The sequence below is a fragment of the Candoia aspera genome, chromosome 12 (genome assembly GCF_035149785.1).
Source record: "Candoia aspera isolate rCanAsp1 chromosome 12, rCanAsp1.hap2, whole genome shotgun sequence".
NCBI lineage: Eukaryota > Metazoa > Chordata > Lepidosauria > Squamata > Boidae > Candoia > Candoia aspera.
Genome location: NC_086164.1, coordinates 18,915,387 through 19,050,628, shown reverse-complemented (window position 1 = coordinate 19,050,628; position 135,242 = coordinate 18,915,387). Strand labels below are relative to the sequence as shown.

Below are 135,242 nucleotides of genomic sequence, written 5' to 3'. Positions count from 1 at the left end.
GCACTTGTTTTTAAAATATTTTAATATCTGTGTTTGCAATAATTAATGTTTCATTCTAATGAGATGTTGAAATAAAGGCAGCGTTTTTATTTGCTCCCGTGAATACATATTTTTAAAAGTCTTTTCTTTTATTCTTGAGAAACCTTTAATTATGACTAAAACATATTCTTCAGATGATATCTTAATACTGGCTTTTCTCTAGAACTGGATGGCTGGTGGTAGAGGGGTTGACAACTGGATGTCTAGTATCATTTCTTTACTATTTATGGACCAAGCCAACCCAAGGGAGCAAATTAAACACAAATATGAAAATAAAAACAGATTATAAATCATTCAGGCAATCAAAAACTTTTTGATGCAGTTGATAAAGAATAAACAGTATTCTGTCTGGCTTCAATTTGGGCAAATGAATTAATCCATTGCTTCTCTTGTTGGGTTACCTAGAAGTGAAAAGTTAACAGTGCAATCCTAAATGTATTCTTTAAACAGGAGACTCACTGATTTTAATGAGAATGATTGATAGTTAAATTAATACCAATTTGCAAGCCGAGTATTATAAAATAGACTGGAGCCTGAAACAATTGTTTCCAGTACAAGCCGTTGACAAAGTTCTAGTGTGCAAACAGTGGATAGCTAATACACCAAGAAGAACTGAGATTAAAACAATCTGACTGTGTTCAACTAAGAAAGAAGAAACAAACAAAAGCAAAAAACAAAAAACAAAAAAACCCAGAACAAGTGGAAACAATTACTGACAACAAATTCCCTTGAATTCATGTTATCAGGATCAAAACATAGAAGGTTTTTTTTTTGCTTTGCCTGAATGTACATTTACAGTTACATTTCTGATTATATCTGTATTTAATACTTTGTAGAAGAGAGAAAGGAACAAAACAAGTATATTTCTCAGAGCCACCTGTATAGTCTAGTCCTCTCCAGCTTGCTGTGTTCTGGTTATATTGGAAATGGTAGTCTTAATGCATCTCCAGAGTACCAAGTTGGGGAAAGCTGATTTAAGGTCAGGAATCTGTTTGACAGAGATTAATATCCAGATAATTCCTAAAGATACAATCAAACCTGGAGTCCCAAACCTGTCATTACTATTCAGACGATTTTTGTTTACCAATACTAAATGGATTACGCAAGTCAGCCACAGACTACCCACGTTACAGGACTGTCCTCTTACTCAGCATAAATCGTTATATTTTCAGATGCATTCGGTAACCTTATGCACATCAAGTCAGGTACATTTATTACAAAAATTAAGAGCAAATGGTAAAAATTATTAGCAGCAGTAAATGAGCAGAAGATAATGTTTGCATGGAGATTTTGCCTAAATTCCAGTGAGTCGAGGTCCAGTGCTGATCTAGGATTCCAACTGCATTGGCCCGTAAACTTGTTTCCTATTTCTCCGTATTTTCTAAAAGGAGTTATCCCGCTATCAACTCCACAGGGTGTTTCTCTGGCAGCTTTTAGAGAGTCTGGTCTACCTACTATTGTGCTCTTCTACTACAACCGTACAGGTAGTCCTCGACTTATGACCATTTCTTTAGCAACTGTTCGAAGTTACGACGGCACTGGAAAAAGTGACTTGTGACCAGTCCTCACACTTAAGACCGTCACAGCATCCCTGTGGTCACATGATCAAAATTTGGGCGCTTGCCAACTGGCATGTATTTACAACAGTTGCAGTGTCCCGGGGTCACATGATTGCTATTTGTGACCTTCCCAGCTGGCTTCTGACACGCAAAATCAATGGGGAAAACCAGATTCATTTAATAACCATGAGATTCGCTTAAAGACCTCTGCAAAAAAGGTCATAAAATTGGTCATGGTCATGTAGATGCCTCACTTAACAACCACATGCTTAGCAACCAAAGTTCCGGTCCCAATTGTGGTCATAAGCTGAGGACTACCTTTAGATGGCTGAGTGGGGCAATGCACTTCCAGCCCAAGGAGGATTGAATGAGACAGGAAATACAGTCCAGTCCTAAGTCATCAAAATGGCCAAATCTTGGCAGATGTTAGACTGACTCTATTTCAAACCCCTCCCAGCCCAGAAGCGGGGAATTTCCCTCTACCCCATAACTCCCATTGGATTTGGTTTTGGAAATTATTTAGGGCCACTTTCAGGCTAACATGGCGCTAGGGGGTGTTTTTCTAGTCTGGCTAGAAATAGTATAACCCGACTCTTTTGCCACATCTCTGCTCTGCACCTGTTTTGGCTCTTCGGTCAGCATGTACCCCTGAATTAATGGCAAAGCGCTGCGGGTTAAACTGCTGAGCTGCTGAGCTTGCCGATCGGAAGGTCGGTGGTTTGAATCCGCGTGATGGGGTGAGCTCCCGTTGCTAGTCCCAGCTCCTGCCAACCTAGCAGTTCGAAAACATGCAAATGTGAGTCGATTATTAGGCACCGCTTCGGCGGGCAGGTAACGGCGTTCCGTGTAGTCATGCCGGCCACATGACCACGGAAGTGTCTTCGGACAAACGCCGGCTCTTCGGCTTTGAAACGGAGATGAGCACCGCCCCCTAGAGTCGGACACGACTGGACTTCATGTCAAGGGAAACCTTTACCTTTACCTTTACTATTTGAGCCAGCCCGCAAAACTGGTAGAACTGCGTTACCATGTCTCCTTCCACTCAGCATATTGTCCAGTCAGGAATGTTTCTCCTGGAGACTTACTGTTGTTAGGTCTGAATCTAGTGCATACAGGAAGTCAAAAAACCAATCAGTGCACACAACTCAACAACCCCCCATCCACAGAAGAGGAAACACACACACACATCAGATGTTAAACAGGCATTCTCCTCCATAGACACTGGCAAGACGCCCATGACTGTTTGGGTATATTTCTGGAATTATACTGAATTCTTCCCCAATCGATTTGTGTTTCTTTGCTATTTCCAGTGCTATTCAGCTACATAGCTAGGGGGATAGAACAAACACAATGGGATCTGAAGGTGCAGGGAAAGGAAGCTGCAGCATCTTCAACTCCATACATTGAGGCTGCGGAAGAAAAATGTACGGGCTTGCTTACATCTGTGATGGAGAAAGAAGAGGGGTCCTGCAAGCTCTTCTTTTGGAATGCAGCCTCCTACTGTGGGTAAATGTGGGGAACCAAACACTGGTTTTCTCCCTCTTTCCATACCTTGTAGAGCAGGATTTCTCAACCAGGGTTCCATGGCACCCTAGGGTATTACAAGAGGTCACTAGGGGGTCCCCGGGAGATCACAATTTATTTAAAACAATATTTCAAATTCAGGCAACTTCACATTAAAGAGGTAAGTTTCATTCTTTATGTTTAGTTTAAGAGCACTGTGAATGCATCTTGACAGGCCTACCCATGAAACGAATATAACAATTTTGTAACTTCTGGCCTATCTTTGAGCCTGAATGTGCAGGGGTTCCCTCAGGCATGAAAAATATTTCAAGGGATCCTCCAGGGTCAAAAGGTTGAGAAAGGCTGTTGTAGAGCAATAAGTAGTAGATTGTTAAAAAGAAACTCCACACACACAGAATCAATAAACATACCTGGATCTTTCTAGCTAAGCTTAGCAAATGTATTTACAAAACTACAAACCAGGAGATTTGTACTTCCAGATTGCAAGATTCTGTTAATGTAGCCCAACGATAAAGTAGAAGTAGCTCGTCTGGTCATGTTTCCTGTCTGGTCTACCTGGGAGGGCTGACACTATCATGCTAGTTGCAAGTCATGTTATAGATCAGTGTTTCTCAGCCTTGACAACTGGAAGATGTGCAGACTTCAACTCCCAGAATTCCCCAGCCAGCCATGCTGGCTGGGGAATTCTGGGAGTTGAAGTCCACACCTTCCAGTCTCCAAGGTTGAGAAACACTGTTATAGATTGATGCTATTCATTGAAAAGGCAGTATGCACAGGGACAAGATGGTCTACAGTAAATGAAAACCAGAGGAGATGGTGCTGTGATGACCAGACAGAAATACAACACTAGGCTTCTATTCATGTCAAATCAGCCAGTCCAGCTTTTGGATTAGCTACCAGTTGCAAGATTAAATGTTGTATGTAGCTATTCTAGTACATGGCTGAAAAATACTGAAAGGAGAGCTTAAGCAGCAGGTTTCTAGGTGAGGCCTTAGACCCCTGGGAAGGTTCAACCAGTGGTGCAACGATAGACACCAACAGGACGAGGGATATCCAGATTCAAGCCGTCCATCAGAACCTGAGTGCCTGGAGGCTAATCATTCAGTCAGCCCAACTTACTGTACAGGGTGGTGGTTGTCGTTGTGGGGAAAATGCAAGATACCAGTCTACCAATTAAGGTACAGCAGGCCAGTGCTATCCATGTATATTTCAAAGTATGTCAATATTCCCCTATGAAATCATACATTCATAATGCAAAACAAACAAAAAACGACTGGAAAAGGCAACTGCAACTCTTCTTTCTAAAGTAGGATCATTCTGCAGTCTACTGCATAAAGACAGCACAACACTAGGCTGTGTGTGCTGTATCACTTTCTAAGGCAGCCTATAAATATTAAGCTGCAGAGGCTATGCTAATCCATCAGAGGGTGCCCCAGCCCTCTGCGTCTGCTCTTCCGAACTAGGAAACTCACTCTGGATTTTCCACCTGGCACAATTAGCAGAGAGGACGTGATCCTTCATAGGTTAGCACTGTGGCATACTAGCACAGACGAACCGATGTGATCCCTGTTCTTAAGATGACTGACAATTATACAAGTAAAGTTGACACTTATTTTTTGTTCTAAAGATGCTGCTGTTTTTTTAGATTTTTATTTTTAAAATCAGAAGGTGTTTAGATCTAGCGATTTAGACTTATTTTTTTCATTGTTGATGTGTATGTCTTCCAGTGTCACCCAGGCATTGCTGGGAGGATAGAAGGCCTGTCCTCAGTATTTTAATATTGTTGCAACAATGGCTGGATGACATTATAAGACGCTCTGGTGCAGAAACAGCCGCAGCAATCCTCAACGGGCAACGGTCCTCATTTAAAAAGCAACAATTCTATCCATCTCTCAGTGAAATTGTTGTAACCTGTATAGATCAGGGATTCAGAGAGTAGTACATGTTATGGTGCCCAGTTCTAACACCAGCCAGGCAGATTGTATTAAGGAAATTGAGGCTCGCTGAAAGGACTGCGTGCTAGAAGAATCCACTACGCAGAAACAACACAGTGTCAGGCAATACTGCAAAGTTAGTGAGGACCGAATATAGAACTACTTCAGTGTAATGCTTTGGGGCATAAGCTCTTACATGGAAATCACTGGTGGTGTTCCCACAACCCACTCTCCCTAGCAGTTGCATTTGTGCATTAAGGTTTTTTTCTGGCTTCACGTAGCGTGTGAATGCCTGCCATTTTGGTGACTTCTGGTTCAGGGCATTGTGAGAATTCAGAAAGAGCTTAATTGAGTAATCAGGGTGAGTACGTTGCATAAACGCAGCTACTAAATAAAAATTTAGTTCATATATAGACAGTTAGTAGTTCAATCCTCCACTTCAGCCTCCCACCGCCCCTTTGTAATCAAGGACAATAGAGGCCTGTTACATGAGCCTAAGGATGATTTGCAATCCGTGTATGTAACATTCACATTCACAGAATGGACAAGACAAGAGTTTCAGCAGGGAGGTCATGCCATTACAAATCCCTGCCCCAGGAACTCCCAGATTTTCTTGCATTGTGCACCTTCTGATATGCAGCAGCAACAGGCTGGCCCAGGGCACACCTGAAGGATGGCTTCAAATAATATTTCATCTGCACTTTGTGCTTTCCAGTCTGAGAGCTGAGCTATTGCGTGTGGCACATAACAGTTTTGGAATACATTCTCTTACTATCAAAGTGGCTATTCGATAGCCTAATTTATACAGAATGTCAGTGGTTTCTAAATCTTTCTTCAACCTCATTTTCCTCTATTAGATCTTTCCCATGACTGATCTGGAGGAGCCCTGCCTTGACTGCGTCTTCTCCTGTGATCCTCTGATCTACAGGAACATCTAATTTTCCTTTTCTTGTGCTTTTGCTCCCTTTGTTGACAAATTGACATTTCCTCGTTCTTCCTTGTTTGATATTTAGAAGCAAGGCAACAAGGTCTGTTGCTGACAAATTTCTTTTATCATTCTTGTTGCACAGGTCTTTCATCCTCTGGCTCTCTTTTGCTACGCTAGCTTGTCCAGAAAGGTAGGGCGTAAGATACGGAGTGTGTGCTAAGAGGGGGGTGTTCTGATTTCCCCCCCCCCTCCCTTGCATACTGCACTATGCACAACCCTTTGGGATACACACGTCCCTGTTCGGATGTTGACATGTTGGCAGGTGGATACAGCACACAAGACATACTTTATATTCAGTCTTCTGTAACGTGCCAGAAACTGCACTCAAAAAGTGAGGGGAAAATGGTGTGTCAAATAAGGTGAAGAGACCCAGAGCAAACAAGAAAATTAATATTTAATAAATTACAAACATTATTAAATAAAATGAATATTTTGTTTCTGGCAATGGCCATAGCCTTATTTTAAAGAGGTCCAGAACCCCCCCCCCTCCCACAAAGGTCTTAGGAGACAGAATACTGCATTTTCATATAAACGATAGCCGTTATTCCCCAATATTTCTCCTAAAATTGAAGGCAAATTGTATAGAGAATCATGTTACTGGAGAAAATCTACAAATGGATCAGTGCAAAATTTTAATACAAAGGACTCCAGGGTCTGTTCCTGACATCTCCAGCAGATGACAGGAAAGACTTTTCTCTGCTGAAGATCTTGATATGCAGTTATCATATAATGTAAAGGGACAAATTGTTTGATCAAACTCTATTCTAATCAAAACCATTTTAGCAAGAGGAATATTTGCACTGTTTGGGCCAATTAATTATTGTAGCTCAAGCAGATCTTTGCAAATGTTGGACAGTAGGAATGATATGAAGGATGACAGAAAGTTTGAGGAAAAGGCCATTTTCAATTCTAGAGAATGGTGTAATAGATAGTACAAAGTTAGACAAGATTACAAGAAACGGTTGGAGACAGGCGGTCCCTCAAATAACCAGGCTCTGTGCCATGAGGAGCTTTATAGGTGACAACCAGCACCTTGAATTGCACCTGGAAGCTGACTGGTAACCAATGTAGCTCACAAAGAAGCAACAACACATGGGCATAATGAGATTCACACATTACTGCCCATGCTGATGCATTTTGGACCATCTGCAGCTTCTGGAGGTCTTCAGCCCCATGTAGAGCACCTTGCAGTAATCCAATCATGAGGTGACGAGGGCATGAGTGACAATCTGAATGGCCTCCTGATTGAGGAAAAGGTGAAACTGGCACACGGGATGAACCTATGCAAAGCCCTCCTGGCCACATCTGCCACTTGTTCTTCAAGCAGCACAGTGCCACCCACTCCTAACCCTCGGAACTGGTCCAGAAGGATACTGCAGTTGATGGTATTAAAAGCTACTGAGACATCAAGGAACGCAGCTCTGCCAAAGGTCATCAACAAGTTCACCCAGTGCTATCTCACAGCTGTACCCTGGCCTGAAAGCCGACTGAAATGGGTCCAGATAATCTGCTTCCTCCAAGACCCTCTGCAACGGCTCTCTAACCACCTCTTCAACAACCTTCCTCACAAAGGGAAGCTTGGAAACTAGATAATGGTTGTCCAGAACAGAAGGCACCAGTGATGGACTCTTGAGGAGGGGGTGCGCTATGGTCTCCTTCAATGTCTGAGAGACCAGCCCCTCCCTCAAAGAGGTTGATACCATTGCATGGACCCACATGCAGGTCACCTCCTGGGCCAGTTTAACAATACAGGAGGGACCTGGATCTTACAAACAGGGGGGCAGACTTATGGTTTGGAAGACTCTGTCCGCTTCATCAGGAGTCACAGAATCACACTCAAGTAACATAACAAGACTGTGCCCCAGGCAACTCATTGGACCTGCCAGACGTCAACTCTGAATGAATCTGACTTTATCTATCTGATAGCATGAATACTCCTCACTAACAGGCCTGTAGATGTTCCTGTGACCATCCTTCCCCAGCAGAGAATAGGTCACCCTAAAGAGGGCCATAGGGTAGTTATCAGCAGGCACAAGAAAAGCGGAGAAGTAATGCCATTTTGCCACCCTTATTACTATGATGTACACCTGAATATGGGTTTTTACCCACCTTCAGTCTGATTCATCCGTTGCTTTCCTCCAACAGCTCTCTAGTTGTCTCTTCTGGTGCTTCATCTGCCAGAGCTCCTTGGAACACTAAGGTTCATCCCAGGATCGGAACAGAGAGAGGTCACATAGGAGCCATGTGGTCCAAGGTCTTGATCACTCACCTGTTCCAGGCTGCAACCAAGACCTCAGCTGGGATGCCCCACCAGACCCTCAGGGAAACCCCAAGCTCCCTCTGGAACCCCATAGGGTCCAACAGTTTCCTGGAGTGGGCTGATTGAGCAGGTCCTATCCCCCTGAGGGAGCGAATGGCACCAGTGATCTGGATGGGAAGAAGGAAGAGATCTGTACATGGCAACGGAGCATTGGTAATATCCTCCAGTGCCAGATATCATAACAACTGCCCCAAGACAAAAACCAAATCTGGTGTGCAACCCCCAGCATGTGTCCAGGTCTCAATTACTTGGGACAGGTCCATGGTTGCCATACAGACCATTAATTCCCTCCCTGTCAGCCCTTCAAGGTAGACCAGACTAGGAAACCAAAGTCACGCAGGTTAATATTATTTTTTAAATAAAGTTATGGTAACAGAATCTTGCAGGTCTGAATTCTCTTCCCCCCTCCCTCTCTTTAAATGCCAGGAATCCAGCTTCTAGACTTACCGGTCAGCCATGCCCAAAGATCACCCTGGTTGGAATACTGGAGGCTGCAGTTCCAGTGCACTTGGAGACCCACAGGTAGAAGAAAGCTGCCACAGGTAACAAAAATAAAAAGCTGGCTTCTCTTTGAACGTATTACTCATCAAAGACTTACTGCACCACTCTGAAAGACTCCATCCATTTCACTAAGTAGTCATTTCTTTCTGAGGGGTAAAACAAGAGCAGAACATTGAATTGATACTGATTTCGCATTCTGAAGATGTATTTCCCAAGACTGAAACTTTCCACATGTTTTTATTACAAGTCCTTCACAACGAATGCATCGTAAATTCATTTTTTCCTCCCCTGGCAGTACTTTTCAAAACCACAAAGCAATTACCTTTTTCTTTGCCCTACGGATTTTATCAAAGTTAAGAGTAAATGCATTTAGCAGAGACCCTTTGAAGGCTTTAATGATAGGCTTTCTACAGAGGTTTAGCAGCAAAGATTATTTCTTCTCTCAGTTGTACACAGGAAATAGTAGGTCTACAGCCACAAAGGAGTAGCTATAAACTGCAGTATACTTGTGCTTAAGAAGCCTCGGATTCGATATTGTATTGCTGTTGTATCTGAGATTTACCCTGTCCCACGGAGAGGAAATCATTTATTTAGTTAATAAACAACCATGAGTAAGTACTTGGTTACAGTTATTTCAAAATAAAAATGAATGTTCAGTAATGTTTTTTAAAATGCAGATGTCAGTATGAGGTAGAAATGCCCAGTGAAAATAAAAAATTGCCATACATTACAGATTTCCTACCTTCCCTTCTGATGGACCGAACTAGAGCTTAAACTTTGAAATTCGGAATGGTGTCCTGAGGATGCTCTCCAAATTGCATCTTGGAATCTCACGTTTAAGAGGCTTAATAATGCTTGCCAAACACCGACTAGAAAGTCACAATGCATATAGAGCTGCTACTTAGCATTTCCACAGCAAGAGACTCCTACTTCATAGCTTGGCATGGACCATGATAATTACTGAAACTTAGACTGAGGTTGCACAACCTGAGGCTCCAGAATGGGACGTGGCCTCCCAACGCTTTGAGTGCAGTTCCCAGAAAAAGTTGCTATTAAATTTTAAAGTGACAGAAGGAAATAATTATTAGATAAACAGGAGCAAGCACGTTATGTTTAATTATTGCATTTTTGCAATAATTGTCTAGTCTATTCACTTCTTGTTGCCTGTTTTTCAAACTCCAGCTGCCAATGTATCACTGAAATGCCAGGTTAGGCCGTCTTCCTGAAAATCATATTGCATACACCTCTCTTACGTTGTTTTCCTCTATTGATACCTATCAAAAAGTGCCCCAAGGACCTGTTATAAGTGACCTGAGATATAGAAGACCATATATGTATCCGTTTCTCATATGCCTGATATCCACGCTATTCATGATGCCAACCATATGAATGCAGTTCTTATGTACACTGTATCTAGTACATATGTAATAGCACATTATTGCTTCAAAACGTAAGCAGTAATCTCAGGGGCCCAAACAGCAGTATGTGAAAATACTGTAGTCGCATTCCCGCACACTTTAAGGAGGTGGTTTTCACTGACACCACAGTACCAAGCCTTGCTACAGTTTCATAGATAACCCTGAATGAGCAGCTTGCTTCAATGAGAGCTAGAAAGGCAACTCCACCTTCAGTTCTTCTATACCAGTGTTTCTCAACCTTGACAACTTTAAGATGGATGGACATCAACTCCCAGAATTCCCCAGCCAAACTCCACCCATCTTAAAGCTGCCCAGGTTGAGAAACACTGTTCTATACACTGCTTCCTTTTCTGAAGGATTGTAGACCCTTGAAGGGCCAAGTCTCAGCTTTGAAGATGAGTCTTCCTCTTTTACTTTGTGTTCTAAAGCTGACCCTGCAGCACTGGGAAGGAATTATTGTTTCTTGGCTATCATGGAGACATTATCCCTAGAAGAGACATTTTCTCATTTGGGAAAATATAAATGCCAAATATAAATGCCAATGGATTTGTCTTTTACAGGCAATGCTTACAAAGTCCATCTGGATTCAGCTCTTTTTAAGTTTCCTCTCTGTTATAACACACACACTTATTTCACATAAGTATTTACCCGGCCCAGTGCTCTGCTATAACAGTTAATGTAGGGCATTTTCAGCTTTGATGATGGAATCATAGCTACCTATCAGAAGTAAGCCCAATTTATTTTCAGGTTGTTATTTGACCAAAAGGTTATTACTTAATTACACTAGTTGGGTTGATGGTAGTCAAATGCTTCTGGGGAGTAGCTTGGGAGGACAAGTTTAGTTTAGCCCTTCCCAAGATAATATTGTAATTGTAGTCATTATCTCTGTGGTAGAAAATAAGATTGTGTGGCCATCAAGAAGTCAGTTGGGCTCTTCCCTTGTTATTTAACTGAATAAACATCATTTTCTTCAATACAAAATTGTCAGCAAGAAGAAAGGACTCCCAACACAATCCTCTGAACCCCATCTCAATAAGCTAGAATAATTTGCACTCCTGTTTATCCAGTCAAAATGGTTGCTTCCTTCCAACTGGCCAGATAAAACCCAACAGGCTACTTGTGTTTGTCCAGAGAACACAATTCTTTGTTTGAATACCTGATACAGTATGCACAAACTGAAAGTGTCTTAAAATAGTTTGCTGACACACCTGAATGACTCAGAACAAGGTGTGGCAAAGAGCAAGAAATTTAAAACCTTTGAGCAGATAGTCTCAAAAATGGATTTGTCTTTTACAGGCAATGCTTACGAAGTCCATCTGGATTTAGCCCTTTTCAAGTTTCCGCTCAGTTGTAACACACTCTCTTATTTCACAAGAACAGTTACCCAGCCCTGTGCTCTGTTAGGACAGTCATCTCTCTTTAGATCTATATTGGCCACAATATAGCAAAGAACTGAAGTAAGGATCCTCCTATGCTATCTCCCAGTTTCCAAGTTACTAGTGGGACTGCCTCATTTCTTAAAGGGCATCTCTTAAGATGATGGATTATCTGTACTGTGCAGATTTCTATGATCAAATACTGAGGCTAATCAAGGCTTAGACCAAAAGCCTATAAACACATAACAATTCTGAGTTGATTTCCATCTTCCCTGCCGACTCTCCCTCCAGTAATGGTGGGCATGTGATATGTGTGCAGATCTGTGTAGGCATGCTCCAGTCTCATTGTGCTCCACTGGTCATGGGCTGCAGTAAAAGGCAGGAGATGACACTGCTATTGCTCCTGCCTCACTGAAGGATCTTGTGCCAGTGTTGTTATCCAGTGCAAAGGTCTGCCAGCTCCGAGAAGCAGAGCCTGTACTCTGGACTCTTATCCTTAGGCTGACCATATTTCCTTGAGACACAAACGGGACATCGGGGTGGCAAAACGGGACGGGGTTAAACTTATGTAATATTCCATCTTCACGAAAAAGACGGTAAAAAAAGTTACCGACAGTAAGCAGGGAAGGTGCAGGAGGGGGAGGTGTGGCAGTGGTTGTGTCCGGAGAGGCTGGTGCAAGGGTGGCATTGGGCGGAGCAGTGGCAGGAGGGCGGAGGGCAGTGGTGAGCTGGGACGGGAGGACAGGAACGGAGGAGTCTAGTGAATGGTTGTCCCTGACAACCTGTTCCTCTCTCGTGCACCCTTTTATTTTATTTTATTTTCTTCCCGCCGTTTTGGCCTGAGAGCCAATCGGCTTCTTTTCTGCCGGGCGTGCTTTTCCGACTGGCTTCCACTGCACTGATTGACAGCAGTGGCTCTCCCTCTTGCTCTCCGCCAATCAGCTCTTCCTGCGGTTCCCACTGAGAACTACTGCCAGGTCAGCCTCCTTTTCAATTTCAATTTCAATTTTTTCCCACTTTTCCCAATAACGGCTCCAACGTTTTTAAAAAACGGGACAAAATTGACATTTATATTAAAATTATGGGACGGTTGGGAAACGTTAAAAAAAAAGGGACTGTCCCGTTCAAAACGGGACGCATGGTCAGCCTACTTATTCTGCCTTGACAATGATGCCAAGTAGGAGTTTTGTGCACAAGAAAAGCTTGGGGAGGAGAGAGTTGGGCCGAAGAACACCTCCTTTGGTGCCAGTGATTGACATCTGGGGGGGATAATAATAATAATTTATTCAATTTATATGCCGCCCGGCCCCCAGCGACTCTGGATGGTTTACAGTTGATAAAAACACTTAAAAACAAAGAACAATACAAACGACGACGACAAAGCAGCACATAAGGACAACGATGGTGCAGAAAACAAACCTGGAGGGGAACAAAAAGGAAGAGGGGGCATCAGTCGTCCTCGCCAAAGGTTCTGCTGCCAGTTCCCCAATTCCAATGCACCGGCAGCCGGGTCTCAGGGGAAGTGCATGGGGAGGTGGCTTCCTCGTGGCCACGGGGTCCTTCTGGGGAGAAGGGAAGCACCGTTCCCCCTCTTTTTCTCCCCTTGCCACTCTCTTACTCAAGGGGTGTGTGAAGAGAAGAGAGTCAGAACAGCGCCTGTGCACTCTTTTCCTTGATCTCAGTCAGAGCGGAAGATCTGCTTCCCCACTTCCATGTGAGGAACTGGTCTTTGGGGGGCTGGGAAAACTGTTACTCCTTTCCTCCTCCTTTTCCCCCCCTCTGTCGAACATGGGTTGGCAAGAAAAGTAGGAGATGGGTTTTTGGCCCAGTGGGTGAGTCCCCACTATCGCTGTCAGAAGGTGAAAGCCCCCCAGATCAATGGCCAAGGACTGGGACAGGTGGGTGGGAATGTGTCTGCAGCAGCCTCAGGGGGCCAAAGGAGCAGGGCAGATGCCCACCCTGCCCAGCGTGGCTTCTGCTGGCAGACGGGAATCAAGGGGAGAGGGCTGCCTTGGCAAAGGGCCAGGATGAGCAGCAGACAATGCCATGCTCAGCAAGAGGCATCTTTGGGCAAGCAGACAATGAGTGAGGTCCCAGGATGAGCCCCGAGAGTGAAGAATCTAGGAAAATACATGTAATCTGTGGATTAAGAAAAGCTCCACACAACTATAGGTTATCCTTATAATCCCTGGGAATGCCACATGGATTCCACACATTTTTCTAGAGTAGAGCCTCAGATGTTCTCCTGACATATCTGGTCCTGCTGTTCGCATTGTTTGTAATCAGGTGCCTCCATCCTTCCTTCTACAGCAGTGTTTCTCAACCTTGGCAACTTTAAGATATGTGGACTTCAACTCCCAGAATTCCCCAGCTAGCAAGCTGGCTGGGGAATTCTGGGAGTTGAAGGCCATACATCTTGAAGTTGCCATGGTCGAGAAACATTGTTCTATGGTATTCCCTCAATTTTGATAGTGTCTGCATTTGTGTAGAATGACCCTTTCCTTTAAAGATAATTATCCAGGGGAAAACATGGATTTCCTTCCAAGGTAAACAAGATATGAAGGGGAGTTGGCTCAGTGGACTGTTTTGAAAGTGTCCTTGTTCTTGCTACCAGCCGGTCCGTTGCACAAATCACTTACCAGGTGGCTACTTCAAAAGGGGGAATAATGTAGATTGAGATCTACATTCATGGTAGAAATTCACTGGCAGGTATGAAGAGAACTAAATTAGGAATTTAGCCCACTGCCATAAGTTAAAGAAAGTACTTAACAACTGATACATGCAGGCACATGTTCAGAAAATCTCTTTTCCAAGCACAACTGCTCTTTATGGGCTATAACGTTTATTTCTTGCATTGCATGATTACAAGACAACTGTTCAGCTCATCTTTTATTGAGGCATAATCCTGTTTATTGAATATTTTTACCACAAGGAAGCTTTGGCCAAGATTTCTTAGCTAGTCCCTCAACCTACGGTATATGACGTAACCACTTATTTTTGAAAATGAAATACCCAGTTGCTGCACATAACAATTAAGTAAACATTTTCCCCCAATCCTTTCACTATTATGTTGTTCTGTCGCAACACAGAATTTTCCCCAAAACATCTTGTCTCTTCACTCAACTAGTGACTGAAAAACAGCCAACTGGAACCAGTCAAATAAAGATTTGGATACCTTTATATTTTGTGTAGGATTTTTTTGGGGGGGAAGTTATTATATATACATATACATAATTATTTATTACAAATATTATATTATTTATTACAAATTATATATTGTGTAAAGTGATTATGGAGTAAAACATATTTTTGTTCTGGCCTTGTGTGCATCCAACCAGATTATTCTTAGCACTGCCAAGCAAAAAAGCATTGTTCAGCTTTAATGGATTTTTCTGGAAATTAAAAAAAAAGTCAATGGAGAACTTAGGGCTTACAAGTTGAAGTCAATGTCAACCCAACTGCTGCTTAATAACAGTTCTGTGGGCCCTGCACAATAAAAGCTTTGTGGGAATATTTCTAGATATTGAGGACATAATACCTCTCACAATGTGCTAAACCATGATTTATTTAACCAGGGTTTATTGAATAATTCACAGTTGGTTGAGTTAATACAACATGCTAAACCAAACCAGCTACATTATGGATCAGCATGATATATCCAAGTCAGTATCATGTTGGGGAAATAATATGAAAATGTGTTTCTTGACTTTAAAATCTTTATTAAATAGAGCTACACTTGGCTTTATTAATGCTTATCATTGTACCTAAAACATATTAAATCATTGTAGTTATTGCTAAAAATCCTCAAAAACACCTGTGTTTAGTAGTTGTATATTTTAAGTTGTTTAAAATGAGTCAAAGATATTACTTTCCTTTCCTTATATCAGCTGTGTCAGGTAAATTGTCTTTAATAAATTGCCTTGCATATGTTCTTCTAGTTCAAAAGCCCTTTGGATTGACCATGTCCAGATGGGGATATTGTATATGTTCTTAACCCTCCCTCCCTCCCTCCCTCCCTCCCTCCCTCCCTCCCTCCCTCCCTTCCCTGTCTAATGAAACCAATGCGAAGTCATGCTTTACTCTGAGTTGTGGTACAACACAGCTTTGGTTTAGAAGAATCTAAGAATACATTTAATATATTACTGGGGTGACTCAAATGGAAGGAACATTTTGGTGGTAAAATTCTGGAGATTCTTTTACTGCTGAAAGATTCCTTTATATTCAATATGGTATAGACATTTGTTTCAACTATAATACAGAAAAATATGACCCTATGGAACAGGAAACCAGTGAAGGCAAACTTGTCTTATAGACTTGTAGGCATTCACATACAACACTTTGATTACTAAATGAGCACTTTTTCTGAATTTCCACAGTATAGTATGTTGAATCATAATCTAACCAAACAGGCCAAAAGGCAACAGATGTGGAAAGACATAGGGAGTTCTAACAGTTGTCAGAAGGACAGTATTTCAGCTAGGAAAAGGGGTCTGTGAGATGCTGAAAAAGTATGGAGGTGTCATGTAACAAGTCTTTTAAAAAAATATTTCAGGTGCAGGTAAGATGAGGGCTGGATTTAAGTTGCAAGGGTGAAGAATATGAGTCCCGTGTATCTGGTGCTCCTATATTTGGGCTGCAAAAATCTAGAAAGCTACAGGAGAAAGGCAAAAAGGGAAACGTTTTCTGTATCTCTGTGGGATTATCTGGATTTCTGCATCTCAGATAGGGTAGCCTTAATATATCCAAAAGGACCAAAAAGCAGTTATATAACTAATTTTGAACCTTTAGTTTTGAATAAATCACAAGCAATGAATTACAGTTGAGGGCATACTGAATTGATGGGAAGGTGAGTTGCCCTAAAGGTAATTTCAGTTTCAGTCGATTTTTTGGTCAGATTTATCTGCTTATAAGAATTGAATATATGGGCACTCAACTGAGGCACATGTATGAAGGGGAACGATGCCTTATTTATGGCATGTGAACTATTTTACATGTTAGTAAATTAACTTAGGTACCTGATTGGTGTATTTGTCTATTAATATTGTTACCTTTAGATTATTTTGCTTCTGGCAAGATATACAAATAAGTTATTTATTGTATTTGAACTCATGGTAATTTTTGGTAAAGTAAACCATGTGTTTTTCTAATTCCTTTGCCATTTCCTCTGTACTATTTTACAATAGATCTAGTAGACATACACTTTAGCTTCTGACTTTTAATAAAATGTCATACCTCCTCCTCCTCCATATTCTCATAGTTCGTGCTACTCTTAATATCCATCCAATGTTCATGCCACTCTGAAGAGGCGAGTGGCAGCCACTGAAAGCATCTGCTTTTTAAGTAAAATGTGTTTCTCAGCTGCATTCCTAGGGAAATTGAGTGCGCTCTACTGCAGACTATGGCTTTTTTTAAAAAAAAAAAATTCTTTTAATAGTTTTATTGTTTTTAAAGTTTTTTGCAGTTATTTTTTGGTTGTATTTTTATTGGTATATTTTTTTTAATTTTTAACTTCGTAAGCTTCCCAGAGTCATGGTAGTGGGATGGGTGGTTCTATAAATTTAATAAATAAATAAGAAAAGGAAGGAGGGAAGGAAGGAAGGAAGAAAAAGAAGGAAGGAGGGAAGGCAGGCAGGCAGGAGAGGGGAAGGAAGGAAAGCACGGGGAAGGAAGGAAGGTAGGAAGGAAGGAGAGGGGAAGGGAACAGAGAAGAAGGAAGGAAGGAAGGGAGGACGGAAGGAGAGGGGAAGGAAGGAAAGAAAGAAAGAGAAGGAAGAAAGGAAGAGACAGAGGCGGGAGGGCGACCGACCCCCCCGCCCGGCCCAGCAGGGCCACCCCAGCCGCGGCGCAGCACCGGCAGCCTCGCCTCCCGCCCTCCCGCTCCCCGCCCCTTTTCTCCGCCCTCCGCGGGTTTCGACGCGCTCGCGCCGGGCTCCCCTTTCCGCTGCCCGGAAACTCGCTGGCGGCGGCGGCGGCGGCGGCCACGTTGCCTGGGCCGGAGCGGAGCGGGCCGGCCGGGCGGGCGGCGGGGCGACGACGAGGAGGGGGCGCGAAGCAGCCCCGCCGCGCGCTCCCCGCCGGGCCGGAGGCGGCGCCCCTCCCCCGCCAGGTGAGGCTCCCCTCAGGTGTGTGGCGGGGGGAGGGGGCTGGCGCGCGTGCGCGGGAGGGCGACCGCCGCCGGCCACGCCCCTCCCCGCCCCTCCCCGGCAGGTGGCGGCGCCCCTTCCCCCCCGCGGCCCCCTTTCCTGCCCCGCGGCCGGGGGGCTTCCGGGAGTTCCTTTCTCTGGTGAAGCGCGAACGGGTCCCTTTCCCCAACTTGGTGGCCCCGCCCGGAAGTCCTGGATTCCATCTCCCATCGTCCCCTGCGGGCCAGTGGGCGCCTCCTGAGGGCGTCGGGTTGGGCTCAGTGTAATGAAGGGAGACTGTTGTCCGGGAGGTGCATAAAGGTAAAGTCTCCTTCGCCTCGAGCTCCATCTGTGGGGCTTCAGGTGCACCCCTGGCTATTTCTTCAGCAAATGGTTTCCCATCGCCTTTTTCCAGGATTCGCCCCTTTTTTACCTCCTAGGCTCACCTAGTGGTCTCTCATCCAAGTACTGATGGGGACTGATCCTGGTGAGTTTCTAAGCCCTGATAAAGCCTCCCCTGGTTAAGCCTGCTGAGACCATAGCTGTATCCTCCACAGGTTAAACCATGATGGGGGGGAGGCAAATTTATCTGTTAGTCTCCCAGTGAGTTTCCGTGGCTGAGAATGGATTAGAATCTGGCTCTTCCTTACCCTGGTCCAGCATCATACCTGCTGCACTGTGGTACTTGGGAAAGGAGGATGCCTCAAGTCCTGGCTTGATGTGAGTGCTTTTGTTTATCTTACAGGGTGTCTTGTTTATCAAGAAACTTAGGTCAGCTGCTGGTAACTTGGGGCCAGTTACTGCAGGCCGTCCTCGTTTAGTGACCACAATTGGGATTGGCATTTTGGTCGTTAAGTGAAGCCATTACGGTTCTTATGATCTGACTTCAGCTTTCCTTTGCTTTACAGACCTGCGAAGGTCGTCAGCGTGAGGATTGGTTGCAAAGTTCCTTTTTCATCACGGTTGTAACTGAATGGCCGCTGTATGAGGCAGTTGCTGAACGAGGGCTCCCTGTCATTCTTAGCCTTGGTACATTACAGGGTTGCTGGGAGGGGAAAATTTTGTGTGTGCTGCCCTGACCTCCTTGCAGGTAAAGCATATAGATACACATATATACGTATTCTGTATGGACTAGATCAGCATGTTGGACAAAAACATAAATGGGAGCTAAATTTAGTACACCTAAATAGCACAGTGTGCTAATAGTGTTTAATTTCTCAAAGCAGTGTTTTGAGCTGTACAGACACTACAGTAGGAGTGTGGATTAGAGACCTGAACTTTTAAAAATGCTTTTTGCCTTTATAATCAATGATTAAGGATTCCTTGGATTTTTCTTTCCCCTACTTCAGTAGCAAGAGCCAGTGTTACTCGGTGCATCCCTGCAGGAAGTTGTAGCAAAAATTAAAGCTGTATGCAGTTCCACTGGCCCTTGGGGACCAAATATTAACTATTTTCCCCCATAATGGGAGAAGCCATATGTTTTTGAGTCGCAACACACCTTTGGTGTGAACAGCCTGGTGTTCCCCAGTTGTGCAGTCTGGCCTGTGGCTACTTCAAGGGTAGTGTCCTTGAATGCATTGCCACCCTTGGGTGCCGTGTGAGTAATTGAAGTTCTAGTAAATGTATGTAGGAGCATAATTCAGGATTGCTTGTAATTTTACTGGCCACATGATCCTGTTATATAGGAATGCTTTTAGCTGGCTCTGGAAATGCGGTACTTATTCCTGAGCCGAACATATTAATAGGCTTTACTTGATAAAATTGTCCGTATTGCCTTCCTCTTTCCTCCCTTTTATGGTCTGTCTGTGACACCTGGTTCCAATGCAAAGACTGCTTTTCGAATAACATTGTGATTCACAGTTGCCCTTTCCTTGGTTTAAATTTGGACTCTGCCCTTTTTGATTAGGTAACCATTTGTTTGTCTTCTGTTTCAAAGGGAATAACTGAATTTGCTTAGCTTTAAGGAGAGCTTTGAGATGAATGGATAATTTGCTGCTTTGTTAGCGTTGCTTTTGAACGTTAAATGTTCAGTCAGCCCTCTGTGTAAAAAACAAAATGTTCTGAAATAGCATCTTTCATTTTACAAACACTCCAGTGAGAAACACGCATAATGACACATGAGTGAAACATGCATGAAAAATGTATAGGTGAGGAAGAAGTATTACTGATATTGTTTTACTTGGGTGAGGCTAATGTAATGCATCCAAATAAACTTTTTATGTATGCAAAGTATACAGCAATTTTAATGAAAAGTTCCATCTGGCCTATTTTTCTGTGAGATGAAATAGGACACATCCTATCTTTGACTATGCAGTGGAAAAAAAAATCTGAATTTGTAGTTTATAATCCAAAGGTTAGAAGCACGGATAAAAAATGTTGCAATTGCAACATCTGGTGACTGGGGAAAAAACCTGTTGTATTCCTGTAACATGTTCTTTTTTAAAATTCAGGTAAAGATGTTTTTGCTTCTTTAAAGAACTCACCTTGTAAAATCCCTGGTGTTACACAGGAAATTGCAAGGTAAAGTTTTGCCTTTGCATTTAGAGGCAGTGTTATAGTTACATTTCTGTCCTGAAAAGAAATTAGGTGGAGTCTTAGATGGTGTGCTGATATATAGAAACATAAATAAAGTGGAGATAGCAGGCAGCACAGAAGACTACATAACTTTTATATAATGATTTGGGAGGTGTATTGTTGGTAACAAAGACAGCTTTATACTAGAATGTTCTGATTAAAATATTAGCATAAGTCAACTGAAGACCATAAGGTCATTTTAAGGGGCACAGCACTGCTGGCTTTTCCAATTTATGCAATTCACATTCCCTAAAACAAATCGGAAGCATTCAAATAATTTTTTCAGAGAAATATGTGGTTAGTATCATTACATGTTAAGAACTGATTGAGCTCCCACATCATGGCTTTTGGCTTGGGTGTAATTGTAAAAAGTTATGTGCTCAAAATGAGAATTGAGGTCTGTGGTTTGGTAACAGTTCAGAAACGTATGTTTTATAGATGGTTTTCATTCGATATCATTAGATTTGCCAGATATACTTTGCTGCTCCTTAATAGCTATCTCAGTACGTCTATTTTGGAATGCGATGCTCTCCTAATAAACGTAAATGTGGCATGGAAAAAGCCAACTGGAGTGAGAAACGTCGAATTTCCTGCAATTCAACTAGCTGGTTGCTTACCTTCAGTAAATTCCCTAAAACATGGGGCTGTCTGCTAATTTTTATAAATTCAGTGATTTCTAATATCTCTTAAAACTTAATGTGGCTGCGGTGAGGTCTGTTAGCTTATAAGATGGAGATGTGTATGTTGGTGGTCAGACCACTCTGAATTAAAGAAACATGTGTCCAGAATAAATTATGCTAAATAAATATGTGTATTTGGCTTATAGTTTTCAGAAATAGATGTGTTTTGAGTAGAATCATTGGAAGGCAGAGGAGTGATAGAAAAGTATATTGTTGGCTGTGGTTAGGCATTGAAGTAGTGCATGGTTACAGGGAGCAGTGATAGGCAAGGGACAACTGGAGTTGTATAAATAAATTGACATTTCAACTACTCAAAATCCCTTTATATCAAAAGAAAAACCTTTGGAATTGGGCCACTCTTAACATATTTTGGGGAGGTAAGAAAATGGTCTAAAAAGAGTGGGATATCTCAGGACGATGACAAAAAAAAAGTAAAATAAATTTTGGGGGATCCTGTCCTCTCACCTTAATTCTATGAATGAAGAATGTGGTTTCACAATAAAGGCCTTGTCTAGAATTACTATTAAAATCAAAACAGAAGCTGTTGTTTCTTGTCATTACTCTGTTGCTGGCATGAATTGTTCCTGATATGGTATGCTAATGAGTGTCTGACTAGATGTTCTGATTAACATTTCCAAATTATATTAGATAAGAGATATTTCTTACCGTGCCATCTTGAAGGAATGATTGGTGCATAACCGTTTGGCTAGACACTCGGATTAACATTTCCAAATTCTGTTGGATAAGGAGTTTTTCCTGCCAAGTAATTTTCAGAGATTATTAACGATGAGGCAGGGCAAAGAGTGTATCTGTGATTAGTATTATATGGACGATTTGCTATTTCCAACAATATCTTGTTGGAAATACAAGTCTGAGGCTGCTGAAGACATTGTGGCATGATTGGGCTAGAATAAAAGACAAAGTAGAAATGTGGCTGTAGGCATTATACTTCGCCAACACTTCTTAAGATAGAATAATTATTTAGGATTACCTCTTGTAAAAGTAACTAAACTGTAATTTTCTGATAAAGATTGAATGATGTGTGTATTGAAATGGACTTGTTAAAAAAATAGTTGGTAGACACTCAGTCTCAGCACTGTGTTTGATATTTGGAAGTGAAACATTTTATTGCCGAATCTTCTCTTTTCAGTGAAGGTGCTAAATCCCATCTTATCTTCTTTTGTTTTGGGATTTTATGTTTTAATTGCAGAAGACATCGTTTGTTCAGACTTAATCCTTAAATTTGCACGCCAAGTTCTTTTCTGTTTTCTGTGAAATGAAAAACATTAAGAGGAAAGTATGATATATTATGTCAAGACTTCAGTGTTTAAGAGTGAAATAATATATATATATATATTTTCATGAAGATAACTTACTTTGAGAGTAGAAAGTATTATCTACAGCCACTGAAATTTAATAAAGTTATTTTCTAGGAATTTCATTTCTAGAATAAACAAAGCTAATAAATCCAATGAGAAGTAAAATATGCAGGTATGTTATTCATATTTAAATACTTATTTATTTGATGCACTTTCTTTCTTTATATCCTGCTTTTTAGTCCGATGACATTTACAAAAAGTTCTTAAAAGCAATATTCGTACTAAATACAAATTTTATTGTAAACCGCCCAGAGTCCCGCCTTGTGGGGGAGATGGGCGGTGATAAATTTGACAGACAGACAAATAAATAAATAATATAGCTAAATGGCATCAAGTAGCATAACATACTAAAACTAGAAATTTGAAAAGCCTATCTTGGGAAAATAAGGATTTTAACCTGGCTTCAAAAAGATACCAGTGCTATCTAAATCTTCTTGGGATTGTATTCCATAGTTGAAGAATCACAGCAGAGTTCTGGTAGTTAATAAATGCCCTTCTCACTTCAGAAGATGAGACTACAGAAAGCTGTAGAAATCCCCTAACGGAGAGAAAGAATTTAAAATTCAAGCAGGTTCAGGTGGGTGGAGATAGCCTTGCGGGTACCGGGTCTATAGGCTGACCAGAGACTTAAAAGGTCTGGTATTTTGAATTGTGGCTAAAAATGAACTTTTTCAACACTGGAAAAATGTGTTTTTGAAATCTTGCTCAAGCAGGAATCTAACTGCTTCTATGCCAACCAAGATGTTTAAGTTGTCTTGTATGGAGTACATTATAAGAGTTTAAGCAATTAGGGAATCACCCTTAGAAGACAGAAGGTGTTTTATGTCATACTTGTGCTTCTGTCAGACGGATATGTCCTTCACAGAACAGGTTCCCTCACTTTAGGCAAGGGCTGTTTCCCCCCAAAACTGTGTGTAATGTGAAACGCCAAACCAGGGGGGGAAAGGGAGTTGGAGGTATGGTGTCAAATTTTGTAACCCAGATGCATTGGCAAACATGCTCATACATTTTTAGAGCCATATTCTTAAGCACTACATTACTCAGACATGTTTTCTTCCGTGTTTTGTGTACCATTTAGAGTGAAAGCATTTTATCCATCTTCTCTACAGCTGGATTTCTAACGTGTGTAGTTATCAGGGTGGCAGAATGCATCATGGAACTACACATTTTATTAGCATTCTGCTTACATAGCATATCCAACTTAGTTTCTAGTATTAGAAGGATCATTTCCCTTTTCATTTTGGTAAGAGTGTTGGACAAGATGCTGATGGCCATTTTGACCTCGTAGGAACAGTGCAGGTAGTCCTTGTTCAGCGACCATTCAGAGTTATGACGGTGCTGAACGAGGGGACCTATGACTGTTCCTCATAGTTGCAGCCGTTGCAGCGTCCTCGCAGTCACAATTTGGGTGCTTGGCAACCGGCTTGCAATTACGATGGTCGCAGCAGCATGTGGTCACGTGATTGCCATTTGCAACCTTCGCTGCCGGCTTCCAACAAGCAAAGTCAATGGGGAAGCCGGCAGGAAGTTGCAAATGGTGATCATGTGACTGTGGGACGCTGAGACCGTGCAGGATTTGCCTAATGATGGCAGCCGGAACTGCGGCGACTGCCGTTGTAAGTCAGCGCGGTCATGCTTAGTGGCAGAGTTGCCAGTCCCAATTACCATTGTTTAGCAAGGACTACTTGTAGTAGCTGTAGCAGGTACAGAAGTAAGTGGGAGACAGGACACACAACTAGAACCAAAGGGGTTTTGGCAGGAGGAAGGCTTGGCACATTTCCAGACCTTGGCACAAATTGACTTGACATTAAGTCCAGTCGTGTCCGACTCTAGTGGGCGGTGCTCATCTCTGTTTCAAAGCCGAAGAGCCGGCGTTTGTCCGTAGACACTTCCTCCGTGGTCATGTGGCCAGCATGACTAAACGGAACGCCGTTACCTGCCCGCCAAAGCGGTACCTATTAATGTACTCACATTTGCATGTTTTTGAACTGCTAGGTTGGCAGGAGCTGGGACCAGCAACGGGAGCTCACCCCGTCAGGCGGATTCGAACCGCCGACCTTCTGATCGGCAAGCTCGGCAGCTCAGCAGTTTAACCCGCAGCGCCACCTCGTCCCCTACAAATTGACTACGCTGGTGCAAATTGCATTACAGCAGTTTTTTATTCTGTTTGAATTCTTGAACGAAAATGATCAATTGCACAATATCATATTTGCATAAAGCAAGGGAAACCCATACCACCTTTTGTTTTGATTGAACATCACAGTATACACTCGCAGTCCCTCATTTATTCCAGTTTCTTGTTCAGCTACTCCAATGAAATGTTACCAAATAAAAAGTCAAACTGGACATTTGCGTACTGGTGACCCTTCATTTCAGGTCTCTAGTCAGCTTATTTCGTGCTTTCATACAGTTCTTAAATTAGGCAAAAAAAGCAAGAACTTTGTAAATAGGAAAAATTTAAACTACAAGAAACGTGCTAGAAATAAACCACCTCCTCAGTGATATTTGTATGCAAGTATGATAATTGCTTTTCTCCCTTCCGGAAGTTCTCTCCTTTATGCATTTGTGCATGGATCCTTTTGCATTTTGGAGCATTCTGGGTGACTTAGAGTGCACTGACAGTTCATACAAAATGTATTTGAGCTTCTTCGATTTCTCCTCTGCTTTCTGTGAAGTCAAGGAAACAGCTTAGAATACAAGCACTACTCTGCTCTGGCTACACCTGAAATTGGTAGCTGTGGGCCGGTTCTGTTTCAGAGGCCTTGTCCAGGATCACTGGTCCTTGCACTGAAAAACTCCCCAGGCTTCTAGAGGCCAAAGGCTGTGAATCTGCAAACTGCACGCCATCTTCCAGACAAAAGGGCTATAACTTCGTTGTAGAGAAATTAAAGGATTCCAGTCTTGATTTTTTCCATCTTGAGGTAACGCTAATAAATGCCGCTCTACAAAACGTCAAAGAGCCATTTCCAATCAGTGTGCGGAGCCCTGAGTTAGGGCCAATGCTCTGTTTCTATATTGCTAACTATCCTTCTTGCCCTACATTTGATTAATTTTCACGTTCCTCCCACATGACACCAGGTAAATTCAAGCTGCTCCGTTTGAGTTCTTCCACTTGACCTTTTTCTAAATTTCTGCTGCAGCTGCTTTCCTGTGTAACCTGACTCACAAAATACCTATCAAGATCCTTAAAGCAGATAAATTTAGGCGGCTGAACAGAAATGTATAGGCTTTAATTATTAGAAAGGGAGTTATTTACAACTTAGTGCATAGGCTTAATTATTCAGTTGGTGGGAAAAATAAATTGTATATAGATGGGAGACTGGAGAAGTTGTTTTCCAGCTATGTAGGCCATGAATGAAAAAGATGAAAGACTATCTTGGCTCTAATCTAATTGCTATCCCTTCTATCTAGGGACTTCCTATGCCTTTATAGTATTTGATGATTCCGACATTTATGTAGCTATAACTGCACTGTATTGTTGCATTTCTAGACAGTGCTTTTTTTTTTGTGATTATTGAAATGATGGTGAAACTCCTTATTGCCTCAGAAAGGCTTCTATAGGCTTGTTAAGATACAAGAGATGCAGTTACATTACCTTATGATGTAACTTATTTTGTTTAGTGCTTTCACACTAAACAACAACAACTTATGTTGTTTTAGTGATTAATGGAGTGCCTCTTGTAACAGTCTTTACAACAAACCCGTGATAGGCTGCTGAGGTTCCTCAGAATATGGGATGGCTGACAGACATGGCCTGGGAGGTAGGTTGACTTGGCAGGTGGCCACTTGGCTGGCATTTTGGTCAGATATGGTAGCACCGGGAGCTCAGGGCTTTGAAGCTCGGTGGCAGCAAAATGATAGTTAATGAATATGGATGCAGAAAGCAGGTACAGATGTACAGGTAGTCCTCGACTTTCGACCACAATTGGGACTGGGACTTTTGTTGCTAAGCGATGCAGTTGTTAAGTGAGTCACACCCAATTTTACAACTTTTTTGCCACGTTCATTGAGTGAATCAATTGGTCATTAGGTGAATCTGGTTTCCCCCTTGACTTTGCTTGTTGGAAGCCCCCTGGGAAGGTTGCAAATGGCAATCATGTGACTCCAGGATGCTGCAACTGTCATAAATACATGCCAGTTTCCGAGGGCTGGAATTTTGATTATATGACTGCGGGGATGCTGTAACGGTCCTAAGTGTGAGGACCGGTTGTAAGTCACTTTTTTCAGCACCGTTTTAACTTCAAACGGTTGTTAAACGAATGGTCGTAAGTCAAGGACTACAGACAAAAGGCAGGTGCCCCTGTTTTAGATTTCCTGGGGTTTCCGATCAGTTAACATGTCCCTTGAGACATAGACATAGGCAACTGCAAAAATAGATCTGTTAGACTGGAATTCATAGAAGTGTTAGCACTTCACTCAGCAGTGCTAAGCATCAGACTTTTCCAGATCAGGTACCATTAGTCACCAGGTAGTAATTGTATGTGTTCATGTGCAATCTATATTGCAAGAAATGTTCATTTGTCATCAAGTAATACTTCCTGTTTATCTGTCATTTCTTTGCCATAATTTCAGTTCCTTCTCACTGTGCAGTCCAGTGCTGCAATATCTTTCTAATGGCAACTTTACAGAGATATTTTCGTGTTACTGCCATTTTAGATGTATTTCTGTTAACCGCAGATATTCAGTGAGGTCAGAATACACTGTTGTGGATTTGCTGCAAACCTTTCAATTTAGTTAAAATTACTTGGGAATCTTAAAAAGATGCAATTTGAGTATCTTTCTATAATTCAACTTGTAATTTGAGCAGGCAGCTAACCTATAAAAGGCATTATTTTTGTATTATGCTGAATTACTGGTGTCCAAATGGTGCTTTATGGAACCCTAGTCAGTGGTAAAGGTTGAGCGGACGGTATGTTGCTTTCTCCCAATTGAGCCTTCAAAGGGCTCGTGGGCCCAGTTTGGACATCAGCAATGGCAATGGACGCATTTCCACCAGTCGCAGTGAGAAATAGACAAACTGTCAATCTTCCATTAGGCCAGTATTTGAATTAAAAGGCTAAGAGCCAGAATTTCAAGGCCACTGCTCTTGATAAGCTAGTTTTATTACAGATACTAGAAAAGCCGTATCTAGCAATTGCCAACTCTTAACCTCAGGTTATATGTATTATTAACAGTTCCAAGGTTCAAAGCTTACATCTGGTCCTTTTTCAGTTGGAGGGAGGGGGCTTGACAGCGTGCATCTTTATTGGAACAGAATGAAACCTCAGGCTCTTTGCTTTTGGCGTTGGCCCGTCTAGCCCTGACCCCAACTTTTATTTATGCCCTGTTCTCCCAAGAACACATTCTGTATCTTAAGGCCTAAAAAGAGAGAGGGAGTAAACCAAAATTCTGACCACTGAGAACGAAAGCAACGTTTGCCATTCTAGGAGCAATTTTCCCCCAAACCCAAACAACAACAACAACAACAACAACAGAGTGAAACTTTGTTTTGCCAAACTTTGCATGCAGTGGACCAAATTTCACCTGCTGTTTACATAATTTTTGCAATGATGTCATCATGCAGATGTTTTAAAATCCCTGCAATGACCTATTCCTGAGCAGATGTTTCTCAGTAACAGATAGCCGCACCCTGGGCAACGTCATCTTGTGCTCGATCAATCTATGGAACCCAGAGCTTTAAGTGAGGCCACTCCCCAGTTACTGATCTCATTGGTTTACTGAGGAACTGTGGGATATGCACTGACTGAAAGATGCATAGCACAGCGGTGGTGAAAAGCAGAAGTGGCTGTGACTGAGTACTGGTATGAGCTCACGTCTGAACCGATGCGCTGGTGATAAGAGTGCGGGAACTTCAGTTCATGTCTGCACTTACTACAGAATCTGCAGATTCTGCCCCAGCAGCTCTTTTCAAAATAACGTGGATCCTGCTGGGGAGAGATGGGTGGGACAGAGCTCCGGCAGGTAGGTCAGATAAATTCACCTGTTTCTTCATAGGCAGAGTCACTTATTTGCTCTGTGCTGGAACCATTAGGGCAGAGCCCATGGCGGAGAACAAGGCAGAGTCTTGTGATGTCATCTGGGATTCTTTCACACATGAGGAACATGAGGAAGTGGATAGGGTTCTTTGTAGTTTGAATCAGTAGGGTTGAGCTGCACATTTTCTGGTTCTTTTAGGTGGTCAGAGAGGGTGTGAGACAATCAACACTTCCTTGTGGGAGGAGGTAATTCTACCTGCCCTAAGCAGGCAGTAGTGTATCATCTCTTGAAGAAGCATTTCCTAGATCTGACTGTTCTTGATAACTCTTGTCTAGTCTCCAAACTTGCTTTTTTTTTTTTTAGGAAGAAATGGTGAAAAGGTGGTAGGAATCAGCTACAAAGGATCCTAGAGAAAACAGATAAACTGAAAATACCTTGATAATTATTTGGAATAACAGTAGCATACAATCAGTAAAGTCCATGCAAAGCCTTCTATGCAAATCCAAAGACAAAACAGGACTTGCATACAAAATAAGGTACAAAAACAGTAATACCACTCCATAGAGCAAAAGAAGACTAGCAGGATGTATCTGCATGTATAATCTAGCCATCAAAAGATATGATGCTGTATCACTAATCTCCTTTCATCCATACAATCTAGGATGTAACTTCACCTAGAAACAGTAGACAATTTTAGAACAAGCTAGATAAAAAATAGTGAATTTTTAGAAGCACAGCACCCTAACTAAACTATGATCAAGAGACGTATAGACTTAAATTCTGTCTTTGCTCCTATCAAAATATGTAACCAAATACTTCATTCATTTGCAAATTAACTGTTACCAATGGAATTCTCCCACCCCAGCAGGCAGATAACTGATATTATACATATATACGTTTCCAGCCAAGAGACCTCACTTCTCTACATTTCCTGCACTGTTGAAATTACCTAGTGTGGTAATGAAATATTTGCTACCCAAAAAACTAGCTTGGAGAATTCTATGAAACATCCCACTCCTGAGCTACACATATACTCAGTAATAGTAATCAGATTTCTTTCTGTCAGGATTCAGACCTGGTCATGGGACAGAAACACTGATAATTTTCATTGGTCCTTTCAAACCTCTCTATGGAATGGTTCCATCAACCGTAGTCTCCTTTTGGACTATCCGTAAGAGTTAGCGATACCAGTTTGCGGCAGTTCCCTCTTGCCTAAGTGGGTGATTGTGTGTGAGAAGTTCTGAGACTCTTAGGTGCTCTGGTGCAGGGTGCCTCAGAGTTTAGTACTCTTGCCCATGTTACTCAGTGCCTACTTGAAACCACTGGAAAAGGACATCCCGTGGTTGGGAGCGAAGTGTCATCCGTATGCTGATGATGCTGAGCTATTCATTGCCACCCCAGGCTGAGATGGAAATGCTGTGGAAGTCTTGAAGTGGTGTCTGGAGGCTGTGAGGATTTTGATGGTGTGCAACAAGCTTAGATTAAATCTCTCCAAGAGGGAGCTGTCAGTGAACAATAGCGTTGGTCCCAGTGTTAATTTTGGATTGAATCATGTCCCCCCTCCCCCCAAAATGTGATCCCCCAGGCATAGCAGCACTATGCATTAGGCAGTGCTTTGCCAGAATCAGATCTTCCTGTCTGGTGAGGTCATTGAAAGGTCTTTTGAAAATCCCCCCTCCCTGCAAGCTACGTGAACTATGGACAAGAAGACGGGCCTTTTCAGTAGTGGGTCCCCTTTTATGGAACTCTGTTTCCCTAGAGGTACAACTCCCCTTGCTTTTCAGAAGCATGAGTCTCTTGTAGAGAGTAAGGAAGATGACCTTGATGGAGATGCGCAAGTGCTGTTGCTTAGGCTAAAGAGGCCAAAGCATTTCTTAAACTCCAGAATGTCTAGATTATGTTCAGAAGTGGCTCAGACAGACACCTCCTCAAGAAGGTGGAGCAGGTACAGCACAATCACTTGCAAGTTTCTGTTCTTGTAGCCAGTCTCAGTAAAATAGTTGCAGCCATCCTGTGGAGTTGACGTCATAGTCTGGTGTACCCACAATTCTCCCTTTGGCCTGAGCTAATCGTAGACCCTGAGTGTCTGATGGGAATATGTTTGATACGATTGGTTATTTAATTAAGGTATAGAACCCTGCCCAGAGTTCATTAGGGTTAGAAATGTTTAAGAAACAAACAAATGCAGGGTTTCACTATGCAGTCAGCTAATGAATGAGAGGGTTACCTCAAATGGCAAATTTGCTGCAGTTGAAGAAGGACCGAAAGTAATTCTGAGCTCGTTCCCTGGCCGTTACTGTGCTGTGTGGATTGGACCAAGAACTCATCAGTCAGGAGGATCTGAAACTTGATTTTCCTCATTTGCCCTACGCTGGAATCCCCGCCAGCCCCACGTTTTACAGAAGTCATGCATGTTTCTTTTTCTGGATGGCTTTGTAAACTCCCTCTCCTTCGGAGAATACAAGGAAGTGAGTGTAGTTTTACAGTGCTTTTGTCTGTTGGTTCGTAGTGCAACAATATGGTTTTGAAAATAAAATAAAATAACTTCGTTCTGTGTCAGGAAAGTCCTGATCTAGAACAATAATGCCAATTTCTTCCGGGCCTTCCTGGGTTAGGAATAAATTTAACCTAATTGTCAGAAGTATTACTAGCTAGAAAAACTACCTTCTGTCTTTTCCACTGCAGAGGATAATGTATTGAATTTGGATGAGGGGATCCAGGCTGAAGTCCTCAACGGACCTCAGAGCTCATGGGATGACTCTGGGCCGGTCACTCCTCTTTGGCCCGTTAGAGCCAATAGGACGATTGTGTTTTTCTTAACATTCCTACTGCTCCTTCTGCCTTCCTCTCCCTTCCCTTGTGTAGAGAATAAGGAAGGTGACCTTGACAGAGATAGGCCAGATCCATTACAAAGTGAAAAACATAGCTTAAATCCAAAATGTAAGGGTTTGTTATATAAGATGGGTGCTTATACAAATCTGTCAAATTAAAAAAACAAGTAGAAAGTATATGAAAGTGCCTCAGACAGACACTTCCCTAATTCACATGAGTTTAAGAAGGGGAAGAGATACAGCACAAACTTGCAAGATTCTGTTGTTAGAACCAATCTCAATAAAAGTAGCTTATTGCACAACCCCCGTCCTGGCTCCACCATAGGTCATACACAAATGTGACCAAGGCAAGGCTGTCTCCATACTGAAACCCAGCCTGAAACCTGACCGAAACGGGTCTAGATAATCCATTTCTCCAAGGTCCTCTGGAGGTGAAGCTCAACCACCCTCTCCACCACCTTCCCCTGAAAGGTGAGGTGAAGGACTGGACCAAATTGTCCAGGATGGTTGGATTCAGCAATAGCCTCATGAGGGGCCCATCTCAGCCTTCAAGGCTTGAGGGGACCACCTCCTTCTTCAGAGTAGCAGATGCCACCTCATGGGCCCAACCATAGCCATCCAGGAAGGGGCTCGATTTAACAAACAGGTGCCAGGCTCACAGACTGGAGGATCTTGCCCACTTCCTCAGGAGTTACAGACCTGCTCGACATAACCCTACAAGACCATACCGTGGGCACCTCATCTGAACTCCATCTCTGGGCAAATCCGAGTGACTTTGTCCACCAAACAGTGAGGATATTTCTCACAGTGGCCCTGCAGATCACCATGATAGTAAGAATAGTCCTCACTGTTTGAGTGAACAAGTAGGAAGCTTTTCTAAGCAGAAAGAGAATTGCTTCCAGCCTCCAACTCTACTTTTTTGAAAGGAGTTAAGAGTTTCCTCTTCTGCGAGGTGTTTTGTATTTTGCTAATATAGATAGTCCTCACTTACAGACTGCAGTTGGGACCAGCAACTCTTTCACTAAGCGACTTGACCATAAAGTGAAACATGGTGACTGCATCCAACTTACAGTGTCATTATGGCTGCGGTTGTTAAGTGAATCACCATGGTCGTTAAGTGCAACATCACATGACCACGACTTGTGACCTCCTGCCGGCTTCCCCATTGACTTTGCTTGTCGGGAGCTGACTGTGAAAGTCGCAAATGGTGATCACGTGACCGCGGGACACTGCAATGTTGTAAGTGTGCGCCAGTTGCCAAGTGCCTGAATCGTGATCACGTGACATCGCGGGGATGCTGCGACGGCTGCAAGTTTGAGGGCCAGTCATAAATCTCCTTTTTCAGCTTTTCAGTTTTTGTAACTTTGGCCACTGAAGAAGCAGTTGGTAAGCAAGGACTACCTGTGCTAATACTAGATCTTAGTTTTTTCAGATTTTAGTTATTTTAGATTGTGTGATCTGTGTTAGGTGCCCTGTGGGTAAAAAGGCAAGGTGTAGATTGAATAAATGAATAAATGGAACTTCCTATTCTGGCCTTCCGTCATAAGGGACAGGCTGGCATTTCAATATGCTGTGAACTGTATTGTGAAGGTAGGTGTTAGTGAACTCAGTAGGAAAAAATGTTGGAAGACTTGCACAAATCAGTCTTTTTGGGACGATGGTCTGGTTCCATTACTCCTGGTTTTTCTGGTTCTATATAGGACACTTGGGTTGTGCGTATGCATGCTGTTCTTACACCTAATCTCTTTTGGAATCTTTCAGAAGCCTTGGATGTAAAAACAGAATGTATCTCAGCTTGCAGCCCTTAACTTGGGTATCTCTTTTTATCTACTACGCACCGGAGCAGTGTTGGGGCCGCTACCCTTGTGTGTTTGTTAGACAAGAATCTGGAATGTTGCACATCCTGCCTCATATTCCTATTTGGCAATATGCTTTTCTACTATATCCTTGAAATAATTTGAGGAATTAGGTAAAGGTAAAGGTTTCCCTTGACGTAAAGTCCAGTCGAATCCGACTCTAGGGGGCGGTGCTCATCTCCGTTTCTAAGCCATGGAGCCGGCGTTGTCATAGACACTTCCGGGTCATGTGGCCAGCATGACGACTCGGAACGCTGTTACCTTCCCGCCGAAGTGGTACCTATTGATCTACTCACATTTGCATGTTTTCGAACTGCTAGGTGAGGAATTAACTATGTGTAAATCTGCAGAGGTTTAAGAACTGGGCAATGGTATTTTGAGCAGGTAAACATCTGTGGAAGCTAATTCTCAGAACTGTGTTAATTAAATACAAAAGCGGAAATTGAGAATCCTAACATATTTTTAAAATATTTTCCTGTCTGCAGACTTCTTTTGGAGCACTGTGTTCCATAGTATATTTGTAGACTGAAAATTCAGTCAAAATGAGAACCAAACTAAAAGACGCATTGCCTTGCTTTTAAATACAGCATGTTGCCTAAGTTACTGGCTAAGTAAATACCCAGATAATATATGTGATTCAATTAATGGTGAAAAGTATTATTATTAGGCAAGGTAAAAACAAGAATGAGCAACTTGCTAATATTGTAGTGCGTAATTTTAAATTAATGAGATTGGTGCTGTTTTTGAAGGGCAGGTTGTGATTTGGAGCGTGATTTGGGTGCGTGGAGAGCACTTGTCTGGAATTTCTCAAACCAGACATGTCTTTCTCCGAAGTCACATGGCCGTTGCAGAAGGAGCTGTGCAAAGCCCAGCTGCTTCTTTAAGATCCTCCTGACAGGTATGACGGGTGTGTCCACCTGTGCTCCAGTCTCTTTTGGCCCTCCCTTTCCTTCTCCCTGGACAGACTTAATATAAATGCTTCACTTAGAGTCTTCTGGGTAATACAGCTGAAGCATGGAAGCTTGATAACACCAGTGAAAATGCTTTTGCAGATTGGCTTCTTCAGTCACATTACAGTTGGAAGGCTGAGGAGGAGTCCATGGCAGCTGCCAAAGTGAGTCGATGCATGCCTGAGCACAGAGGAAGATAACTCATGTTCTGGATGTGACTCCCAGCAGTCCATGTGCAGCTGCTCACAACTGCCACAGTTGGTGGGCTGAGCTCTCTGAGTTTTTTGTTTTTTGGAGGTTGGAGAAACCTAAGCCATTGGGCCCCCATTGTTTCCTTTAAAAAACCTTCAAAATCTAATTGCCTTCTTAAGACCCTTCCCCAGAGGCAAAGAATGGTTTGAGGACTTAAGCTCTGTGCATTCTGGCAAGGCAGGAAGATACAACATGTCCCCCAGGCTGAAAGGGTTACTACTGACCTTGCAAGTTTTACACTTCCTTATTTTGCATCTGATCACTGCTGGATTGGGCCACTGGGGCAAAATAGAATTGGGAACATTCTGGGGTTGAAATACCAATTCTGCAGGTGGGAAAATTTTGGACAGAATTAAAAGTCCACTTCAGTGAAAGAGAAGTTTTTTCAATCTGAACAAGCCTTCACTTTTTAGAATTTGCAGTGTATCAAGAGGAAAGGAATGAAGCGTTATTAGAAGCAGTAGAAGCTAGCAGTGATAACTCAGAAAATGTGACTGAATAGACAACATCTAAGTAAAAACTTTTATGCAGCAATTCTTGTTTTGTCCTGTTTTTTTCCTAAAAACATGAATATGTGTAGGAATCTTGTTTCCAGATTTACATTTTGCTATCTTGTTGGCAAAATTAAAAAAATCCTAGTTTCTTAAGAGTTCTACAGCTTATAGTTCTATTTAAAATATGTTTAATTAAATTTAATTAGTAAATGTAATTAGACTATTGTCTGATTAAATTATTAGGGACGCGGTGGCGCTGCGGGTTAAACCGCTGAGCTGCCGATCGGAAGGTCGGCGGTTCGAAACCGCGCGGCGGGGTGAGCTCCCGTTGCTCGTCCCAGCTCCTGCTCACCTAGCAGTTCGAAAACATGCAAATGTGAGTAGATCAATAGGCACCGCTTCGGCGGGAAGGTAACGGCGTTCCGTGTCGTCATGCTGGCCACATGACCCAGAAGTGTCTATGACAACGCCGGCTCTTCGGCTTAGAAACGGAGATGAGCACCGCCCCCTAGAGTCGGACACGACTGGACTTTACGTCGAGGGAAACCTTTACCTTTACCTGATTAAATTAGAGCTTTACATTTAACATGTATACGAAATGTAATTATATGAGTAAACCAAAGTATACCAAGTCAAGTTTATGTTATTAAAGCAGCAAAATAAACTTAGGCCAGTGAAGTATGAAAATGAATATTGCATAAATTTAAGTTTTCCCCAACTTTCCATTTTTCTGGGAAAGAATGGAAAAATACTCTCTCCCCGCCACCACCAGCCCCATGGTATCAACATTTCTAGAACATTGGCACCTCTAGAAGTGTTCAACACTGATTTCTCTGGAATCTTATCCTCAGCTTATTTCTTTGTCCTTGAATGTCTGCTGTGCACTGCAGAAAATTTTGGAACAGATTCAGATGTGCAGGTGATAGTGACATAAAAACCTCAGGGCCTAAGAATGTGCTTAGTACAGATGTAGGCTGTTTGCTGCAGCTCTGTGTTGCAAAGAAAGATTGATACTTTTATTGCTGCTCATCTAATAGAGCGGTTTTTAAAATCTTCTCAGGGAACCAAGGCTTCTTAAAGCATGATTTGAAAAACTGGTGGGCTATGCCTATGGGAGACCCTCCCCCCTTCCATATCTGAGTAGAAAAGATGAATAAATGAAATCTACAATAACAAAATGAAGTCTGCTTTGTGAGTCTGTTGTCTGTCTGTCTATCACACAACAAAACTAATTGAAACCCTTATTAAAGAAATGTTTTAGTTTGGTAGACCGAATGGAGCATTGGCTGTCAGATTCTGTTGCGGGAGATACAATTGACCAGTCCCAGCTTGCTGTCTCCAGAAGGGCTGCTCACCTTCCTCTCTTGCAGACAGGTCTGGATTGCCTTTCATCTCTAAGGTCAAGTCTAATTTCCAGCAATCTAAAGCAGCTTCCTTTTATGGATCGAAGAGAGACTATTTTAAGCTATATCCAGAAGTTCCTTGGATGCTAGAAATCTGACAGCTCAGTAATGAAACTCTAAATAGATCAGCAAGAAAGAATGGTGATGTTCAGACAGAAATTGAGTCATTAATGCAGAACCAAACAAAAAAAGCTCAGAATGTTTATTTTAAAAAATTAGATGTTGGCTTATTTGCTTGTTTTTTTTTTGGCACGGTCTTCAAAGTGAGGGCGACAAGCTGAAATTGTATTTTATGTTAGCCAACCAATGCTTTAATTCTTTCAGTGCACAGTAGTGAATGATGGGTATGCGTCAAACTCAGTTGTTATAATACCTAATACAGGAAAGGAGGCTAAAACGAAATATTTTTGCAGACCAAAAGGTGGCAGCAAAACTAGCTGATTTGTTAAATTCAGACGCTTGGCTTGGTGGATTACATAGCATAGGGCTATATTAAATAGTATACTTAGAAGTTTAAAGTACTTAGGTTGCTCTTACATTACTACTGATATTTTATTGACATTTCCTCTCTCCTTCCCTCCTTTCCTTCCCATCCCATAAATATTTCAGTTTCTCCCACTTAAAGATTGTTTTGATTTGCACAGTTGACATCAATCTTACCTAGTCATCTAGACTAGTTGAGACTAGATTAGATACACATCTAGTCAATCCAATAGTGGTTCTTAGTTTTAACATATCAGAAAATACTTTTCAGTCCAAGGTGCAAGGTTGAACCTGTACTGTGTTTGTCCTCCTTCGTCTTTTAATTGATGCATTCTCTGACTGGCTTCCAAGAAATCTTGTGTTCCTCTGGACAAAATTTGAAAGCTACAGACCACTGAATTAGATTCATGCCATTTCATGTTAGATAAATGGGCCTTAGAAAACGAAAGGTTATTTTTTACCAATAGAATAGGTAAAATCCTTTTCTATTCAGTGTTTACAGTAAGTGTGGTATATTTGTCAGCCGTATGAGGTAGACCAGATCGGGAAGCTGATTCCACAAGAAGACCAGAATTATACTTTATTGAGCCAGGCTGTAGCAATGGAATCTTGCAAATCTGCTTGTGTTTTATCCCTTATACCCCACTGGGTCAGGGAGGAGCCAGCCTGAGCCTCTTCCTGATACTATATCCTTTCCCATGGTTTAAGGAAGGATTCTGCCCTTGTTTCTGTAAAGGCTTCTGAATATTCCCTTCAGGGTCATCTCTGTGGCTTTCTACAGTACTTCAAAGAAAACAGTGAAATGCTATGTCTGTTTTTCCCCAAAAGATTGGAATTTGATCATTCTACTAATCTGATCGGAAGTTTTACAATATTTGTTTTCCCTTTTCATTTTAGGAACTTGCTGTTCATCATTGCCACCAAGGGACTTATCTTTCTGCTGATGTAAACTCATTAGATGTTTGAAGCCATGGCCAATCCTTCAGGAGAAGAACCTGTCTCCAAAGCTGGAGAACTTTGCCATGAATGTGGACAATTACACTTGTTGCCAGACAACCATCTTTATAATTTCCAAGATGAAGTAGATGATGACCTGACTTGCCACATTTGCCTTCAGCCTTTGCTCCAGCCTATGGACACACCTTGTGGACACACATACTGTTTTAAATGCCTTGAAAACTTCATGCAGGAGTACAACTTCTGTCCTATGGATCGGAAGAAGCTGTCCTTCCAGCACTGCCGAAGGTCTAGCCTGTTGGTGCGGAATCTGCTGGATAAGCTCATTGTCCTCTGTCCTTTTCAAGAAGACTGCAAACAGACTATGCAACGATGTGAGCTCGAAGCTCATTTGCAGAACAGGTATGCATAATTTTTCATTATAGCATCAGCTGTGCTTCAATGTTATTCGTTATTCTTGATATAGTTGGTAACTTTTAATTTTATTTCAGTCTTGTGTTGAATATTGTATATAATAATGACACTTCAGAGAGGTATTGGGGAATAGGAGATATTCAAAGATGGTATTTCTGTGTCACCCATAATTTGTAACTTCGAACTAAGTTAAGAAGACGCACGTTATTCACAGAGTTACAGTCAGGAAATATTGGAACAAGAATAACTGTTTTGGCATTTGGCCTCTGTACACCACCACATTGGTTGAAAGGAAACACACCCAGATGGGAGCGAAGTCAGGACTTTCAGCTGTAATTCAAGGGGTTTGACAAAAGTGGGGCACTAACCATTCAAGAAGTACAGCTGGTGGCATACACCCCCCCCATCATTGGCGGCTCGTAAGTAATGGAACAAACCAACATCCTTACAAACTTTAGGATCGCCTTTAATACCTGTGCAGTCAATGACTGCCTGAAGTCTGGAACCCATGGATATGACCAAATGCTGAGTTTCCTCCCTCGAGATGCTTTGCCAGGCCTTTACTGCAGCTGCCTTCAGCTGCTGCTTGTTTATGGGTCTTTCTGCCTTCAGTCTTGTCTTCAGGAGGTGAAAACCATGCTCTGTTGGGTTGAGATCAGGTGACTGACTTGGCCATTGAAGAACATCCCACTTCTTTGCCTTGAGAGACTCTTGGGTAGCTTTTGCTGTATGTTTTGGGTCATTATCCATCTGCAATATGAAGCTGCGTCCTGTCAGTTTGGCAACATTTGACTGAATCTGAGCAGAAGGTATAGCCCTATATACTTCAGAATTCATCCTGCTGCTTTTATCAGCAGTCAGGTCATCAAGAAACACCAGTGACCCGGTTCCATTGGCAGCCATACATGCCCATGCAATAACACTGCCTCCACCATGTTTGACAGATGATGTGGTATACTTTGGATCATGAGCTGTTCCTTTCCTTCTCCATACTTTTCTCTTCCCGTCATTCTGGTGCAAGTTAATCTTGGTTTCATCAGTCCAAAGAATCTTATTCCAGAACTGAGCAGGCTTTTTAGGTGTTTGCTGGCAAAATCTAATCTGGCCTTTCTGTTCTTGAGCTTTACCAGTGGTTTGCACCTAGTTGCAAAGCCTCTATATTTACATTCATAAAGCCGTCTCTTGACTGTAGATGTTGACAATGACATGCCTACCTCCTCAAGAGTGTTCTTGACCTGGCTAGATGTTGTGAAAGGGTTCCTGTTCACCATGAGCAGAATTCTGCGGTCATCCACTTTAGTTGTCTTCCATGGTCTCCCAGGACTTTTGCTGTTGCTGAGCTTGCCAGTTAATTCCTTCTTTTTCAGGATGTTCCAAACTGTTGTATTGGCTACTCCCAATGTTTTTGGTATCTCTCTGATGGGTTTATTTTGTTTTCTCAGCCTAATGATGGCCTCCTTCACTTGCATGGAACCTCTTTAGACCTCATGTTGAGAGTTCCAGTGAACAGCTACCAAATGCAAATGTAACATTCGGAACCACCTCCAGGCCTTTTATCTGCTTGATTGGTCATGGGGTACCCAGGAAACAGGCCACACCTGGCCATGCAGCTGCTTGTCAGCCATTCGTTCCATTGCTTATGAGCTACCAACAATGGGTGTGTGTGTATGCCTCTGGCTGTACTTCCTGAATGGTTAGTGCCCCACTTTTGTCAACCCCCTTGAATGACAGCTGAAAGTCCTGACTTTGCTCCCATCTGGGTGTGTTTCCTTTCAACTTCAGTGTGGTGGTGTACAGAGGCCAAATGCCAAAACAGTTATCCTTGGTCCAATATTTCTGGTCCTGACTGTATCTCTCCTTCCCCCTGTTTACTTCCTAGTGTTTTAAGCATCTTTTTATGTTAAATATCCAGAACCAGTGATTAATTTGAACCGTATTCCCCTTGTAAGCCAAGTAATGTCACAAGTTTTGAATTTGGGGTAGTCTGGTTGATGTAATAATAATAAATATTAGCAAATAAAAGATAAATTGTAATGCTGGTAAGAAAGGAAAAGGTAATTCAGAGCTAATTACAATCCACAGACCGTGTTTATGTCTGCATAAGGCCCATGTGGCTAGACCATATTTGTTAAAACAGCTGCTTTTATCATGCTACCCCAAAATTTTGCATTTTCAAATTAAACATTAACATATCCATGGATGAGGAAAGCTGTCTTACGGCACTGGAGGGTTTTAGAGAACTCTGTGGTAACCTCAAAAATAAGATGCTTTAGTTGAAAAACACAGGTGCACCTACAAGCACCTACTCAGGAAGAGCAGCTAGTTCAACATGAGTGATACTTTTGTTATATCATCCAATATTTTACTATAATGTTAGCATGAAAACAGACATAAGTGTTTGACATTGTAAACTCTTGCATCTTGTTGACAGAATCCTTTTCAGACTTCTAAGGGTTGTAAGAGGTTTTGCAAGTTCAAAGGTAGGACTGTGGTTTGCACCATACTGTGACATCCAGCTGAAACGCTAGACAGGGAGGATTTCTGCAACTGCAGAGGTTGCAGCTAATTGAGAGAAAAGTGATCGTTGTCTTTCCTCTTCTACCCAACCAAAGAAAAATGACTAGGTCAAACACACTTACGTAAACGAGTAATTGATTTTGTGAGCTGCGTGCCCTTTAGTGGGCATATTTAAGGCAGTAGGTTGCGTGGACTTGGGAGTTCAATTCCTAGGATTTATGAGGTTTGGTTTAAGCTAATACTAAAAGGCCAAAAGTTAACGTGCCTGTTTCCAAAACAGGAAGTTTGATATAATCCAATAAACATTTTTTTCTTAGTGATTTATAAGCACAATGTATAATTTAAGATTTTAATTGGTTTAAAGCTGTTCATCCTGGCGTTGCATGTAACAGAATGTTTTGTCCAGGGATGTGCCCATTAAAACACATCCATCCTCTCCCATATTACTGAACCCAGACAAAAATAAATTTTTACCCTGAAGTTTAACAGATTGAAATTATAGAGATACCAGCGTGATACCAGTACTGCACAAATCTGTTTGGACACGTTTATAGTATAGGACTTGTGTGTATATTTGTGTAATATTTATAGATACTGTAGCAAGTGGATACTTTTCTGAACTATCACTGGCAGCTTTGTTGAGAAGAAGGTTAGATTTTGAGTAGGGTAAGCATTATTTTTAGAAACAAAAGTCGTATATAATATGAACAACTCTCAAATTGCATGTTTCTAACAATTAATAAATGTTTGCGTATATTAAGTATTCATGTTATAATACCAAAACCAGTGTTAAAACTGTGTTCCAAAATAGGTACAAAAATTCAAAGTCTGGATTCTTATTTGACAATTGTACATATTATCTCTTATTAGCTATTTTATTTAATGAGTCATTGTCATTTCTAAACTGATCCAAGAATGATCATCCCTCAACTGGTCTGTAAACTTTTTGCTGTTGCAAAAGATCATGTATTGAATCAGAATGTGGAGGATTGGATGCCAAGCATGGATTTGTAGAGTGGTCTTCCCTCAGCACAAATTACAGTTTCTTTTACCATTCCTATATAGTTTAAATAGAAAGAGTGGGAAAGGGGTGAGAGGGAAGTCTAAATTCCTGGCTTATTGACTTTTCCGAACTGAGTAAATATGATGGAAATATCTGTGGAAGATTTTAACCCATATTTTGGCTGTGAACAGGAATGCTGAATTAGGATCTCAAATGAACATATGCAATCCAGATGTTGGTCCCTCTTCTGAAATGAGGTTCGCTTTCAGTAGAGAATGCAATCCTCAGCTATTCTTGAGGGTCTTTGCTAGTATTGTCTAAGAATATTAAGTACATCATTGAGGAGTCTGCACAATATTTTTTATTTAAGAAGTCAAATCCAGATTATTCATAGGAAAAAAAATATAAATTTTCCAACATCACAGTTATTTTATTCAAAGGAAAAAATACGAGTTTTGCACTTCGCTTTACATTTCTTTTTGTGCTACAGTAGAAGAAAGTCTAATAGTACCAACTACTGCATGTCTGTCAAAGAGACTGGTGTTGGAAACTAGATGCTAGGCCAGCAGGACTCTTCTCTTTACATCCCAGACAATTAACAATATTTTATAGTCCTATTAGGTTTCATGAGGGGACGCGGTGGCGCTGCGGGTTAAACCGCTGAGCTGCCGATCGGAAGGTCGGCGGTTCGAAACCGCGCGGCGGGGTGAGCTCCCGTTGCTCGTCCCAGCTCCTGCACACCAAGCAGTTCGAAAACATGCAAATGTGAGTAGATTAATTGGTACCGCTTCGGCGGGAAGGTAACGGCGTTCCGTGAGTCATGCTGGCCACATGACCCGGAAGTGTCCTATGGACAACGCCGGCTCCAAGGCTTTGAAACGGAGATGAGCACCGCCCCCTAGAGTCGGACACGACTGGACTTTACGTCAAGGGAAACCTTTTACCTTATTAGGTTTCATATACTGTAAACTTAGCAGGAAGTTAATGTATGTTCTTGAGTCATTCATATTCTGTCCGTATTACTCAACTAAAAGTTTTAAGTTTTAGAATGACTATGGTATGACATTCTGTTTAGTTACCTATTAATTTTGGGAAGAAACTGAAACTGATTAAGAAAGGATGGGTGGGGAGGGAAACTTGTATGGAAAAATTGAATTGAGAAATTTATGTAGGGAGTTACTGAACAAAAGCATTTTTTAAAAAAAAATATATATATATAAGCAGTCCGTTGCTGCTTTGTCAATTTTTAGTTTAAATGACTATAGAATTGTATAGATCTAGTCTGTTTGCTTAAATTTAAAATTTAAATTTAACAAAGCCTAAGATATCTTGTAAGTTACCTGTGTATTGATTAAACACATATTTGGACCAGGTGAGCAGCACTGTTACAACTCCCCAAAAGAACAATATCCCTACTAACATGAGTGGAAGCTTAATGACAGTAAAGGTCCTCATCTTGACATTCCATTGAGCTGGGACAACTCATTCCAAACTAGGACACTCCTGATGTTTCTGGAAGTATTAATGTGCACTTTTATTTGTCCTTGGAAGTTTTAGAAGGAATATGATAGTTTGAAAAATGTATTTGGATCAAGTAAGGTAAAGATATCTCTAACCATTTATATAGCTGACTTGAGGAAATCTGGCACATAAGAAGCATCTATTCAAAAACTGTAAACTGCCCATGTGCTTGGTTCTTGTCTGTTACCTCTCTTCCTTTCTCATGTTCATGTATTCATATATATAGAGAGAGGGGGGGGTATACTGTATATTTGAAAGACAAGATAGTTTCATTAGCAACTGTTTTAATGCCTTTCTCTCTGAACTTCCTGTTGTATTTATTAATCTGACTGCTCTTCTTAATAGAGTTTGCATGGTGGAAAGGCATCCCTCTCCAGTCAGGCACAAGCTCAACAAATATTTCAGGTGGCTAATTTTTGGTGTGATAAGAGAGACATAGAACTCTTTTGGGAATTTGTTTTGCCATCTCATGCAGATGCCCTGGCTTCAAGAAATACAAAGCACGTCTGGAAAGGAAGAGGAATCCTCAGTCCAGGATGAAGGGAGATTCTCTTTCCAGGCTGGAAGCAAAGACTGTGAAAGATCCTGAGGTGTCAAACGGAGTGTCACCCTCAGTGACTGCAAGCTCCGTAGCTGCTGTCCTGTCCCCCGAGATACCAGATCCTGGGCTGGTGAACCCAGCCTTTGATGGGAGTGAAGAAGGTAGGCTTGAGAAGCTAAGGCTGGTGTAGGAGTACATTGCAGACAGTGAGCGAGTTTGCAGAAATTACACTGAGGTCTTCTGCTCCCTCTTCTCTGTAGAAATGTCCACCGATCTGAAAAACATCAAAACTGTATTTTTTATGTACAAAATTGTGTTTATCCTATAATTCTATGGGTTCTCAGAATGTGATACAGGGTGCAGGACTTATCTTTCCAAGGCGTTAGTTTGGGTTTTCCTCCTTTTCTCTTTTTAAAGCAAGTTACTAATTCTTACGGTTGTGAGAATTTGCTTGAAATTCTGAGTATATAGATGGTGCTTTTGAAATGTCAAGGATTAGAGCTGCCCATAAAAGTTTTCATGGACGTGAAAACTTCTGCATGAATAGTAAAATCAGAATGCATGGTTTAGGTTTTCTTTTTAAAGGAAAAGTAAAAATAAAAAATGCATCCCCGTGTGAATGCTGTTGCCGCTTATTTCGAATGAAAAGCAATGCCTCCACCTCCATAACTTTAGTTTAATAGGGATATTTTAATAAATGAAACAGGAAAATAATCCTTGAAATGAGCTCTTTTGTTACCTGTATTTACTTCTCTACATAATCACCATTTGCTACATGCTTCTCCCAATGATGGACAAGCTTCTTAAAGCTGTCACAAAAGAACTCCAAACTTTGTCTCTTCAACCAGGTCCTGACTGTCCTCTTTATCTGAGGAAAATAGATACCAGCAAAGCTATTCTTTCCATTTTGGGAAAAGATGGAAGTTGCATTTTGTCAAGTCTAGACTGTATGGTGGATGGAATAAGATAGTGAGATTCAAATTCTCAATTGCCTCTTAGGTGGTTCATGAATTGTGTGACTAGTGTTGCCATGTTGCAGCAAGATTTCCTTCTTGTGATTCTGAACTTAATCATTGTCTCAAAATTTCAAGTGTTGCAATGTACTGGTCTGAGTTGATAGTGGTGCCAGGTTCAGGGAAGTCTGTGTGAGTAACACCATCTGCATCCCAGAAAATTGTAACCATGAATTTTCCTCCCAAAGCCTGGGTTTATTTCTTTCTTTCCACAGATGAAGCTTTGTAATTTTATTCTATGGATTGACACTTCGTTTCTGGGTCATAATGATGAGCCCATGTTTTGTCAGCTGTCACAGTGCTGTGAAGAAATTCCTTCTCATTCCTTCTTTCATTCTCATAGCATGAAAACAATTGCTGGCAAATTTAAACTTTTGAAGCTTTCATCTCACCCATCAGCATGTCAGGAATCCATCCTGCATAAACCTTCCAATATTGAAGAACATCAGTAATATGACCCACACATTCCTGTGAAATGCCAGGCTTGATGGCAGTTTCCTTTTGACTGATCTGTTGATTGACCTTAATCAGTTCATCAGTCTTTCTCATGTGGACTCATCAGTTGGTGTCATGGGTCGACTGCTTTGTTCTTGATCACACAAATCAGCTCTTCCCAGTTCACCATCTTTGCATTTTTTGGCCCAGTGATGCACAATACTCGTGTCAATGAAGTCATCACCATAAACAGCCTGTATGTGGTAGTGAATTTCAATTGGAGGGACTCCTTTGGCAGTTAAAAATTCAATCACAGTGCTTTGCCTAAAGCACACTGATGAGTACTCACTGCAGGCTTCCATTTCATGAACAATAGCAACACAACCTTTTCACATAGCAACTTTCCACCAACAGAAGTGAAAGAACAGATGCTAAAGAACATGTCAGCACTTTTGGCATACAGGCAGTCCTCACTTAACAATCATTCATTTGGCAACCATCTGGAGTTATAACCGTGCTTAAGAAAAGGGCTTACGACTGTGATCGCAATTTGGGCACTTGTCAACCGTCATGCATTTATGATGGCTGCAGCATCCCTTGGTCACGTGATTGCTATTTTGACCTTCCCAGCTGGCTTTTGATAAGCAAAATCAATAGGGAACCATGTGATTTGCTTAACAACCACTGCAAAAGTGGTCATAAAATCGGGTCCAGTCTCGCTTAATGACTACATCACTTAGCAACCCAAATTCCTGTCTCAATTGTGGTAGTTAAGTGAGGATTACCTGTATAAGTACTGCCATCTATTGGCAGTGTATTACATTGGAGGCGTTACTTTTCATTTGATCCCCATAACTTTCATCCACGGGCAGTTGTTGTAAGTGGACTGTGCTTGTACAATTAATACTCATTGATAAAACAAGGAGGCAAAATGCCTTTAGAAACTAGAAATATATTTGGCTTCTTTTTCTATTTTATGTTCCTTTTAAGGATTTTAAGAAATAGAGACAAAATTCTATATCCGTGGGAAATTGTGATTGAATGTAGCTGGGCAGAAGGCAGATCGGGATTTGTGGAGATCTCTGGATGAATTTCAGTAGATTTCCAAAAAACTAAAAAAAAACAGTTGTAATTATTGCATAAATAAATAAATGCCTTCTGTTAGGGTTGAACTTGTATTGGTGGAATAGGACTGCGCAATTACGTTGTTCAGTATGAAAATTGTGTGTTGTAATTTTCATCTGTAATAACAGAAGTGCATAATTTTACTTGCATATCTGGCTCAGAGGTAGTGGTTGAAAGTAATTTGCTTTACCAAAGCAGAAGCCTGAAGTCAAGCTATTCCAGGAGTGGGTAATAGCTTCTAGCACAAGGAAGGACAGTCTTTGTCCCTCCAGATACGAAATTCCACTTTCAGCAAGTTGGAGATTGAGGGACCAATGGTGAGAAAGGACGGGGTGGTTGCAGGTTGCTCACATTTGCTGCAGAATTTTAAAAATCTGGGACTTCATCTCCACTCATGCACTTTCCAACTTCTCTTGGTCAGATTTACCTCAAAGAGCTAGTCTTCTGGCAGAGACAAATACAATTGAAATCCACCGAGAAGATCCTGAGGAGGAGCTTGGTATGCGTATAGTTGGTGGCAAAGATACACCTCTTGGTAACATCGTTGTGCAGGAGGTATTTCAGGATTCTGTGGTGGCTGCAGATGGAAAAATAACACCCGGGGACCATATCCTAGAGGTAGGGTTGCTATCATTAAACTTTCATGGTAAAATTACCAGCTGATCATTGGCTGTAGCAAATTTTAATCAGAGTTAAAAGCTAGCAGGATCATCAAACTTGAACTTTGGAAGATTGTAAAGCAAGGACAAGTGATAGAAGTGGAAGGCATAAAATAGATACGGAAGTAGGAGGTGTGGACGCTGTGCAGTGCCTCACCTAGCTTTTTGAATGAACAACAGTGTATTAACAAGATTTTGTAACTTTTCTGGTTTACTCTTCCTGATTTTTAAGGAAGAACGAAAATGCTGCCCCTGGTCCATCTCCTTTTCTATTTTGATAGGGGTTTTTTGTGACTTTCCTGCCTTCTGTGAATGACTTCTGCTACAACCTGCATATGTAACATCTCAGAATAATCCTATTTTATTTGCCCTTATTTATGCAAGTCAGCGCAAATTACTGAAGAAATCAAACCTTTCTTCGTAGGATTTCCTTCCCGTGGTGCTTACATTCTTTCATTTTCTTTTCCATAGTACAGAAAGGACGGACGGGCTTAGTGGTAGAAGGACCTTTAGGAAACCATATTCTGACCAGCAGTTGTTTCTGTCCTTCTCCAAGGTGAACGGTGTGAACATTAGCAGCGTGACCCACTGCCAAGCTATCTCGCTCCTGCGCCAACCCTGCGATGTGCTCCATCTTCTGGTGCTCCAAGAGAAAGGGTTTACCGGCAGGACAGGGCAAGTGGATTCCAACCCGGTAGTAAACCAGGAAGTGATCCATGTTATCCTCGTAAAAAGAGACCGATCCGAACCCCTTGGCATTAAACTGATCAGAAAAACAGATGAGCCTGGGATCTTTATTCTGGACTTGTTAGATGGAGGGTTGGCAGCCAAAAATGGGAAATTGCGTCAGAATGATAAGGTCCTTTCTATAAACGGCCAGGATCTACGTCAAGGAACGCCTGAAGCAGCTGCACAGATAATCCAGGTAAGTGTGAAATGCAGCAGTCTGGAGTGTGGTAGTTCAATCCAGAGAAGCTTTGGTCGTGTGAAGCCCCCGTGGGTTGAGAGACAGACAGTTGATCCATACCCCATCGCATAGTCTACGCTGGACTGCAGCAGCTGCCCAGAGATACGTTTTTTCACCCTTGAAATCTGAGGTCTTTCTGCAGAAAGTGCTAGGGGCTAAACTTGGCTCCTTCTGCATTCAGAGCATGTGTGCCAGTGAGGGGACGTGGCCTCTCCCCAGGATGAGCCACTTACTGTAATCAGGTCAGGTAACTGCCTTGTGCATCTTCGTTTTCCTGCCCGTTCAGAGACAGATGGATCAAAGCAAATCGTACTCTAGGGTTGGGCTTTTTTTACCTTTGTTTTTTTGATTTTGGCATGGAATGCCTGGAACCAGTTCTCCCCGTGCACCAAGGTCTCATAGCTTCCAAACATTTTTATTTTTAAACGCCGCTAAGTGTTTTTTTTTTCAAACGCATAAATAACAGAGCTCTGATGTGATTTAAATTTCAGCTGTAAAATTGGGAGGATCTGTGATGAGAAAGAAGAGAACAGGATAATCGATTAAATTTGCAAGATAGTTGGGGAAAGTAAGCTGAGGGTGTAGCTTTGTGAGTTTGTGGAGACGGGCGTTTGAGTCGTGTATAACCTTTTCAGGTAGTCTCTGTGGTTCTCTGCCACCGCATGTTCCGCTGTTGCCGGAGGCAGTGAACTATTACTTACAGATAAGCAGGCAGCCCATTCAAATGATCATTTTGGCTTCACCTCATCTTTAATTCCATTTTCTGCACTTTAGTACGAAGCATTCTTGAACTTGCATGGTGTGGTTCTTATTGCTTGGGGTCACATTGCATGCTAGCTTGTATTAGGATATATTCATCCTGGACTGAGGGAGATCCTGATACGTTTCGCTGATTTTATTCACTGCGGGTAAATGCTTCTGTGGTTGTGAGTGAGGTCTTTATGTTATAAATGTCTGCCATTTTCATTTGATACCCCAAAATCAGAGTGTGGTGCCATTTATCAGCAACTGGCTTGTAAGGTTGGCTACTTGTCTCCTGCACAGCAGAGGAGAGGAAGGAAACGGTTTGGCTTCACTACAGGCAGTCCTCGCTTAACAACCATTCGTTTAGTAATGGTTGAGACTTATAATGGTGCTGAAAAAACCGACTTACAACTGGTCCTTGCGCTTAACGACCGTTGCAGAATCCCCATGGTCACATGATCACAATTTGGGCACTTGGCAACCAGTTTGCATTTATGACCATCTCAGCATCCTGTGGTCACATGATTGCCATTTTCAACCTTCTTGGCTGGCAAAATCTATAGGGAACTGCATGATTTACTTAACAACCACGTGGTTCACTTAACACCTGCGGTATTCACTTAATGGCCACCAAAAAAAGTTGTAAAGTTGGGTCAGATTTGCTTAATTTTGGTTGCTGTTTCGCTTAGCAATCAAAACTCAGGTCTCAGTTATGGTCGTTAAGTGAGGACTACCTGTATCTACAATGAAGTATTAGCTCTCGATGCCTTTCCTACCCTGAACTTTCCATTCCACACAATTTTGCACCTGGGTGTGCTTTTTTTCCTTCCCAATTCTTTTTGCTGCTGTGATATTTTCTCACAATTTATTTTGAACGCGAAGGATTTTCCATCAGATCCACTAAGGTTTATAGGCATGCAATCTATTAATTTTATAGGCCTTGGATTGAAAAACATAGAGCAGGCATTTTGCTGTCGATTGTTGTTCATTTAAACTGAACAGAAAATAATTATTGGTAGAATAGGAAAGAATTGGGCCGTGCCAGATTTTATGGAGCAAACGTGAAGAAACACACATACAACTGAAACACCAATGCAAGGAGTTAGAGCAAATATTTATGTACCAAGCAATTTATTTATTTGTTTATTAAATTTATGTAGCTGCCCATCTCATGCTTGTGACTCTGGGTGCTGCACACAGTTAAAAAGAAAAAAAAACCCATTAAAACCCATTAAAAATACAATTAAAAACAGTTAAAACTATAATAACACAAACTACGGGAGAGTGCCGTGCATGTGGCACAAACATTTAAGGGACTCCACACTTCCAGCCTGGTGAGTTTCAAGAAGGCCAATAGGGGTGGGCCAGTTTCACCTTGAGGCGAATGGTGTTCTAGAGGGCACAGTTGGCTCTCCTCGATCCTGCCAAAAGGGCTCCTTGGCTGAGGGGTCCCACCACATGCCCCTCCTGCCCGATCTGATAGGATGAGTAGATGTAACAGGGAGAGGCAGTCCCTCAGGTAACCCGGCCCCATGCCATGTGGGGTTTTATAGGTCATCACCAGCACCTTGAATTGCACCCGGGAGGAAACTGGCAAGCAGTGCAGCTCACAGATCAGAGGTGCAACATGTGCAGTTCCAGGAGCGCACGTAACTGCCTGCACCACTGCATTTTGCCCCAGCTGAAGCTTCTGGATACCCTTCAAGGGCAGCCCCGTGTTGAGCGGATTACAGTAGTCCATTTGGAAGGTTACCAGGGCATGAGCGACTGAGAGTATCAGTCACATCAGTATGAAAAATAAAAGTATAGTAAACAATCTATTAATACTCCTCTGAATTTAAGACTGACTGGAAAGCCTAAGAACGTACTTGGTAAAGCACTGTACTAAACGTATATATGCAGGAATGCTGTCTAGCAAAATTCCTATTGCAAGATACCTCTTCATGAGATGACGGAATGAAATATCTTTGCATCTGAAATTTTAGACTGAAAATTCTTGTCTGACTTGCACTGAATCCTACTGGAAGAGTTTTGTAGATTTTATTAAAAGTTGCCCTCATGACTTAAGTGATCTCTTGAGCTAACACTAGAAAAACACCACTTGGCTGTACTGTATCCTTTTTATTTTTTAAAATTCCAATTAGTTTTGAGATGAACGTGTGATTAGGACAGGAAAATAGTTCCTCATTTGAGGGCAAAAATTCCATTTTAGATTGAAAAAGTGTAAATATCCGGAGTGAGACAGAGCCAGGTATCTCAAAATGCAATGGAATGTCTCTTGCTTATATGAAACCAGTTGCCTATTTCTTTGGATGCCGTTGACAAATAGCAGGGGAAGAAAAGATGCATTGTTTCTAAAGAATTCCACCTGGTGATCAAGATAATGGGTAACTAATCCCCTGTCTTTCTTTCTGACAACACCAAGAGAGACTCTGCTGACAGTCTGGCGTGCATGTTATACTGACTCATATTCTATTGTGTAAACCATAATTGGTGGGATATGCAAACGCTAAGCCTTATCCTGTGGTTTACAAATCACGATGACTGGATTGTATTGATGCAAACAAACAAAACTCTGCCATAGTGTGATTATCAACAGGTTTTAGAATAATTGCATTAGTAAATGAGCATTTAATTTAGGCCACAGTTTAAGTATTCACTTGAGCTGGGTTAAGAGCCAGTCGAAGACTTTGCACCAACATTTCAGGGTTATGCATTATAAAGGTAATGCATTAGAAAGTTGTCTGCCCTGACTGTATTTGGTTTTTCTGGGTGTGTATAGAAATCTTTATCCTTCCTGTTATGAGAGAGGCTTCTTTTTGGGGTGGGGGAGAGGGGGTGCATTTTCAGGAATTCCTTCTTGGCCTTTTCATGTAGATTTCATGTTCTCTCACTAAATTTTGGATCCAAAGCTTTTGTATGCCACTAAAACAGAAACTGCTGTCGTTTTATAACATGCGCATGTCATAATAATATCCCACAGTTGTATACTGACTGTGGTAATGACTAGTTGTTCACTAAGTTACTACTTTTATTTCAGTTATTTTAGGTCTCTGTGTTTATATCTGTATCTCTCTATCTGATACACACATTTGCTGTATATTGAATTTTCTGTTCCTAAGGCTGTCATAAAGATATTTCAGTGTTAAAAAATGAAATATGCATTTAAAACAAACACTTAATGGAAGCACACTTCTCATTTTTCCAGAGACCCAGGAGGGTCCTTGAAAGCCTGTGATTGCATGAACTCGGATGCTAAAGATGTTGGAATATTTCTCTTCTAAGCTTCTCCTTTTTTGTGACTTCTCCTGGCAGAGTAGCGAAGCCCGGGTCAGCTTTGTGGTCCTCCGCCAGTCTGGCATGCCGCTCTTGGAGGCTGGCGAGGATGGCAGCACCCCCAACGTCAGCAGCAGCAACGGGGGAAGCCCCATGCACAGTCACAGGAGACCCGAACACAATCACTACCGGCGAAAATCCAACTACCAGAAGGTATTGATCGTTAAGTCAGTTTTGGTTTGGACATTGACTTGATTTCTTCACTCCTTGAACAAAGATGGTTATGAAAATAGCACCAAACCATGTGAAGAAACTGTATGACACAACTGGTTAAAGATCTTTCTATGGAACTATGTTTAACCTGCATTGTTAAGATGAACACCTTTACTGTCTGCTAAATGTCAAGCATCTGGATTGTTCCAGGATGCAAAAAGTGCCTTTCTAGTCGAGGGGAAGAATCTCAGCCCCCAGAGTTGCACACACACCTCAAGAGCCTGACGCCCAGCCTTTAGAAACCTGTTTAGAAACAACTGTTCCAAGAGTCTTAACTTTTAAATTGTGACTGGGGTGGGATCAATTAAATACATTGTGCGAGAGTAATTATATTAGCTATATTTAATGTAAACAGAAATGAAATGAGATGAAATTTAATTTTTGCCTTGGCTCTGCTTTCTCTTTTTGGAATGCAGCCTTTGATCATGGGCAGCTCTCAGCCTGGCAAAGGGGTGTGCTGTTCTGTGTAACTTCAGAGGAACTTTGGAGTTGTACAGTGTAGGGAATTGATGACAGTGGGTGAGAGAAGAGCACATGACACGGAGCTAGTAATAGTGACTCGCTGCTCTAATTTTATTGTAAATCGACTTGACAACCTCTCTCCCCTTGCCACTTATAAGGGCCCACATGGAGGCTTCTGGGTAAAAACACAAGAATGCGATGAGAATAAAATGAAAATGGTATACAGTGCCCAGTCATTAAAACAGCTTCTCTGCTAAAAGAGAAGTTGTTTTAATGACTCTCTGTAAAAGTAAGTAAAGGCAGAGTAGAATGAGGGGGAAAAAAGAAGGGGAGGGTGTTAACTGAACCTGTGTTGGTTTGGGGAAAGGAAGTCAACAGCGGAAGTGCTGTTCGTGAGAAGGCCTGTTCTGGCATCATCATCAAGGTCTGCTTCAGGCTGGGAAACACTGATTTCACAGGATGGGGTCAGGTAAAGGCAGGCTGACATGGAGCAAGCAAGGGTATTGTTGTTAAAGCAGGGGGTTGCTAAATTGTCGTAATTGGTAGGGATCTGCACACTTCGCTTGGGACTCATCGGGGTCCAAACTCCGTTGCGGATGATGGGGCTTCTGCCTGCTGCAAAAGAATGTGACATTTCCCACCTTACCATTATTGAGAGTTCATCTTAAATCTGCATTGAGTAGTTATTAATATGTCCCTGCTTGAAGTATGAATAAAAACAGGCCACTGCAAACATTGTGTACATTGCAGAAATAGTTCAGTTAACTGGTGCACCATACAAAAGCATAAATGAACTTTTTGAAATCATTTTCAACCACGGCACTTAATTATATTCAGGAACATTTTGCAAGCTGCAAAAGGTGAGCCGACATGTTTTCTACCAAGGATGCCTTTCTGACTCACATCCTGTTCACCTTCAGCTTCAGGAAAGAAGCTGACTATTTCGCCCTTTAATAGAAAATAGGCATGTAGTTAAGACTAGAATACACAAGAACTGAGAGATAATAACATTTGCACACGGTAAAGGTGTTTTGAATACACAATTTTAGTTATTCATGATAATTGAAGTTAAGGGGGAGATGGTATTTGCAGAAGAGAATCCGAGGTGGGTACACTTTTACCTGAAATTCTTTTGGAGACACATTTGGAAAAACAGGCTTGGGGTGGGGGGAGGTTGAACAGGAACCATCCAGAAAAGACATTTAACCTACTACCTAGGAATTCAAACCTGAAAAATGGGTTTCGACTCTGAAAGTTGTCACAGTGTAAATATTTCTGTGTTTCATTTAAACACGCCTCTTTTTTCCTTTCTTCAAACCAAACATTTTAGAATTTCTCATGAGAAATGTCTTCTTAGTTTTTAATCGCTGTATATCTCCTCTGGATGTTTCCACGGTATCACCCATCCCTTGGCAAAAAAGGAATGCCATCTTGGAAATGAAAATATGAAAATGAGCTGTTTCAGTCTGATGTATTATGCTGGCTTAGGATATGCATCTAAACAACTTCATGCAATTAATTAACATTAATTACTGTACATTTAATATATAGGTTATTGTCTTTCTTCCCTCTCCTCCTCTGAACTTTTAGGCACTCCCTCAAGGATACTTCAGCCAGGAGAAGGTAGTTACCATAAAGAAGGACCCCAAAGAATCTCTGGGAATAACCATAGGAGGTGGAAGAGATATTAAAGCCAGACTCCCTATTTATGTAACCAGTGTCCAGCCTGTTGGATGCCTCTTCAGGGATGGGAGAATTAAGAAAGGTAGGATACCCCCCCCCCTTTTTTTTAATTTGGTGATTAAGCTACCACTGACATAGGGAATGATGCCTTCATGAATTTGCTAAGATTATAATGAGTTGAACTAGGAAGCTACATTTTGTACCAAAAATGTTATAATCTGTTTCCTTCTGATTTCCATCACAGGAGATATACTTTTGAGTATCAACAATATTGATTTGACTCATCTGAATTATAACGAAGCCGTCTCTGCTCTGAAATCAAACGCAGCATTGCAGACAGTGGTACTGAAAGTGCTTGAAGTTGTAATCCCAGATAAGGCATCTGAAGGTGCTGAGACATTTGACAGCAGGGAAAACGGGCTCAGCTGGGCAGGCTGGTCTCCTCTCTGGCTCACGTGGCTTGGATTGCCAAGGTAAGTTTGCCAGTTTGGTGTCGGCAGCGGGAACGTTCCTGATAATTATTAGCCTGATCAACAGAACTGTGTAATGCTTTAGGGTACTCTTCTTCACTTTGCCTTTCAAAAGTCATGCCGGAAAGTGTTCCTAAAATGTCCCTGGAGTTAAACCCACAGGTTATGCTTGAATCGAAAAACTGTCATTTAGAGCCATCCCTCTGCCTCAAATGCACAATCAAGTTCTAAAATTGAGAGGATTGAAAAGACAGACATGCAGCTCTAAAGGCCTTTGCCCACCGTTGTGCTTAAGCCCTGTGCACCCTTCCTTGGATCCACACAAAACACTGGCTTTGTTAATCCTCTTCCTGTCCTTTTTTCCTTTTATTCCAAGTTCCTGCTATATTCCATGAACCTGATTTGTGAGAGGGCTGGTTGTTACAGGCAAGGTGATTGGTTTTCTCCTGTGGCTTTCCTTGTGCCCCTTTTTATTGGGTCTATAGGCAGGAAGAAAAACATCCCACCCATTGGGGCATTGCAATAGAATTGGGGAGGGTTCTGCCTGGTCTTCTCTGGGTTGGCTTGTCTGCCCCTCCTTCCAAACCCCACTTAGGCATCTTCCAAGTTGACATAATGTGAAATAATGAAACATGGGAAGTCATCAGGACAGACATGGTCTTGGAGGAAGGAGATGGGCCTTGGCTAATTGCATGAGCAAGTAAAGCCCATGGAATGGAACAACTGAGCCTGACTCTCTGCTGGACAGCCACCTTTCTGTGGTGGGGTGGGTGGGTGTTTGTATGATAGTGACTGAAGCTGACAAACACAGGGAAACTGGAAAATAAGCTACAGAAGGCCAGTTTGACATCCCTTATTACTTTCTGGACACTGCAGTGAGTGTTACCTGGGATATCTGCAGAACTGTCTGGCCCTTGAACACGAAATTGTTCAGAAGGCTGTTTGAGGGTCGGCAACAGGTCACTGGGTGCCTATTTATATTAGTTTTAACTGTAGTGTTGACATTGTGATTCGGTCAGTGAATTATTATGTTGGTTGTTTATCTGTTGTGTTCTGCTTAATTGTGCACTGCCTTGAGTCCTTATGGAGCATGACGGTATGAAAGTATAGATGGATAAATAGAGCTGCTGCATCTGCATCAAGGTCTCCAGAGACACTATTTCAGAGTACTGTTAATGCAGAATTGCACAGATATACTGTATGTATAAAAAAGGTGGGGTAAAAATATTAATAGTAATAATCACCTGCCGCACAACACCCCAGACTTAACAATAGTTAATAAGAAAGACAAAAAAAGTCTGGATGGTAGACATCACAATACCTGGAGACAGCAGAAGAGAAGAGAAAAAACTGGAGAAAATCACAAAATACAAAGACCTGCAAATAGAATTAGGACGACTGTGGCAAAAGAAAGCAAAGATAGCACCAACAGTAATAGGCGTCTTTGGTGTGACCCTAAAACATCTGGAGCACCCCTTGAACACCATCAGCATTTACAGAATCGCCCTTGGTCAACTGAAAAAGTCAGCTTTGCTTGGAACAGCTTCCATCCTTCTGCGATACCTTTAACACCATCAAACAACGTCTGCCTATCCCAGGTCCTTGGGAAGGACTCGATAGGTGAACAAAAATGCCAAATCCAGTCTGACTGTGTGATCAGCCACAACAATCTCATTCCCCAAGTAAAACAGTGGCAGTCTGATACTGTTCAGAGCTGGTATCAATTGGAGCAGCACAGAAGCCTAGTAAAATACAATAAAGAAATAAGCTGTTAATACACACAAATTTCTTCCCCAAATAAAACAGCGAAAGTTTCTTCTGCTTTGCTAGGAGGATGCAAAGAAGTTTATTTCTAAATTAGGGGATGAGGTGATAAGTCTGAAAGGGTTTTAGGGAATGTGTTAGCAAAAAATCCAAAGGAGCCCAGTACCAGTTTTTTGGACTAACACATTTTTATTAAAAAGGCATATGCTTGTGTGGTCATGACTACAACGAATCACCTGTCTTCACCTCCAAGATAACGGATGGTAAAGCATTACCGATTTTAGACAGCTTGAAGCTGTAGTGGGATGCTGTTGGCTGAGTGGAGAGAATCCTAGTTTATCTAATGACAACTTACGGCTGTTTCACTCATGGACTAGGGATACGTTGTGTGGGTAAGGAAGAAGACTGGTGTCAGATCAGGAAGGTGAAAGGGTAAACTGCAAGTGGGAGTGGGCAGAAGTCCTGGTTTTCTGCCTGTTGCACATTCTGGGTGACCAGGTAGGGTTTGAGTTCTGAATCAAGATTAAAACATGAGTAGAATTGTATTGAGCCACTTTGTCTTAGCAGCAGAAACCTTTTTGAGAGTGGGGCAATTTTTGTGGTTTAAACAGACAAAATATTCCCTTAAAAACCTACAGAAATTCAGGTTGCTTCTGGGTGTAATGACAAAATCTGGTTAGTAGCTGTTCTTCTCTATCCATAATGAGCAGTGATCTGTGATACCACCCTACTTATGTGGAATGAGACTTGCATACAAAGCGTATAGTGATAAATTATCACTAAATATTTATTTATTCATTCATTCAGTTTGTCCCCGCCCATCTCCGATCAGGGGACTCTGGGCGGTTTCAAATACCAAATGTGTCTCATCAGAAGGCTGAGGCTGGCATTTTAAGTTTTATTTGATGTTGCATCTGCTGAATTTTGAATATAGAAAAGTACCAGTGCTGGATTCTGAAGACAGCGGTGAGGTTCTTTTCTGAAAGCTGATCCTGTACAGCTAGTTAATTTCACTTAAGAACTCCAGTTGAGTTCGCACCCTCGGCTAAGCCCTAATGTGGTTTGATTGGCTAAGTTAAGCTAAAATGGATATTGCAACCAAAACAGTCAACTCTTCTTATATTTGCCTTGTAGTATCTCAGTTTAAAAGACCACTGATTTCTCTTCATGGGAGGACTATTGACTATTGACATTAGACCAACCAACTGCATAAATCCAAGGGATGAGAAAAAATTGTCACATTATGGGGCTGTGGAATTCCTTTCATTTAGTCTGTGTTGTGTTACTGCTCTGTTCTCCTAGATCGGGAGCTCTGAACCCTTTTGAGAGTCATCCAAGTTCATGGACCTCGTGAAACCCATCTGTGGACTTCTGGTTAAGGACCTCTGTCCTAGCTTATGTTATTTGACAGCTCTGCCATTTCTTCCTTCCCCTGTGCCCACTTGGGTATGAACTCAGGCAGTAATTTTGGAGGCACACAGAGAGAAGCAGCCTCTGTTTCATTACAGCAGCAGCACTTATGATCTGATCCTGTTTCTCTCCCCCCTCCCCAATCTACACCTTGCTTGTTGGTCTGTGCTACCCTGTGGGGTTTACGCAGTCGGTCGGTCGAATGTTAAAGCAGCAGCACTGATTCTTGGAATATAGTTGTCTTGCCTGTGCCTTTTACATTTATTGGCTTTCTGTTTCACTTTAAAATGATTGTCACCAGTGCGGCTGTGGTGTGCCATGCTGGATCCAGTGCAGCCTCTGAGCTGGCACTCAGCCACGGTACAAGGGCATGGGGTGTGGGAAACGGTGTTGGCTTGTTTTCAGAGAAAGGCTTTACAGAGAAAGAGCTCCCCCCAGTTGTCCGTATCAGCTCCCAGAATTGGATGGGAGCAGTGATCATGGGGAGTTCTGAGGAACTGAAGTCTGCACAGCTGGAGGAGAGCCAGGTTGGGGGATCCTGGTTTCGGGCAGCATGGGAACCCGGTCACAGCGTGTAGGTGAGCACTGTGTTTGCATTAGTCCTAGCTGTGGTTGTTTCTAAAGGCACAATCCCTCGGAAAGCCGAGATGTGATTCTCAGGCAAGAGCACTAATGGTAGCGATGTGTTTATTTCAAGAGTTGCAATTGTAATACAGGCCTGGCATTCCTCCCTAGGTTATTCTGTCCCTGTAATACTTCTTCCTTCTCCCTGCTGAAAGGTAAAAGGTAACTTCACCGGGCTGTTCTACCCAGAAAAGCAAAGTGTTTGTTTTCTTTTTCAGTCACCTCCACTGCTGTCAAGATATTGTCTTGCATAAGAGCAACTCTGAGAGCTGGGGATTCAGCATAGTGGGTGGATTTGAAGAAAGCAAAGGAAACCAGCCATTCTTCATTAAAACCATTGTGCCTGGAACACCTGCCTTCTGGGATAGACGGCTGAAGTACGTGCGTTCTTGCTCCTGCTGTTTTGGTTTTCTGTTTGAGAGTCAGCTTGGTGTAGTGGTTAAAGGCGCCAGGCTGGAAACCGGGAGACCGCGAGTTCCAGTCCTGCCTTAGGCACAAAGCCAGCCGGGTGACCTTGGGCCAGCCCCCCTCTCAGCCCCGGGAAAGAGAGGGCAAGGGCAAGGGCAAGCCACTGTCACATTCTGGAAAATGTTGCCGAGAAAACTGCGGGGGCTAGTCTAGGCAACCGCCAGAAGTCAGGATTGACTTGGAAAAAGGAAGTTTCCTCTTGCTTTAAGATTTCCCTAGAGCATGCAAAGAGTTAGGATGCCTCTGTCTCTAAGAGCAGGACCTGGAGGTGAGGTTTGTATGTGCGACTTGGTGGCAAACGCCTGGAAAAGAAGTGTGGTTCTCTCTCTCCCTTTCCTAAAAAGATGCAGAAAGAACGACTTGCAGTGCAGCATGTAAGAAGCAAGGCCGCAATTTATCGAGAGATACAGCAGATGCCATCTTTAGAGCTCACCCATAGTAAACTCTTTTGCGATGGGGAGTTATGTGCCAGTTGGCGTGAAAACCTTTTGGGCTGGATTTTTATTGTTTGTTTTGTTACGCGGTATTTAACACGGTGCAGGTTTCAGCTGCTGTTCAGGTCACCGTGAGCAACACACTGAGCATGTTATCGTAACTGCAGTGTTTCCTCTTCCCTCACTAGGTGTGGGGACGAAATTGTGGCAGTCAACGGAGTGTCGGCCATGGGCATGAGCAACAGCGAACTGATTCCAATGCTGAAGGAACAACGGAACAGGGTGACCCTAACAGTGGTCTCTTGGCCTGGCAGCCTCGTGTAAGGTGCCAGCTGTAACAGGATGCTGAACTGGGAATGCCTTCGGTGGTGCCTTTCGCTGTTTGGAGCGGACCGACCAAGGAAAGGCTGAGCTGGCCTCAGACGGGCTTCCTCCAAGGGGCCGGTTTCCCATGGAAAAGGCAAATGCAGCTTGTTGTTGGAGTCTGATTTTAGATCCATCCACCTGGTAAGTTAAAACTGTACTCTGATAAGCAGTTGGCGGTGTCTCATTTTATGGTTATTTTTGTCATCACGACGCGTGTTGAACAGGGAAACTCTGAGCCACAGCCTGCTGCTCCTGAATTCCTCTTTTAAACCTGCTGAGCTAAACAACAGCAAGCTGAAACTCTAAAGTGATTTATGGCCTTTAATACAGTCATCTCGGCTATTAGTTGACTGAAGTAGCCACGTTCAAGATACTAATAATTACAGGGAGTGAATCATTTAGATACTGATGCCTTGCAAAGGAGGTGGCATGGGAGTGTTAATCCCATTGTGTAGGTATATTTGTGCCTCTTGCTCAATCTGATTTTTCAGCCTTGATTCAATGTGTTATTTCCAATGTAAAGCTTGTGGCTGGACACTTAGCAGCCTTGTTCGACTTCAGGACTTGTTTTTGAGAAGGCGGTCTGGAAGCCCAGAAGAAGAAAGTTCCTTCTCCACTGAGCCCCTTTCCAGGCTCTCTCTCCTGTCACTTATTTCCCAAGTTAGAGAGGACAAGAACGACCTCTGGAAGAGCTGTTCTGGAAGAACTCTCCTAAAAGGGAGAGATCGGCCACTTGATATAAATTAAATAGGTGGCTACTGTGTCCCTGCAGACAATGAAGGCTTTTAGAACAGGGCCAGTTGCCCAATTCCCCCCACAGTGGCTTGAGAAGTTCTCTTCCTGCTCATTTCCATCCCAACAAACCCATTATGACCATCATCCTGGCTGGGTTAACTTCTGATCACAGCATCTTATTAAAACGGCCAAAGAAAGGAGTTTGGAGGAAATAAAGCCATCTAGCCACGCTGCCCTTCGAAGTGCTTTCTCCCCCTGCACAGAGAAATTTGCAGACCTCCAGCTGCCACCGTGTTCTCTAGTTGTGGTCTTCCTGGAAATAGGGAAGGGAGATGAACAGGTGATCAGCATACCAACCTTACCCAGCTCAGAAAGCAGTCAAAACCCACCTCCCTCTGCTGTTTTCCTTTTACCCAATTCCTGTAATGGTTTCTGTTTTTTTAGATCAGTCATATCCTTTAACTAATTGAGCATCCTTGTGATTGCTTGCCGAGTACGTTTGTCCTTCCTTTTTTCCATGGCAGAGACTTTGTCCTGTGAACAGTTGTATGGCAGATTAAAAAAATCAGCAGCCCAGCCTATTGTACAGAAAGGTAGCAAAAACTGCGCCTAAGGAAGCATTTGCTAAATCTGTTTTCTTGCATATATGTGTACGCACGCATATGCCGATATTTGAAGATAGTTTCTTTTTGTAAAAGTAATCTCTCCTTCCTTAAATAGCCATAATAGCTGTTTTCTAAGGGTACATTTATTTCACTGGTTCAAAAACCTGCTTTCTATTGTTCCATGATCTACGAAGTGATCCAGTAGCCTGTTTGCAAATGTTGTGTGGTTGTGAAATAAGTTACAGAACTTACTAGTTTGTCATAATTAGGAAAATAATACGGCCTGCTACCTCCAGTTAAAAGGGATTTCTAAGACCTTGATTTGCACAGAAATTTTAAGACTGCTGAAACACTGCAACCCTCTACAATGTGCTTCTCTCACTTCCTCTCAAGAGAGCATGCAGGTGGGAAGTTAGGTTCACACATCTCAGGAAACAACTTGCAGGTGGATACTGCTCCCACATTCCTGCTTCCCCCAGGAACATGGGACTTCCACTTTCTGGAAGTTCTGGTGTGCCTTTCAGTTGGAGCCTTATTTCAACTGAAGAGCAAGTCAGGCTGACAAAAGTACAGGGCTTAATATTCACATAGGCTGTGTGAAATAGCAAATAAACAAAAGGACTTGTAAAACTGATTTATGCTTAAATCTGATTCATGCTTGGACTTTGTTGCCTCATTTTAATCTGGCAAGTAGGTACTAATGCTACATTTAAGGATGTTGATTCAGTGGTGCAAATGTCAATTTCATGAGATTAGCCGTATGTGTGCTACACTTAAATATGTACTTGTCAAAGCATATGCCTGAAAGTTAAGGTCTGCATTCAGATGTGCTTTTAAAGGATATTGGTAGTTACATCTGCCTAATTTACTGATAAGAATAATGACTTCTGTCTTCACGTTTGAGTCGTGTGTGACCTCTGTAAAGTGTGTCTCTTGCAATAGCTGTAAAAGGGTATCAGACCTTTTTTCAAATGAAGGGGGTGTGCATTTTCATTTCATTGTATTGTCTTATTTCAATGTGCCTTCAGCAATCAGCAGGAAATCTAGTAGCTACTGTATTACTTTGCACCAAAGAATTTGTTGAAACTTGTAGAGACTTTGTCATTGCTCTGATACATTTATAAATTATTCTGAAGTTATGAAGATATTTGGGTTTTCTGTTCTGACCAGATCCACTTCCACAGACTACTTTCATCATACCTTCTGATCACTGGTAGGCCATTCTGCCATTCTGCAAGGAAGACTGACCTCCTGCAAACTGGATGCACATTCTTGCCTCAACTGTGGTGTCAGGGAGAGTGCATCCCTTCCTAGAATTCTTGATCTCTCAGCATCTGAATTACTCCCCAATTGTAAAGCATCATGGCCTGCTCTTTTAAACGCCTACTTAAAAAAAATATTTCAGGTAGCTACTTACTTTTGGAGGGAGAAGGCAGGGCTAGGCCAACCCTTCTCCTTCAGTGTGATCAGATGTTGGGTTTTTAATCTTACAAGATCTTTGAATTGACAAATATAGATTGGGTCCATAGCAACTTTCATATTAAAACATTCTATGCTAAATGGCAGCTTTACCAGCCATAACACTGTATAAACAAACACAGTCATCTCTGAAGGCAGCAAAGTCTTTGAGAGAGTGTCTCTTGCAATAGCTGTAAAAAGGATGGGTAAAGGTAAAGATTTCCCTTGACATGAAGTCCAGCCGTGTCCGACTCTAGGGGGCGGTGCTCATCTCCGTTTCAAAGCCGAAGAGCCGGCGTTTGTCCGAAGACACTTCCGTGGTCATGTGGCCGGCATGACTACACAGAATGCCATTACCTGCCTGCGAAGTGGTACCTATTAATCGACTCACATTGGCATGTTTTCGAACTGCTAGGTTGGCAGGAGCTGGGACTAGCAACGGGAGCTCACCCCGTCAGGCGGATTCGAACTGCTGATCTTCCGATCGGCAAGCTCAGCAGTTTAACCCGCAGTGCCACCACCTCCCTGTAAAAAAGGATACCAAACCTTTTTTCAGATGAAGGGGGTGTGCGTTTTCATTTCACTGTATTGTCTTATTTCAGTGTGCCTTCAGCAATCAGCAAGTTGCTGAACCAAGTTGGTGAAGGTTTTTTTAAAAACAAAATCCTCTTTAAAAAGCAACTAACCTCATTTTTATTGGGACGCGGTGGCGCTGCGGGTTAAACCGCTGAGCTGTCGATCGGAAGGTCGGCGGTTCGAAACCGCGCGGCGGGGTGAGCTCCCGTTGCTCGTCCCAGCTTCTGCACACCAAGCAGTTCGAAAACATGCAAATGTGAGTAGATTAATTGGTACCGCTTCGGCGGGAAGGTAACGGCGTTCCGTGAGTCATACTGGCCACATGACCCGGAAGTGTCCTATGGACAACGCCGGCTCCAAGGCTTTGAAACGGAGATGAGCACCGCCCCCTAGAGTCGGACACGACTGGACTTTACCTCAAGGGAAACCTTTACCTTTACCTAACCTCATTTTAAGAGCCTATAACCTATTTTGGCTACACTGCAGTATCATTTCCATAACTACACAGCATGATCTCATGGTCTAGACCAGTGTTTCTCAACCTCAGCAACTTAAAAGATGTACAGATTTCAACTCCCAGAATTCCCCAGCCAGCATGGCCTTTGCAAAGGATTCTAGGAGTAGAAGTCCACACATAAACAATGGTCTAGGAAGTGGAACATGGACTTGGGGGGCATATTTTGTCATTCCTGAAGAAGCTGTTAGTCTGTTTCATCTGACACACACACTACTTTCATATAAGGAAACAGCAAGCAAGCTTCTACGAATTAAGTTGGCAGTGTAAAATTCAGCATTAAGTGGTGCTGACTGTGTTCTAGTTGTCACAACCACGCAGAAACCAGTCATTTTCAAAAAAAAAAGTTCTTCTTCTTTCCTACATGTTTTCTGTTATTGACCCATTCACTGCACCATCATAGCATACAAATCAAAATACAATGGGTATCCTGGCTCAAGTGTCCAAGGTTGTTAGTTCCATATAAACACTCAAACTTGCATAACTACAATACAAAAAAAAGTATAAATTTGAAATGATTTTTAGGAAGTGTTTTGAAACAGTTCCCACAGGTGGAAGATAATGTAAAGATGGATGTGCACGAAGGAATCATGACCTTTGGGGATCTGATGTTTTCTTTTCCAAAGGAAACAACGAATCGTATGTCTACATTTAGTGTTTTAAGAGTTGTAAAAAGTGAGTCAGTGACTTAAGGATAAACTGTCAACTTTTAACTTTTGTCTGGTTAAAAAAAAGAGGCTCTCGATAGCCACAGTAAGTGTCAAACCACTTAAGGCAGACTTTGAAAGGGTGGCCCTATTCATTTCATGACGAAGCCCACTCAACTTCGTTATAATGAAACTCTCTGATCTGGAAGGCTCCAGATGCCCAGATAGAAACAGACTTCGCAAAGAAACTGGCCGTTCCGTGGGGCCTATCTGTTGAGCTTTCCACTGGCTGATGTGCGACTTTCCACCAAGCTTTCTTGACTTCAGTGCTCATAGCCATAAGTAATGGGCAAAGGAGAAATGGGACTAGCTTACAGAAGCCAGATTATCTGGCTGTGAGGACGACCTAACACTTCCTCCTTCTTTTAACGAAACAGTTCCGTGTTGTTGTTGCTGTCCTACTTCTTAAAAAAGGAAACAAATTGCCAAGTATTGTCCTAGTCTCTAAATGCATTCGTTTCTCCTGAAGCGGTCTCCCATCAGAAGCCACAGGATCTGACACGATGGAGCTCGCCTGCATGTAGAATAACTCCGTGCCAGGCTCGCTGGGTTCAGTCCTCCCCACAAAGTCCTGCAGTTTGGCTTCTCATGTCGGCAACCCGTGTTCGTGTTTGGGCCCCCGTCGTCTCAGCTGTTCCCCCAGGAAAGAGAAGATCGCCAAAAATGGAAAAGCCGGCGGTAGAGGCACCACGCTTGTCTGCGGCGCGCAGAGTCGCTACTCCTTGGTATCCTGTCCGTTTCCTTCTGGGACCCCGTCCTCACTGGCCTCCTTCTCCTCTTTGTTGCGCTTGTTCTTTTTGTGCTTGTGTCGCCGGTGGCTTTCCCCTTCTTCGCTTTCATGCTGCTTGCTGATGGGGGTCAGGAAAGACAAACAGTTTAAGCTCCTTATGACACAAGTACAGCAGGGTCGTTGGCGTTGAGCTTTTCAAGCTCTAAATCAGAAGATACGCTTCTCGAGAGATTTCTCCCGGTACTAGAATTCAGCAGCTCAGTGTGATGGACAAGATAAAAATATTACGGTCTATGAAAGCAGCGCGCCACTAAATAGACACATTAAATAGATGCCGTTACTTAATAACATTTTGCATCACCTGCTGAATCATCCTCGCCCATCTTTCCTGCCTGCTTCCAGTATTCAGACAAGCTTAAAGAAAATACTTGGGTAAGACCAATCCTGATCATCCCGAAGGAGGTAATAGCAACCAGCAGATTTTCACTGTGAGGGTGTACCAATTCGTTACCTGTTGTAGCACAGACATCCTTGCAACCACTGCTGCTGTCAGCCTGACAAGGTAGACCAGACTAAGAAACCAAAACCATGTAGGTCAAGACTACCCTTACCGTAAAGTGAGAGTAACAGAATCTTGCAAGTCTGAGTGTGCTTCTCCCTTTCTCTTAATGTGAACTCGAAAGGGGCTTGTCTGAGAGGCTTTCTCACATTACTTTCTTGGCCTGGACTCAAGCCCCTCTAATCTAACTCCTGTCTTGGTAGTGGCTGTTCCTCCTGTCCTTCAAGGTCATTTTCTCTGCCCTCTTCAGCTACACCTGCATGGCAGTGCTGGCCAGGGTGTTCCATCTGGTGGGGACTCCAGCCTTAGGAAGAACTCTTTACTCCAAGACTAACTGAAAGATAGCCACAATATGGGAACTTTCTTTGAATGACCAGAAGCTTTAACTGCAGGTAGTCCTCACTTAACAACCATTAGTTTACGGTCACGAGATCACAATTTGGGTGTTTGGCAACCGGTTTGCATTTATGACTGTCGCAGCGTCCCGAGGTCACACGATCGCCGTTTTCGACCTTCTCAGCCAGCTTCTGGCAAGCAAAATCAATGGGGAACCGTGTGATTCACTTAACAACCACATGGTCTGCTTAACGCCTGCAGTGAATTGCTTAACAGCTGCCGCAAAAAAGGTCATAAAATTGGGTTGGATTTGCTTAATGATTGCTTCGCTTAGCAACCAAAATTCTGGCCAACTGTGGTCATTAAGCGAGGACTACCTGTAGTGCAGGTCTGTTTTCCTTAACTCAAGCTCAGTTTAGAACACAGTTCACCACTGCCGCCATCACTGAACTGAAGCATTTTTGGCCTGATCTTGGCTTCAGGAGGTAGCCGAGGAAGGGGCAGTGACTTACCGCCGTGATGATTTATGTTTGCTGCCCTCTTCTTTGTCCCTGTGCCGCCTCTCCCGGTGACGATCTTCGCGCTCACGACTGCGATCTCTACTCCTGCGATAGTCACGCTCAAAATCGTAATTGCGTTCCCGGCTATAGTAACGGTACCTCTCATCATCACTAAGAGAAGAATGAAGTAGAGAAGAAGAATGGGAATGCTACTCCGTGTTCAAACTGATTTTACAGGGGACAACCCTTGGGGTCAGCAACGCCGTCTTCTGGAGGGGCACAGAAATTTGTGACGTGCCCATACAGTGCCAGGGTTGGCTGGGGGGGACAGGAATCTCAGGGTCCAAATTGCAGTGAGAAGTTCTACTTTCGTTATTTTGTGGATCTGACATTACACCGTGCCAAAATGACTTCTGCTTCACTGCCAAGAAAGGCTGAGTTCTGTATATACAATTATACTAACTTTATCTCTTAGCAGCGGTGACCTCTAACTTCACAGCTCCTCCTACACAGAGGTCACATTTTGTCTTACAACATGAAAGGGCTAATTTTGTATTTGAAATACAGGCCAAGATCTTGTGCATGCTGCCTTGACTGTTGACGAGAAAGGAAGATGGGGTATAAAGTGAACAATGAATACAGTGAATACATGATTGGTGTTTATGGACCTTTGACTCCAGCACGTTTCATACTTGAATTATGTAGCTGTACAATGACTAGTATTGTGACAGAAGCCACACTCACTTGTTGTATTCACTTGTGGTAGGTGTCCGGTCACGGTCTCTTTCCCTCTCCCTCCTTGAGCCAGAGTATTCCCAGTGGCTGCTGTCGGAAGCACTGGAGGCCTTATCCACTGTGGTCACCCAGGGAGTGTGAGACGTAGAAATGGGTGGGTAGGTGATGAAACCTGAATCTGTGGAGAAGCAGGAGAGCTTTTCATCAGCCGGCTGAGACACTCATATGGTAGTGGATACATGCTATGTCCTCACCAAGGTGATGGAGCTAGCGACACGAACTCCACGGAAGATTCTATTGATCATAACCTGATTTACACAATTTTAGTTCTTCTGTTATAGATGATGCCTGGTAAGCGTCATGAACTTTTCTTAGCTAGAAGAGAAACAATACGCAAGACTTCTGGGGGAGGTATGGCGAATTGAAGACGGCTCTGTGAAAGCGGAGCCAACGACTGCGGCAAAGACCAAGGAATCAGTTTGTCCATCAAACTGAAAGTAGGTAGTGAGGTAGAGGGTGATGAGGTCCATGATTCTGGGTATTTTGACACATGAGACAATCAGCATCTTCAAAGGAATAAAACACTGGCAGGGCAAGCTACTATATATAAACAGGGAGCAAACTCCACACTCACTAGCACTGATGATGTTACCTAGTCGGGTAACGAAACATCCGCAAGCAAACAACCAGGCTCAGAGAGCACCAAGGACTCCACAGTTCAGCCCTGAGCTACAGATTTTCTCTTCTATTGGAATGTTTTCCTACTGTATTTACAAAAGAGGCTTGTTAAAGCCTTGAAAAACTCTGTATGATGGGACAAAGAAGAAATTAAAGTAATCAAATCCTATGACAATATTCGAATGAACTAAAGAGACTTTTAGAAGTAAAATCAAGGAATATAATGTTGGTTTATTTGATCAAGATTAAAACATGGTATGTTGTTACTTCTAGCAACCCTTTATGGACTTTATAGACTTTCTGCTGACACCAGGGCTGAAAAGATGATGCTTTATAGATCGTCTATAAGTAAGGGATGGGATATGGGATGAGGAGATAATTGTTTGTAACTTCAGAGGGAGTGAAGAGTATTGAAAACATTTGAACATTATTGGAAAGAGCACTGAAGAGTATTCAGTACTCGAGTATTGAAAACAATACACAAGTTGGTACTGAATTGCTTCCCCATTCAGGAACTTAAAGAAACCTCAAGCCCTTCTTTCAAGGTTATATCCCATCTCTTCCAAGCTTCCAGTAGTTCCCAACAAATAAAAACCAATCTTAACAATAGCTATACCACCATTCTATCAGGGATGCTGCTCTATTCATATAGGGAGGGGGTAATCCTGCTTATTTTCGAAATCACTCCTCAAGTTACGGGCACAGGAAGTTGAGTATGATAAATGGTGAGCGAAGATTTAGAACCCAACGTCCTAAGGGAAACACAGTGCCTGCAGCTTGACTTGGGTCCCAAAGCTAAATTAGCAATAACCATATGATTACTGTCAAATATGTTGAATGTACCCTCCTTCCATTCGTATCAGGTGATTTATCAGCAGCAACAGCCTGCACAGCTGTAGTGTCAAGCAGTCTCCAAGGAGAACCCTGGCTGGGAAACATCGATTCCCAATTCTGTTTTCTCAAGAAAGAAAGAAAGAAAAAGGAAAGAAAGAGCCTATCAAAGGTGAAAGATGACCAAATGGGATTTAATAGGGGTTACTCCTTTATTTAAAGCCCCTGACCCATCTGATCAGGCTGGGAGATAGCCATCTATATTGCCGAAATGATCACCGTATCCACACAGCTAGAATTCAGATATAGTCTTGCTCAACCCATCTGTTTAAACACAGCCTCTAGGGATTTGAGTCAAAGGCTAATAAAAATAAACTACTTTATGATGTGAAGATTAGTGTTGCTGGTGCATGGGTGCTACCTAGTTCCAAAGTCAGAACCCCGTCACGTAGCTTGCTTATAGGCATTGATCATTATGTCAGGCTCCTGCAGCTGAGCTCCTGGTACGATCAACTCTTGTTAGTCTTGGGACATGTTGTTGTTGTGGGGCTTTGTGGGTTAGATTTATTCTGATTTTATGGAATGTTGTGGTGAGCGGCCTAGGATTATCATGGGCATGATAGGTGGTCATAAAAGCCTTCTAAATAAACAAACAACCCCCTTCCAATCAACTTGCACTCTTAAGCATAGAACTGCTCTGAGGCTAATCTAACTGCTATCTGTTTCAGCAAGGTTAACAGAAGGGCAACATCTACCATCATTGAAGAAGAGCAGAGGCATCAAGAAGGAAGAACCTTTTTGCCCAGATGCAATAGTTCACTAGAAGCACAAAGGACACTGAGCCACCATTAACAGGCCAACCACTGAAACAAGCTGAAGAAGCTTGCTTATCTCCTCTTGCTTGTCTGTTATCCCTCATTAAGCTGTATCAAACCACAGAGCTGGAAGGAGATAGCCAGACCCTCCCTGTTCAGGCAGAAATGCAAATTAAAGCACCCCTGACAGATGGCCGTCCAGGCAGTACCTGAAAACATTCAGCACAGGGGAACCTATCGCCTCTTTAGAATTTATTGATCAGAAGTTTGTCGTAACACCTAACCAAAATCTGCCTTCCTGTACCTTTAGGCCATTACTCTGTCCTGAGCTCTAGCCTAATGGAGAAGAGTGTAATATATCCTCTAATTTTCCTGATAAACATGCCCTCAATCCCTTCTCACGAGACCTAACTTTTCAGTCCCCTGATCATTCTTTTGAGTCCTTCTCTGCACCCATTCTAGTTTGACTGAATCCTTCTTAAACTATTGTATCAAGATCCAGGCACGGCAATTGAGTGGGGTCGGATACATCTAAAGGAAGATTGAAAGTTGTTGTCAGGGGTAAGGCCTCCGTTAATCCGATTTCTTCAGAAGTAGGCAAAACAAAAGGGGAGCAGAGGAATGCATCTTCTCCTTTATCCCACAGCCCTTGTCCCTAGTTCTAAATGAAGGGGATGTTTACAATCCCAAGCATTAACGTTTTTGGCACCCTTAAAGCTGAAAAGCAACTAAAATAAGCAGCTCTATCCTGGACTGTCCCAGCTGTCATGAATGAATCAGCTGCGTGTCTTCCTTAAGCCAAAGAGCGAGGAAAATCACACCACTGTAAAAGCTTCACCATCTTCATGTGGAAAGAAGTCCTCTTAATGTGCTGAACCTTCTACCGTTGCAGTGGTGGGCAAAGCAGCATTCACTTCCACCTGACCCTTAAAGAGATGGCTTGTCAAGTCCAACTGTCACTTGAGTGTAAAGAATGTCTCAGGGTCTCCGAGTGCCACAGATCCTATTTAATGATAGCTCCAGCTATGGCAAATGTTAAGCAACTTTCTTTCCTGGACCCCTCTCATTCTATCCAGGACAAGAGCTGAGCGATACTACAGGGAGCCCACTGGACACTAACACTTCTCATTGTCCAGGCGGTCACTATACCATTACATCACTGATTCCCACTAGGTCCCTCAGGACGAAGGCCAAGGAGATCTCAGTATGACTGCAGGATACCTCCTTTGGGAATTACAGACTTAACAGCGGTGACATGGTTATCTATCTGTGTAAATCAGTTAGTGTAATTAATGTGTCATACAGGATACTACTTGACAAGGCATGGAGTCCTCATGGCAACTTTTCCCATATGCCTGTTTGCCCGTTTGTTACCGCCATGGGTTCTGACTTTAGAGATATTTAAGCCAAGATGGAGGTTCCACTCTGTTGGCACATCTTGCTAGTAACAGATCCAATACTGAAAAGCTCTATTCAGTAGAACTCCGTTAAATTCAAGCTGAAAAAAATGTTTGTGAGTAACTGGAATAGCTACTTTTATTTAAGAATGAATTTAGATTTTTAGAATTCTAGAATAGACAAGGAAACGGGAACTGGTAAATTGAGCGAGTAACATTACTTTGCTGAGGTTGCCGAGCTGAGCTTGAGCAGCAGACATCTGTAGGAATCCTTACTAATAAAATCCAGGGCTGAAAATTATGAGCCCACGTTTCCCAGGCTACATGCTAGCTAGGGGACTATGATAGCTTCAGTCCCGCACATCTGGATGGCACTAGACCTGAGATGATCTATATCCTTCTCTGATTAAAATGGGCGCTTTCTTCTCCAGAGACTCCCCAGCCCTTCTATAAGGCTGTTTCCTCTTTAAGAGGCTGTCATCCTGTCTGTAAACCTGGAGATGGCAACCTCTCCAGTTTGCATTGCATAGCCTTGTGTAATAACGGGGGGGCCTTACTGGAAAAAAAGTAGTTTTTGCATGCGGTTGCAACAGTCTCCCCCAAGCTCTTGTGAGATTTCAAATGGATTTAAATAGGAGATTTCATGGACACCTCCAAGGAGTGCTGCACTGCTGACTCCAGATACAACATCAAGGATTAAAATAAGAGGCTGCTTTAGATGACATCAATAATGTCACTGAGGTGACATTAAGGATCTGCACCCTGCTTTGCAAAAAGACCCTAGCTGAAAGCAGATGTGGGTGCTAGGGGGCCACAGAAAAAAGAGATCAGAAAATCAATCATACAGAAGTGCACAGATCTGTTAATAACTTGCAACTGTTTTGCATGGATGTTTCTCTCTCTCTGTTCCATAAGAGGAAAAGAAACATGGTTTTAGCCTGAATGAAGGGGTGTATTTCCACACATTCCTGATACAGGCCAGTGAGAACAGCTCTCTAACAATAACAGTCAGGGACAGTGAAAAGTAAATGGTGATCCATTGGAACACAATTTGGGGGGAGGTCTTTTGCAGGTGATGAGAATAAGATGTATATGGAAAGGTGAAAATACTTGCAAATGAATTCAGTGACACATTGAGGGAAGAGATCGTGGCTAAGGGTAGAGCACAGATATAAATATCATTACAAAACTCCAATTTAAGAATGGCACTTGAGTGATGCCCTGAGTGAAGAAACCTGAGTGAAATGCCAGAATTCTCCAGCATTCCAGGATTCTGTACTAAATAGTGTGCAGAGAGCAGGGTTTTGTGGCAGATCACTTCCAAGACCAGCCAATGTTCTGACAATCACAGAAGAGTCCAGAGCTGTCCCTCAAGAGCTGAACTGGCAAATCCATGTGACCCACCGTGGGCTGTGCAACACATTAATCCACTCCACCCATCTGCTGCAAGGCCTCTGAAGGGCTCACCTGTGGAACTGTAGCCAAAGGGAGGTGGCTGCCGGTTGCTGTAGCTGGCAGGCTGGCTTTGGGGAGAGAGGGAGAGAAAATACACAAGAAGATTTAGCAACATCTCATCCCCCCTCATTAATTTAGCCTGAAAAAAATAATCCCAAAGGAAAATGATAGCCCCACTTCCTCACTGGATTATCTCCATAAACAACACGCTCCTCATAGCCAACCATTTCTCAGATGACCTCTAGAAGCACTCAACAACTGAAATATTGAAGAACAGTTAGAAGCCCTGCCAGATCAAACCAGAGGAGAAATCTCATTAGCAGCATCCTGGTATTCACCAAACCAAACCAGTTGCTTGTGTGAAGTTCATTAGCATAACACAGTGGCAGTTGCCTTCGCTCCTGTGACTGCTTCCCAGTCACTGGAAGGGCCAAACACCTTCCAGACAAAAATGCCATCTCATTTATGAGAGTCTACTGAAAAGTAGGCATTTTCTCACAAATTCATGTCATTTCCTTATAAAGCCATCTAAGCCAGTGATCGCTACGTTTTGCAGTAACAGTTGCCACAGATTCAGAATGTCATGGCTCTTAATCTCAGAGTCCTCTTACATTCTCTGAGTAGCAATGTTGGAGGCCAGGAATCAGTCCAATGATCCTGCAGGATATGCAACTAGACCAGAGTTTCTCAACCTTGAAGATGTGTGGACTTCAACTCTTTTGGGGGAGATGGGCGATGGCTAAATTTGAGTAACAAATAAATAAACTCCCAGAATTCCCCAGCCAGCATGGCTGGCTGGGGAATTCTGGGAGTTGAAGTCCACACATCTTCAAGGGGCCAAGGTTGAGAAACTCTGGACTGATCTGATGAACTGGAGAACATTGAGATTCTACCTTGTGACTGTTCAGCTGCAGTCAGAGGAGGAAAATACAGGAAGACGGCCTATCAGATACTTGTTGTTTATCTGTTCAGTCGCTTCTGACTCTTCGTGACTTCATGGACCAGCCCATGCCAGAGCTTCCTGTCAGTCGTCGCCACCCCCAGCTCCCCCAGGGACGAGTCCGTCACCTCTAGAATATCATCCATCCATCTTGCCCTTGGTCGGCCCCTCTTCCTTTTGCCTTCCACTCTCCCCGGCATCAGCATCTTCTCCAGTGTGTCCTGTCTTCTCATTATGTGGCCAAACTTTTTCAGTTTTGCCTTTAATATCATTCCCTCAAGTGAGCAGTCTGGCTTTTTTTCCTGGAGGATGGACTGGTTTGATCTTCCTGCAGTCCAAGACAGTCTCAGAATTTTCCTCCAACACCACAGTTCCAAAGCATCGATTTTCCTTCTCTCAGCCTTCCTTATGGTCCAGCTCTCGCAGCCATATGTTACTACTGGGAATACCATTGCTTTAACTATGTGGACCTTTGTTGTCAGCGTGACTATCAGATACTACAGACTTCTAATTTTGCTTTCTGGTCAGGCTTGCTCATCCGTTATAACCCTACAAGGTACAGAATTGCTCTCCCCCTTCTGCATCATTTTGCCCTCAACTGCAGAGGGAGGGAGGTCTACAGACCGAGACTTTAAACTTTAAATTCCTTTAAATGGAATGGAGTTCAGTAGACCTCACGCCCTGAGTCTGCAATGCAACAGCTTATGAAAGAAAGGCAGGAGACCATAGAAATGCAGTAGACATACAAGCTGGCAAAGATGACTAATATTAATCTTGGGATCAAGGAAGTATATGCTTTTTTCTATGCCCAAATAAGGTCTTCCAAATCAAAAATATTCTATCACCCCGAAGACAACAGGGCTTGTCTCCTGCAGCCAAAGGAGGGATAATATTAGAGGGAATTCACAAGCTGAGTGAATGCCATGAACCAGCAACAATAGTTCCCATCTAATTCCCACTTACCCATCAAGTGTTGGAATCAGGAGAGCCGGTGGTGGAGCGAGAGGAGGAGGAAACAGCCCTGTTAATAAAAAATAATAATTTTAAAAGATATGATGGCCGCAGCAAAACTGCCATTATATGGTAATCCCTTTATCTTTGGGGACTGTTGGGAAAAAAATCCCCATCTTCTCCCTTGAATCTTATTCCAGTAATTGAATCACTCACACGCCCATGTCCAGATACCATGAGGCTGCACATCCCTCCAGTTCCATCAACTGATAATACTAGATGGGATAAGCATGAGATAAGCTGGACACGTGGATAGCATTAAAGGCGTTGGGTGGATCTGGCTGCCAGGGGTTGCTGCCTTTATGGGATGCCACAAGCAGCATCTGATCGATCCACATAAAATAAATCAGAATGATCTAATCATGGTAAGCCAGGAACATTTGAGGCAAGCCACCAACTTCATTTGGGTTGCTTCAAAGTCTAGTCCGGACAGCCAAAGATCTATAAGGCCTCTGTCCAAGGAGGCTGACAAATATGGCTCAGAGTCCTTTAGGTCAAGCCCTTCACCTGGCTGAGAGCAGGCAGCTACTATCTACACAATCAGAACCTGGAGGTTCGTACACTGCTGCAACTTGCTCTTTCTTTAAATACTGTTTCAAATTGAGAGGAGATTGCTTCCCAACCCTTTTCTAAGAAGAATCCTTTTTTCTAAGAATCCTTTTCTTTACTTCCAATGAAATTAACGTTGGTGATGACACCATTGCACGTATACGTATTTGTGCGCGCGCACACACAAGAACTGCAAATGTCACATTTACAGCCCAGATTAAAGTTAACTAAGATCACAAAAGTATGGATGCGTGCATCTCAATCAAAACCGGAACTTCTTGGAAAAGTAACTCTGATGTTATATGGCTGAGGCACCTTACTGTGTAAAGAGAAGTAAGTTCCTGTATGCCCACTTAGGTGGCAGCACCAAGCTGATCTGAGACAATCTCAGAAAGGCTAAGAAAGATCTGAACTGGTTAGTCCTTGGATGGGAGATCACCAGGGAATACTAGGGATGTGGGCTAGCCAGGGAAATACAAGCAACAAGAAATGGAAGGAGACAACATCAAGCCACTTCTGTGTTGATGCCACACATGTCCAGGAAGACACCAGGAGCTGAGCTTGACCTAAGGGAGAATTCCTCTTTTAAGCCCAATGTGAGCAATCTATTGACAAAGCTGCCTGTTGCGTGATACCCTGTCATGGGCCATCCTCTTTCCAATTTTCTCTGTGGCAACAGAGGGATGAGCTCTCCTAAGAGCAAATAATTCTAGTTCTTACGCAGTTTAAAAGCAGGAACATCTCCCATTTCAACTCCAATGCAACTTCCCTGCAAATGTCTGCCACAGCAAACTTCTGGTTAAACTCATAGTACCAATCAAAGCGAATATTTGTAGCTCAGGTTTGAACTCTGGAGTCCTTGGTGCCCTCTGAGCCTTGTTGTTTTCTTGCAGATGTTTCATGAAGATGTTGCCTAGTTGGGCAATGAAACATCTGCAAGAAAACAACCAAGCTCAGAGAGCACCAAGGACTTCACAAACTCATAGTATTTAAAGAGCGAGCTGGTTTTGTGTTATAGTTCTGTTTTTTGCAAGAGTGTTTCTGCACCAGCAGGGCACCTACCTGGAGGATGCAGGGGTGGTGGGACAGAAGCAACTGCTGGTGGCGGAGGAGGATGGAGAAAGTGGGGTGGAGGTCCGCTCAATGCTGGAGGTGGGCCTGTCGGGGGCACAAATGGCTGCTGCTGAGGAGGCTGAGCAGGCTGAGTTTTGCTCCCATGGTCTCCAAGTACCTTTTAAAAAGGAGCATAGAAGAAGAAGAAGGTTAGGTTTTAAGAAAATAATTGTAGTCAAAGCAACTCCCAAAGGAGGCAATGATACTATGCACACAGCTGCATAATGTTACAATACCATGGGAATGAAGAAGAATGGAAGAATGAGGTCCTGGATGTGGAATGCAGTTTAACTTCAAAAGTAAACCCAGCCATGTCAAACCCAACCCTGAAGGACACTTGGAATGTCTAATGCCAGTGGTGACTGAAGAAGACTTCCAAGGTTTCAGATCTCCTGCATAGGTCCTTATCCATTCATTCATTTCCCTGATTTATTTCAATCACAGAGCTCAGATTTCCTTGTTGCAGAATGAATATTTTTGAAGCAGGGAATACAAGCAGCCCTTGGATGAAGACTGCCTCTTTCTACCAGAACATCTCAAGAAGAACCAGTAACATTTCAGGGCTGAAATAAGAATTTTTTTTCCCGTGTCAATACAGAAGCACCTACCAAGGTGTTTCTGTATTGAAAGGATTTGCCAGTGACATCACCATTGCCCGGGGACACCCGAGGGGGCCTTCCATGTCCCTGTTATTTTCCCACCGAAGTGGTACCTATTCATCTATTTGCATTTGCATGCTTTTGAACTGCTAGGTTAGCAGGAGCTGGGACAAGTTGACGGGAGCTCACTCTGTCACCTGGCTCGCGCTCTCAGGTCTCGAGCTGCTGACCTTAATGGTCCTCTGACTCAGCATCTTAACCACTGAGCCACCGCGGCCCCCTGAAATAAGAATGATTAGACCGTTCACAGCACTAAAGAGCTCAAATCAGGTGTCATTAAAAATATCCAAGTCGGATGTCATGAGCACTGATGGTGAGCAGGAGGGGGCCCCTATCCAGGGGGAAAAACGCATGCGTAGTTTAGAGGCTTTGAACTATCATTCAAAGAAACTCAGAGCAGACCCGCCTTGAGTTTTGGGGTTTATATGTCTGGGTTTCCCACGCTCCTTCAGTTTGGTAGGATTTTCTGTCTACTAGAGCAGATAATAAACACTAGAGACTAATTCCTTGTCTCAGCGTGGTTTTTTCCTTAAGTCAAGACAAGTAGATTTTGTTTACAACATATGGAGACAGATCTTCAGATGCCATTCAACATAGTTTTAAAGAGGAGGAACATTTTAAAGTGGAATAAAATGGACTTCAGAAAACTTCCGGGACTTCAGAAAACAGCCGAAGACCTGGTTTTGCCATCATGCCTGGAATAGGGAGGGGAAGAGCCATTCTTGGGGCTGGCTGATTCCCTAGTGCTGCGGGGACCAGTTTTATGCCCTTATGGTTTGAATTAGATCCGCTGTGGCTTGGATTTTATTGCATTTTATGCTGACTGATTATTGGTAGTATTTATGATTTTATAGAAATTTTAAATTGTTTTTATTGTGAACTGCCCAGGGTCCCCCGTGTGGGGGAGATGGGCGGTGATAAAAATGTGATAAATAAATAAATAAATAAAAATCCAACATTGCATAAAAAGACCAGGAAATGCCCAATCCTGACTGAAAGTCAAGAGTGTGCAAGGCCTCAGGTCCACTTTTCATTTCTTACCTGAATAGGATTTTCATCAGACGCGTGCTTGTCACGCCGCCTTCCCTCTACCCTCCGGATGGTGCCAGCCTGTCCACCAATCACATCGATTGTCCCACCCAGCTTCCTGTTTCAAAAAGACGACAAGCACTTCCTCACTTTCAGTACCAGCAGCTGATCTTGGCCACACTGTGCTTCCTGTGGTACAGCGCAGAGCTGGGAGTAACATATGCCGTAACACGCTGAACGCCAGTGTTCTAACAACCAGGCCATCACACACTGTACACCAGCAGCCCATCGGTAATTTGACAATGCCCTAAATTCCAGTGCACCAACAAATTCCAAATTCCTTTTGCAGAATGTTGTGGGCATTTGCTGGATAAAGCTGCACAAAGCAGAATTTACAGTCAGAGAGCTATCGAGAACATTCAAAAACTGACCTGCAACTTGCTCCTTGGTGCATTATTACACACTATGCTAGAGACAGGAGGGTCACAAAGTTCACCTGGCGGTGAACTGCTTGGGGTAGAGCTCACAAGTTCATAGTGTGCAGAAGATTTAGTGCAGAGGCGTGCAACATGCTATCTTGGATTTGCACCCAATAACAACCCCTCCCCCCCACAAGCTTTCTTGGTGTCCACCAGCCTCCTTTTCCTTCCTGACTTAATATATAAAAATAATTCTCGTATCATATTTACTTACTTCAGTGCCTCCGGGCCTCCTAAAGGTCTGAGCTGAGAGTTTCCTACGGGACTAGTTCCTCTTCTGACTCGTGTTTGGGGACTAGCCACGCCTACTGGGGCAGCCATCTGTCTCCTCTGGCAGCCATTTCCCCCCTACCCATTACACACGTTCAAACTTCCAAATGGTCACCAGCCCCAAAGCCCCTGACCCTTCCTTCAGAGTCTCAGCTTTCTGCAAGGCTCCAGGGAATGAACAATATTGGGGGGGAAGATGACCTACCCTTTTGCTTTCAAGCCTTTGCTATTTATATTGTATTTGTTTATTACATTTATTTACATCGTGTCGGCCAAACGGGGTAGGCATTGTGATCAGTGGAAACCAGACGATCAGCTTCCAGTTCAGCAGCAGCCACCGCCCTGTCCACAGCTTGACTAAGCTTGCCCCAGGTGACCATCCAGATCAGCCTTCCCTCAATGGGGTGGGCCTGCCCTTCCCAGACTTCTAGCTTGCGTGGGAGCTTGGGCGCTTAAGGTAGCTTCATTGGAGGAGTCCAGTGTCCTGAGACTATCCATGGGGTAATTTAAGCTGCCGAAAATCTTGGAAACAAGGAAGCCAGGATACAAAGGCGTCAAACCCCTCAAGAAGCAGAAGCACCCACAAAAAACAGGAAAAGTCGATGTCCATTCAGTACCTGTTCGGAGGAGGCCCGGCTTTTATCCTTCCGCCAACAAGAGCGACAAAATCCGTTTTAAAATCCATTTTGATGACGTTGTTCTCGGGTTCCTTCTCTGCATTGCCTGTTCTTCCTTGCTGAACCTTTTCATTTTTTTAAAAAAAAGACAGCATTGCAGTGCTTCAATAACTTTCTAAATTCAAGGCATTTTTCCCCACCCTCCAACTGAAATAATCAATTCTTTGCTGACAGAACTAAAGAGGTCTACTCTGAATGCGCAGAGCGACCATTCTCAGCCCCCCACTTTCCAGGCGACAGGGTTCTTTTCTCCAGCCATCACCCCACCATCATAAGGCATCTCGCAGTGGAGAGGGGTTAAATTCCATCACAGAAGGGCTGCGGATGGATCTAATTCTTAACCTGTAACTCCTAAAGTTTCTGTGTTCACATGCTGGCTATTTTTATCAGACTGAAAAGCCTTCTCCTTCTTCTACACCCACCCGTTTGCCAACTGTTCTTCAGAAGGCAAAGAGAAGGCCTACTGAAGTTTTAAAATGGTACACTCTAGTGCTGAAGAGGCAGTCGTCTGTCCCAGTGTTTCTCAGCCTTGAGATACGTGGACTTCAACTCCCAGAATTCCCCAACTAGCATGCTTTGAGATGTGTGGACTGCAAGTCCCAGAAGTTGGCTGGGGATTCTGGGAGTTGAAATCCACACATCTCAAGGCTGAGAAACACTGGTTTAGACCACAGGCTGGATGCAACTTGTTCCCTTTTGGGAATCCATCTGCCCGAGCAGAATCAAAATGCTGAGATCAGAAAGTGACTTCATCTTCGCTGCACTTGAAATCTTTGCTGCGTTACGTTATTATAGCCTTCTGGTGGCCTCTGGATTTTGGATTATATCCCCCAACCATTCCAAAATCATGCATGTTGATAAATTCAATGTGAAGTAGAACAATTAAAGCAAGCAGATCAAGTTGGTCTGTGCCGCGGGTTTCCAAGCTCTGCATTTTACCGTGATCTTATTTTCAGTACTGACGGGGACTGAAGGCTCCAAGCCAAGTTGAAGCCGGCGCTGTTTTTCACAATAGGCTTTCCACGTTTCCTCGTTGAATCCGTAGTTGAAATAATCGGAAAGGTCAGCACCTGGGAAGGAATGAAAAAGGATAATGGGGAGGACCTTCCAGGGAAAGTCAACTCTTCTGCCAGAAAGAAATGGGGGATCCTGAAGTGAAAAAGTGGATTGTACCAACTTCGTTTTGCAGCAGAGAATCTTCTTTCGCAATTCTTCCACCAGAAATCAAACAAATGTTATCTGCAGGAAGAAAAGTAGAACAGCAAGAAAATGCTGACATACTAGACTCCTAGTTAAGGTGAATTATAAAAGATGATCCTGGGAACAATCAAGAAGAGTTGTATCGTTCACATTTCCACCTCATTCTCCCATCTGGGTAGGCTCTCTCTGTCTTTTGACGATTCACAGGGCATTTAAAAGATGTTTAAAAATGATCTCTGCTGTCATACTTCACTAAAACTGGGGCCAGCTGTTACCACAGTTAAGTGTAACTGCAGGAGTGGAAATTTTGTGTACCCCAGAGTTTGCTGAAGGATAACTTCCACCATCTGTTACCACCAGACATAGCTGCATGACTCATGGTCTAGAGGCCATGTGCAAGCCCAGCATGCTTTTTGTGGCCCCCAAACTAGAGGACCTCAAGAGTGGGTGGGACCATCATGTTGGCACCACGTTTTGTTTAGAGTGTTGATTGTGAGACGAAAAAAGTCCTTTAGGTGCACAAGTGTTTCACCTCTTAAAAATTCTCAAGCTCCTCCAAAAATTGGTCCAAATTTCTCCATACTTGCAGTTTTAAGGGGAAAAAAAACAGTGCCTAAAGCAGTTGAACAGTATCTGGAATGCTCTCTACCTTAGTAAAGGTAAAGGTTTCCCTTGACGTAAAGTCCAGTCGAATCCGACTCTAGGGGGCGCTGCTCATCTCCGTTTCTAAGCCTTGGAGCCGGCGTTGTCCATAGGACACTTCCGGGTCATGTGGCCAGCATGACTCACGGAACGCCGTTACCTTCCCGCCGAAGCGGTACCAATTAATCTACTCACATTTGCATGTTTTCGAACTGCTTGGTGTGCAGGAGCTGGGATTAACAACGGGAGCTCACCCCGCCGCGCGGTTTCGAACCACCGACCTTCCGATCGGCAGCTCAGCGGTTTAACCCGCAGCGCCACCGCGTCCCTCGCTCTCTACCTTAAAGAACTGAAATCTGGGAACATTTGTGATGAAGAAATATATTTAGACTGTGAAGACACAGGCACATGCTAGTGGCAATAATCCCAAAGAAAGTTGGTGAATGTCCGAATGGCATCCATTTTCAATGTAACTAGGATTCAAAGCAGGTTCACAAATCATGGTTACAAATTGTTCTTGGTTAACCCAAACTAAAATAGTAACGGAAGAGAAAGAGTTTTCTATTCTTCGGTCAACTAACCAGAGTTGTATTGATATCAGATTCTAAGACATATTGCTGCATGTTGACAGCAATTTGAGATACTACAAGTACTAAAGATGATGATGCCAAGATCCACTTGCCTTCATTAACTATCATTGATCAAGAATCTTTGTATATTGCTTCTCAATACAAAGATCCTGAAGCTGTTAACAACTGGAATAACAATATTACCAAATCAATAAAATAGATTAAAATAATCCATTTGATCTTCAATGGGGAACACCAGGGAGGGGAGAGTATCCAAGGTCCCTTCAGCCTTTAACCTATCACAAGAACTTTGGACCAAATAATTCTGTTCCTGTGGTTAAGCTGCTTCTCTTTAGTCCATCATATTACAAGAATGAAAATAATCTCTATTCAGAAAGATAGAATTAATCTATTATTGCTAGAATTACATTTAAATTTGAATAATAATTCAATTATTAATTAATTGAATAATAATTCAATTCAATTGGAATAATAAATAAATTTATGGAGGAAAGGGATAAAGTGAAAAAAAAAGACTTAAACCATAGAACTACTGATGGGTTGAGAGTTGCTCATAGATTTAATGACCTGTTTGTTGACTAAATGCATTTAAATATTTCCATATTCTCATACCTTTGTCTTCTCGTTGTGAAAGATAAAATAAAACACACAAAAGCCATTTCTAAATATTTATCTCATCATCTGTGACAGATGCCAGATGCCAGGACAGAGCTGGCATAGAGGGTGATGTGACTTAAAGAGAATGCAGAAGCAAGGTATTTTTCAGGGCAGAGCCTAGGCTAAGACCTCAGAAACAGCTTAGGCTAAGACTGACCACACAGAGGATGGCCCTGTACTCAGAGCTCTGCTTTGTTACTCATCTAGCATGCATTAAAAACAAAGGATATATGGAAACAGTGCTATCCACATTATTTATGACATCTACAGCAATTTATGTTGGGTCAGTTTATCCAATGATGGAAACAATGCATGGGTTTATTTTATTTGCCAAATGACATCATTAGACACGTGAAGTAAAGAGACACAAGTTACACACTTCTGGGTTTTTTAAATAAGGCTTGAGAACAACAGACCATCTTCCACACAGTAAGTCTATGAAACTGAGGCTCTGCTGCATTAGAGGTGGCTGAAAGCATTCCTAAGGGGTTTCTCCTTCATCTCTTTCTTGACCCTGAAGCCCCCCTGGCTACCCAACACTTCCTAATCTGAAATCGGCTCCAGGGAGGAGCCTCCCTTGGGACTGAACGGGGTGGAGGAAGCTAGGGAGGCTGCAGACTCCAGAAAGAGGACTGTGCAACAAAGACAGGCCATTCACACGGTTGGGGTGCTTTGTACTAGATAAGTGCAAGAACCCCACACTCCATAGTTTTCTCTGAAATTCCCTTCTTCCCCTTTGAAAAAAAAAATCCCACAAACAAGTTCTGCTTCTGTAATGGGCTGTGAGAATAACCTTAAGAGGAGGGAGAGCCGCAGGTCAGATAAGAGAAATCCGAGTCCGAAGCCAAAATGTAATTGGAGGAAGCGTCTCAGACAACTCTCCCTAGTCCTCTATAGGATAAAGGCAGGGAGGGGGGAGGCGCATTCAGAGTTGCAAGATTCTGTTATTGTAACCCTATAATAAAACTAGTTTTAGTATTCATGGCTTTGGTGTTCAAGTCTGGTCTACCTCAAAGGGCTGACATCAATCTTGCAACTCAGAATGTGCCTCTCCCCTCCCTGCCTTTATCCTAAAGAGAACAGGGGAGGGTCCAGTCTGAGATGCTTTCTCCAATTCCATTCCTGCTTTGGACTCAGATTTCTCTTATCTGACCTGCCGTTGCTCCTCCCTCAAGGTTATTCTCACAGCCCATCACAATTTCTGAATGAGAAGCAATAGAAAGAAAACCAGGAGAAATTTCCTGCACAACATTGCCTGAAAATAAGTATGCAACAGCCACTGAAATCTCAGAAGCTGAGCTGGGATGACTAAAATGCCCGGTCCGTGATGGATCTGAGCCACCCAGCCCCAAGTAAACAGATCAGATGGTCCTATCAAAAAGAAAAAGATCTCCCAGTTTCCAAAATGACTGTGCTGCTATTAAATTTTATCACACCACATTGTGGAGTGCGGGCCCATCAACTTCAGACTGCATCCACCCACTGCATCCCCTCTCACCTAGGACCAGCGATGCCGTGCAAAGCCAAACCAAATGAAAGGAAAAAAAGAAAGAAAAGAAAGCTATTGATCATATTTACCACAAGAAACTTTGAGGCCCCACCTGGTTTCCTCCATGGTTTGTCTTCGAATGATTCTAAATCCACCTCGATTACCGGCAAGCCGTTAATATTCCCCGAAGCCTCCAAATCAATACCTTTCGGCTGCGATTTGGCTTTGAGGAGAGGAAGACAGATGGTTAGCGCTTGAGGCTGGGTTGGGGAGCAGTTTGCAGGGTGAGGAAATTGTTCAGCTCAAAGAAAGATAAATCTCTTCCCAGATAAATTTGGCTTCAGCTCCTGAATTCTGCCCAGTGCAAGTAAAACTGCTCTGTGTGTGTTTCTCAACACAATTCATTGTTTTGTTCCTTGGAAAAAACAGTGGCAGGTAGAGGGAGAGAAGGAAGGGAGGGAGGGAGGGAGGGATAGCGACAGCATGCTCATTAAATAAGCATAATTAATTAACAGCATATCTTACAAGGCCTGAACTGACCTGAGATAGCCCTATGAGCCATTTTGACAGCACTGAAAGTTAATTCAGAATGAAACATTCGTTTGCCCAAAGGAAAAGGGGTAACAGAAAACAATGCTCCCTTCATACCTGATGCAGGGGCCCCATAGCCTCGACCCATTTTTAGATTCAGGTTCATCGGAGTCGCCCTAGAAAAAGCATGAAAATATAACTGCAGTTTCTGGGCAATCTCACGCAGGATTTGGTTCCAGTCATCTTTATTAGGGTCTTCGACCAGTACAAATCGAACAATACAAGCAATTTGAAAAATTGACTCCCATTTGCTCACTGGGTAGTTCCAACAGACAGGCTGACCCAGGAGAAGGGGCCGGATAGAGTCTTCTTTGCAGAGACAACATTGCTGGGCTGGTAAAAGCAACCTCTTCAACTGGGCATTTTCCTTATGGTTGGGCTTCAACCCACCCCCCACGTCCTAGTTGGCTTGTTGGGAATTGAGATCCTACCCATCTGGACGGTGCCAGGTTGAGGCATTCAGGTTTAACTGAAAGCTGTTTCAGTGACTTTGGACCCAGCAGGAGGAGGATTAAACCACAGGAGATCTCAAAAAGCTGGCATGATTATGGCATGAAGCAAAGAATAGGATTTGGGAAAGGATGTAACACATACATGTAAGATGGGGCGCCCGTCTTGATGTTGCCGATTGTGACTCGAATGTCATCATCGTCACTGTCGCTCTCCTCCTCCTCGTCTTCCCCGCTAGGGATGGTCTACAGCAAAGACAGCAACATGTCAAGCATGAGATACTAAATTAGCCTCTAGTACTAGGAACAGGTTGCACCTTCTTCTCACCTTCATCAAGGTTGTGAATCATGAAGGGTTCTACTCCAGGGGCAGCAATCTTTTTCAGCCTTTTATTTTAGGGCTGCCTCTTGATGCAGCAATGGGGGGGCGGAGGGGTTGGTTGGTTACAGGAATGGCAACGGCTGACAGAAGGATTTATATGGTGCTTGAGAGCAGCGTCTCCCCTCGAAAGAGGGCCCTCCAGACCACCTTGGAAGGTAGCTATGGAAATGAGTCCCCAGTTATTCCAGTTTGCCGAGTGGAAGCCACACACCTCTTCAATTGAAGAAAAAAACGAAGATGTCTAAGTTGAACCAATCAAATGCTAGTTCGTGGGGATACAGGAACTAAACCCACTTGGCTGACGAGGGGCACTGGCCCACCTTCCACCACAAAGACAGCATCTGGATAGTTTGGTTGCCTGCCATTCATATCCTTGTCCCTTTCAAATGGGGCCTAATTGGTTGATGTGAGAGATTGTGGGGAGGCTGGAAAAGAAATCCAAGGGAGGTCAGATATAAAAAATCAAGCTATAGAAGGCAAGTCCACTGGCAGCTTATTTCATAACAGCAACACCCATGTGGCAAGGAACGTGGGAAGAAGAATTTCAAAATATCCAAAGTGACCTGCCTTAATGAATTCACTACAAAGGCGGCTAGGAAACTCTTCTTGTAGGGCCCAAGATTTTCTTTTTATGCTAAACTAACATTCAAGATACGTTACTGAAATCCATGTAGTTCTTGCTTCTTTGATCTTGCCAGCTGTGCAGGGCTTGACAGTTGGCTTATGCACCAACACGCAACTGTCGCTGGCTTCTGTGTGTCAGGTGGCACCCTGGATCAGCACTGCCATCTGTCTGTGCCAATGGGTAGAAGAGCTATCTAGCAGCTGTAAATTGTGGCTGATGGCTTACCAAGATGCACGAAGCCAGCCACAGAAATACACAGCTCTGCGCAGAGCCTTCTAGTTTGAAAACCAGGTCTGCTATGGGCTGATTCCTGTGGACACACCTTTTTCCAGCAAGCAGCTGTGGCTTCTGTGTAGACGCAAACTCATGGGCATCACCACAGTGCACTGTTAGATATGGACACAGCTGTGGCAAGTCCCCTGTATTACAACTGCATTTAGGGAAACCACTTCTAGCTCCCACCACAAGCCATTTAGCGCTCAGGTCCGAAACCATTATCAAATTTTAAAGAGAGAGGGCGAGAGAGCTTTCAGGTGTCCCAACCTGTCCTATCAATTTTTTATGTAAGACAACAAGTGGATGGGATTGTTATTCCATTCCACAGTTCCTCTGGTTCTCTATCAATGAAGTTCAGGACTTCAAAACAATTCCTGATATTCTCCTTGAAAATGGTGGGTATGCGCTCAAGACCATATAATGGAGACTGGTTAGCTTTCTTCTTCTTTAGCTTGACACGTGAGCAGTTCTGGCCATTTCCTTGCTATTATAACTGAGCTCTTCCACCTCCTTGTACCAATAATATACTCAATTTGATTACTGTGTTTTTCATCTAGTGATGCCCATGTATATAGGCATTGTTTTGGTTGTTTGAAGACTGTGTTAGTAATGAAATCACTGGGTTTGGAGAAGCTGATAAGTCATTCTCCTATTTATCTCTGTTTCCTAGGCCATACAGTTCAACTATATTTTCCTCCTTACATTTCTGACTTGGCATTCCAGTCTCCAACCACAAGCAACACATCTTATTTGCAAGGTCTGTCAATTTCAGATTGAACTTCACCATAAAATTGGTCAACCACCTCTTCTTCTGCATCGGTGGTTGGAACATAAACGTGATTAATCCTCATACTAAGGGCTTGTCCATGAAGTCTGATTGATATTATTCAGTCACTGAGTTCACTGTACCCAAGTATTGTTTTTGCTACATTCTTGATTATGAAATCAAAGATGTTCTTTTTTCTTTGCACCCGGAATAGTAAACAGTATGATGCCTAAGATGTCAATACGTAGTTGATTCATTTCATCTTTCATTGGGTTGAGCTTTCCCGTGTCCTTCCTTCTTACATTCCATGATCACACTGTAATTCTGTCTTTGCTGCTTCATATTCTCTTTTCCTGTATGGCAACATCAGCAAATACATGCCCTGAAGGCTTTAATTTAGCCATGTCATAAACACCATTAGTACTCCAGAAGATCCTCAGCTCTTTCTCAGCAGCATGTTGAGGGCCATGTGACTTGAAGGGTCCGCCATCTGGCACAATATCCTCAATGATTTTATGTTGTCCATCTGTGTGGTTTTCTTTTTTCTATATATTTTTCTTTATTATTTTAAACATTTAAGAAATAAAATAAATGTCCACACAAATGAAAAAAGAAGGAAGGGAGAGAAGACAGTGATGGAAAATAAAGTTTCAGTAAATAAACAGATAATTCACAATTGTCATAAAATGTAAAAATCGTTGTTTCATACATTAATTAATTGAACATGTAAAACTAGACTCATGATATCACGTCGAGAAACAATTGTAAACCGCTACAGATATCCATGTGGTTTCTTCCGTCGCCTTCTCCAACACAGCATGAAATGATGTCTCTGCCGTTTTCACTTGATCATCCACCTCCAGCATCTTCCTCTATTGCTTCTGCTCAATACGGGTGCCTGCTTGTTTTAGCTGGGAAGCTGGGGTGATCTTCAAACCTTGGGCGACTGCACCGATTTTATACTCTGGGCATAAACTCCTGGTATCTCTGCTCATCGCTCCCAGAAACACCCCGCCCCTTTCACAATGAGGCAGCGCAGCACAACTTGAGGAGGTAGATCCTAGCTGTTGCTAGTTTAAGCTGTGCTGATCGTTGACATACAGCCCCCCGCCCCCATGGATTTCTCTTGTGAACGCAGCCAGCCAAGGACAGGAAAAAAAACCAGTTACTGTCCATGCTGGACAGGACTGAAAACTGAAGTCCAACACATGTGGCAGAGACATGACTGGGAAAGGCTGTTCTAGACTTCCTACTTGAGGAGCATCACTTACTTGCTGCAACAGTTCTTGGTCTTCACTGATAACAATCCTGGTCTCCTTAGGAATGTCTTGTAATGGATGAGAGTCGGTGTGCCTGATAAATGTAAACACAAAGTAAGGACAACCCACATTTATTTGGGCTGTATCCCAAAGCTTCCCATGTGCAACTTCTGACAATTTCTCCAGCCAACAGGATACAGATTACGTTGACCAATCAGTAGCGTCATACTTGGCACCCAAGAACTAACCTTCTGCAGGGCCCAGGACTTACAGTCAAGGTATCTATGAAACCTTTAATGAGTATGGCTTGACCAGGAGCAGGCCTGCTTTCCAACTATCTGGCCAACTTTTGCATATATTTCAAGAATTCCTATCCCATCTTCCCTTTAAGAAAAGCCCAGGTCAGCTAACCGCCCAGAGTCCCCTTTTCGGGAGAGATGGGCGGTGATAGAAATTTGAAATATAAATAAATAAATAACAGTCTAAGCATGTACATATAGTAAAAAGAAATGTGACTAAAAGCAGAGTTTAGAACCCCAAATGAGAAGAACAAAATGAAAATAAACAGTAAAACAATGACTATATATGAAAAGCACTTGTTTTAAAATATAAGGTTTTGATGCTAGGAATAATCGAAAATGCCAAAGCTACACATTTAATGCAGACTTCCGTAACTTGATGTGCTCCAGAAATGTTGGAATACATTCCTATAATTTTCAACAAATATGGCAAAAGCTTGCTAGGTTATAGAGATTGAAGTCCAACAGATTCAAAGAGCATCATGGTGTGTTTTTTTAAAGATATTTTTATCCTGCCTTTATTATTTTTATAAATAACTCAACGTGGGGAACTTACCTAATACTCCTTCCTCCTCCTGTTTTCCCCACAACCACCACCCTGTGAGGTGGGTTGGGCTGAGAGAGAGGGACTGGCCCAAGGGCACCCAGCTGGCTTCATGCCTAAGGTGGGACTAGAACTCTCAGCCTCCTGGTTTCTAGCCCATCGCCTTAACCACTAGACCAAACAGGCTGCCACCTGTCCTAAATATGTTTGGCTTTGAGTGAAAAACTTGAAGATTTACCCAGATATTGGTCCATCTTCTGGCTTACCATTGTCATCTGAAAATACAGGGAAAATAAGGAGAAAGACAAATTAAAGGCAAAGATAAATCCTTCAACATTTGTAAAAAGAACTCAGCATGGCCTTAAGACAAACATTCCTATTGACCAAATATGACAGAATATGAAAAGGAGTTGCAGATGTGGACAGAGAAGTAAGTGAGAAGCAGCAATCGCCTTCCCAGACTGCCACTGCCCTCTGCCTCTCCCTGGTTTATGTCTCTTTTCTTCTAACCACTGTGGCACCCAAGCACCAATTCTTCTTGAAGTCTCTTCTGAGCTGACTCAACCCCTGATGACTGTGGACATTTCCATGGACTTTTCTTGGCAGCCACATGGAAGTCCTTTGCTACTGCCTTCTTCCACGCTATCTTGTATTTACGTCCCAGTCACCCCCAGGATTTCCTAATGATCTTCTACTTAGTCTTTCAAGATCAGCCAAGATCACCTTGGTGGGTTTCTCCCCCACTTCTTTACTTCTTTCAAGCTCATATGGGGTCCCATGTGATGATGGTTTCAATCCTCCACAACACATTCAGTGATGAAACACTTGCTTTTGTTGAGCCACCGCATAGCTGCGCATCTCTTCCTGAGTTGTTGTTATATAGTCGTATCCATCCATCCGCTAGCCACCATACTGGTATGAATAATGTAAATCAGCCTCCCATCATTCAGCAGCCCCTGGGTATGTAACTTCAACTCCCAGAATGCATTAACCAATATGGCCCTTTATGAGAATTCTAGGAATTGAGCTCCACACTCCTATCCTGAGAGATGCCCAGGATGGACATGGCTGGTTTAAAGATACTTTGATTTTTAAAATCTACACAAAGATACCTATAACAGGCTGACACAATTTTTGTATGACTTAGCCCACTGTGGCCATGTTCAGGCAGCACATCAAGGCAGACATCTAACTGCACTGTGGAACAGCAACTGTTTTCACTTAATTCTTCCAAAAGAAATGGGTCCAGAGACCCAAAGGATGCTTTTTGGAAGTTCTTCAGCACTATTCATTTATTTGCGAAATAAAAAGGCCACCCCCTTTTTATGACTGTCAACAATTTACAGAAATAAAACATCCATAATACAACAATATAAACTAAAATACTAGAACTATAAAAATTATAATTTAAAATTAAAAGAGGACCCTGATAACAATGAGCACTGTGTTAATGTATTAATTTGTTTTAAAATCCCTCTGACAAAGCTCCATTCTGACCATCTTCCAAAAAACCAGCAGGGGTAACTTATGTGCAGGCAAGAGAAATTCTCCTTGTTCACACAACACACCAAAACAACAAAATCAATTTCATTTGGAGCTATTGTATTGTGCAAATCCAGCTTATGTGGTTAGTTTATGGTTCAGTATGTCATGCAAATGCAGAAAATTGAGTTAATTCCATAAATCATGGCTAAGGTACTCCTGAGTGACTATATTTAGCATCCAGGCTTGATTAGCACAGGGGTGGACAAGTGTCAGTCTTACCAGGTAGACCGGATAGGAAACACAACCAGATGAGCTAATTCTACTTTATTGTAAAGCTACATTGACAGAAAAAGGGACGCGGTGGCGCTGCGGGTTAAACCGCTGAGCTGTCGATCGGAAGGTCGGCGGTTCGAAACCGCGCGGCGGGGTGAGCTCCCGTTGCTCGTCCCAGCTCCTGCTCACCTAGCAGTTCGAAAACATGCAAATGTGAGTAGATTAATTGGTACCGCTTCGGCGGGAAGGTAACGGCGTTCCGTGAGTCATACTGGCCACATGACCCGGAAGTGTCCTATGGACAACGCCGGCTCCAAGGCTTTGAAACGGAGATGAGCACCGCCCCCTAGAGTCGGACACGACTGGACTTTACGTCAAGGGAAACCTTTACCTTTACCTACATTGACAGAATCTTGCAAATCTGAAAGTATCATTCTCCTCCCGTCTCCTTTACAGCCCAAGGAATTAGGGAGGGCCCCTCCTGAGCCTCTTTCTCCACCCATTATCTAGCTGCAGGCTATGCCCTCTCTTACCTGACCATTCCCTAGGCAGCATCTCTTCACCCCATCTCCCAAGGTCTTTCCCACATACCATTACAACAAGCTTCAAATCCAAGCTTGCCAACACCAACATTTTGCAGTCCTTGGACTGCATGGCTGAAATTTGGCAATGCAACTGCCAAATGTCTCTGAGAGTTTACTCCTCATTTTGAGATGGGAAGCAAAAGAAAACGGTGCAGCTTAAAGAGCAAAACCAAGAAATGTCCTCAACAAGCTTTTATTATTTAACTATTTTATTATTTAAATTTGTTATAGCTGCCTAACTCCAATGGACTCTGGGCAGCAAACAAAACAAAAACAGAAAAAACAAAAACAGAAAAATTAGGAACAAACAGCTTTACAGGAAAACGCAGACTCTGCTAGGGCCCTGTAACATCTGTTTTGTGTGACACCCACCTACTGCACTTTTGGCCTCCCTGAACATCAAGTGAGCCTTGGGGTCAGCAAAGGAATATCCATCCCGGCTGAAATGCTCTTGTTGACCAGGGGAACTAAGCAAGAATGACCCAGCAGAGCATTACTCGGTCAGGATGAAGTTCTAAAGAATTCAGCCATGATCTCAGACCGTAACTTCCTGGAGAGACGAAGCAATGCCTGACCAGGACGACGTCCAGGAGGAAGAGCGACACAAATGCAAAGAACAGTGGACATAAGGAGATGTGAATATTTGGTACCCTCGTGAGGTAAGACCACTGCAACTTCGGCTTGTCCCTTTTTAGCTGGCGTGACTGGAAAGCAAAAAGCCTCTCGTGAAGACGAATGGGGATGATCAAGCCCCAGCAACCAAGTCCCATGAAGAGAGGTGGAAAGAGTTGGGCACATTCAGCCTTCAGAAAAGCCAACTGGAAGAAGATGTGACAGCATTCAAACGCCTTAAAGTGGACCAGTCAAGCAAGTTGACCAAGGCTCTTCTCTAGCACCCCAGATCAGGAGACAGAATAATGCTCTTAATTCACAAGAAAGCCAATTCCAGTTGAATATCAGAAAAATGAATCTGTGGCCTATTTTGATACACCCATTAGTGGGCTGACTGTATAATTTATGCCTTTGCAAATGGATCTGCATGCCTCACTCATGTACCATTGGTAATCCCTCTATATGCAATATAAACTCTTTGAAACTTTTGCAAACTAAAACTCACACTACCACACAGGGATAATAGCAACCGTTCCAATCAAACAAATGGCAAGGAAATGGCATTTCCTTAGTGCGGATCTGACGAACAAAAGCCAAAAGCTCACCTCTTGGTGGTGATGCTTGTATGAGAGGCCTGTTGGCAGAGTGCTAGAAAGCCTTTGGCCCAGGAGAGATCAGAAAAGTCACACACCAGGCATTTCTATAAAAATAATTTTATTTACAGAAAACAAACATATTTAAAGGCTGTTTGCTGAGAGATTTCTCTCAGCTGCATATTCTCTGCAAGCCTACACAGAAGGGAAACTGAAACTAAAACAAGTTCAGGCAGGTTCCTCCCTTAGGCAATGCAACCATTAACACCTGAAAAGGGGACAATTAAACTCAACCTCTTCACCCGGCCAAAATGATTAGTTACCATAGTAACCTTAATCTGTAGTAGGAAACATATATTCACACTCCCCTTTTTATACTACAGAATAAGACACAAACCAATTTTCTTTGACAACTCTGTGTCTTTCCATTCACATTATTTTAACATTATCTCCCCTTTGGTTTAACAGAAAGCTACCATCCTTCTTCCTGTGTATTTCCAAACCTAGGTAATTTGTTACAGTTCCAAGGCTTTTTAATGTGAAATGGCTTTTCATGCAGGCTTCAAAATCAAGCCTTTTTCTTTTGATGTGAACAGCAGCAAATCAACATAAATGCACAGATACATAAAGCCTTGTCTTTCTTCATATATACACATGGATCTGCTTTTCCTTTTTCAAAACCAAAATTCTGCAGTTTTTCATCTACTTTTTGGTTCCAGGATCTAGCAGCTTGTTTTAACCCATAGATTGACTTCTGCAGTTCACAGACTAGATTCTCCCCTTTTTTCATAGCCAGGGGGTTGCTGCATGTATAATTTGTGATCTAAATCACCATAGAGAAATGCAGTTTGAATGTCATAGTGGTGAACTGACATTCCTTTGAGTGCAGCAATTTTCACCTTTAGTGACTGGTGCAAAGTCTTGTCAAAGTCTAAATCTTGCCTTTGAGTGAACCCTTTTGCAACCAACCTTGCTTTATATTTTTGGATTTTGCCATCAGCATCCCTTTTCAGTTTGAAAACCCACCTACAACCTAGACAGCGTTCATTGGGAGGTAGATTTACCAGTTTCCATGTTTTATTTTCTTTCAAGGATGCTAACTCCTGTTGCATGGCAGAATGCCAATTTTGTGCAATCTCAGGTGGTAAAGCATTCACTTCTTCTAAAGACTCAGGTTCTGTGAATATGTGAAAAGCCTTTACTGTTTCAGCCTGAAAACGTGATGGAGGAATGCCTTTATTACTTCTCTGAGATCTGCGAGGTAATACAGGACTTAAATTTTGACTCCTATCACTTTCCTGAGAAGCATCTGTCTCATCAGACAGATCTTTAGTTTGCTTTTCTGGTTTAATGTCCTCATCAGGCAAAAGATCACCATCAGCAAGTCCTTGCTGTTCTCTTGTGGTGGTCAGATCAACTGGAGAGCTAGAGTTTAATCTCCCCCAGTTTTGTTCAGCAAAAGAAGCGCTTTTGCTAATTATTAATTTCTCTCCCATTATGAACCTGTAGCTCCTTTGGCTTTGTTCATAGCCAACAAAGATGGCTTTCTCTGTTGTTTTGGAATATGAACCCTTTCCTTCTCAGTTGTTTTGGAATATGAACCCAAGCAGTGCTACCAAACACTCTAAGATGGTTTACCTTTGGTTTCACACCATAAAACAAATGGAATGGAGTGTCCTGAATCACAGAGTTATACAATCTGTTTTGTACATAACAGGCAGTAGATATTGCCTCACCAATACTTAAAAGATAAATGTGAATCTTTAAGCATGCATTCCATTGCATTTTTGTAATGGTTGCCTAATCCCAAATACTCAGTCTCACAAGCTCGGGCTTAAAGATAACTGATTTATTAAAGGAATAGTATGCAAATACAGAGAAAGCTGAGAATGAGCAAAAGCGCGCCAAATACAAACTTAAAGCTTTGCCTGTGAGCCAGTCCCGCCCCAATCACCCGTCAGTGCGCACCCCCTCCCAGGTGCTAGGAACCGTTACACGCGCCTGGGAAAGTAACCTTGAACAGAAGCGCAAACCCAAACACACATTCCAAAGCTCCAAAACAACGGAGGGCGGAGGAATGGAAAAACCCTGTACGGGCTAATGAACACGGAACAGGAGTTGACATGTGAAACGTTACAATGTTAACAGAACATTGAAATGGGGAACATGACATATCGCCCCCCCCGCAAAATAACGCTAGGAAGCTGGTTTGTTAGGGTAGGCAGAGTGAAAGCGTGCTACTAGACGAGGGGAGTTCACATCAGGGGCAGCCACCCATTCAGGATGAGGGAAATGTTTCCAACGAACGAGGTACTGTAAAGTGGAGCGTTGGCGGCGAGAGTCCAGGACGTCTGTCACCTCGAAGTGTTGCTGGTTGTCAATCATGAGAGGTGGTGGTGGAATGGGTTGGGGATGCCAGCGGTCCGATGGCAGGTAGGGCTTGAGTAAACTACAATGGAAAACAGGATGTAAACGTTTTAGGTTGTGGGGCAAGTCAAGTTTAAAAGTAACAGGGTTAATTTGTGCAACAATAGGAAAAGGACCCACAAACTTAGGGCCAAGTTTCTTGGAAGGTTGTGGTGACTTGATGAACTTGGTTGACAAGTAGACTTTGTCCCCTACAGTAAAGGCAGGTTCAGGTGAGCGCTTTGCATCAGCATGACGTTTGTAAGTGGTTTGGGCATGGAGCAGAGCTTGCTGAATGTTTAGCCATGAGTCTTTGAGAGAGTCAGCCCAGTCAGTTAGGGAGGCGGGTAGGGGTTGTGGATGAGGAAGTTCAGGGATTGGGACGAAGTCCCGACCGAAAACAGTTTTAAAAGGAACCTGGCCAGTGCTTTGATGTAAGGCATTGTTATAAGCGACTTCTGCAAAAGGGAGTAGGTCGACCCAGTTGTCTTGTTGGTAATTGACAAAAGCTCGCAAATATTGTTCAAGTGTAGAATTAACCGCCTCTGTAGAGCCGTCTGTCTGTGGATGCCACGCGGTGGAGAGGGCTTGCTTGGTGCCAAGTAGTTTTAAAAATGCCCGCCAAAATTGTGACGTAAATTGTGTGCCTCTGTCACTCACCAAACGGGCAGGGATACCGTGAAGGCGGTACACGTGAACGAGGAAGAGGCGTGCCAGTTGTTGTGCGGTGGGGATAGAAGCGCATGGAATGAAATGGGCTTGTTTGGAGAAAAAGTCTTTGACCACCCAAATGACGGTCTTTCGCTGACTGGGGGGTAGGTCAACGATAAAGTCCATGGAGATGTCTTGCCAGGGGACTGATGGGGTGGCGACAGGTTGCAGGAGACCCTGAGGTTTGCCTGGTTTGCGCTTAGTTGCTGCACAAACAGGGCATGCTGTGACATAGGCTTTAAGGTCTTTGAGCAACGTTGGCCACCAGAATTGCCGCCGCACGAGGTGGAGTGTTTTTAAATAACCAAAATGCCCAGCCAGCTTGTCATCGTGGCAGCGCTGGAGGATTGTTTTACGCAAAGCCTCAGGCACATAGAGACGATCGTTGCGCCAAGCAAAATCGTCGGTGAAAGTTACAATGTTTTTATTTGTTTGTAACCAAGTGTCAGTTTTTAGGTGGAGGAGCAACTGTTGTTGCAAATCCGATGGAACTGGCAAACGCGGCGAGCGGCTGGGAGGCGGGGCAGCTGGAGTTTGCGTTTGCTGCGCTCACGTCTGACTGCGCGTCACCGCTGCCAAACTTAATTGTTTTTCGGTCCAGTTGGTACCTTGGACTGTTGGCCCTGGGCCAGCATCTTGGGGCCGGCGGGAGAGCGCATCAGCTAAAAAGTTTTTCTTGCCTGGTATAAATTTAAGGGTGAAGTCAAAGCGGCTGAAAAACTCAGCCCAGCGAAGCTGTTTGGGGCTGAGTTTACGACTGGTGCTTAGTGCCTCTAGGTTTTTATGGTCAGTCCAGACTTCGAAAGGGTTTGAAGTCCCTTCTAATAAGTGTCGTCAAGTCTCTAAAGCAGTTTTTACAGCAAAAGCCTCTTTTTCCCAAACATGCCATCGCCTCTCTGTTTCAGTGAACTTGTGGGAGAGGTAAGCACAGGGTTTTAAGGCGCCAGATTGGTCAGATTGCAGTAGGAGTGCTCCGATTGAGAAATCAGAAGCATCCACTTGTACCATGAATGGTTTGGCAGGGTCTGGATGTTGTAAAATTGGTTCAGTGGTGAAGATGTGTTTGAGCGCTTCGAACGCCTGTTGACAGGTTGGAGTCCATTTAAGGAGCGCTCCTGGGTTTTTTGAACGCCGCGTATCCCCGTGCTTTAGTTTTCAACAGTTCAGTGAGGGGGAGGGCGATTTCGGCAAAATTTTGGGCGAATGCCCGATAGAAATTGGCGAATCCCAGGAAACTTTGTAATTGTCTCCTGGTACGGGGAGGCTCCCATGCCACAATGGCTTCCACTTTAGCAGGGTCCATTTCAATGCCCTTAGCGGAAATTCTATATCCTAGGTAATCAATTTGTGATTGATGGAAGGCACATTTAGACAGTTTGGCATACAACTCTGCTTTTTTCAATTTAGCCAGCACCTGACGCACCAAGTGAATATGTTCTGACATGGTTTCAGTATAAATCAATACATCATCCAAATACACAAGTACTCCTTTAAATAGGTGGTCATGCAAGACCTCATCAATTAGTTGCATAAAAACCCCAGGCGCCCCGGACAAACCAAAGGGTAAAACTTTGTATTGAAAAGCCCCGAGAGGACAGTTAAACGCCGTTTTCCACTCATCCCCTTCCCTTATGCGAATACGAAAATAGGCTTCTCTCAAATCTAGTTTTGAGAAGATTTTGCCTCTGGCCAGATGTGATAACATATCTTTGATCAAGGGCAAAGGATATTTATTTAATATCGAGACCGCATTGAGCCCGCGGAAATCAGTACAAAGCCTCAATGAGCCATCCTTTTTTGGTCTAAAGAGGACAGGAGCCCCAACCGGGGAGTTAGCAGGTTCAATGAAACCCCTAGCTAGGTTTTTATCAATGAACTCCCTTAGTGTGGCTAGCTCTTTGGGAGACATGGGGTAGATTTTTGGGTGAGGTAACTTTACATTAGGTAAGAACTCAATGGCAGAGTCTGTTTTTCGGTGGGGTGGCAAGCGATCTGCTTCCTTTTCCCCAAACACATCAGCTAAATCCTGATATTGACTGGGTAGTCCCTCAAGGGGTTGAAGTGTTTGTACAGTGGTGTGCGCTACCCCTCCGCCCTCCATGTCGTCTAGGAGATCCTTTTCGGGTACTTTGTAAAATCCATCCGCAAAGGTGACAGTCCTATGTAGCCAGTTGATAAAAGGATTTTGTTGTACAAACCAGGGCATACCTAAAATCACTAGAGGGCCCCCCACTGGAGCTACAACAAATGGTAGCTTTTCCCGATGGGAACCCATTTGTAAAGCCACCAATCCTGTGGAATGAGTGACTGCTTTTCCCCCCGCCATAGTTCCATCCAATTGGGTGAAGATCATAGGTCTTGGCAAAGGGAACGTAGGCAGTTCCAGAGCCGCTACGACATCAGGGTGCATAAGGGAACGGGAGCAGCCCGAGTCAAGCATGGCCCAAACTTCCACAGTTTTGGTCTTTGAGCCTAGTTTAACTTTTACAGTCAGCGTAGGGAAATTCCCACTCACCGAATCGTGGTCACGCCCGGTTTCTTCCACCTGCCCTAGGGCGCCCTTCAGGGCAGGTGGTAGCCTTTTCCCGCCGGCTGTTCGAATTGCAATTCCTCCTCCTCTTCCCCGAATGGTAGTTCTGGTGGGTCGAGTTCTGCGATGGCAGCTTTCATTTTCCACGGTGGGGCAGGCGACTTCCCTGAAGGTTTCGCTTGCCGTTCTTCTGGACGTCGTCTAGGGCACGAAGTGGCGCGATGCCCTTCTTTTCCACATCTCAGGCACTGACCTTTGGAAAACCGTCGTTCTCTTTCCTCTTCCCAGGTTTTTGGTTTGGGGCGGCTGGCAGGTCCAGTCGTCCGCGCTCCTCTGGCAAGTCGGGATTGTCTAAGCTCTTTAGTATGGGCATAGGTCTGCAGGGCATTTTCGGCGCTGCCTGCTAATTGAATCCATCCGTATAGTGTTTTAGGGTCGTCTCTTCCCAGTGCCCAACGAAGGATTTCTGGTTCTAGCCCTTGCTTAAACATTTCAATTAAAGTTGGCTCGGACCAATCTTCCACCTTCCCTGATAAGGCTTTAAATTCGAGCGCATAATTGGCAACTGAGAGGGACCCTTGGTAGAGTTTCCTCAGGGAGTTTTTGGCTGTCTCTTGGGCTAGAGGATCTTCGAAATGCTGTTTAAGCGCCCACAAAAAGTCATCGAAGTCCTCTAATTCTGTTGCCTCGGTTTGGCACAGTTGCACATACCAATCGGCTGCCCTCCCTCTCAGTTTATTGGCAATAAAATTGATTTTGCCGTGTTCCGAATGAAAGCTTCGGCCCCAATCCTCCATATAATGCTTAGCGTTAGTGATAAAGAAGGAGAGTGTAGTGGGATCCCCATCGAACTTCACCCCAAATGGTGGGAAGTTTCTTACCGGCTCAGCTGGCTGTGGTGGCTCCGTAAACGTCAGGGTACGCCGAGCCCCCAGGGGTGGCCGATCCCTAGGAGGTCTTGCCTCACGCCCCCCCACTTGACGGGATGCTCGAATCGTGCTTCTCCCCCTGGGCGGTAGGGTGCTGGGCCTGGGGTAAGCCAGCTGTGACGGCTCTTCCTCCCAATCTTCCTGGCTTGGCTCTGCACCCCTGGGGAGATCCTTCAGGATTGTCACTATTAGATTCATTTTGTCCTCGAGTGCTTTCATACGAGCAGGAGTGACCGGCTCTTCAAGGGGTTGGTTGGTTACCACCACCCTCGGTGACAAGGGGATTTCGGGCTCCCAGGATAGTTGTGGAGACCCCCTCCCCGTTGCTCTTTCCATCACGGTTTTGTGTTCACTCCTCAGACTCTCCTGCATCGATATCAGCAACTCATCTAATTGGACATCCCGCATCTCCCGACGTGCTGCTCTTTGCGCTCTCGAGGTTAGAGCTGGCCGGGTCCTTGCCGCCTCCAACTCTTCTTCGCTCGCGCGAAGCTGATGGTCGGTCATCGCTAGCGCTCCCTCTTATCCAACGTTTGGATGGGGCTAGCGGAAGATTGAAATTGATTCTCAGCTTTATGTAATGGTTGCCTAATCCCAAATACTCAGTCTCACAAGCTCGGGCTTAAAGATAACTGATTTATTAAAGGAATAGTATGCAAATACAGAGAAAGCTGAGAATGAGCAAAAGCGCGCCAAATACAAACTTAAAAGCATTGCCTGTGAGCAAGTTCCGCCCCCATCCCTTGTCAGTGCATACCCCCTCCCAGGTGCTAGGAACCGTTAGACGCGCCTGGGAAAGTAACCTTGAGCAGGCGCGCAAACCCAAACATACATTCCAAACCCTCAAAACAACGGAGGGCGGAGGAATGGAAAAACCCTGTATGGGCTAATGAACACGGAACAGGAGTTGACATGTGAAACGTTACAATGTTAACAGAACATTGAAATGGGGAACATGACAATTTTGCAAGGTTCTGCCCTTTCTTTCAGCAACACCATTTTGCTGAGGAGTGTAAGGGTTAGAAAGAATTTGTTCTATCCCCTTTTCCACTAGGAACCTTCTGAATTTGTGAGAAAGGTATTCTCCTCCTCTATCACATTGGAGTGCAGATACAGGCCTAGGGAATTTTCCATTTGCCCATGTCACAAAACCTTTAAATTTCTCAAATGCCTCATCTTTATGTTTTAAGATGTAGATAAATGTTTATCTTGAGAAATCATCAATGATGGTCATTGCATACCTTGCTTGTCCAAGACTTGGAGCAAAAGGACCAATAATGTCAGAGTGTACAATTTCCAAAGGTCTAGTTGTAACTCTGTCACTGTGCTTACTCACAGGAGCTTTTAGTGTTTTGCATTCTTTGCAAACTACACAGTCTAAGTATTTATCACAGGGTTTTATCTTTAGGTCAGCACACAGCTGTGGCATTTGTGCTATATACTTGAAATTAGCATGACCAAATCTCCTGTGCATCAGGTGTACACATTGGTCATGATATGGAGTGTTGCCAACTGCAGCCTTGCAGCTTGGCTTCCTTGCATTTTGCACAATGTACAAGGAGTCTTTTAACATACCAGTAGCACACAATTTCCCATTTTTTCGTATCTCACAACCATTTTTCTTAAATGTTATGATATACCCTGTTGCAGCCAATTGTGCCACAGATAAAAGGCTTGATTGTAAATTTGGCACATACAACACACCTTTTACAGTTTCTCCCAAGCAGGATAAATACAAGTCACCTTGTCCCATGATTTTGGTCACAGACCCATCAGCCAAAGATACACTTTGTCTTTCAGTTTTAGACAGTGACACAAAAGAGCTTTTACAATTACATAAATGACAATTGGCCCCAGAATCTAATACCCATACATCAGAATTACCCTTCTCAGCAACCTGTGCAATTTGGGTTGTCTGAAGAGCCTTCTTCTGTGTTGCCCTTGTGTTCTTCTTCTCTGTCTTTCTACTCTTGGGTCTCAAGGCACAGTCTTTCTGCAAATGTCCAGCTGAACCACAGGTGAAGCATCACTGGCTGGCTAGCGCTGTGGCCTCAGCTTCCTTTCCCTTCTTTTCTGGTACTGCAGCTTTCCAGAAGAGATTGGGGGGGGGGGATCTTTCCTCTCTCTTCTCCCATTCAGCGAGTAAGCGCTGTGTAACATACGATGGGGTGAGGTCTGCTTCAGGCATAGCCTCCAGGGTACAAATCAGTGTGTCCCACGTTTCATTCAGTGAGGACAGGAGGATATAGGATTTTGTGAGAGGTGTAAATTCCATCCCTCTCTCCTGCAACTCAACAAACAGCTGCTGAATATAATGCAGGTGCTCAGGAAGGCTATCTCCTTCTGCAAGGTAGGCTTTGTACAGCTTTTTTGTCAGGGTAACTTTACTCCCTGCTGTTGCCTTTACATACAAGTCTCTCAAAGAGTCCCAAAGTTGCTTTGCAGACTGCATGCCTCACACGTGGACTAGCTGATTGTCCTCAACTCCCAGGATAATGGTGGCTCTAGCCCGCTCATCCTGTCTCAGCCATTCAGCACTGGGATTTTGGGGGGTTTGCTCACCAATTGGCAGCCAAAGATTCTCTCTGTGAAGATACATCTCCATCTTCAGGGCCCAATTCAAATAGTTGGTCTCTGATAGGCGCTCCAGAGGCATCGCTGAGGGCTGGGAGGTAGCCATGGCTTCTTCCTTCTTTTGCAAGTCACCTCAGCTGGCTTCTTTGTCCTGTAGACCGGCAGTTGCTGGAAAATCTTCAGGCGGCTCCAAAGAAAATCTTCACAGGTCTTTGCTACCTGCCTTTAAATTGTGCATGAGGTGTGGAGCTGATCTCTCTATTCTCTCTGGGTTTTACTGGGCTTACTGGGCTGCTTACTGGGCCCATAACCTGTTGGCAGAGTGGTAGAAAGCCTTTGGCCCAGGAGAGATCAGAAAAGTCACACACCAGGCATTTCTATAAAAGTAATTTTATTTACAGAAAACAAACATATTTAAAGGCTGTTTGCTGAGAGATTTCTCTCAGCTGCATATTCTCTGCAAGCCTACACAGAAGGGAAACTGAAACTAAAACAAGTTCAGGCAAGTTCCTCCCTTAGGCAATGCAACCATTAACACCTGAAAAGGGAACAATTAAACTCAACCTCTTCACCGGCCAAAATGATTAGTTACCACAGTAACCTTAATCTGTAGTAGAAAACAAGGCCATTTCCTCTTCCCAGTACATTCCTCTCTCCTTAAGTGCTGTGCCTGTTTAAATAGTTTTGTTCTTATTGTACTATTAATTCATTTTGGGTGCAGTCACCTATCTTTCTTTGTTTAAAGCACTTATGTTTCAAATAAAAAAGAAGAAGGAAGCTGTGCATTGATGGCATATATGCAAAACCAAAGGCTCAGCTGCATCTTCTCAGGAGTAGCTCATGGCCTGATGACCCAATTCTTAAAATCCTTTTAACAGAGACCTGGAACCAATAGGCTTCCAGGTGCTGTTCCATTGTAATAATCTAAACCAGTGTTTCTCAACCTTGGCTGGGGAATTCTGGGAGTTGAAGTCCACACATCTTAAAGTTGCCAAGGTTGAGAAACACTGATCTAAACACATTAGAAAAGGAAAAAAAAAAACCCTGATTATCCAAGTAAGAAAGTTTCCAATGTTCCCTAACCTCAATTATTTTTGATACCACCCAAGAGATCAGTTATGGCTTATGGAAACTAACCTGGATAACTTTTTCTTGGCATGTGTCTAGAAACACCTGGCTAGCTATTTTAACTAGGGAGTATCACATCAACAATTTAAAAATCTGAAATAACATTGCTAAGAAATAGAGCATAAAAGTAACCCTTGATGACTGTCAGGCAACCCAAAATATTGACTGATGAGGATTTTATGAATTACTGAGGTCTTACTATTCAGGCATTTCTGACAGATAAGGAGTTAGCACTTTAATAAAGCCAGCCTTTCTAGTTTCATCTTTATTCTTTATCACAGTAACATCTGGGAACTAAAGATGCTTAAAAATCAGAGCAGCACACTTGTAACTCACAGCCTCAGGAAACTCAAATCTGATCTTCCGCATTAATTTGTCCTCTGCCTATGTTTTTAGATGATTTGCCTACTGATTAAACATGGCCACTGCATATACTTCTTTGTAAATAAGAGAAAAATGGAGAAGCTTTTGAAACATGTCCCTTAGCCTACAATACTTGCATAGCTGGATCCTATGACCCAACTTTATCCATGTTTGTTTAGCCCTGCAGCTTTGACTCAGCTAGATCTGAAGAGGTAGATCGACAAGGCTACTTCTGGACCATGCGTGCATTCACAAGCAAAGCAAAACACCAACGTGCTACTACTGGAACTGGCTGCGCTAATTTTACAAACCCTACAATGGCCAAGAAACATTGGGATTCCTGTATATTTCCGCCAAGAATCTCAAGCTGCATATCCTCACAACGATCTTATGGGATGGATAAGGCTAAATCAGCTGAATAGTCCAGGAATAGGAAATGCCTTGCAATCAAACAAGGATTGCCTTTTTGTTTCCCGTTCTAAATCAAATATTCCAGCTGCTTAATTAATGTAGTCTCTGTGTTCAGACATGATGCTAAAGCACTGTTGAGTTCTAAAAGCAAAAAAAGAAACTATAGGAAAACCACTTAGTTGCTCTGGTGCCTGGGAGGTTGTTGTATGCAAACCAGGAAATCTGGCTTGAGAGAAACTCCAGCTAGTTTTAACAAGGCAGGCAAACAATGCAAGGTTTGCAGGTGGCTGGATTAACAGCGGGCAAGTGCTATGCTTTGAAACACAAAACTTGGTTTGTACTGAACAAAGAGCAAGCAACCAGGAGAAAGGAAATTTATTTCTTCTCCTGTACCTGCAAGAAGAAAACTAAAGTTTTGCTCAATATGGGTTTTTTCCCTTGTGCACAGAACTTCAAATCATGGTTTAGCATTATGATCCAAACCACTGCATCAAAAAACCACCAACTGGCCCCCAGTTGCTAATCCGATGAGAAAAGAGAGAAATTCCAATTCTTGCCAAATCTCCCTGAATCTCAGAACCGGGGAAATCACAATGAAAATGGAACATTCTTTTAAAAATAGTCCTGAGAATCAACAATCTGGTTTTATCTGGAACTCCTGTCTAGACTATGCCCATGGCATGTCCTTCCTACCACCCCATTTCAGGCAAGCGTGAGCCTGTCTCCTCCAAGCAACACTCTGAAATACCTAGTTATACCTCAGGTTTTGAGGTATAATCTTCCTTTTTTCCCCCCAGGCATCTCAATTTTACAAGCAGTTGGGACAGAAAGACCCAACCAGGGCCTTCTAGGTGCTTCACCTGAAGATCTCCTGTTCCCTGCGACGGTGCCATCCACTAGGCCGTGCTTCCCATTATTCCTAGAACTGCCTCTCATGACAAGCCACTTCTCCAAAACCCTTATAGGCTCCTCAAAGTTTTTTGAAGTCTCCACTTAAGCATCATTGTCTGCTGTGATTAACTCTGGGCAGGTGTCAACCCACCTGAATGCAGAGGCTCCGCCCACCCCTTGCAGTTTAAGCTCACCTTCCATTTGTGGTCTTCCTCTGCTGTTTACTTTCCTATCAAATTATACCTGTGTTCCTCAACCTTGGCAACTTTCAGACCTGTGGACTTCAACTCCCAGAATTCCCTGGCCAGCATGGCTGGCTGGGGAATTCTGGGAGTTGAAGTCTACAGGTCTGAAAGTTGCCAAGGTTGAGGAACACTGAATTATACTGTAACCTCCACGGGGCAGGGACCTGCCTTCTTCTTCATTCCTCTACAACCGACAGATGTGATAATCAACCTAGGTCGGATTACTGGACGGTGCCAGTGGTTTGGGGACAACCTTTCTTAACTCTCAGGTGAGTTTTTAATTTGCCTCCTTTAGCAGCCCAACTCATAGTTCCCTGAAACATGGTTTCATCCATCAATCCAATCTGGGTTTGCATGAGACACAGGCCAGGATCACACAACCCCCTGAATAAAACGGCGGTTGGCTAGTTTGAGGTCCAGTCTGTTGTGCAAACCCAACCCAGTGTGAGCGATCAATTGTTCCTTCTGAAAGGCAAGAGAAAAACCTTTTTAAAGCGGGCAAATAAAGGTGTTTATCGGAGTGAAATGCTAAGCTCATCCCATGCCCCCTTCCCACCTTCTGGGGGCAGGAGCACCCGCAGCGGGCTGGACCCTTTCCCACGTTCCCAAATGTTTTGACCTTGCCACACAATTGTACCCTGCTCCAAGCCCTCCCCGTCCTTTGCGGTCTCCCTGGGGCTGCAACGCCTTCGGGAAACTTTGCCACGCGGCTGGCACATGCCCCGCGCAGCGCAGTCCTGCACATCTGGCGGCGCCACTCCGCCCAGAGAAGGGGGAAGCCCCTCCCGCTCGCCCTTCTCCCAACACCCGCAGGGCGGGCTGCAGCAGCTCCGCCCCCAGCCCACGCGCCGGGGGGGGCAGTCCCACCCTCCCCGGCGGGCAGCCGGGGGATAATGGGCTTCCAAGCCGGGCCCGTCGGGGCAGCATTGGCCGGAAGAGGCGCCGCACAGGCGCGCCTCGCTCCGGACGCCCCGCCGGGCGCCGTCCTCCGCGCGGCCGGCCGGCTCTCCCGGGCTGCGGATGCTGGCAAGCGCCGCGGGGGGCGGGGGGCGCGGGACTCCCCCGGCCCCCCCGAAGGGCTGGCGACGGCGGGCGCTGCAAGCGGGACGCGGGCCCTCCGCCGCCACCCGTGCCCGGGAGCCGCCCGCAGCCCCGCCGCCTCCCGCGCGCCGCCCCTTGTCCCGCGGGCGGGCGGCGGGCCGGGGCGCTCCGCGGCCGCGCGCGCGCCCACCCACCTCCGTAGAGCCACTGCTCCTCGTCCTCGTCCGCCTCCAGCTGCACGGCCGCGGGCTCCAGGTCGGTGGCCATGGCGGGCCGGGGATGCGCGCGAGGCCGCTCCCCGCGAGCGCGCCAGCCAGCAGCGCCGGCCGGGCTCAGCGCCGCCCCGGCTGCATCCCGCGTGCGGCGCGCTCGGTGCGGCGGCGGCCCCAGCCGGGCTAAAGCGCCAGCGCCGCCGCCGCCGCCGCCATCCCGGCCCTTCTGGGCGGCCCCCGGAGGCGCGGAGCGGCGGGGCGCGCGCTCGCCGCGGGAAGAGCCAGCGCCGGCGGGGTAGCCGCAGCCGGCGGCGCCCAGGCCGGGAGAGGAGGGCGGCGGCGGCGGCGGCGGCGGCGGCGGCGGCTCCTGCAGCGGGAGCGGCGGCCAGGTCCTAGCGCCCCGCGCACACCAGGCGAGCTGGAGCGCGCCGCCGGCCCGGCCCGGCCCGGCCCGGCCCCGGCGCCGCCGCGCGGAAGCTTCCCGGGGGCGGAGGAGAGCCGGCCTCGGCGAGGGCGCCCCAGCCTGGTCCCCGCGCGCGCTCCGGGCTCGCCCGCTGGCCCTGGGGCGGCGGCAGGGAGCGCGGCGCAGCAGGGACCTCCGAGGGCTGCGGCGGGGCGGGTGGGCCGGTGGGAGGCTCCGCGCGCTGCGGGGCGGCGGCGGCGGGGCTCGCTCGAAGGTGGCGGTCGCCTGCCAGCTTACTCGGTCAGCCCGGCTTTCTGGGGTCCCGCGGCGTCCCTGGGCATACACGCGTTTCCTGGGCTCGGTTCGTTTGCTCGCATACCCCGCTAGCTTAAAACGTGGCCTCGGGTCGTGCGAACCCGGCCAGGGAGGGCGGGGGGAGAGCTGCGGGCCGGCCCCTCCGCAGCCTCTCGGCTGGCCCCGCCGAGAGGAATGGGGTTGCGCGGAGCTCATGTTTGAATGTCATCTTTGCATGATCCCCCGTGGCAAAAGCTCTGCAGGAAGAAAGCTAGCATCCGAGGGAGTGTCCTACTGGAAGAGTCGCGTCCAGATTTCTGTTTGCAGGTTGAGGCTGGGGTATGTTTGATTAAGCCAGGGAGAGGTGGGAAGCTGCTCCACTCCAAACCTTCAGGCGGCTGGCTGCTCGGGGGAAAAAAGCCGGGGTCGTCCTGGGATGGGGGACCACTGGGAAATTGCAGGGGTGTAGGCTAGGGTGAAAAGTCAAAATGCGATCAATTTCCATGCTATTGCCAAAAAGAACTTGGCAGGCAGAGAATAGAACTCAATTTAAGGTAAACCTGAGCCATTTTTTAAATTCTAAAACTCTGCCTAATCCTTCAACAGATGTAAATGGTTTACTTGCAGAGGCCAAACATTTTAAAAACAGGTGTGTCTGGCATGAAAAAGCCCAACCCGCTAAGTTCTACTCAAAGGCACACCTTTGTTGGTTGGCTCTGCCGAGTCCCACATCCAAAAGTTCCTTGGTCGAAACTCAAGAGGAACCACACAGTAAGGTTTCGGGGCCATGGGATGCCCTGCCCTTGGCTTGGGCACAAGGAAACCCACCATGAGGCTCCAGGCCCTTCAGAGTCTGCTGCAAAGTTGAGACCCCGCAGGAAATCCTGATTTGCACTGGCTGCATTCTCATGAATGCACTCTCAACTTAGCTAATTATGTTGTAGCATTGCACCTTTGCTTAGTTAATTACTTCCATATACCATGTTCACACGCTCCCATGAATGAAATTTCTAGTCAAGAAATCAGTAATATCACTGGTACCATGCCATGTCTAGATAGGAATGCAGTTTAATAGTTAAGAGTCCAATTTTTGGACTCCGGCTGGGTACCTAGATGGTCTTCTGCCAGGCTCCACCCCTAGGTCACATGCTTCTCTTCTTGGGTCTCCAGCTCCCATGTGGCCGTGCATCATGGGAATGTAATAGGAGGGCATGTGGGGGGGGAACAGCTTGTTAGAGTGTTGGGCTAAGTGTGGGAGGACCCAGCTCAGATCCACCTCGAGCATGGAACAGGTGCCAATCTTGTGAGCCACACGTGCCACCTTAGGGAAGGGAGTGTCACCTTCCAGATGTTGTCTTGCCAACTCCAATCTTTCCCCATGGGCCATGCTGGTTCCAGAGCTGAAGGACCACGAGCCAGGTTTATCTCATGGTTGACTCACTTGGTAATGCAGTGTGCATCACAGAGTAATAAGAATTCCACAGGTTTCTAAAAGCTGCCTACGGGCCAGTGTGGCCAGTGTGCCGCCCAAATGCTTTTCTTCAAGACCGTATCATTATGTAAGACATTAAGAAAGTAAAATGGGCATACAAAATACTCACGAAGACTTGGTTCTGCTTTACCATATAAAGGGGAAGAGGAATTGTTTGCAGTTGGTGAGCAGGATTAAAACTGAACCAAAGCCACCATAAGCCATATTCTTGGGGGGCTGTGCCCACAACTTAAAAGGGAAGTATGTGTGGCTAAAATATCAGTGCAGCTGCACCCTAGACACAACTTGGGGCCCTCAGGGGTGCTAAGAAAGTTTACACAAATGGGGTTTTGTTTAAAAAGTGATATGCGAATGAGCTATTTCCCAAAAGTGATTCATAGTGGAAGGGTATATGTACCCTTTTTTTCAAGTGAAAAGCCAAGTCATGAAATTATAGGTGCAACACTTATTTAGGTATTTATTTTAAAAAAAATCTTCAAGGCATGAGGTCCTATTAAAAAAAAGTGGCTATTCATAAAGTATAAGGAGACATAATTAAAATGTATACAGATTAACAAGGAAGCTTCATGGAATTACAAAATATGGTTATAGCCATAAACAAAAATTCACAAAACTTGCAAAATATGAATGTATTATACAGCAATGCTTCCTAAACCGTTAAATATTTACACTGAATATCAATGATCTTATTCTTATTGCTCAATGCTAATATTTTCAGGCTAATGCAATTAATCAGCATAATGATACTAAATTGCTATATTCACAGTTGAGCATACAAAGTGTGTTTTTAACCAGGAAAAGAAAATCTGTTAGAGTGATACATTTATTGAAAACTTTTCTGAGGTTCAGAATGAGACAGAATGCAGGATGCTTACACCATAATACACTGGCATCACTGATGTCCCATTCACTTGGACTTTCGCAGAAGCGTGCAAGAATGACGACTCTCACTTGCCTTTGTTTCCCAATTCTGAAAGATGGGCAAAACTAATTACCAGTCTACTCATCACACAAAAACATGTGGAATGTCACACCCATAAACATTCTCCTACATTAGCATTTTTGTATATAGGACAGAATAAATTAGGGGAAAGCGTTGATGTAGTAACCTACTTCTTGGTGAATTAGTTCACTACTGCAGAAAACCCGTTATTTTTTTCGTGAAGAACATTCATGCATATGACAAACACTCTGAATTTCTACTGCCGTTTTACAACAACTCTAAATTTCGTAAGAATCGTTGGTGTAAATCAGGGCCACTGGTTGGGGTTTTCAATTCTCTCAAAGAAATACAATCTCAAAATGAATTCAACTCTCTATATACAGTTCCAGACACTTTCTTTTCTCCCCCCACTAGAAGCCTACAAAATAAAAGAGTTTTCTAATACAGTAATGGCCAGCTTGAGGGGCATCACCAAAAGCTGAACTATTCTTCTGACTTTCACAGGAAATATGAACCAGCACAAAGCCGTGGGAGGAACCAAGGAGCTGTGTCCCCAGATTTTCTGCAAGCTCCCCAAATTCTGAATGCATTTTTCAAGACAGAATGACATAACCACTCTTGAAATGGATTTGCCTCTTCAAGAATTGGGCTCCGATGTCCTTTACTTTAAGGCAACAACTGCTCCATTTTACAAGCTTTAAAATATTTATATAACCTACATCATGATCAACACACAACACTGTCAGAACTTCACATACTAGACCACTTGATTAGACATCTCAAGAGCCACAGGAATGAACAGCAGCTTTTCATTGGGTCTTGTAGCTTAGGGCAAAGTGAAAGGACCAATATTCCCATAACCTCACTGCTGATGAATCCTGGGGTGGGGAACTTACACTCTGTAAACAAGCCCCCAGTTACTGCTGGGAAGACCTGGGAAGATTTGCCCAAAGCATACGGTTTGGGAAACAGGAAAAACGTAATACATGTTAACCATTTATTACAAAACAACACTGGGCCACATTTTCTGCATTAGACACACCTTATTTGGCACTTGCATTCCTGAGCAAAAGATGCAAGTATGGCCCCCTTAATGAAAAAGGATTGGAATTCTACAGAGTGTAAAAATGGCAAGTTTTCTTATTACATAATTAATTCCACAAAGAAAAAAAAGTTGAACTGGAAGTCAGCCCCATTCATGTCTACCAAAGCCACTTCCATCTAATATGGTCAGGTGGGTGGTCATGGGGGAGAATGAGATTCTTCGTACAGTTGGATTAGGAGGTATGAATTGTTGAATTCAGACACTGTTAAGATCAGGAAAGACATAATGTTTCTTGGCACGATGCTTGAAAGAATATTGAAACAAAATCCTGCTGTAATCTCCAAGCAAACCTGGCTTAGACCACAGAGGGAATTTCAGAAAGTGCTGAAGACCCATCAAAGTCTCCTTTGCTAGGGTGAGGGAATGGATGATTTGTGGGGCAACACTCAAATGAAGCTGCTCTTGCCTCAGGCAAGAAGTAACATATGTTGGAGTAGCTTTTTCAGCAACACATGATTTTCAACACTATTTGTGAAAGACCAGGCTGAATTTCATTGTGCATATTGTCTTATGAGGGTTTTCGTTGCTCTTCAGGCCTCTTACGAGTGGACAACCCTTACATTCCAAGCTGCAGCTCAAAAAGTTCTACAGGGTGATTATTTTTCTTTAATTATTCTGTAGTTCTCATACTGGACAGTTTGTGAAATGCTATTTCCTCTGGAGCTCGCACAAGTAAATAGCAATTCAAGGCTCCAGTTTGCAAGCTGGCAAATGTGTTGAATTTATAACCTGCTCTTTAGGATTCCTAACCTACCATAAGGTTTTTGAGGCAATGCTTCCCCAGGTATTTTGTGATACGTGCACACAGCACCCAGGAGCGGCAGAGGCTTCCCCATTTATCTAAAATTATGGGCAACTCTGTGCGTGCAAGATGAATGGCTGCACAAAGATACAAGGATGCATGCACCAAGATGTCCACAGCGGGAAAGTGCTGATTTATACTAGAGCTCTGACGCACAGAAGACAGTGCCGCCTGCCAGCCTCAACCTGCTTTCCTTATTAAGGATTTTACAGGGTTTGCAAATGCAAGCAACTGAAATCACAAATATTCCCAATTCCCCAACATTTTAGCTGCATAATTGCCAAAAACATGCACCCAAAAAAGTCGAGCATCTAAACCAAGAACATGGGTCAAGCAGATGGATGAATTCTGGGGTTCCTGATTTTCGGAACACTATCCTACACTAATTTGCATCTAATCCCTCGATTATAACCAAGCCAAAGAAAGGCACCAAATGAGAAGATATTGGCACATAACCTTAGAATGGGAAGATCTCAAAATACTGGCCTTGAGCTGATTCTAGTAACTGCCCTGCCATTTCAGAAATACCTTTAAGTAGATTTTGGTGTAATACTTTGCACTGTGAAAGTGCAGGGCTGGATCCAAACCTGTTAAGGGTTTTTTTCTTCAAGCTAGCACTGTCCAGATGGTTAAAATTCTAAGAACTGCAGCCCTAACACATCTGAGAGAAATGCTATATTAAGAGCAGAGGCATGGGAATGATCTAAATAACAGACGAACATAAAAATGCATGCTACGGAACCAAATATTTCTTAAATGCCGCTTTCCACGAAAGGTGGGGGTCCCAATGCCAGATCACCATCTTCCTTTGAATTTCTGCCAGTTCTGACGCAGAGTCATTCAGGGCCCTGCTGTGCTTAAGCAGGGGCTCTTCTGGGCTCTGGGGATCTTTGGATTACATGTAAATTCAAGGAATGACACCTTCAAGTGTTTTACTAGCAATTTCATCGAGCAAGAACTGCAGTGCATCTTTATGTTTGCTTAACAAACCGCACCTGAGTCCAACTTTCAGTAGCATCTGCAAAGCCCTTACGGCTTCACCGCACGGCACATGAACGGCCAATACAATCAGAAGGAGACGCACAACTTCAGTCATAACAAATCTATGCAAAACCATTGGCATTCTATCACAATTCGTAAACCTTGGCATAATACTGCACTTTATATTATACAATGAGGTAATATTTACAAACCCACCCCTTCCCCCGCCCCACCCCAGCAAAGAGAAAGGAAAACGAGCAACTTTGCAAATGAAAGACAACAGCGTTGCTGTTCGTTGTTAATCGTGGGCAAAGCGGATCATCAATGCAGATACATCGTGTATTAATCACGGTATGCTAACCTTGATCGTTCCTGTCAAGAATTCAAAAGTGCCTGAAGATGCGGTTTTTCCGCCCATCTTGGTGCCCTTGAGATGTGCCTGGCCTCCAGCCTCCAGACCTGGAGGACACTGGTTGTATAGAACCAGGGAACAGGTTTGGAAAACTGAGTTTTGGAAATGAGTAAGGCAGCATGTCAGAACAAGACTTCAAGCAGCACTGATATAAGATTATCTCCATAGTGACAACATTCGTTAAGTATGTTATGCCTCGGGAGTGCACAGACAAGCCTTAGCATCGAGACTTTTTTAGAAAGTGCAAATAGTTTTCTTCTTAAAAGAAAAGTAACACAGCAATGAAGAGACTCTACCGAGAAACACTTCTTAAAAAAACAAAATCACAGCCAAGTAGATCATCTTCTCTTCAATATCCCTGACAAGGCACTACAGGTAGGACGTGACAGGTAACATGAAATGTAATACTGCTCCTCAGTCTGGTCGAAATATAGGGTATTTGGGTAAGAATTCTATTAGTATTACCTATAAAAAGAGAGAAACACAGAGACAAATTAACCAATACATCCAGCTCTTCCATGAGTGTCATTCAATGACTATTGTGTTAGGGAAAAGGGTTGGGGCTTTGCTTCCCTGAACAGTTTGATGAGATCGTTTTCACCTTCAGGTCTGCAAGAAGGGATTGGCTGCCAGGTGGCGGTTTGGTTGCCAGGTGTTTATTTTCCCCCACCAACAACTCAAGTTTAAATCTTGGGACTAGATACCTCCTTGCTCAGGTTAACAGCTCAGCTCCTTTGTGCTATATAATGAGGAAGAAAAGAGCCTATCCAACAGCAAAGCAGCAAATGTCCTCAAAAGGCAAACTTAAACCTTTCTTCCTGTTTTCTTCCTTCATTGCTGCGGCTGAAGTTTTGCCTATAGACCGGTGTTTCTCAACCTTGGCAACTTTCAGATGTGAAAGTTGGCAAGGCTGGCTGGGGAGTTCTGGGAGTCCCTGCATCTGAAAGTTGCCAAGGTTGAGAAACACTGGTCTATAGGCTCTTCTGTGCCCACACTGGACCACTACCGGTGGGGGTCTCCAGTGAGCAAAGGGCCAGATCTAACATGCAGCTCAGGTCCAGGGAAACCAATTCAAAGTTATTTAGCATTTTCTTTTTACATAAAAGGCAGCAAGTAATTTGGCACAGAAGACATCTGAACACGTTGTCATAAAGGCAGAGTAGGGAAAATCTTGACTCATCCGCTCAGAATCCCAAGAGCTGCTACAGTACTTTCAGTCTTATAAATCAGAACACGTGGGTTTTACAATTTTCTCTTTGCAAACATGATTTGATTACAAGTCACTGTTGAGATCCACAAACCTAAAACCACCTGATGGATCATTCAATATCCTTCAGGGCCAGGAGGACAATAGTGACTTCTCTATATGCCAGAATACTGAAGGCCAAAGAAACAGCAAGCAAGCAAGCAAGCAAGCAAGCAAGCAAGAGGAGGCTGAGTAAGTTCAATCAAAAGATGTGCCTAGCCATTTATGCTTTAAAAATGCAAAACAGACTATTGCTTTTATAAGCTTGCACGCTACGCAAGACACCTTCAACCTAGATGAGGCTGTGATCTGGCCTATAAAGGTTCAGATCTAAGCTATGGATAAGTTTGCACTAGTGCTTATTTTAACAGAAGTACAGTAGTAGTAACAGATTATTTTAGGAATATTTATTCTGAAAAATCATTTTGTATTTTAACAAACTCAGATAACGAAGAACAGTAACCCACACAGGGCAGACAAGTTCAAAAGAAAATCAGCTGGCACTTCTGGCAGTATTCAGACTCAGTACAGGTTGGCTTGCTTGCTTGCTTGCTTGTGTGCGTGTGTCTGCCTATCACACTTATACAGCCGCCCATCTACCCAAAGAACTCTGACAGACAGAAGACCAGGAGAATAAATCCAGTCTTTACTTGTGGGATGAAGGAAAGGGGAGGGGACAAAGTGGAAATTTTGGAGAGTAAGACAGAAGTTATGGACAGAGAGTTGGAAAGAGAATTAGATAATCTGGCTTTATTGGAATTGAGAGAGAAGGAATTTTGTTTGAGATTTAGAGGATTCTGGTGAAGGTATTAGAGAAAAGATTATTAAAACTTGTTACAAAAAGAAGCCACAGTGAAGGATTGTAAAAAGAAATTAAAAGAATTTTTTTGAAAATAATTTCGGTAAAGGCACTGATTTAAGAAAGGTTTGGGATGAAAGTAAAGCTTTTATTAGAGGTTATTTTATACAACATAATAGTGAACTTAAAAAGAAGAGTCAAGAGAAAACACAAGCTATTTTGGATGATAGATGAGTATCTAAAGAAACAAAATTTACCAAGGATTACAGAGGAACAGATTATGAACAGGCCTATAACAGTAAGGGAAGTTTCTGAAAGATTAAATCAGGAAAGGTTCCTGGACCAGATGGATTTATCAAGTTCCTATTATAAATGTTTTGAGGATGAACTTTTACAACCTTTACAAAACATGAGGAACTCTATCTTACAGGGAGGAAAGATGCCAGAGAATTGGAAAGAGGCCAATATAGCATTAGTACCTAAAGAGGGACAAGAATTGACTTTAACAAGAAACTAAATGCTGGTATCTTTATTGAATAATGTCTACGTGTTGTTCACAAGGATTCTAGCTGATAGACCGAAAATAATTTTGCAAGAGTTTATCATGAGCTTCAATGTGGGTTTTCACCTAAAAGACAGTTAAAGACAACATTAGAAATGTGTTGGACATTTTGGAATATTTGGAGCAGCATAATGAAAAACAAGCCGCACTGATCTTAGATGCAGAGAAGGCCTTTGAACTGGGCTTTCTTGTTCAAGATTTTAGAAGATACGAATTTTGGAGAGGCCTTTATAAAATGGGTAAGGCTGATTTACATTTCATAGAAAGCACGAATAATTGTTAATGGAGATCTAACAAAGCCTTGTGAGATACAAAAAGGAACAAGACAGGGATGCCACTGTCCCCGCTCTTGTTTATTTTAGTCCTTGAAATATTGAATAGAGATATAAGACAACATGAGAGGACTGTGGGAGTAAAGATTAACAAAGAAACATATTAGTTAAGGGCTTTTGCAGATGACTTGGTATTGGTTCTGGAAGGTCCTTTAAAGGGAATTGAAACATTAATGGGCAAATTAAAAGAATTTGGTGCATTAGCAGGTTTCAAGATTAATAAACCAAAGAGAAAGATGTTAACAACAAAATATGAAAATAGAAGATCAAACAGAATTGATGAATAAAACGAATTTTAAGATTGAGAAGAAGGTAAAATATCTGGATTGTCAAATATGAATTGTACGGTATTTCAAAACAATTATGTTAAGACACGGATTGAAGTAACAAAACACATGTTAAGATGGGAGAAACTACAACTGTCATTGCTGGGGAGAATTTCTGTGATAAAAATGAGTGTCTTCCTTGAATGATGTTTCTGCTTCAGGCAGTACCTGTACTGACAGCTGATTTGGTTTGGATGAAAGAGTGGGTGCTGCTGTGAAATAGAAGCCTGCTGGAGTTAGGAGGACACGATCTGAGATTTGGGTGGCATGGGGTATTTGTGGTACGATAAAGTCAAGGTCAATGTGGATTTTAAAAACCATTATGTTAGACGTGCCATATTGAGAACCTGGAATAGATACAAATCCAGGTTGTGCCCAAAAACACCTCTGTGGCTCTCAGCACAAGAAACATTTTATAGACAAAAAATAACAGCCAAATAAAAATGGCTAACTTATCACAAAATACTAGAATTTTGTCAAGGGGAATACAAAATCAAATCAAGAGAAGACCTGATGGCAGAGGGATATAGCTGCCAATGGTTTTCTTACTTACAGTTATTAGAAAGATTTAAAGTAGACAAAAGAGTTTATGATTAAGACTGAGTTTGAAACAGAATTGTGTACAATTGATGAACATGTAATTGCTAAAATGTATAAACTTTTACTGAAATTTGAAACAGAAGAAGAACAAGTGAAAGAATATATGATAAAGTGGGCTAAACGTTTTGGTTATAATATACACATGGAGCAATGGGAAAATATGTGGTTGAAATGACGGAAATTTACCTTATGTTATAATCTTAAAAAGAGAATTTTTATAAAATGATGCACCATTGGTATATGTTACCAGATAAATTGTCTAGAATGTATAAAGAATGTATTCAAATTTATGTTGGAAATGTGAACAACAAGAAGGGACATTTTATCATGCTTGGTGGACATGTAAAAAAGCTAGAAAATTCTGGATTCAAATACACACATTGATTCAGAGGATTTTAAAGACTTGTTTGTTTGTTTGTTAAATTTTTATCACCACTCATCTCCCCTGAAGGGGGACTCTGGGCAGTTTACAATAAAACTAGAGTAAAATTCAAAACAGGCTAATAATACAATAAGTATAAATATAGTTACCAATAACAATAAAAATATAGATAGAATAAAACCCAGATGGCTAAAAGTTCTTCTGTCAAACAGTGAACGTCAGGGCCATTCTGGGGTCATACTAGGGTGCTAGCCATCCCCAAGAGTGGCTATTCCCCTTCCGGTTCCACACAAGCTGACAAAACCAGGTTTTTAACTTTTTTTGGAAGTCCAGGAACGAGGGGGCCTGTCTCACCTCCGGGGGGAGAATGTTCCAAAGGGCAGGAGCTACTACAGAGAAGGCACGCTTCCGAAACCCCACCAGATGGAATTCTTTTACAGATGGGGTCCGTGGCATGCCCTCTCTGCGTGAACAGATGAGATGGGACGATGTAATAGGGACGAGATGGTCCCTCAGACAGCCTGGTCCCATGCCATGTAGGGCTTTAAAGGTGATAACCAACTCCTTGAATTGGACCTGGGAGCAAACTGGAACCCAGTGCAGCTCGCGTAACAGGGGTGCTACATGTGCTGACCTTGGCGCACTTAAGATTACCCGTGCGGCTGCATTTTGGACCAGTTGTAGCTTCCAGATATTCTTCAAGGGTAGCCCCATGTAGAGCACATTACAGTAGTCTATATGGGAGATAACCAGGCCGTGACTGACTGTCTGAAGGGCCTCTCAGTCCAGGAAAGGGCATAACTGGCACACAACACGAAGATTAATATGCAATTGAGACCGAGAGTTTTTCTTCTGGGGCTGATGGTCAAACAGTTGGTAAAAGGTCATGGAACTTTGTTTTTGTACATGATAACTGCAGCAAGATTACTATGCAAAGATGGAAAGATTCAGCACAAGGGAGGAAGGGTTGGTGAAGATGATGGAACTTGCTGCGGTGGCTAAACTGACCTCTCAGTTCAGAGAAAAGACAGTATCTACGTTTATTGCTGACTGGAAACCCCTTATGGACTTTTTGCGTGAAACAGAAAAAAATGAACCTATGGTTTATGCTTTTGATGATTAGACATGATAGACTATAGAAAGGAGTTAAGTTGTAACCATAGAGAAAGAGGTAAATTTATAATTGTACCTGTAACTGCTGTAAAGAAGATCGGAAATGACTTCTTTGTATCTTTTTTCTTTCTTTTCTAGTTTTCTTTTACTTTTTTCTGCTTTCTTGCACTTTTAGCTTTCTCTTTGATTTCTTTCTTTTTCTTTTCTTTCTCTTACTTTATACTAGTTTGCATTAGTTTTTATCTTCCTTCTTAAAAATATTTAATAAAAATTTTATATTAAAAAAAAGAAAGGGGAGGAGGAAGTGGGAGAAGACAGACACATGTTTCTTACTGTATTTAAACTGTGACAACATGAGTAAATGGAAGCAAAGGAGCAGAACACAATTAAAACCTGGAAATGTGATACTAACTTGGCTAGCTGCCAGCTTTGATTTTATCTTTTGGTGTATATGTTAGAGAGAGATTGATTCTACTTTCAGATGGATGACTGCACTATGCCAGACTTACCCTTTTGACTAAAGTACATATATAATAATGTACATATTCCTAGAAAGAAGAATTATGTCTTTGGTCACTAAGGACAAGAATGAATTAATCAGAAGAAAAGGGAAAGTGGTATATATTGGAACAGAAACTGATAACCGATAACTTAAAAAAATACTTACATATTCCATCATATTGCTAGTTTCGCATTTCCGTTTACTCAGCTTCCAATGCAAGCCAAGCTTAAAAAAGAAAAAGGTACAGTTGGCATTATCTTAACAGGCAACACTCTTTAGACGGATACAACAAGCCTATATGTCCCCTTGACGTGCTAAGATGCCATACTTTGAAGCAGGAAACTCTGTGATAGTGAAAACTACCAGAGCTTAGTTGATATTTATTAAAATTCCCAAATATGCTGCCCAGCACAAGATTATTTCTGAGTTAGCTGCAAATGTCATGCTTCAGCCTCTAAATCAGCCTGCCCTTCAGATATGGAGCACGGAATACAATTCCCATCAGGCAAAGCCTTTGCAGGTAAGGCATGATGGAATTCTAATCCTGCACATCTGGAAGGCACTGATTAGAAAAAGTACACTTTTGATACCCCTAACAGGATCTTGCAGTCCATACAGAATAATCTTTGACTAAGGGAAATACATTATCTCCTATCATAATTAAGGCAACTGCTCCTCAACTTACCTTGTGATATAATCTGTTATTTTCCCATTCTAACAACTTCTGAATAGATCTTCTAGTCTAGGAAAAAAGCAAGATCGCTTTAGTTAGCTGCTGAGTAAGAGCTTGGCTGCGTCATCCCTATACTGATAACCTCTTGCCTGGTTTACTGAACAGCAAGGTATCTAGAGATACTTCTCGAAGTGAACCTTTAGTGTACCTTTAGTACAGTCACTGATCAGATTTGTACCCTATTTTATAAGAGGCTTTACAGAGTTTAGGAAAAAATACATTAAACATTCAGAGTAAGCCAAAAGCAAAACAAACAAACAAAATGGAGCAAACTAAAGTATATTATAAATATAGTTACCTAACCATGGAATACCAAAACACTAAAAACTTTTAAATACTTAAAAGGAAGTCACTAAGATATAAAACTGAATAATAGTAAACTACTAAACTACCAAGTAAACTACTAAATTAATACACTGAGATGCTTAACAATAAAATACTGGTTTGAAAAACAACTCAAAATTCAACATGTTAAGATATGCATTTTATTCCAATTACCAATCAGTACCAATTGTTAAAGTCTATACAATCAGAGTCATGTACTAAATCTGGAAGTCTTTATTTTGCTAAATTTTGCACTCTTTCTTGTAACAATATTGTATTTAGCACACTGCTAGACAAGATAATGCCACTTGCTGTGTGATTTTAGGCTTTTTATGTACAAGTAGACATTTTGCATTAAGACTCCTTTGCAGCCATTGTGATTTTGCATCAGCGCCAGAAGTTCAACCTGAAGGAGCCTCTTCTCTCAATCGTTTCCGCCCCAAATGTAGATTCTCTTTGAAAGCTCTTCTTTAAAAGCTGCTGTCCAAAGAGATGCAATGGATGGCCTTATTAATCTTCAATAATTTGGTTAGTTTACTGCTGTCTTTTATAATCCTTTTCTTACCCTGGTCTTTGTTACTCTTTTTAGATTTTTAAACTGTGACAGTGACAGTGTATTCGTGTATTCAGAAATTAAAATACCACCTCAGTGAGCTACCCTAAACACCGCCAGAATGCTGAGTCAAGACTAAACTGAAATTGACAAACACTTCTGCAAAGGATCTCTTCCATTCCTGGCTTTTCTCAGGTAGGAAAGCCGACCTATGAAAAGACAACCCAACAGCCTGGGAATCCTACGGCCAGCCTTTGGAATGTCAACAGAGAGCTCTCTGTGGGGAAAGGGAGTCACGTCCGTCATTCATTGCATCTACTTTGGTAACACGCAGGACCCTTTCATATTAACTCTGTTCTGTTTTATACCTTGTTTTCTTCTTATTGGGTAAATTTCCCTGAATGTTGGAATTTGTAGAAAGGGGAGGCATGCACACTCATAAATAAATTAAAAAATCCAGAAGGTGTAATAGCAGTTCTTCTGTAGGAGGCTAATCTTATTCATTTGTTCGGTTTATATGGTTGCTTGTCTTGCTGTAGAAACTTTGGCCAGCACATAAAAACACAGTCAAAATTATTGAAAAGTTTACCTGGCACACAGACAGGAAGAAGATGCTTCTCAAATTCATGTGTGAATAGTGGCAGTACAGGGGAGGAGGCGCCTTCAGTCAAGTAGTGCTGACCATGATCTTGACCCCCTTCCCTGTGGACATCCCACCCCCTGAAAAGCCACTTTACCTGCGCAACCAGTGGCCACAAAAGCCACTTAGGAGAAAGTGAGCAGTCGCGCTGGCTCTGCCACGAAGCCGGCTGGCGCACTTACTCTTTTGTTCAGGCAGACGGCAGGCCAGAGGCTGCATCCCAGGGTGCAGCAGCAGCATAAACAGCCGCAGAGAAGCCATTTTACATTGACGGGCAGATTCTTCCTTAAACACGCATTCACATGACTGATACTGGTCTTGAACTCTTCAGGGGCAACCTGCAAAAAAAGGACAAGTGGTGACCCCACACTGGGAACTAAAACCTGTTCTATATCCAAATATACAGATATTGCATGACTTACTTTTTTCATTAAGACTAAGATTTGTGTTAAGTTTAATCAATCTAAAACTGCTTTGCTTTTAATCTTGGTTATTTTTTGCTTTTGCCTCCTGCCTGCACAAACGGCCTAAATATTGTTAATGCTGAAACTAATCCTTTGGTTATTAAAAAGTGAACAAGATGAGGGATGCATCTACATATGCTGAGAGCCTATAACTGAAACAGAATCTCTATGAAATTTTACCTGAATGGGAATAATAGGTGAGTAAAAAGACCCCAAGAGAATAATTTTAATATTCTCTTGATGATAGTAAATTCATCTTTTTTTCAGTATTCTGCTCTATATTCAATTACTGATCCCTTCAACAGAAACCAAGTATCTCAATAAAGAATAGACTTTAAAATTATATTGCATCACTTTTTGCAAAACACACAAATGTGCCAGAAGCTATAGCAGACCATGGCAATTTATGTCATAATAGACTGGTTAAGCTTTGAGGCATTTTTACAGTGTTTCTGATGCAACAGTTTAACTATTCATTTATTTGGTTGGTTTCAGTTTTTCTAGCTGCCCCACTGCATTTGACTGCAGGTGATACACACACATTCAGTCACTCCTACAATGGACTTTTCTCAAGAATCCCCTTCAGGAACAGGACAGAAAGACCAAATCCCTAGACATTGTCCCCCGCCGTCCCCTCCAAATGAAGCAAAGGAGGTAGAGTGGCCTGAACTAGTTAAAAATTCCTCTCTATTTAAACTGTTTTCAACATGAAAAGAAGCAGCTAATTACTGAAAAAAGTTCTAACACATGTTCTTCTTTCAGGAGAGCATTTCTTTTTGAATGGATTGTTTCAAAATGGCATTTCTTGCACCTGCAGCCTAGAGTCATGCAGAGCCACTGGGCCATTTTTTGAATTCTACTTCATTTTATAGCATATCAAAATGCAGCCACGGACAGGCCAGATGATGCTCTACCAACCTAACAGCCATTTCATACGTGTGCACTCTGCACAAATGTTTTATGCTCAAAGAGTTTCAGAAATGACAAGGGTTGCATTCTGAATTAAAGGGAATTAGCAAAGGGAAGTGCAAAGAAATGCTGCTTTTTCTTTTCAGGAGTCCTTTTAAGCATCCTGTGATGCTGTAAATAAGAAAATGCAATTGTTCTCAAAAAACAAGCAAACCAGGTAAGGGCCCCGAGTACCAGGAGAGTTGTAAGAGACCCATCTGGCCTGAAGAGAAAAACTACATTCTAAAGAGGAGTTCCTTTTCGCCTGCCTGCCATAAAAGGGGCTAAGGACAGGCGGACAGAAGGGCCATAACATTTTACAGCGGCAGGCAAGGGAGGAAGTGATCAAGCAAAGACCAGCAGGCCTGCTCTGCCTGCTTTCTTTGACCAGTGTGACCACATACCTATCAATCACACCTTCTGCTGAATCATAATACCAAAGGGATGTTTTACGACTTGCACTTCCCTGCATTGCTCACTAAAGTCCGCATTGTTTCGAGATCAGAGCAGGAAGCCAGACTATTCCCCTTAAGGAGGACCAGCAGCTCCAGGTGGCCGGCCTGTGGGAGTCACATTTAGGACCATATTGCAAGCTTACATTTTTATCAGTAAGAAAAAAAAAGGGTCCAGTGAGTGGACTTGTCTGAGCAGGCAACTCTAAGCTAGGCATTCTGTGCTAAAAGCTTACAGAGCTCTTAAATAATCAAATGAACAGAGAAGGGTTAGGGAAGTTTAGAATGTAAGTAGAATTCCCTAAAGTTGAAGACTGAAATGAGGTAATAACTAGCCATTTTTCTCTTACTTCCAGTATTTTATTTTTCAAAGTCTGTGATATGCTTCCGAGAGTTGGAAAAAAGCCACATATTACTTCCCAAGGAAGTGTAGGTCTTAAACTTCTGTTCACATCTTATACTTGTTATTTTATATTATCAGCACCTACAATGATGTAAAAATAATAACCAGCATTCTGAAATACAGGGTCCAAACAACGATTATACTGTAATTTGGTCTTCCGCTTGAAAGTAATTGGTTTAATTCAGTTGGATGTCCTGTTAGGTAGATGTACAGAGAAATATGTTTACTTCCACAAATATATTTTTTTAAAAAGTATATAAGCCACATATTATTAACAGACAAAAAGTAGATTTTCAACATTACAATATTGCTCAGCACATTTCTAATAACTGTAATTATTCTAAATAGTGTTTGATTTTTAAAAAAAAGAGTATGTCTGATATGAATGAAATTTTGCCCAGTGCCAAAGAAAGGAACAGCTGGGAAAAGGGTTCCAAAATATCGTACAATGGTCAGCCTCATTCAAGAGAAGACAACCCTTTTAGACATGAAGATCTTAAGCTATTTATGTCCGAGCTGGCTCTCTGAATTCAACCTAGATTTAGAGTTTGAAAATCAGTGAGTTTTTTACATGAAGCAAGTTCTTTAAACAATGCTGTAATGTGCGCAGCTTGGCTGCCACCATTTAACTATTTTTAATCTTGCATCAAAATGCCTGGGCCTGAAACAGACGCTACTATGAGAATACAGAAATGCACAAACTTTGCTACATCTGACCTAGTTTTTCCTGGATTAAAAATAGAAAGTAACCTCACTGTATCCCCAGTAAGTATATGCCACGTTCCAATTTCAGGGTAGCTTTTGCCAGAGTTTGGAAATGAAGCAATGTTTTCTGGGTAATGGAGATTTTTAGAGAATAAAGTGTGGGCTGAAAAGGGGAATTTTTGTATTCTTTTGGGATGATGTCATTGCCCATATAGGTAAGTTGATGCTTCACTAGGCATAAGGTAGCAAACCCATCAAATACATTCCAGCCAACATTATTCTTTCAGGATAAACTGAATCAGTCTGGCGGAGTACCTCCCACCCTGGCTGCCACATCAAATGAACACAACTTAGCCACCTCTGTTAGAGATGTTCTCACAGACAATAGCTATGATGCTACACTGACAAGGTAGTGATATGATAGCCAGATGGAGCCCATCTTAACAGTACTGCAAGGGCTGGGTTTACTTGAGTTTTTAAGATTTGTACAAAAGGAAAGAGAGAGAAAGAGAGAAAGAGAGAGAAAAGACAGTTACTGAACTAAACAAAGAGCATGCACGCTCTAGACTGCACCATCATTTAGTATTTGTAAGAAGACTTGAACTAATCAAAGTATCCTAAACACTGACCAGAGTAGACCAACTCCCCTTCCTGCACAAGACCTACACATGGGAAAACTCTTAAATTCAAGAAGGAAAACAGGAAGCTAACAGGATTCTAAGGGGAGGAAAAGAGCAACAGACCCTGAATCTAACAGAATGAAGTGAATGACAGATCTACACAAACGCTGCTCTTAAACAAATGTTCTCAAATCGACATTCTACAGAAATCAGCAGCTACATCTTAGAGTACAGCTGTTTGTGGTCATTGTGCATGATCTGAGGAGCATTCCTTGACAAATGCAGCAAGCTGACAAGAAAGCATCTTTTAGATTTAGGGTCAAGGCAAATTCCAACTTACCTTCCCTGTCAGAACAGAAGGAAATTCTGTGTCAAACCTGTTGCTCAAGCCAAACCTTGAAAAAACAAAGAACAAAAAGTATTTCCACTGATCCTATATAATGTTTATAGCTTTCGTTATTATCTGTTTTTGCATTTGAGATTAGAATTTACTATGGCTTTACACCTCAATCAAATGTACATTAAGTAATTTTATGTATAGCAGGGAGTAACCAAAGCAAGAAACATATATGTCTCTTGTTATTAGCAAGCTGCTTTAACAATTACCAAGATAAATATAAATGAGTCTTCCTCTTTCCTTCTAGGCTAATATGTCTGTCTAAATAAATTCCATCAAATTAATTAGATCCTTGACAGATCCTGATGAACTTTGTAGGAACTCAAATAAAGTGTGTACATTATGATATAAACTACACATCAAGTGCATTTCAACACTTACACTCTATCTCCTGACTTTTCTCCCACAAGCTAATAAGAGTGATGAATGATGTAACATTTTAACAGGGGTGACAAAAATCCTTCCAGGATGGGATCCCAAAGCAATATCACCTTGACTTTGCAAGCTGTGAACTTACTTAAAAGGACCATATATATATGACAGATATTACATACACAGATTCATCTTTCACTTACAGAAAAGACAGAAAGAAATGCTATAGGTATTTGGTAGTATATACATTAAAGTATTCTCCACAGCTCAATACTTTAAAAGGAATACAAAATAATACACAAACCTAAAGTCATAGAACAAATATATCTCAGCTTCATAATGAAAAGAAATTAGGCAATAATTTGCAGCACTGCCTATCAACATTGGGAGGACCTCAGAAGTGGGATGATGAGAGTGTCATATACTGTTATAAAATTCAAAATGTAGGAGGACAGGCTCTATTGATTCAACCTCCTGAAGCCACAAGGACAAAGTCATATACAATATGGATTTTTTCTAAATTTTCCACACAGAAGCAAAGAGGACAAAGCATTATACCTTGCCAATATGAAGGACTTTCCATAATTGCGAACTGATAAATAAGCTTCAGAAAACTATAATTTTTATAGTTATAACTGCCCAGAGTCCCTCTTCTGGGGTAAGATGGGTGGTGGCAAAATTTGAATAAAATAAATAAAATAAAATAAATATTATAGAAACTTGGAACCAATGACATATCTAACTGGTAGTCTGTGCCCCTTATTCCTTAATATGGGCTCTGGCACTTTCCAACACTAAAGCTAAGAGAGAAATCCATACTATTGGAGTCGGGCTTCCAAAATATATCTCCCAAAAGACTGATAGGAATCTATCAGTATAATGGCACCCTAACCCAAGCATGGTAAAATTCAACAATAGCCATTATGATCCAGACAGATCCTTGCTTCCACCTTCAGAAGTCCAGCCTCAAGTCATTTAACAACATTGAAAACAGGTTCCTAGCTGGATATATCTTTCAAGGAACAAATGTTTGTCTCATTTAATTATAATATACTTTGATTTTCTCCATAATAAACTATTAAATTAGCCTTAGCCTTGTTTGTTGCATAGCATTAAATTCTCATTAATTTCTATAGAAGCAAAGAAGCCAATTTAAAATATTTCCAGCTTAATTCTACACCATTCTTTCTTTCAACTCATTTACTAATATGCTGAAAAACTATGAACCCATGTAGAAGAACAGCATGACTTTGAACCAGACCATTTTCAAACTACTTAAAAGTGGCAAACATTGAAATTGTGTATTACAAAAAAAAAAAAAAAAGGAGAGGGAATATTTTTAAATGGTTAGGCTGGTACCATTTCAGCTTTGCTACACTACATACCTACCCTGCTCTGCCATATCAGAGCCTCCTGTATTAATGCTTAGCTGGTGTCAAACATGCCAAGGTTATGGCAAACATTGTATTATATTAATTACATAATATTGTATCATATTAATGACAGCAATACACATTAAACTAATAGCCATCCTTTTTGTAGTAACTTTTAAACAAATTTGGCATACAGGATATAAATTAATTATTGCTTCTTTAAAATATATTAATATTTAGTGACTTAATTAAAAAAATGTATACCTGGAAAGTGAACATTTCTGCACAGAAGTATCACAGGAGAAAACATCAATTTAAGTAGTTTTCTTTCCATTTTCCTCAACAGTTTAAATGCAAGCTAAAGGACTGCAAGTTCATACATAATCAATTCAGTAGGGAAACGATCAACTATTTCTGTACCATAGTCTCTGGAGACAGCCTGAAAACCACCCTGTGTCAACTCTACTTGACAAGTAAAACTCATTAATTCCAAAGAGTGGGCCATCACACCATCCAAACACACTTAAAGGATACAAGTGTAGTCTTGGAAACAGATGCTATAAATAAGCCCATGAAAATGTTTGACCACACTATTACGTCTACTTAGGCACTCCATTAAACAAGGCGTTCAGATACAGTACTTGATGTCCAATATTCTCACGGCTTATTTATTTATTTATCTATCAAATTTGTCACCGCCCATCTCCTCCGACCGGAGGGACTCTGGGCGATTTACAATATAGAATAAATATACAATAAAAATTCAAATAAATATACGATAAAATTCTAATAAAATCCCATTAAAACTAAAACGATTTCTTAACTCCCCCAGCTCTTTATCATGAGTAATGTGTTTTATAAACAAATGGAGGTGGTGCTTCAGCAATTAATAACGCAGTATATTGTGTATACAATATTTATTCATTGGACAATGAAATAATAATTGTCTTCTCATTTCAAAAACCAGATTTTTAAAAGAACCTTGCAGTCAGTTGTAAAATCTTAAATAGAACAGACTGACCTGAGGCAGGTTTTCACTGAGTCTACCATCCCAAGTATTCTGATGACTCAAGCTGGTATTTATACATTCGCCTGCTGAATTTTTAAAATACATGCAAATCATCACTGAGTCAACTACCAAGAAACTATATGTTAAATCTCACTACATCTGAGGGTCTCTACACTGAAGAAAGTAAGAGTGCACACAAGGCCCATGAATGTGCTTCTGTAATCCAAGGTCATAGAGAGCGCCTGCTGAAGGGCCCCACCTATGGAGAGGCATGACGGAAGGCCCCCAAAAAGCGGGCATTCTCCATGGGGGGTTTCCTCCTCCTGAAAGTAATGCGCTCCCACTCTCCTGACCATTGGGACTTGACTGCTGTTGAGCTCCCAGTGCCAGGAATGTTATGTTAGTTTTAATTTTGGAATCTTAAGTATATACTTTATTATATATTATTGTAGCTTATTTTTATCACTGCACCAGCTGCAGTTGTTTTTGTACCCCACTGAGAGTTGTCTTGATTGAAGCAGGTAATAAATTCATAAACAAACAAACAAACAAACAAACAAAAGGGGCTGATGGTTAACCATGCTAGAATCTATTAAGGATTGAGCTGGGGACAGATCTTTCACAGGAAAAATATCCACTTTTTGCACCTGGAGAAACTGTCAATGCTAAAAAGCAATAGCCAGAATTTGAAACCAGGATTAACTGCTGTTTTGCAAATCCTGTGTCAGCGCTACTTGGAAATGACTATCATTCTCTATCTGGATCACATACAACTAGAAAGTACGAACCTTGTTTTTCCCCTTTTGGCAATTGTCAAAACTTGGCACTAAGAATTGACTTTATTGACTTGATCAGCTGAAATCAACTCCTCCTTCCTCAACCAGCAGGAAACTGCAGCCATAATGGAGAATCTTTTTTTTTTTTTTTTTAAAACAAGGCTTCGTGCAAAAGGAACCCATGCTACATCAAATTCTACTTGAACATAATTTCAGGAAAGATACATCTAAAAAAGTAGCTAAATCATTCTAGAAGTATCTGCATAGTTATGCAGCCATCTTAGCACCAACTTTTCATATCCCATAAAAAGAATCAATCTGTTTCTAAAAAACTATACAAATCCTGTATTTTAATCCAATGACTTGGCAGCACACAGTGAATAATTTAGTTTATCCAACCTAGCAATAACCTGATGAAATGGACTAAATTCTCCATCACTTTGTGCCATCATGCTTATAATGCATGCCGGTTAGGGATCACAGAACAGTCCAATACATCTGGAGGTCATAACAACAGGGACTGATGAATTATCTTAAAAGTGGGAGGGGGAGGTTCTCTCAAGAAATTATACTTGAGATTCTTACCTCAAAAGAGGTAAGCATAAATGGCAAAATCACCTAAGAATTAAGCCACTTTGCTTTGTTGAAACTAACTCATGCCACAGTTATGAATATGAAAAATCCCAGTGAGACATGCACAAATTGAAACAAGGTGGAGCTGTCTTTCTCTCCACTCATTCTTTCTATTTTGCTTAACAACCAAACAGAAGAAAAGTTGTAGAAAACATTGGTTTTAACAAAGCTCTTCCTTTGGAAGACTGGTCTCTCCTATCTAGCTGCACAATTAATTGCTTATCTAAGTTGTTTCCTTATAAAGATGAAATTACATTATTGTTAACTGCATGCTAAAGTCTATTACTTGAATAGGCTCATATGATGCTCAGGAATACATTATGCCACTAAATCCACTTTATGGTGAATTATTTAAAAAATGAGACCATAATGTTATTAGAAATGTAGATGAGCCCCAAAATTACAGAGGTTTGCCCTCTGGTTCAATTTATCCCTTTGTAGGAGGAGGGGTATAAAAGAAAAAAACCCTCAATATATGTTGGCAAAGAGGTTTTTTTAGCTGAATAGTTTTATTCATACATACGCTTAGTCCGAATATTCTGCTCATATTTATGTTATACCACATTGTCCTTTTTTTTTTTGGTTAACTCATTACAAAGTTGTGTTTTATGAACGAATGCAAAGGTAAACAAAGTTACATGCTTTGAAATTAGGATTTTTGTTACTTCTCCCAAACCATGATCCAGCACTGGTGCACGGGAGATGAATATACAGACTCCCAACAGTATGGTCGAATCACTGGCAAAGATTTCCCAGCAGTATAACAGAGTGCTTTGAGCAAAAGGGAGACATACTACTGTGTGATCTATTCAGGGGACTCAAGAACCAAAACTATAGCATAATATGGCATCTATTAAATAATGATCGCTTAACACGAAGAAGAGAGCCAGTTTGGGGTAGGGGTTAAGGCACCGGGCTAGAAACCGGGAGACCAGGAGTTCTAGTCCTACCTTTGCACAAAGCCAGCTGGGTGACCTTGGGCCAGTCACTCCCTCTCAGCCCTAGGAAGGAGGCAATGGAAAACCACCTCTGAAAAACCTTGCCAAGAAAACTGCAGGGACTCGTCCAGGCAGTCTCCGAGAATCAGACACAATTGAACAGATTTAAAAAAACACACACAAAGGAAGGATGGAAACAGCAATGTGCTCTCAGGGCACATTTTCAGATCTTCTACAAAAGTAGGCAAATTGGATTCATGAAAAAAAATGTGTTGCTGTTGCAGAGAAGAACTCAGAAGGAAAAAGACATTCTTGACCAGGGTTGCCCTAGTATTCATCCCAGGGAATCTGTATACTAACACAAACAAATCCCCTGGTTTTCCTTTAGCTCTAGGATGGAAACCACAACTAACGACTTCCTGTCACAGGACTCCCACCCAGCCTCTAACCTAGCAGAGAAAGAAGCGTCTTTTGATAAAGTCGTGCTCATCCTCACAAGCGAGCTTTCTGGGCTACAAGAACAGCCCAAACATGGCCTGCGGCCCGTCAGTCCCTGAAAACAGGAGCAGCTCGTAGCTCTAGTTTAGAAACTGCTGCACCGATTTATTTACGGAGAGGAACTATAGTAGAATCAAAGAATTGCTCTTCCGGATCAGACCAAAAGCATGTTTTGAAACTGGAGCTCACAAGGAGGATTTTCCGCCACTGCCTCTTGCAGTGGAAGCTACACTGCCTTGGGACGTGGAAGTTCCATTTTAGCCATCAGAGGAATGGCTACAATCTCAGTCCATGAATCCGTCTTATCCAATTCAGCGGCCTTTACCACATCCTGTGGTGAGGAACTTGGCAACTTGATTCTCCAGTGAGTGAAGGACTATTTCCTTTGGTATGTCGCAACATTTGACTTAATGAGAAAAACAAAAATACAGTGCAAGTGTAATGCTCAATCCTATATTCATTTATTAAGGTCTTTCTTATATGTTGCCTTTCGTCCAAAGAGCTGAGGTTGTGAGCATGGTTCACCATCCCCACATATATCCACATTTTATTCTCACAACATCCCCTCATCTGATACTCTTTTATCTCAATACTGTAATACCCAAATAAGACGACAGAGAATTGCAGCCTACCAGACTTCCTTTTAAGTACATGTATTTAAGCCTGAAATATAAAACAAGAATTTTGTTACTCTGCACACTTAGATTTAGGAATTACATATTATCCAATACTATTTTCATAGTATCATAGACATTATGTCTCTTAGTGTCAGTGCAGAACAACCCAGGAGGGTTCTGGTGCTGACATTCAGCTTATGGGTTTCTCTGCGCCCTTTATGTTTTAAGAGGGTGCCATCTTTCTCCTAACAACCTCTATTACTGACCTGGAGATTGCTGGCTGAAGTGACAACTACAACTATAGATTAATACAGATTGTGATGACATTTATATGACTTTATCTCAAAATAAATGTGTTTTTTATATTTGCCTTGTGCTGATCAATAATGGAAAGCAGTGACAAAATATAACACAAACAAATAATAAATCAGGGCAGATGAGGAACAGCCTACACATCAACCATTTGAGAATTTGGAGCTCTGTGCAAAGAGGTGGGGGGGGGGGGGGAGCAGAGAGGCAGGCAAGCCAGAATACAGTATAAGGGAATGTCTTCTGTTCAGTCTCAGAAAAAGACTGAGGGGGAGAAAGCAGAGCAGTGATTCCATCCATCCAGTTGCAAGAGTTACAGCCGCCCCCCCGGTACATTTTAGGGAGAAAAAGTATACCTAATAAAGTATACCTAATAAAGAAATTGGAACATGCATCTGAAAATGAGCAAAGGACTTAACAAAAACAGAGAATTCTGAAGAAAAATAAGGAGAAAGTTACAGGTAAAATGTAGAATATATTGTACCCCACAGAAGTGACAGCAAGAAATGGAAGTCATAAATTCAGAGGCAAGGAAAATTCTGGCTAAGTTTAAAAAAAATACACAGAAAGATTACTCTATACAAATACAGCTTTTTAAAAGAGGGGGGGAATGACAGGTGAAGAATTACTACCAGATCAATCTCTTAATATAAATGCAATTTAGGAACAAAAATTAAAATCTCTAATGAAGATATACAAAGCAAATAGATTCATAACAAGAGAAAGCGAATGTCCTTAAAAGGAATGGGTACAGCAGCAGTGATCAAGAAAGTGTTATTAAAAATGCACGAAAAGGAAAAGATCAGGATGAGCACAATTCAAAATATCCCACTTGATATGCATAATAAACAAACAGAATAAGATACATTCCAAGCATTGCATTACCAATTATTTCCAAGACAATAATCTTTAAATGGATATGAAATAAATGTAAAATGACAAATAATGATCCCTAGGGTGTTTAAAATTTAAACACGGTTAACATTTAATAAAAGAGTTAAAAGAATGTTTGTAAATTATGGGGAAAATGTAAATGCATATAACAAAATGAGTTCCTTTATATTATTAAGACATTTGCTTTACATACAGCAGGGCAAGATACAAAACCATTGTGACAATTACATTTAACATACGTTTTATGATTACACTTGAAAACCAAATCAGTTTCCTTTCATAATTAAAAAGGAATGTAAAGAAAAGGAGAGCTATCAACGTTTTTCAAATGACCACTTTACGAACACTACCTGCCATATTCTAGATTTACAATTCAGACATTTGCAACTTTTGAACTGCAACCACTCTGAATATCACTTCTGCAATGTCACAGCCTCTTTCTAGCCCTTTTATAGATGCTCTCCTCTGCATGTTTTCCCCCCTTTAAATACCAACAATATTAAAATGGAAGGAAGAACCCCAAACAGAGAGCTGTGCCCTTCTTGCCCGCAGCGCAGCATCGAGCTGAAGCCCACGTGCTAAGCCGGGAAAGGGGCAGGGGGCCGAAAGGCACAGCCGCGCAAATCCTGCAGACGAGTTTGGGGGTGCCCATTTGCTGGCCCCACAGGCCTTCTGGTCATCCTCCTCCCGACGGGGCCAATTACAGCGTCCCTTGCGATCCTAACACAGCCGCCCCAAGGGCGAAACAGCCCTAGCCGAGAGATGCGCCCCCCCAGGAAAGCGCCCGGGCCCTCCCAGCGCAGGGGCCCCGCCGGGCTTCTTCCCGCACGTGCTCCAGAAAGCCACGGAGGGGGCGAGGGGTCGTGTCAGGGTTAGGTGGGATGGCCGCGGTTGTGATTTTTATGACTTTTTTTTAGGATGGCTTTCTAATGCTTTCGAATTAGTTTTTCCCTGTATTTTTTTTAAATGGTCGTATTCTCCTTTTCTGTTCTTTTTATATTTGTTCTAACGGTTTGTAAGCCGTCCAGGGAGTCAGGCGCATGTGAGGCAGGCGGCGGTGCACATCTGAAGAATTCGTAAGCGGTAAAAAGCCGCTCCCCGCCGGCCAGGCGGGCTCCCCCGCCAACGGTCCCGACCCCCTCCTCCCCGGGAGACCCCTCTGCCCCAGCGAACAGATGCGGCGGGAGGGGGCAAGAGAGGCCCTCTGCACGTGCTCAGGAACCCACGGCTTCCCGCAGCTCATCTCACTCCTAAAAAAAAAGGGGGGGCGGATTCCTCTGCACGCCTCCCCGCCCCGCTACAGAGGAGGGTACCGACGCTCTGCACATGCCCAGAGGACCCTCCCCGCTGCCTCCCCGCGCCCTCTGCACGCGCTCAGAGGCACGCCCCCCCGCCTGCAGGCCCCGCGGCCCCGCCCCGCCCGCCGCCTTCGCCCCCTCCGCGGGTCCTTACACGGTGATCTGCCCGGCGCCCCTCACAGCCACGGGTTCGGGCGCGTCCCGGGGCCGCGGCAGCTCCTGACTCCTCACCACAGTCCGGGAGGCCTCCGGCCGCTCCTCTTCGTCCGCCGCCGCCGCCGCCGCCGCGTCCTCCTCCTCCTCCTCCTCCTCCAGCTCGTAGATGGTGTCGAAGTCCACCATGTTGGGGAGCAGGACGCTCATCGCCCCCCCCGCCGGCGCCGCGCGAGGCAGCCGCGACTGCGCAGGCGCGGGCGCGCGTGAGCCAACGGACCAACGGCGCGAGACGGGGGGAGGGTGCGCGCGGCGCCGGCGGGGGGGACGCTCAGAGGGCGGGCGGGCGCGCGCGCTCCCTGGTGCGCAGGCGCCGTGGCGGAGTAGCGGCGCGTGGCTGGAGGCTGGGCGAGTCTTCCCTTCCTTTCGCCCTCGCTGTCCTGCGCGAGGCGGTTTCCTGTCAGCGCAGCTTCCGATGCAGTCCTGTTCATGGACGAGGGTTCCCGACGAGGAACGTTCTGTGATTTAGAAAGGTCGAAGTATTGAAAATGAGAAGAAAGAAGTAAAAGCTCCATCCATGTGAACAGCCTTTTAGGGGGCCGCTGGGGTTCGTCTCGTAGCGGCTGAGCGCGCGGAAGCCGTTGGGGTCCGGAAGCCGTGTGAACCGCCTGTCCGCCACCCGTTGCGCCTGGCGCGTTTGCACCGGTACGCCCCTGAGAAACTGGGTGGGCTTACAAGTGAGAGCGGTAGGCGTTTGTGTCTCGGTGCCCGACCCCCATTTCAGCCCTTAAAATCATCCAAAAGTGGGCTGAAGACATTCCCTGTGACACCACCGTAGCATGGAATGGCCCCCGGTGGCCCTCGGGAGATCAGAACATTGGAGTTTGCCCGCTCCTGGTTTATGTCTCGATGGATCCTGTGACTCCACGAGCAAGGAAATGGTAATGACAGCACGTGCATCACGACATCACACAAATGACATGCCGTAAGCGTTGGCTTCGTTTATGCAATGATGTCACAAGGTCCATGTCGTTTTGAAGTTGTCATGACTTGTTACAGCTGCCTGTGTATGACTTCACACCTACAGGTAGTCCTCGACTTGCAACCCTCCATTTAGCGACCATTCGAAGTTACAGTGGTGCTGAAAAAAGTGACTTGCGACTGGTCTTCACACGACCATTGCAGTGTCCCTGTGGTCACCTGATCAAAATTCAGGCACTTGGCAACTGGCATGTATTTATGATGATTGCAGTGTCCAAGGGTCATGTGATCACCATTTGCAAGTTTCCCAGGGGGCTTCCAACAAGCAAAGTCAATGGGAGAAGCCAGATCCGCTTAATGTCCACGTGATTTGCTTAATGACCATGCTGATTCGCTAAACAACCATGGCAAAATAGGTCATAAAACGAGGCGTGACTCAATGACTGCCTCGCTTAGTGATGGAACTTCCAGTCCCGTTTGTGGTTGTAAGTTGAGGACTACCTGTAATTAAATTTGGGATTGGAAGTTAATCAGGAGTAGGTTAGAGATAGGGTTGGGTGAGAAACTCCCATGAAACCCACAGCTGTAGACTAAGCTAAAAAAAACACTTCCGTACTGCTGCTCAGATGTGTCCAGAAAGTCTTTAGGAATCTGGCTCAGTTCAAGGGAGGCATTAATTTTTAATTTGTGCCTTAGTCAACAAACCATGGTCTATTGTCCTGTGTGGCCCCTGCCACTACCATTTCCAGGTTTCACAAAGCCACTCTAGAATCTGTAGATATCGTAGGAGAAGAGCTGTGGGAGCCCAAATCAGGAGGCTGGTAGCACCTTTCCTGACTAACACATTTTATTCAAAGGCTTCTGCTTTTGTAAACTACAGCTCCTTTCATCGCATGGAGGGAGATTAAGTCTTACACCGGGGACTGAATTTAAGTTCCATCCGTTTAGCCGTTCCAGG

The 135,242-nt window shown here is 43.0% G+C and overlaps 3 protein-coding genes across 6 annotated transcripts; 1 reads left to right on the top strand and 2 right to left on the bottom strand.

The window, feature by feature from the left end:
• Positions 1-17,649: 17,649 nt before the first annotated feature.
• Positions 17,650-62,264, top strand: LOC134504539 (ligand of Numb protein X 2-like). Of its 4 annotated transcripts, none has more exons than XM_063313801.1 (11): positions 17,650-17,765; positions 18,690-18,871; positions 37,557-38,018; positions 43,547-43,773; positions 46,607-46,803; positions 47,401-47,769; positions 51,871-52,044; positions 54,157-54,331; positions 54,494-54,722; positions 58,736-58,894; positions 59,608-62,264. In XM_063313801.1, the coding sequence occupies exons 3-11, from the start codon at positions 37,618-37,620 to the stop codon at positions 59,741-59,743; spliced, it is 2,067 nt and encodes a 688-aa protein (XP_063169871.1). In that variant the 5' UTR covers positions 17,650-17,765; positions 18,690-18,871; positions 37,557-37,617; the 3' UTR covers positions 59,744-62,264. The 4 variants fall into 4 exon arrangements, with proteins under 4 accessions (XP_063169871.1, XP_063169872.1, XP_063169870.1 ...); XM_063313800.1 differs by lacking the exon at positions 17,650-17,765 and adding an exon at positions 18,278-18,501; XM_063313802.1 differs by lacking the exon at positions 18,690-18,871.
• Positions 62,265-64,003: 1,739 nt separating this feature from the next.
• Positions 64,004-106,159, bottom strand: LOC134504540 (pre-mRNA 3'-end-processing factor FIP1-like). The gene is made up of 15 exons (XM_063313804.1): positions 105,883-106,159; positions 89,151-89,187; positions 88,082-88,163; positions 84,907-85,007; positions 84,370-84,428; positions 83,834-83,944; positions 80,083-80,213; positions 79,084-79,208; positions 77,730-77,835; positions 75,979-76,147; positions 74,320-74,377; positions 72,429-72,484; positions 67,250-67,418; positions 66,518-66,676; positions 64,004-65,228 (listed from the first exon to the last, which is right to left on the bottom strand). The coding sequence occupies exons 1-15, from the start codon at positions 105,953-105,955 to the stop codon at positions 65,096-65,098; spliced, it is 1,569 nt and encodes a 522-aa protein (XP_063169874.1). The 5' UTR covers positions 105,956-106,159; the 3' UTR covers positions 64,004-65,095.
• Positions 106,160-108,519: 2,360 nt separating this feature from the next.
• Positions 108,520-133,534, bottom strand: CHIC1 (cysteine rich hydrophobic domain 1). The gene is made up of 6 exons (XM_063313396.1): positions 133,305-133,534; positions 124,377-124,431; positions 120,627-120,782; positions 118,880-118,936; positions 118,360-118,419; positions 108,520-112,797 (listed from the first exon to the last, which is right to left on the bottom strand). The coding sequence occupies exons 1-6, from the start codon at positions 133,511-133,513 to the stop codon at positions 112,747-112,749; spliced, it is 588 nt and encodes a 195-aa protein (XP_063169466.1). The 5' UTR covers positions 133,514-133,534; the 3' UTR covers positions 108,520-112,746.
• Positions 133,535-135,242: the final 1,708 nt, after the last annotated feature.

Bases quoted from the DNA above. Each gene is read 5' to 3' on its own strand.
- CHIC1 (XM_063313396.1), bottom strand. From the start codon at position 133,513: ATGAGCGTCCTGCTCCCCAACATGGTGGACTTCGACACCATCTACGAG. The intron at 124,432-133,304 runs GTAAGGACCCGC...TGTTTTTTCAAG, and splicing joins GGCGCCGGGCAGATCACCGT to GTTTGGCTTGAGCAACAGGT. The intron at 118,420-118,879 runs GTAAGTTGAGGA...TTCTTTTTTAAG, and splicing joins ATAACAGATTATATCACAAG to CTTGGCTTGCATTGGAAGCT.
- LOC134504540 (XM_063313804.1), bottom strand. From the start codon at position 105,955: ATGGCCACCGACCTGGAGCCCGCGGCCGTGCAGCTGGAGGCGGACGAG. The intron at 84,429-84,906 runs GTATGTGTTACA...TGCTTTTTCTAG, and splicing joins ACGGGCGCCCCATCTTACAT to GGCGACTCCGATGAACCTGA. The intron at 79,209-80,082 runs GTAAAATGCAGA...AAAAATGAAAAG, and splicing joins GTACTGAAAATAAGATCACG to GTTCAGCAAGGAAGAACAGG.
- LOC134504539 (XM_063313802.1), top strand. From the start codon at position 37,618: ATGTTTGAAGCCATGGCCAATCCTTCAGGAGAAGAACCTGTCTCCAAA. The intron at 47,770-51,870 runs GTAAGTGTGAAA...TTCTCCTGGCAG, and splicing joins CAGCTGCACAGATAATCCAG to AGTAGCGAAGCCCGGGTCAG. The intron at 52,045-54,156 runs GTATTGATCGTT...CTGAACTTTTAG, and splicing joins GAAAATCCAACTACCAGAAG to GCACTCCCTCAAGGATACTT.